Consider the following 144,179-nt stretch of genomic DNA (forward strand, 5'->3'; position numbering starts at 1 on the left):
ATTTTCCCGTAGGGGCAGGCAGAGATAATGGACCGCCACACACGTCTATCCTGGCATACAATCCTAGCCTCTTCCACATTCATACATCTTGTCATACATGCCCTTCGGTTCTGTCTGCTTTTGACATGACTAGACTTAAGATTTTGGTTTATCTGATCATGCCACGTCTTCCTTGGTCGTCATCGTCTAACGTTGCCGTTCATTTTCGCCATATATACTTGTTTTACCATTTTTTTGTCGTCCATTCGTTCTACGTGACCAAACCATCTCAGAGATCCTTTCTTAATCTTATCAATTATACTTGTCTCAGATTTACACTCTCGCCTGATTTCATCATTCGTAACCCTGTCATACATTGATTTCCCACACATTCGTCTAAGTGATCGCATTTCAACCGCGTTCACTTGGCTTTCATTTTTCCTCTTCCTGTTCCATGTTTCACTTCCATACATAAGTGTTGGGACTAAAACTCCGTTGTGCACTGCCAGTTTAGCTTCGATTGACATATTTCCAAAATATTTTATGAGGTGTACTGATTCTAGTATTTCAGAGCATATTTTTAATTGACGGTTTTGTTTAGGCTGTCCCACTGTGGTTTTACTAAATGTCAAGTATTTTCATTTGTCAATATTTAAAGTTAAGGGATTGTTATCCAGACACATTTTTATTGTTTTGACACCGTTTTGAGCCACAGAATAAGTTCTATCCCATTTGTCACTTATAAAAAAGAGAGCAGTGTCATCTACAAATGCAATAATGTCACAAGTGTTTCAGACAGATTATTTATATTTAAAACGAACAAAATTGGTCCTAAAACACTACCTTGCCCACTTTCCCTTATGTTAATGCTGAATAGATACTTTTAATATAACTTTTTTACTCTTTATTTTTAGGTAACTTAAAATAATTATTTTTCTTGTAATTAGTTTGAACATTTTATTTTATTTATTTATTATTTTCTTTTATTAAGAAAACATACAGTACATAGTTTGATTTCTTATTAATATGTTTTCAATCAAATGTTTTTAATATTTTTAATTTAAATTTAATCTTTAAATTACTTAAATTTTCTTTTTATTTCGCTCATTATATTATTCTCATACTTGAACTGATTTGTCGCCCTTGTGGTGTAATGGTCAGAGGGTTTGCCTGCCATGCAAGAGTTCTCGGTTTTGATTCCCGACATGCTTGATATGAAATATTTATTTAAAAGGGTGTTTTCACATAAGAATATTTCACAGTCCCTAGACTGGTGCCTAAAGCGTAAGACTGATCATCTTACCTTCATGTAACAAAAATTATCAAGATATGCTGCGATTGTACCAATGCAGTGCCCTATGCACTATTAGGTGTGGAAAGGGAATGATGATGATGATGATGACTTGAAATGAAAAAAATAGTTGAATTGAAATTTAGCATGTAATAAAATAAATTCACTGATCCATTATAATTTTGTAAACTATGAAATTGTATAAAAAAAAATTTTTGTTCCTGGACCAGTAATATTTATAATTTAGGAATTATATCAATCAACACTCGATGTCAATAAAGCAATATAAAACTCCAAAAAAATATAATTGTATTTTATCAACTATGAAGAAAAAACACAATTAAAATTCGATTAAATTATTTACATACAATTATTGATAAATACCAATATAAAGAAAAATATTTTTGAAAATTAAGATGAAGGAAAAATACCAATTTTTTAACCAATGCTACTGAATAAATCAATCGACGATTTTACCAATAACAGAAAAGACGGAGAACATTTAAAGAAGGAAATACAGAAGTCTAGGCATTTACAGGACTTATAACCTGATTACTTTTACCATTTTGCCTATATTAGAACATCCATATTTCTTCAATCTTCCATCTGTTGATTTTAGTTCAGTAAAAGAGCTGAAACCTTTATTTGAACTCCCTAAGGAGTGAAATCCAGTATTTCGTATACAGACATTTGGACAAACTCAAAATATTGTAAATAGACGATTTGTTCATATACTACTAAATTAATTTTAGGATAAACGATTATTTCAACAAATCGTTTTTTTAATAAAACAAAAACAAAAATGTAGATTTAATAAATATAATGATAATAAAACCAGCTTGTACAAGAAGTGTAAAAATTTAAAAATATTTTTATGCGTTCTTGTCTAGTATGCAGGACGTAGGTGAAATAATTCACTCAAAATGTCACCCTTATCAATAACGGTTGAAGAGTCGAGGAAAAGTGTATGTTTATACATAGGCAGAATGGTAAGTGTTACAGAATGCGTAAAGTGGACAGCAAATATCATATGGTTAGCCTTGTAAATGCCTAGACTTCTATATTCTTATGCTTATTTGTTTGGATCGGTTGATAGAGATTAATCCCTGGGACGTTTAGTTCGAGCTGTCTGTCTATCTCTTTGGTAGTCTTCCGGGCAGACAGCGACCAGCTGGGATTTCATGAGCCACGGTAAAGGGGACTCTGGATCTGTCCACTCTATCGATGTGATCTCTCCAAAATTTTCCCATTGTTCTGCTCCATCGTACTATGTCTTGGGTATCGCAACTCCGTCTGATTTCTTGATTACGGATTCTGTGGCTTAGAATTTTTCCTGCTATTGTCCTTAGTACTTTTATTTTGGACGTCGTGAGCAAATTTTTAATTTTTATACTCTCTTGTATAAAATGTCTTGATATCTATTGTAATATGTTGATACTTATTTATTATTTAATAATGTTATTTCGATAAACAAAATTACGCTTTCTTAAGACCACTTGAGTCTCAGATTTCACTAGACGTGTTTCAGTTTCCTCTGAAAAATGAATACAACTTTTGTGAAATTTCTCGCAAGCTTTAATAATACATTGTAAGTACAGCAATTACTCATTGGCTTCAGACATAGCTATCGTATTACACCTCTCTTGCCTTATTCTGATACCGTTCTTGTACCTGCATTTTTTTTTTTATCAAAATGGAAAACGGTGAAATGCAACATTTGTTGTATTCAAAACTTTAAAATATTTCAAATACGTACTGAAAATAATAATGTTATTTTTATTATTAATACTTGGTTTTACCCGCAGCTCGCTCATGTGGTATAAGTGAGAAATTATTTAATTAAGTAATTAGTTTTACCTTTTATCAATAAGAGTTTTTGTTTATAAATGATATATTTCATCGGGATTGAAAGTAGCTTAGTCTTCCAACTATCGCAATGAAAGAAATACGATGATCCGTTAGTCTATGGTAACGTAGCATCGTTATTTTGTTCACAAATTCAAAGTCCTACTTTAAAACCAAAACGAAAACAAAACAAAACTAACCATAGATAAAACAAGTCAATTGTGAAATTTGAATAATTCATTTCCAATCGATTATTTTTGACTTACCGACGATTCACTTTTAAAAAAATAGGTCTTTATTGCTATATTAAATAACGGTTTTAGTGTATTTTTTCCATTAAGACACGACAGACCTAAACAAGCACACTTTTGCATTTATAATAATAATTTAATGCAAGGAAATTATTGCAAATGAAATAATATTGGTTGATCAATCAATAAATACAAGTTTCTCAATTAACATATTTAAAAAAATCCAAACTCATAAGATGCTTCAAAGTAATAAAATATGATTGTGAGCAACGTTTATAAACATTTAAAACTAAACCGGCTCAATATAATTTTAGTCAAATTGTATACATAATTTAAATAAATAATTAATTATATTACAAAAAATCAACAATTTCTTATGAAAGCTTAATGTTACCTAGGTACATTATATTATATAATATATCCAATCGCTAATATTTTTTTATTCACATCAAATGTACGCAGCATATAGAGCGCTCCATATTATATATCAGCAATCATTTGTATACACGTACATGAAGGCAAGATCAGTAACAAATTATCATTGCCTTTTTCATTTTGTAAAGTTAGATTTAAGTGAATTATCATTTATTTGTTTTCAAGATAAATCCTTTTACGCTAAACGTTCAAATGTTATTAATAACAATAAAATAATAAATTAATTAAATTAACTTAAAGAAAAATGATAGTAATTTTGGTGTGTAAAATTAATTGTTATATAAAAAAGATATTTGTTATAAAATAAAATAATTAAAACAACTTTGTTTTTAAGCACTACTTTTTTTTCTACCGACCGGTTTCCAAGCAAACAAGCTTCTTCGTCAAGGTTTACGTAACTAATGAATTAATTCCTATTTTATTTTTATCATGTTCACTAAATACTACACGTGGACCCAATAAATCAAGTCTTTTTTTTCCTTACAAGAGTGGTAATTTGATATCAATATTTTCGAAACTAGACAGGTGAGGACAAAAATAAATATTGTTTATTTCGTTATTAATCATTTTTTTCTTATTATGAATCGCTTTTTTAATTTCTAAGATTTTTAAGTTGTCTAATTTTATTTGTTTATTTTTAACATGAAGTACATTTAATCCAATGTCCTCAACGAAGAAACTTGTTTGCTTTGAAGGCGTTTGGTGGGAAAAATAATAATTGAAAAAAATTAAAAAAAATAACTTAAAAATTTAAAAAATAAATAAAAATATTAATAAATTAGTGGATAAAAAAAATTGTTTTATTTATTTTATAACAATGAATAACCACAAAGTTAGTGCTTCAAATATAAACTTTATATTAGATATTGTTGGTTTTACTGAAGCTGTCGTGATTTACCATTTTCAAAAAGTAAAATAAGTGTGCTGTAAATACAAATGAAATATTGTTTAGGATTTTAGAAATATTTTGATAATCAAATAACAGTGCAGAATATCATGCATTTTGTAATTACAATATGTACCAATGTTTCCAAAAAGTAACTTTTTCACTTTTTTCCTCTTTTTAACCAAGACAGGATTCAGAATAAGACAACCTTAAGAATAAACTAATATCTCTTCCACCTAGCAGCGGGTAATTGGCGATTGCTCCTGTTTTTTAACACCTCTTCTAACTGGCATTCTTCCGCCATAACTCTCGTTCCCGCCTTTTTAGCGCGACGGAGACAAATGGCAGCGGTATGAAAAATAGCACTTCCTGCTACCTGCGAGGACCAGAAAAAAGCGCAAACATCCCTTCGGAATTCATTACCACTCAAGGGGTAGTGCTTTGCTGGCTGAGGGTAGCTTAGAGTACCAGGGCAGCATGGGATAGATGAGGTGGTGAAATACTACTACTAAAATATGAATAACGATAATGTACGCACTTGTACAATGTGCAATATTTTCGACATAGTTTAAACAACCTACATAAATGTACTATAATAAAAACTTACACGAAAATAAACTATTTCAAATTTATAGGAATGACGCGTGTAAGTTGTATTTAATATAATCTCTTCAAAGTTCAAAACAACTTTTTAGGCCTTGACCGTGGAAGTTTCGAGTACATACCAGGGTGCCAAAGTTAAGAGGAAGTAAAATATAAATATAAAAACGTAAAAAAACATAACAATTTACTTATACATTTGTGCAACTAACGTACAAAATTTCGAATCAATTTCCTTACACATAATTAACCCCGCGAAAATATTGAAATTATAAAACTTAATGAAATTGGGTTAAGTATATTTATTAATTTTTTAATGTTAAATATTTAAATAGATTAGACTCGAAAACTCTCATGTAAGCGCATACTTTTTTTGTGATCTTGGTTTTGCTTTAATGTCAATCAGGTCGAAATTAACCAATTTTTTAGGATCCCTGCATAAAAAAAAATACATATATTTTTTTTTGCTACTCAAAAGACTTTAAAAATTAAATTTGACATTCTCACAAACATGTTAGTAATTTATTATACAAATAAAAAATAAAAACTTACACATTCGATGAAATATGACGATGCATTACCTGAAACAAAAACAATATAATTTTAATTACAAAGTGTATTATAATCAAAAATCAAAACGGGTTTTGACATTTAAAAAACTGCAAGAAACAATTTTTTTTTTAAAAGAAATAAACAGTCGACGGTGATATAGTAACATTAAAAAAAAATACAATTTAAAGACAGTCCAGCAAAGTTTCTAAATAAGAATCATACATATTATTAAATTGTGTTACAACAGAAGGGTGTGTTTATGTGTATTTGTATGAGAGTAAGTGTAGATGTGTGTTTATTTGTATTAGTGTAGGAGTAAGTGTTTAGGTGTGTGTAAGTATGAGCATCATTAAATAGTAAGTGGAAACGTATCGCAGCCAGAAAAAATGAGTATTAATTTATTTTAAAATAAATTAAGGGGCATGTAAAATATATCAATAGATAAAAAAAGCATTATAGTTAGAGCAAAAACGATAGAAGAAAGAGTGTTGTACATAGTTAGTGCTACAGACTGGCAGATGGAACAAATACTTACGGGACATTAAGATTAATTTTGGAGAGTAGGTTAAAAGAGTCTACTTTATTGTTTAATAATTTATGTAAATAGCATAATTCAGATACAGTGCGTCCATTTTTAAGGGTAAACCAACCATTTTGTTTGGCAGATTGGATATAAGTACAAAGCGTTTTATTGTTTTTATAATCTAGGTATTTTAAAAATGTTTGTTGAACATTTTCAATCCTTTCTATGTTTGTTATGTATTGTGGGCTCCACCCAACGGATGCAAACTCCAAATTTCTGCGTACAAAAGTGTTGTATAAAGTTTTTATTGTATTTGTTTTTTTAAAAGGTTTGTAAATTTTAAAAATAAAGCTCAGCATTTGGTTAGCTTTTTCAACAAACGAATTTATGTGAATCTAGAATAGGTAAGCTCAAATCAGATATTGACCGACATTGGTGAGAAAATAACCGATAAACAGATACCGGTCCCCTGAGACGTATGTCCCCTACAGAAAATATAGGATAAGTCCCCTTCGGGGTACAATAATATGGTATCAGACTTATCGGGAGTGAATCTAGACAATCTAATATAGAAGACGGGGAAAGTTCTAAAGGTAAAGTCATCTGATGACGAGAAAATCTTCTTATTTTTATCTTATTTTCTTTTTATTTTTATTTTCAGAAAAAAATACAGCGTTTTTAGTATACTTATTTAAAAAATACGATTCCTTTCATCAATTACAGGTGTTGATGAACGTAAAATGTAATGTAAAAAATACATGTCAAATAATTAAAGGCTGTATAATCTATAATGGAAATAATGCAATTAAAATTATATATAGACAATAAAAAAAATTACAAATATACTCGCTATTTAAAAAACGCCTGTAATCGTATAAAACATCGAGTAAAAAAAAAATCATTTTTATTATCAGTTATCAAATCAACAACCAACTCTTTAAAGTTTTAAATGATTATTTATCCTTTTTTATGAAAATCGGTTTTTGTAATTCTTAGTACTGTTTTATTTTTTATGTTTACTTGATTTTTCGTGATAAAATTATCATTTTTTATCATTTTTTATTCATTTGTATTAGAAACGCGCCGATGAACTCTTTTTTACTAGTAGTTTAGCGCAACCAAGATATTGTTAACTTTAGTTTGTAAATTTTTACGTTCCAAAAAATAATTAATAATAATAATTAATAGAAATACGCATATCCCAAAGCTGTCTTGTCATCAATAAATAAATTTTGTTGTATAGGGTACTGCATTGGTATAAAAATTGAAGCGTGAATAAAGTACTGTATGCAAATATAAGTACATGCCTATTATAATGATTGTTAATTTGACCGAATGCTCATTAATTAAATATATATTTTTCAAATTTACATTACGCGTAAAATAAATTAGCTTGATAAATTTACTTAAAACAAAAAATAAAATTTTCAGTTATTTTAATTCTAAAAGTGAAAGCACTCCCTGAAACCGTTTTAAAGACCAAAAGACTTCCTAGAATTTGCTTATAATTAAAACCGTTTTATTTTATTACAATAATTATATACTTTCTTATCTGAAGTAAAATGAAATTACTTATTTTTAACAATATTTTGAGTTTGCCCAAATTTTTGTAGACAAGGACTGGATTCAACTCCCCGGAGAGCTGTCAATATTAACATATAACAACAGAGATGAAAAACATTTTAGAGAAGGTTTCAGCTCTTTAACTTCACAAACATCAACAGATTAAAGAATTCAAGGAATATAGATGTTTAAATATGGACAGTATGGTAAATGTTACACAGTGTGTAAAAAAGCCACTTAAACCAGCCATTGACAGGTCATAAGCCTTATAGATGCCTAGACTTCTGTATTACCTTCTCTAAAATGCTCTTCATCTCTGTTGTTATACTTATTTTTCATATATTCTTTTTGATCTTTTGATTAGCGCATTAGCCTAGCATGTAAGAATCTTATATTCAATTATCTACTAGGTCGACAAGAAATGCTAAAAACGGATTTGTGCATTGCAATATTTTATAGTCTGTGAAATGAAAAACGAAGCATACAACCGATTTAACTTAAATAAAAAAAAAGTATTTATAACTATGTTTGCTGCAGATAGTTAACATTTAAATACTGTATGCACGACTAGATGCGGGTAAGAGATGGTGAATTTTAATGAAAATAAATAAAAATCATTTTAAAAAAACCTGTTTTAGAGAAACTTGAAGAAAATTAACAATTCTACTGGCGTGTTTGAAACGCTCTTCTAATTACCGTCTACAAAACAAAGTAGAATTACACTAGGTTTACTTCAGGTGTAGACTGCAGAGCGGCTAATGAAAGTGTTGCTCAGACTATTAAGCAACCCTTATCTTTCACCCCTTAGGTAAGCTTAGCCAGTCAAATTAAGTCCAAGGAATTAGTAAGTTAGCTGCCACATCCTTTCTACGGGAACTCTAGCTGCTGAAGTCTTGCATACCTGGCAAGATATTAGCATATTAACAAGACAAAAAACAAAAGATAAGACAAACCGTTTGAAAACACCACACAAGGGGGTACGTTTGAGAGTGGTTAACGTACGCAATTTACTTAATTCACCTTTGCTAACAGACCTTTTGACTTCTGCAAAATAAGCAAAAATAGTAGATATTTTTTTCAAAAGAATGTCAAGCCTATTAAATTATTTTGTTATTGAGTAATTGCCACTAATTCAGTTATTTTAGTTTAAAATCTAATAAACTATATTTGTTTTTTATGTACGAATTATTTTTTCGACGTCGCATTAATAAAAACATAAGAAAATACTTGCTGAAAAATACGAAAATATCTAAAAAAATATTTTATACTTACCAACTATAAAATACATTTTTTGTAAATAAAAAAACCGTTAAAAAATTCAAAACAAAACAAAAAGAATATAAAAAAAAATATTTTCAAAACCAAAAACTGACACTAATATACATTTTTAAATAGTTTCCATTGAAACAGAACTGAAAATTAATTTTCCCGTTCATTATGATTAATAAATAAATGAAAGAATGTTTGAGTATGTCCAAATGCTTGCAGACTGGCTGGATTTCCTCCCTAGGGAGTTATTCATATTTTAATTTATTTCAACAGAGAGGGAAAACATTTTTAAGAGGGGAATATGGTTACACAGTGTGTAAAGTGGCCACTGAAATCAGCCAATAACTAGTCAAAAACCCTGTAAATGCCTAAACTTTCATATTCCCTTCTCAAAAATGTTTTCCTTCTCTATTGAAATAAATTAAAATATGAAAAACTCCCTAGGGAGGAAATCCAGCCAGTCTGCAAGCATTTGGACATACTCAAACATCGTTGAATATACTACCTGGTGAAAGAAGAAGTATAAAAATTGGAAAATTGTTTTCAAGCGTTGCCTAGTAAGAGATTTCATTCAGCCGGATGAATCTTACCCACGTGATAAAGGTTTCAGCTCTTTTACTTCACAAAAGTCAACAGATGGAAGAGTTGAGGAAATGTGGATGTTTAAACATGGGCAGAATGGTGAATGTTACACAGTGTGTAAAGTGGCCACTTAAACCAGACAATGATAGGTCATAAGCCCTGTAAATGCCTAGACTTACATATTCCCTTCTCAAAAATGTTTTCCCTCTCTGTTGAAATAAATTTAAATAAACAAATGACTTTTTACGAAAAAAAAAACATTTCATGAATATAATTTATAAAAAAGGAGATAAATAAAAAATACAACTTTTGTAACTCTCAGAGTATTGACTCGTACAGTCAGAAAGTTCTGGGGTGAAAAAGACGAACGGAAAATAATGAAAGCCAGAGGTATCAGGTGAGTCGAGAAGTGGAAAGGGAATTGCCAACCTTTTTATTTTCCACTTAAGGGTAGATCTACTGAACAGGGGATTGTCTGTTTTACAAAACTAGGATAGAGTTTTTTTCTCTCATATTTATTTCACTCATTTCAATAACTTTACATTTAAAACGTTCAAAACACGTCAAAATATGACAAAATTAAATTGGATAGTTATGTAAACAGCTATTTTTAATATTTATCATTGAAACGCACCAATAATATTTGACACTAAGAATGTTTAAAATATATTATTTCAAAATACAAAGAAATTGTTAAAATGCTTTACTGTTAAATTATTTTTTATACGTGTAAGTCCATTTTAATGTTAATAGGTGCTCAACCATACCTAGCAAATGCAAATTGAAATAATATTTCGATGATTTTACATATAATATTTTTGCCAGTTCTATTATTTATTTTTACGTTTTCCCTAACCAAGGGACGATATATTGTTATACTCATTTCAATTTGGAATAAAAAGCCATAATAATATTTATGTTTCAGGTATAAACCAATCTACCAGACATAAAACAGAATTCCATTTTTTTTTTGTATAAAACGACATATACAATTTTAAAATGTACATTTGGTTCCTAATATACGAGTATATCAAACTAGATAATAATGCTACAATGAATATATTGTGAATAATTAAATTAAATTAAATAAATCAATATTTATTATATTTCTACAATAATTTTCGTTAAAATACAAACTGTATTTTGCATTTATTTGTTTTTGATAAAAATGTGTTTTGAGGGTTTTGAGATGCGGCACATTAGTTTTTAAATAAGTCTTATTTTACTTCCAGTGTTTTGTACTGTAATTGTATCTGTGGGAGAAATGAGAAAGCCCTGTATCTCTCATTGTGGAACAATCAGAGTATTCACCGTTCTGATTGCGTTGGCGACCACACACCTGAGATGCGCCACAATTTGCATATCAATTCCTTCCTGTCTACTCGTATAGGTAGTTAGTAGGGTTCGCAAAAACCCAGTAAAAACCCTGTTGACCCTGTTTTATTTTTGTTTACTTTTCCTTAATTTTCATAACATATTTTTAAATATTGATTTAATTTTTTGTCTTATCTTAGTATTTTTTTGTAATTTCTCTAATCTTTAGACTACACTTGCTCGGGAATGAAGACGGAAAAATGGATGTTTCGTTTTTTGTTGTCAGTTTTTAGGGTAAAAATTATTTGGTGCATAAAATCGAAATTATTATCTATTATTTTAATGCATTAAAAATCACTGTAACTTTTTATATGTTAATTATCTATCTACACTTATATAATACCTAGTATAAACTTCTTTTTTTTTCATATAACCATTTTAACTTATCGTTCACATTTAATTGTGTACATTCCTACTTTTAAAAATGTAGGAATGTACACAAGACCTGTTGACAAGCCGGTTTCGCGGTTTAGTGGGTTTCATTATTTTTCCATTTATATTTTTTCTGTTCATGTTTACCTTCTTAAATAAAAATAAATAATTGCAGTATTTTATCTTTAGGCCTATTTCCTCTATTTGCCTTATTCATAGAATGTCATGCGATACTTATTTTGTATTTTTAATTTAATTTAGCTATGCTGAAAGCAGCCTGTCCATTGTCGGGTGCAGTGAGGTAAATTCTATGTTCTGCTAAAAACAGACAGGCCACTTTCATACAAAAAAAACTGTAAAAATTACATTCTAAAAATAGTGTCAATCACAAAAACGGCATTTCTCAATTGGCAAAAAACACCCACGGCACTATAAAAGTCTGACGGTAATTTAAAAAACTCCTAGCTGTTGTTGGAAGAAAAAAAAGCCTTCCTGTAATTTGTCTACTTACTTTTATAAATTTCTTTAAAAATGTAACATAAGCAGTGCTGTATTACTAGCATTTACTAATTCTCCAAACCAAGTTAAAATCCCGTCAAATACGTAATTATATTCTTGTTTGTTATAAAAAAAACTTATGTATTCATTTTTTATCATTTGTCAAAAGTCGAATTAATTCCGACTGTTGTGTAGATTTGATTATTCACTCTTTTCAGAAACGTGCTATTATCTCAGTTTCACTTTTCGATAGCTGGCTGCTTTTTGGATAACTACGTTCAATTATCGTTTATTAGACAAGTACCTACATTTACTTAATACACCCTAAAACTTTTGATTTCAATTTTATACCTGTCATGTCAAAGCCTTCTAGTCGAATAAAGATATTAACATATTACAACAGAGATAAAGAAAATTTAAGATAAGGTAATATAGAAGTCTAGGCATCTACAGGGCTTATGACCTGTCAATGGCTGGTTTAAGTGGCCACTTTACACACTGTGTAACATTCACCATTCTGCCCATATTTGAACATCTATATCCCTTCCATTCTTTCATCTGTTGATGTTTGTAAAGTTAAAGAGCTGAAACCTTTATTTATGCGGATGAGATTCATCTTTTTAAATTATTTCACCTACATACTAGGCAACGCCTGAAAATGTTATTTTTTCAATTTTTATACTTCTTCATGGACCAGGTGGATTTATCAATTGACATGTTATAAGCCCTGTAGATGCCTAGACTTATATATTACCTTCTCCTTAATTTTCTTCATCTCTGTTATAATATGTTAATATAAACAGCTCCCCAGGGAGTTAAATCCAGTCCTTGTCTACAAAAATTCGGACAAACTCAAAATATTGGTGGTAAAAAATAATAATTACATATTTCCAAATATATATATATAAAAGTCTGTCTTACTAGGTAAGCCGGCATCAGGGTAAGACAGTATATCACTTCCTCCACTCAGTACTCCGATAAGTTCATGATCTTTTTTTTTAAATCACAGTTATTTGATTATTCGCGGTCGTAGAAATTTGGTCTAATGAATGACTTCACTGTATATACATCGATAGAAATTCATGTGTTTTAATCAGTTCGTTAGATGAAAACCTCATTTTCGTTTGCAGATCTGTATATTTTGCTGTATCTTTTAGGATCTGATACAGAGTTTTTTTTTCGTGCTATTTTTTCAAGTGAACCCAATATCTTTTTACCTCGAAATTATAATTGTTCATTAAGTTGATTGTACAAACTATATCACAAATAGTTTACCAAGTTACGCAAAACCGTTGGTCAAATTAAAATATGAATAAAAATATACGTATTTGATAATTCACAAATTTAAAAAAGTTTCATTTTTCAAATACATGTGTGGATAACTCCTAAAAACACATTTTTTTTTATTACAAAAGAAATTTTATTATAATTGTAAAATTTAAAATAGATTATGAATTTTAATGAAATTTGAAAAAGAATTTTTACAAAAATCCAAAATATGTAAATTTTTGGAAAACGCTATTTTTTAAATTGAAAAAATGAAGATTAGATTTTAAGCAACCTTTTTTTATATTTATAAATAATGTTTTACAATTAATTCAATTGACATACTTAAGAAGAATACAATTTTTTCGAATTAAAAGCAATAATGCAGAGTAATATTTTGTAGATTTATACCAAAGTTAACCATTTATTTAATGTGGAAAAAATTGACAGCCCTAGACGTTTATAGGTACTTGGTTACCATGGTTTAAAAAAGGACACCTTTATTGAGAAGGTAAAATAGGTTCGGGATTGTTTCTGAAAACCTTTTTTACATTTAGAGTGAAGGTGATTTTAATTTACATCAAAATGTGATTGTGTAAAAGGAGTTTTATTATTTACCCATGTATGAAATTATTTTTAAGCACTCCAATTTTAGAAAGGTTATTTTCGAAATAGAATACAAAACTTTTCCGCATACTTTGAAAACAATATTCTTAGTAAAATTCCTAACCAAAAAAAAATGACTAAGGAATTATTGCCATATGTCTTAAAACAGATTATACCTAATGAGATGGCTAGCAGCCATGATTACGATTACCAAAATGTTTATTTTTTTACCCTATTTTTTCTATTACCAATTGTAAAAATAATGCTGTAATAGAAAGTATTTATTTATTTACTATCCTGTTAAATTACAAACACAAAATTATAATTTATAAAAAGTTGCTTTGTCTGCCTAGTTAGGGTTATTTACCCCGTTCAAAGACAGTCAAAAAAATATAAAAAACAGTAATTAATATAGAGAAACAGTTATAAAGATAGAGAACAAAGTAAAAATTTAAGTAAAAAATGGTAAAAATGTATTAAAAACAAAGTAAAAATATAGTACAAAACAAAGCAAAAACATAGTAAAAACAAAGTAATAAATGTAGTGAAAACATAGTAAAAAACATTAAAAATATATAATTATGCATATAAATATAGGTACTTTATCAATACTGAAATTAAACTTTTATTTTATTTAAACAGTGGTACATTTATTTACAATATGGCGTTTGTTTCATAACTATTCGTGCTCCGGCTTTTCCGTAAGTTAAAAATGGCTTTCATGTGAGGGATACTAAAAAAATAAGGCCCCCAAAAAGGCCATTCATTGTGCTCATGTTCCATCCTCCATTTAAACGTCTCAGCACCTCAATTCGTATCAGCAAGCTTAAGGTGCCAATTTATCATTGTTGAGACAGAATGAGTTCGCTGGGGTCTCTCAAATAAGCCGGATTTCCGGAAATATAAGGTAGGCAAGGTGGTTCGACTTCCGCCTTGTGTATTGGCTACTTAAGAATTCTCATACTCCGGACGTGACCACAATGTGAGATCGTGTAGTTATCTGCCAATAGAGGCTTCGTGTTTTCTTTCTGTAAATTGCGTCGTACATTATAGAAAATTCACCTTAGGAGGTAGAGCAACGTGTTGAATTATCTATGAACCCGAATATTTATTTTTAAAATTGATGCACTTTATTCGAATATTGTCAGTTTTTCTACAAAAATGTAGCTGTAATTTATTGTTTCTCACTGTCCATATGCATGAAAAATACAGTTCTGTGTGTGAAATAAAACCAGTACCCTGGACATGTGTTTTCGACACGATGGCTGCTCTCAGGTAAAAATCTAGCATAAGGATATCAAGTGGAGATTATAACACTTTGTTGTGTGGTAGTGGGCGCGTTTGTCTACCATTCTTGAGGTCCTGGGTCGATTACTGGTAGAGTTGACGCAAAATATTGATTTTAAATGTTTTTTGACCCGAAGTGTTTATTTTTTTCTGGACTGGCATCTGAAGCATATGACTGATTACCTTACCTCTATATAACAGATCATCAAATTACACCACATTAAATAATTCAATGTAGTGCCCTATGCACCATTGGATAGAAAAAAGCGAGTGATGATAATGCTGTTTCCCATAAGGGTGGTCAAAAAGGATAAAGCGGTTGGTTGGAAGAAATTGCCATTTGACAATAAGCCCGCCAATGTACAAATAACATTATGTACAAAAAGTTAAATAAATAAAGCGCCACACAATCCTATCCCAAGACCCGTTTATTCTGACTTTTGACATTTCCTTCCATCAATTAGTTGTTGAATGAAGTCATGCCACTTATTTTTTGGTCATCCTCGTTTTCTGCATCCAAAAACATTTGCAGTTTAAATCTTGAATTTATATTTACACATGTGCACAAAATAGTGCTGGTAATATTATTTCATTTATTGAGCCGATATAATTTATTAAAAACTTTATTCTCATTTTTTCTGCTAATTATGAATAATCTTAAAACAGCAACAATATCAAAACATTTCATCAATCATGAGATATTTTTTTAAATAAAAAGCTAACAACAGACAAAAAAGTAATATTTTCCAAGCAACCAATTGTTATATTTTATTTTATTATTTTTTTATTTTATTTTTATTTTGCACCACAACAGGCCAGGAGGCCCAATTACAGTGGTGAATTACATCACAGAACACCCAGGCTTGAGAAAAATCCCATTTTAATTTTTGTGTTCTCACCGGGAATCGAACCCGGAACCTTCCGTGCGTGAGTCAAGCGTCTTGACCACTACACTACGGAGGCCGCCATATGAACCTGTTACGGTGGTACTGTTTCTCACAAAACTATGTAATGAATTTAATTTTACATCTACTAATCTTACAACAAATAGTTATTAATTTTAATAATGTACGATTTTTCCTTATGGTTTTTTAATAAATACTATTGTCTGGTTAATATGTCGTGGCATGACACTTCAATTAAAAAAATTACAACTTTGTGGTTAAAAAAGCACGAAGGTGAGAAATCTTTTTATCCAATCAGAGAAGGGAATTCGGGTCACGTGCAAGTTTACCCCTCATCTGCACTACAAAGGGACGATCGGGGGCATATTAATGCCATACCATCATAAAACATCCACCTCTCCTGACCCATCGGAGCATCACCGTATAGTTTTGTTGAATAAAACCTCAGTACAATGACCATTTATTTTTATTATTATTATTCATTATAGGCAGGCGGAGTTTGCTGGTGCACCGATATCCCGTGTATTAATTTTTGTCTGCGTTCTTCTTCCTTCAAAAAAGCATTTATTTTATTTGGGAAATCAACAGTTCTACATACATATTTTTAGTAAACAAACAGATATAGTGTATTAACTCAGAACTAATAACAGATTTCCACATCTGTATACAAAGTTAGTAAAGAAAATATATTACATATCAAATAAATACATACAATTTATACGTATAAAATTTTTATTTTCATGTACGCAATAATCAAAGATTTTTTTTATATTTATTTTAAGAACATTAAATTACTGTAAATTGGGCGGGATAAGGACAAGAATGCTTGAAGAGAGGATAAGGAGGGGAGGGGAGATGTACATATTTATTATTATAATGTCTACTAAGTTACATAATACATTTTTAGTGTAAATTTTAAATCTGAAAGAGTGATGTTTGTGTAATCTATATTTTTAAATTTTGTATTGTACATTGAAAAAGTCCTACGAAAAAAGCATTTTTAACATACGATGTTTTACTTATTGGTACATGAAACAGGTGGTACCGTCTACAAATCCTGGCTGGCACATGTATTGTTATTAAACCAAGCAGCTCTGTACAGTCAACCATTCCTGTCATAATTTTGTAAAGCAGTAGTTGGTCCGTACACACTCTGCGGTATTGTAGAGAAATGATTCCATGGAAGGTGGAGGCAGTGAGAGCAGATACATAAGAAATACCGGTTTTGTATTTAAGGCACTTTATAAATTTGCTGACCAAAATGGAATGGACAACTTACTCGTATATGTATATTGTGTTTGTGTATAAAGTGTTTATTAAATAAAAAAAACCACCCTGCTAGAAAGGAAGTTTTTCTTAAGATTGAGGTAGAGTTGGGGACGTTAAAGCTTCTAGTAATGACCCCGAAAATTTGCGTTAGGATTTAATTAATACATTTCATGCAAAGGGCGGTCATGGTAAACAATGAATTTCTCATAAGTTCTAATCAATTCCTTTCTCTTCCGTCGTTCTTCTAATTTACGTCCTGGCGCTTTTAATCCTTCGTAGTAGGGTACTTTTTTGAGTAAATTGTGGATTTTTGTAGCACATCTTTTGACTTTATCCAGTAACTCGATGTTTTTAGTGAATTAAAGACTCCAAACTTAAAATCTTTACTTCAATAAAGGTCTTACATAGGTCTTGTATGTTTTAAAAATATCTCTGTGTGATATTTTGGAATGCCCATTTAATAGAACAAATCATTGACTTGGCGATAGATTCGATGTGAGTTTCTCATTTAAAATCCATTGATATGATTATTCCAAGATCTTTTTGATGCTTTAAGGGATTGAGTTGGACATCACCCAAAATATAAATATAAATAAGATTATTTTTGCCTGTGTTAAAAACGGTAAATTTTTTAGCATTCAGCGAGATTAGCGAGTTTTTAGTCCATTTATTGATGTGGTCCAAATCCTGGAGTAATTGTCCAGAGTATAGAAGGGGGGTAGAAAACAGTTTAGTGTCATCTGCAAAGATACTCGATTGAGATTTTATGACTGTTTTGAGATCGTTTAACTACAGGATGAAGAGGATTGGGCCAAGGACTGATCCTTGCGGAATGCCGCTGTAAGTACGTTATGTTATGTAGATAAGGTGTTACCTATTTTGGCTTGAAAGATACAATTTTTCAAAAAAACTTCAATCCATATTAGTTGTTTACCACATTTTCTAATATTTATTCTGGGAAAATTGATTTATTAAACAAGAGACTTTTTTACATCGCATCACAGTCTTGGACATCCACGGCTGATAAATTTTCAGCAGTTTAAGTATAAACTACGGGTCACAGATTTGATCTGAAAGGACGCATGGAAGTATAAACGCTGACAAAAGGGCCTAAGCCCTGATTACAGGGGAATTCTAAACAAAAATGACAATATTTGTATAAAAATTTAAAGTATTTTTTTCGGTTTCTTGTAATTGAACATGTTTTAAATAAAAAACACTATTTAAAACAGAAAATTCTGTTATAAATTATGGACAATTAAAGATCTGTCAACTAACTTTTATAATTGGGACCCTGAAGGGATTTTGTGGATATAAAATCTTAAGTCTACAAATGCGTAGGAGTAACATTGACTCCATATTCATGTATAATTTACAAAATTTGTCATCGTTACTGGAACTAGTGGCATTTGACGTTCCGATCCGCCGGTTGCAAAATAATAGTGCGCTGTTTCTCGATCAGCATAGCACAAACTATGGCTTGCATGCACCAATATTCCGATCGTATCGCATTGTTAACTCGAGTTAAGATTGAGAATTTTTAGATATAAATCTTTCTAGATTTAAACAATCACTTACATAGATAGACCAGTGCTTGTCTTAAGGTAGTAATTATCTTTTTTTTGTCTTAGCTTTAATTTTCATTGGTTGTATTTTATTTATTTATTCATATTTTTCTATTTGAAACTATAATTAATCATAAAATAATGCGACCTCACTTGGGTTACCCGTGCCGAGAACACTTAAAAATATACCTTTTTTAAATATTTTTACATTGAAAATAAACAAAAAAGACTCAATAAACAGAGATACTCGTAATTAACAAAATGTTTATACAGTTTTTATCACTACGTATTTATATTTATAATTCATTTATGTATATCTTTACTATTTATATTACAAAACGCACGTAGAAAGAACTGAAACATAAAAAAAGCCATACACTTGTGGAGCAGTTGATTTAATATTGGTTTGGGTGAATGAGGCAATCCATTTTACTTTTTGTACCGGTATACTATATTATAAAGAAATGTATTTACCGTTGTTAAATGGACTAAAGTTCATAAATAAATAAATAAATATCATAAACCTCGGGAGCTGTGAGTTAAGTGAGTAATTTTCATGTTTTAGAATTTTTGGAAAAATTAATTTAACAATATGTTTAATTTTAATTCAAATAAATACAAACGAAAAATATGGATAAATTTAAAAGCACCTTATGCTAACATCAAATTTCCGGAAAACGGATCGATAAAATACATAAAATATAAGGATATAATATTTAATAATTTATTGTGAAGGTAATCGTAACACACGGCACGGGGCGCAAGTCGAAAAGCGAGTGTGTGGACCGTAGTAGAAAGCAGGGGAAGGTTTTAGGGTTGATTTATACTAAGGCGGAGGAGGGTTGAAACACAAGAAAACGGTGTATGAAAAGAATGTTAAGTGCAATATACTTATGTTTTTTACCGCTTCATAACACCTGCTGTGTTCTATTTGGTAAAATATTCTGTTTATGCGTAAGGCAATTTTAAATACGTAAAACATCACATTATAAATTATATTAAAAATACAAATAATATAGATGTACATAAATTAATTATAAACATAAATACGTAGTGTTCAAAACTGTCTATACACTTTGTTAATTATCTCTGTTTATTAAATAAGTCTTCTTTGTTTATTCTCGATGTAAAAATATTTTAAAAAAGTGTATTGTTAAGTGTCCTCGGCATGGATAACCCCACCCAGTGAGGTAAAATTTATTTTTTTATTAATTATAGTTTTTAATTGAAAAAATATAAATAAATAAATATTGGCAAAATGGTGAATGTTGTACAGTGTGTAAGTTGGCCACTTAAACCAAGCCAATGACAGGTCATATGCCCTATAAATGTCTTAACTTTAACATTCTCTTCTCTTAAATGTTAATCATTTCTGTTTTTACATATCTGTTTAGACATAGGCAGGATGGGAAATGTTACACAGTGTGTAAAATGGCCACTTAAATCAGCCAACGACATATAATAAGCTCTGTAAATGCCTACACTTCAATTTTCTTATCTCGAAAATGTTTTCCCCTTGTTGCAACCAATTTAGATCTGAATAACTCCCTATGGAGGAAATTCAGCCAGTCTGCAAACATTAAGATATGCTCAAAACGTTTTTGTATTTACCTTTATATTTATTTGTAACGTGACTTAAAGAGTTTTTATTAACATTAATATAAATTTAAATATACATTTCAACAAAAAGTTTCAATTCAAAGTTTCATTTACTAAATTTAGATAAAACTGTCGAAGACGTTTATTTTGTTAAATGTATCTATGCGTATTTTCGTATAAAGACAAAACTAACCACGGACACATAATCAAATACAACTACGCCATTTTTATAAAAATCTTGTGCACAAAATCCTTACGGTAATAGCATTTCCTTATTTAAATTATATTGAATAAGAATATTGCCCTTTTAAAATTAATGTGTAAGGAACCTTAACCAAATAAGGCCCGAAGCCTAATAAATTCAACGCAATTTAATTTTTCCAACGTAATAACATAAAAAAAACAATAAGTACAACCATACATCAAATTTTTTTTGTTTTACTAATTTTTTTTGAAAAGGGTTTTTTTTAAGAATTACGCATTTCGTTTTCCTCGTTTTTACTTTTTTGCCAGAAAATAAATATGGGGGGCTTTTTTATTTTATTTATTACTTTTACATACGAGTATATATTTATATTGCTTGTGATTGTGACTGGCATGTTCATATTTTCGTCAGAATTGTAAAAAAAAACCGGTCAACGCGGATTAAACCTAAATAACCTTAATATACATTACCGATTTGAAATGTAAAGAATGGAGATAAACAAACTTTAGGAGAAAGTCTTAAGTAACCGTATAAGAAATGGGAAACAGGTTGTGGAAGGGCAGGATTTGAACCTCGAACCTCTTATTCCAGAGTTGGCGATACTACATACCTACGAGACCACAACCCGTCACAAATTGATAATTTATTATTCGAAGACATGCAGAAACACCGGTACACGACCGTAAAGCCCTTTTCAATGGGAGACGATACCCGTAGACATGTAACCGATGTACGTTTTCCATTATTTCAGCGTGTGTGGTTTATGCAGGATTCAAGTTCATATCCCGTAAGAGGCTATAAATTCTCCAGCTTAAGGAAGGGGTTGAAATGTACCTTCACTTTAAAACGGATGCAAGATTACTTCGAAACAATTTAACTAAATGCAGATGCTTCACCTGATATTATTACATTTAGACATAATATGTCAACCCTCAAACCTTATCTGAACCCAGTGGTGCATAGGACACTGCCTTTATACCCTTATTGTGGCGTATCTTGATCATTTGGTGTATGCTGGCAAGATTATTAGTCTTACGTTTCAGGTTCAGTCAAAGGACCTAAAATCTAGATTCAAAATCATCCTTTTAAATAAATATTTCATGTCGATTTTGCAGGAAATCGAGCCTGAAACGCATGGCCGGCAAAAACTTTAACCGAACATGGCGCAGACTAATCTCTTCTTGATTTCCTTGTTCTTCTGGTCCTATTTTACAAACAGAACTGCATTCTTCGCTTCGCCCGGACACGGACTTATTTTTCAATAGTAACGAAGAAATTTAAACCATTTAATCAGTTTACAATATAATATTATCGTCACTTTTGAATTCTCTTTAACAGCATTTAACTTTAAAAAAATATTCATCTATGGGTTTCAATATTTTTTAAAATTAAATCAATACTTTTGAATTGATTGGTTCGATTGAACACTGTAATTGTCATCCTGTTAACCTATTAAGCTCACCCCCTCCCTCCATCCCCTCTACTCTTTTCAACTATTTTGCAAACACCATAAAATAAGATTATTTTTGTTTTGTACACCAATTAGTGAAAAGAACTTCAATTATATAAATATGGTATTTGTAACAATCAATAAAGTATAAAATTTCCGCAAACCAAGTTTTGTAAGATTTCCACTGAAAATACACGTAAAAAAGACATTGTTCAATAAAAAAATTTAAAAGCGTCATCTATGAATAATGAGTTTCATATTTTCGTTTAGAATCACCTAAGGGTCATATTATCAATATAAATATTTACCTGGAAGCCACAAAAAGTGGATTGATGGAATTTGGTAGGGGTAGGCAGAGAGGATAGAACGCCATAACACTCTATCTTGGCATACAGACCTCGCTTCCTCTACATTCATACATCTTCTTATGCACGCACGCCGATTATTCCTACTTTTGACATGTCCATCTTCAAGTATTTGATGGACTTGATCGTGCCATGTCTTTCTCGGTCTTCCTCGTTTTCTGCATCCATCAACATTTGCATCGTAGATCCTTTTAGCCGTTCTTTCACTGTCCATTCGCTCTACATGTCCAAACCAACGCAGCACCCCTTTCTTGATTCTGTCAATAATGCATGTCTCAACCTTACACACTTCACGGATCTCGACATGTGTGCACCTATCATATTACCACACATTCGCTTGAGGGATCGCATTTCGACAGCATTCAACCTACTTTCATCATTATTTTTCCAATTCCATACTTCGCTCCCATACATTAGAGTTGGAACTACAGCTCCGTTGTGAACTGCTAGTTTAGCCTCCTGCGATAAACATTTGTTTGCCAAAGTAGATTTTAGTGCACCGTTCACCCTGTTCCCGGCACTCATCCTCCTTTCAATATCTTTGTCGGCCTTTCCGTCCCTAGTAAACAAACTTCCCAGGTACACGAATTCTTCTACCTGATTCAGAATATCTCCGTTCACGCTGATCTCACATTTAGTTATATTTTCATCCCTTTCAAAAACCATCACTTTCGATTTATCAACATTCATAAGCTATTCAAATTATTTTATTGTTGAATGAAGTATTTTTAGTGTATATTTGTTTTTTTTATGTTGATTAATCAAAAATAAAAAGTAAAATTAAGTAAAAGAGAAGATGTCACAAAAATGCTGTTTAAAAGTATCTTGGACTTTTTGTCAATGTGGCAACATTTTCTCGTTTACTTTGTATTGATATTGTTTGTGCCTGCCACCTGCCGGCGAGACCAGTAAACATCTCCTGTTGGTGTGTTTCTCGGGTGTCACATTGCGCCGCTACAATTTTCACGACGGTCATAAAGTCGATGCTGAAGAAAACGCCAGCGTCTTGCCGCATTTACCGCTTCCTTGCCAGGGTTAAACTAAAATCTTAAAGTCGGGCCAGCAAAACTTTTCACTGCATTAGAATGGCTAGTAAAAAACACAAAAAAAATGTATGGACGGTCAATGTATTAGTTACTGAATCTTTAGAGACAGTACTGAATATTTTTCTCTGTATCCGAGTGGATAAATAATACAGTTCGGTCTGTATTATGTTTTATAAACAGAACCAGAACCTCGGACGATTCTTCTCGACTCGTTGGCTACTCTCAGGTATTTTTTTATTTGTACCACAACAGGCCAGGAGGCCTAATTACAATAATGAATTACAGTACAAAACACCCAGGTTTAAGAAGAATCACATTAAATATTTACGTTCTCGCCGGGAATCGATCTCGGAACCTTCCGTGCGTGAGTCGAGTGTCTTAACCACTACACCACGGAGGCCGAGAATAATCCCGATTAAGAAGTGGTTATAAAACTAATAATAATGTAGTGGTTATCGCGTTTGTCTACGATGCGTAAGACCCCAGGTTCGATTTCTGGAAAGGTCTACATGAAAAACAGTTTAGAAAGGTGGTTCGACAATGCATTTTTTAAAAAAAAAATTATTTGGTTTCAAATAGTACAAACATTATAATGTTCTGCAAATATCCTAATATTAACTTCAATCTGATTAACATCAAACCACATATTTCTAATATATACATTTTTGAATCTGACATTTTATCAAAACACTAAGTTGGCAACGAAAAAGATTGCAAAGAAAAACAAAAACAATTTTGAGAAGAATAATATTTGTTGATAAAGATGCATGCAAAATAATTTACCATCACTGAACTACACACTAACCACCGCAACAGCACATTGTCCTATTTCATGTTTTTGTACGGCACATGGAGCGTAAGACTGATTACCTTACCTTCATGCATTTAATATTTAGTGCCCTATGCACCATCAGGTGTGGTCAGCGGTATAATAATGATGATGACAAATAATTAACACGTTAGAAATTTCTTATTTCCTTTTAAAGATATAGCGGCTTCTCAATACGTTTTGAAACATCGGTGAACTTAGTAACTGTAACGTTTGTCTTGTGTAAGCTAATGTTTAATAATATATTTTAATTTGTTTTTAAAAATCTCAGAGATTTGTCCATTTTTTTTTTAATAATGTACAACTATGAATCTTTATGTACGATAATCTTAATAACTTAAACTGTATCCGAATGAATTTAGTAACAATACAATTATGAGTCGTTCATTTTTTGTATTTTAAAATAAAAAAAAAATATTCAAAAAACTATTCCTTTTATGAATCATTATGTTATGCACCTGTCTGGTAGTTTCAAGCATGGTAGGTGGAAGCGCCAACTACGTAACTACTAGATGGACTTATTTCTATTTAATTATTTTTTTCAAGATTTTTACCTAATAATAGTCATCGTCTACCATGTTTAATGTCTTGAATTAGATCCCAGGCAGGGAAGCAGTTAAATATTGGCGTTAACTTTTTCTTTCTGGGTGTTCATTCAAATAGACACGAAATTTGAAAGTAAAAAAGCAAGGAGTTTATTTTCGATTTACTGGTATCTCTAAGTACGTTTCTATTTTTTTCTGCATAAGTTGCAAGTCACTATTACGAAAATCATTCTACACTGTAATATTTTACTGTCCTGGCAAATAACAGAATCATCAAAACACGCTGAATATAGAGTATCAGAGAAGTATTCAATTCCATTCGTTAATTTTAAAAACAACATTTTCAAAACAAACTTTAATTTGAGACGTACATATTATGAATGGAAAAAAAATACATAAAAAGGGCTCTTGTTAATAAATTAGGAGAATCCTGCTTTGGAAAATCTTGAATATTGGAATATGAAACATTCAATGCTGACGCTGTCTAAGGTAATTATTAAGAACATACAAACCAATGCTCATCATAATCCCAAAATTATCGACCATACCGCGCAGCAATTGATTTTTTCAAAACCCCTTACAGTACGCAGATCAAACATCTTCAATTGCGATTTCTAGATTAAAACTACTATTTTTTTTTAAATCAGACATGTTTAAAAGGTTAATTTTTAATTGAAAGAAATATGAAATGTAGGTCTAAAAAGTTGTTTCAATGTCCCGTAAATTTGCACTCTTTCACGAAAATATGTTGCCATTAAAACTTTCAAAAACTAGTTTGAAATACACAGCCATGTTGAAGTTTAAAGCATTCTGTTAGTTTTTACGATCTCATAGATTTTTACATTGTAGTGTGGCTGAATCATGAGTCTGCGGTACCTACGCGCACACTAGGATCAAAAGAACTACTGATAGAGATTCCAGTAAATACAAAAATCTTTTTTCAGAAAGGAATTTGAATATCTAGGCGTTTACAGGACTTCATTTATAACCTAGTCTAACGGTGAGACCTCATTATTCGTATGATTTTCTTTTTACCGTTAGAATAGGAAGAGATAATTTGAAAGCTGAATTAGAAAGAAGAGAAGGACTAGAGATAGAAAAGACATCTTACACAAGCTAAATGAAACACAAAGAGTGATGGAAAGAAGAATGTTGAACATCTCGCCCAGGGATTGCAAGACAAATCAGTGGACCAGGGAAAGTACTCAAATTATGGATGTGAAAACATTATTTCGGAGCTGAAGTGAAATTAGGCGGGCCTTGTTTCTTGGATATCGGACGGTAGATGAACAAAAAAAAGTGATGGACTGGAGGCCGAGAACAGGTCGCAGAAGCGTAGGGAGGTCTCAGACCAGATAGTCTGACGACATCAGAAGAGTTGCAGGTCGCAAGTGACAAAGAGTGGCAGCTGACTGAGAATTATGATGGCCGAAACGGGAGGCTTTTGTTCAACACTGGACTCAAGAAAGCTGAGTCGACTAGTTTAAGTTGTCATATTACACACCGTCTTACATTCATCGTTCTGGCTATTTAACTTCACAAAAATCAACTGTTCAAAGAATTAACGCTAAAACTATGTATGTTCAAACATCGTCAATTACATTTATGATTCTAGCTAAATATTTTAATATCAGGAACCATTTTTAGAGAGTTGAAAATAACTCACAATTACACAATGGTTGAGATGGAGGGGTTACGAATAATTCGATCTTTAATCTGTAAGTCTGCGACGCTAGCCACAAGACCACAATGCGTTTTGGTTTTTAGTATTTTAAATCATTTAAAATATCATCATTATATCTTTATCTGCACCACGCGGTGCATTGGGAACTGTAGTTATAATCTAACCGCAGCATTATCTGAATCATTTAGTACATGAATGAAAAGTGATCAGTTTTGAATGCCAGCCAGTTCAGAGACAATGAAATACTCTAATTTAAAACAGCCTAAAAAACAAATATTTCTTCTCGATCTTGCCAGAAATGGAAATGGAACACGGGACCTCAAGCATGGTTTGTAAATGCGCTAACTAGTTATATCCACACAATTTTTATTCAGGATTTTTACCTGAGAATAGCCATTAAGTCAAAAACTCTGGTCTTAAGTCCTAATGAGGAAGTTCGGTGTTTGTTTTTTAAATATTTGTTGATGGACCTTCATCATAGGCCGGATTAAGAATAAAAAAAAAAATTATTGTATTATCAGCGCTATGGTTTATTTAAAGTTTTGTGATTTTTTAAATTTTATTTTAAAACAACAAACCAAAAATCTATCACAACACTCTGTAATTGTTTGATTAGAAAAAACAAGTGACGTCATTCAAAGCATTTCGTTTTTATTATTTTTTTCATACATTTTCAAGAAACTTCGCCGTACAATTTAATGCTCTAATTTTTACTTTGCATAAGAAAAAGTTTTTTTATCCTATTTTTCTTAGCGCTGAACGTCTTGATTCTATATCACAGGACTGTATACTTCATCCGCCAAAACACGAATTAAATCAAATAAAAATATTGAAGTCTCAAGAATTGAAAATCTTTGATTAATTGTCGAAAAATTCTAGGGAGGCTGAGAGCGTGTCCCCTTTTCGATCAAAATGATTTGTATACATAAAGGATAAATAATAAACTAAACAAAATTGTTGATAAATTTAAGTTAAGTTAATTTATTTTCATTCTTTTTATGGTGTTAGGTATAAGGAAATTGTAAATTTTAAAACGAAATAATTGTAGACAAATATGTACATAAAGAAAAATGCTTATTTATTTTGATTTGATTTGATAATCGCACTGTGCGACGCAGCGCCCCGCACAGAGGATTGTTTAAGGGAGGAAGAGGAAGAGGCACAGGTAAACAGCCTCGGCGCCGCTGATGTACTATACTCGTATGTAGGTTGGTTGAGCCAGAGGGGCGGATGGGAGTGCTGTAGGCAGTAGGGGGTGACGTTGGCGCCAGCGATAGAGCCTACGCATTAACACTCGAGTCTACACCAAACAACTGACGTTTCTGCTCGTAAATATACAAACAGCCCCTGCATTTGAAATTTTGATTTACTTTTTGTTACATTTTACTCAAGCAGTCAATGTTTATTGATATTATTGTTTTTTCGCGTCACAGTATAAAAAAATGTCTAACAACAGTAGCGAATTATGGGACGGAACACACTGGCTTGATAAAAATGACAGCACTGAAATAGGAGACGCTAGTTTTAGATCACGTTTACCAATAATATTGATAATAAGTCAGCCAAAAATAAGTAACATGTTATAACAACGTTATGAGTATGTCCAAACGTTTGTAGACATGCTGGATTTTCTCCCTAGGGAGTTTTCAGAAATAAATTTGTTACAACAGAGAAAGAAAATATGTTTGAGAAGTGAATATGATGAAGGCATTAACGTGGCTTATAATATGTCATTAAATGGTTTAAGTGACCGCTTTGTAAACTGTGTAACATTCACCACTCTGCCTATGTTTAAACATTCACATTTCCTCAACTCTTCCATATATTGAATTTTGTGTGAATCATTTAAAACATTTGAATGTGACCTAGGCAGAACCCTTCAGTCAGCAATTAAGATCATACACCACAATTTTTCTGTCTTCAGTAATAATATGGCGCACTTTAATGCATTATCACGTATGTTAAAATTATAAAACTTTGTAAAAATTAATGCTGATATTAATATATTTAACGGTACGTAAATAATTACAGGAGAACTGTAACGCAATTTATAAAATCGATTAGTCTTTATGTTAGTTAGGTAAAATAATTTGTAATTACCTGTTGGTAAAATTTATTGTAATAACTGTTTCATCAATTGGCAAAATACATATTAAAAAAAAACAATTTTACAAATCTGTAAAGACAATAAAAAAAATGCATTAAATTATTCACGTAGACGCCAATATTATATTAATATGCCAAAATTTAATACTAAACATTTTGAAAAAAGTTATGTATATCAGGAAATAAATTTCTATAACAATTTGCCTGATGAAATAAAATTTTCAATCTGTTTACAAAATGCAAACTAAAGGTTAAAATATCTGTATATCAACCTCTTTAATTAAATGTTGCTTTTTAATATTTAAATAATATTGAAGTTTTTTATTTTAAAATTAAAGAAATATGTTTTTTTCAGCGTTCTTTTCTACAGTACTTGAAGTTTTTTTGTCAAGTAACTTGAAAACCTTAATTAATAATTTTCTTCACCATATTATATTATGTATGTGGATGAATGTGTATGTGCGTGGGAGTGAGTGTGCGTGTGCGTATATATGTGTGTAATTATACTTGCGTACGCACGCATGCTCATTGGCATACATATGTATATGCATGTGTTTATCAAAAATGTTTTATATACCTTACTTTATTTTTTTGAAATAAATTTGTATTTTTTACTTAAAATATTATTAATATAATCTCACAGCAAGCACAAGAGGTTGCTTCTTTTTTGGAGTGGTATTTCGTTACGTTTTTTATTTCTTTACTTTTGCTTTTTTATTCATTTCTTTTTTGTTAACACGTTGTAACTTTATATTTTATTTAATAAAATAAAATTCAAATTAAAAAAATATTTAAAAAAACTTTCATTATATAAATAGACTTTGATTAAGCTAGTCAATTTAAAGAATATATATACATATGAACTTTTTAAAAACTTATTTGTGCATGTTGTGTTCACATATAATTGTTGAATAACATCTAAACATATTTTTTAAAATTATTATACCAATGTCGTGTGTATTACTTATTGATTGTGAACAATAAAAAATCAAATAAATATAAGAAGGTATGCGAGATAGGTATGCTAGAGTCCCCCAGGAGCGTATTTTTTTCAATAAATATTTGTTAATTAATAAGAATGTATAAAAATAAGTAATATATTTTTTCGCCGAGTTCTTTAAAAAATAATTCATATTCACCATTTGCTTTTCCCTTGTGCAAATAGCAAACATTACGATTCATCGCTTTACAGTTTAATTATCCTTAGTACGCGTATGCTTCTTGCTATTTGGTCACTAATTTCCAGCAATAACCACAAAATTCTGGATTTCATGCGTTAGACTTTGCATGCATTCCCCCTCTCGATTCCCAACTCCCCGCTGTACCAACCCGCAAAGGGACTGCGGGACTTAAAATCAGTGTTTCTCCAGAGAGAAGCGCGATGTCATATATGTGGCATCTTCTCGCAACAGTATTTTATGAAAAAAAATGTGTTTTTTGCGAAGAACTCGAAATGTAATAAAACAATTTTACCATGTGACAAATGTACAGTATTTTAGAGGGGTTATTCCTCGGGAAATCACGGATGATTTTAATGCTTAGGCTCGAAAGGTTAAGAATAGTGTGTTGAATGCATGAGTGGCACCTTCGCACAGTTGTGTTTGAAATTGCAAGTTCGAAATTCAGTGGCAATTCAACTGTAATTAAACAGATAACGTTTTAACGTTTTTGAATTAAGTAAATTACTCAGATATTTAAATTAGTGAAACCTTTTGGTAGAAATTTACCGCAATTTTTTGGTTGATACTAATTATGTGTTTAGATTAAGACCAATATCCGGTATCATCGCTGTCACGTTATTGTCAGACTTTTACGGTTTTTAAGGAGATCAAACTATTTTATACTTCTTACTTAATCCATATCCGCTTCCTAGGTGGAGCATATGGTTTCCTCAAAATCTCAGATCTCTCGAGGTCTCTCTGTCTGCGAGAACATGATGCCTTGTAAAGTAGGCAAGTGTGGTTAAGAATCTCGGGAGCCATTCATAATATAATCCGGCCCAGTCAGCAGCATCGCTCCCACTTGGTGATGGTTGTCACTGAACGTTGCTACGCCCGTTGCTTTATTTCTACATTCCTTACAAAGTCATACCACCACACACCTAGTATTTTTCTGAGGCAACTATCTTATATAAATTGGGAAACTTAAGTATGTGTGGGGGGGATGGTTTTCAACGTTTAAATAATTAAAATAATTAATAGATTGAAATGCAAAAATCTTGTTTTTTAAATATCACTCTATTTTTTTAAAATTATTGACTTACTAGTTTTGGTAAAACACGCTTTCTTCAGGATCTATTACACTTTTTTATCAAGCAAACTAAGCTTGTTACGAACTCTGAAAAGGGCATAGTATTTTGCCGAAACCAATAAGTTAATTAATTTTAAAAAATAAATTGGTAAATAAAAAAAAGTTATTATATTTTCAACTACTGAATAACAATGTTCCAAAAAGGTATTGCTTCAAAAATTAAAAATATTTTTTTTTTAAATTTAAAAATAATCCCCCTCCCACCCCTAAAATAAATTCTTACTCCAATTACACTGCGTATTTAATATGATTTAAACATCTTAAAACCATACCAGTCTGATGATGCCGCGAGAGCGATGAGACTAGTTATTAAGCTATAAATCTAAGTGCATCTACGTCATTCATTAAAAAAAAAATTTCATTACAATGATTTTCCACCAAGAAACTTCAATTTTTTTAAATATATTAAACATGCAGTAAATTCTATAGGCATATAAAAATATTAAAGGCATTGAATTTTTGTTATTTATTATATTATTTAAAATATTTTCAATAATTACAATTATTTCTCAAATATTTGGTTTAGTTAATATTGTCTTTTACACATATTCAACTAAAACGTCAATTACTTTTTCAAATGAAATCAGTAGGGATTTGTGAAGAGAGCAAACAGTAGCAAATCGTCCCTAAACCTCCACCTCTCTCACACCCTTCAGTAATGGATGTATTTACCCACCACATTTACCTTGGCCAAACAAATGCACATTGTCAATCGATAAACAGAGCCGCTCTACGGAAAACAGTACACATTTAAAAATGAAACTGACAATAATAAATCAAGTTAATATTATTACGTAAAAAGTGGTAAGCGCATTCGCCTACCATCCTGAAGGACCTTGGGTTCCATTTTTTGCAGGGGAAACATTAAAATATTTTAATTTAAGTGATTCTACACTGCAATCGTCCTTTGACTGGCGACATATCATCCATCTAATTTTACGTTTTTTTCATTTTTAAGGCTATAAAGCTTCTTTTAGTAAATAAAATATATAATTATATGATAATTATAGAATGGTTTTTGCCCATATGTGCGACTCCATTGGCCAGTGGCGTGTTATTACTTTAAGGTATAAATTTATCACTTGGACCATCTTATCAATTCATTACATGCATTAACAATAGAGAAAAAATCGTTGAGAGTTTTGAATCATAGCAAATACAGAGCTTATGATATGTTATTGGCAAGGTTAAGTATTTTTTTTATATCAACATTGTGCCTATGTGTGTATTTATAATTGAATTTGATTCAGTGAGCGTTCGAAAGAAGACAACTTGTTATCAAAGAAACCAAGACTGGTATGTTTGTTAGCAGACCTAAGAATTCTGGGCAGAAGGGAAAGAAAACCATAGTTGGTTCTATTTATCGGTATGAAAGAGTAAGTTTTGTCTGAGGTTTCTGGTTGAAATATTTAATTTTATTGAGCTCAGTAGTTCAGACGCATCAAAAAGTGAGTTGAGAATTTTAAATGGGATTAAAAGTTCGGATTTATTTTGACGGTCTTGAAGAGAAGATATATTTAAGCTAGTTTCTAACTCATTATACGCTTATTGGTCTCTTAATAAGCCCATCTTCCAGACTATCTTTCTTCAAAATAGATGTTGAACTGATTCAATATTTTTAATGTGAACGTCATAGGTTTTGATGTGGAGACCAGATAACAGAGGACTACTCTAGGTGCGGGTGAACTAGGGAACAGAAGAGAGTTTTAAAGGTTTTGATATTTTTAAAGTCAGTTGTGCTTTTGTTAATAAATCCAAGGAGCTTTAAGGATTTGTTGATAACATGTTCGATATGAATTGTAAAAGAAAGTTTAGTGACTCAATGAGTGGGCCGCAAATTATTACTCAAAGATTAAGCCATATTTCAATAGATATTTATTTATACTTGATTCAAACAAGACAACGACATGAGTTTTAACTATTAATTTTTCTTAAAATCTTATTAACAATTCATTTTTTACGGAAATACGCAATACACTGGACCAAAAATTCCTTTCTAAAAACATTTAATAATAATAATAATAATAATTATGGATAACTTATATTGCGCCATTTTCGTAATAAAATACCTCAAAGGCGCTTTACATGGTGATTCTATTGTTAAGTTAATTTAATTGAAGCTTTTAAATTTGTAATTTAATTAAAATAATTTATTTTGTTGTCATGTGCTACGGATTTATTCAAATGATTTAGAGAACAAGTGGGTTTTAAGTTTTTTCCGAAACATCACTTCACTTTCACAGCCTCGCACCTCGCACTCTTCACCATATTATTTGCATTGTTTATTAAATATTAAATTTGATCATCTGGCTTCTTGAATTTTTTTGCTTACATGAAATATCTCGACGTTTTAACAATGCACTTCTGTGTGGTTTAGCAGTAACACTCCATTAAACGTCAATCGCTCTCCCCTCCCTTCCAACTCACCCAACGCCAACGGTCGTATAGTGTTACCCGCTGATTTGTTTGGCCTGGAGATATTCGGTTGCACTTGGCCAGCCGCTATTTAGCTCAGACCTGGCAACACCGAATAAAAATACAAGAAAAAACGAGAATGTTAACAGAAAATCAGGATAAGGTGTTGTTATTCGCAATGTTCGTAGAACAACGACAGGTGTGCGAAAAATGCAACATCTTTATTTTATTCTTAACCTATTACTACAGAAATGAAGAACATATTAAAGAAGGTAATATGGTAGTCAAGGCATCTACGGGGCTTATGACCTGTCGTTGTCGGGTTATGTGGCCACTTTTCACACTGTGTAACATTCACCATTCTGCCCATATTTGAACGTCTATATTCCTTCAATTCGTTTATTTGTTGATATTTGTGAAGTTAAAGAAAGGAAACTTTTATTGGTGCGGGTGAGATTCATCTAATCGAACTATTTCACCTACATACTAGGCAACGCCTGCAAATTTTATTTTTTCAACTTCTATATTCTATCATGGATCAGATGGATTTAACAACCTATCAACATATGGGCAGAATGGTAAATATTGCACGGTGTGTAAAATGGCCACTTAAACCAGCCAATGACAGGTCATAAGCCTTGTAGATGCCTAGACTTCCATAATACCTTCTTTTAAATGTTCTTCATCTCTGTTGTTATTCGTTTGTAATAAAACAATATTTTGAGTTTGTCCAAAATTTTGTAGACAAGAACTGAATTCAACTCCCTGGGGAGCTGTTTACATTAACATATTACAACACAGATGAAGAACATTTTAATGAAGGTAAAATAGAAGTTTAGGCATCTATAGGGCTTATGACCTGTCGTTGGCTGGTTTAAATTGCCATTTTGCACACTGTGTAACATTCACCATTCTGCTCATATTTTATAGGTTAATAAATCCACCTAGTCCATAATGTAGTATAGAAATCGAAAAAATAAATAGCTCAGGCGTTTTCTAGTATGTGAAATAATTTGATGAAAATGACCACAATACGAGAATATCAGAATGATATCAAATACAACTTTCTAAAACGAGGCAAGAACAGTCGAGATTAATAAACCAATGACTAAAATTATAATATAAACTATCAGACAAAACTAAACAATAGACGACAACCTTTACAAAAGATGTTGAAAATTCTGTCATTAACAGTAGAAGAAAAATTATTTTATTAAATGTTTGTAATCCGTTAGAGTTTTTAAATAAGTTTCAGATCAATTTTTTTTTTGACTTTCCCATACCCTACATTATGACAGTACTTTTTTTACCTTAGTGTATCACAAAATATAATATTTATAAATATATATTTTTTTTAAATTGCGTTTCAACCATGTCGGAAATCTAATCCGACACCTTTTGCACACGATTAGCGCATTAAAGTACGATCCGGACACTGATATTTAACATAAATGAAATATCTGCCCCCCTTTTTGATCCGCTCTTTTTTTATTTTGGTAAAAGACGCTGATTAATTAATTAATCTAATATTGTTAGTTAAATAAAGTTAATCATCAATGATGCCTTATTACCGGATCGATAATTTAAACAATCTGTTTTTTCATGTATACAGACTTTTTTCTTTTTATCTCACACATTAACGTCATGGTAAATGAGCAATATGTTAAGCAAACACCATTAAAAACGTCAAAATAACTAATCAAATACAACATTTTATTGCTGAGCGTATGTGCGTAACCACATACCTGGAGTAAAGGTACATATATCGCACATTTTATAAAATAGAGTCATAACTCAAGAAAATTTGACTATTCAGGATAGACTATTGAAAACACTTTCATGCTAAAAAAAAATACACAATTCTAGATTTACACACACTTATACAAATGCTTATTTAAGCGCCACCGTTCTCAAGCAGTGACATATTTTAACAGATTTTTTTTTAATGAGAATCATGATTTTCTTTAGAAAATGTTATACTATTTTTAAAAACAAATCTATATACACGTATGACACTTTGCCATTACTCTAAAGGTCTAAAAAGAATGAAAAGAAAATGTATAGATTTATTAAAGTATCACTCGTCTTTTGTTTCCATAATAAATTTTCTAATTTATATTATGTCTCAGTTTCTAATTATTAATGTCATGTTTTCTAATTTACATTTATGCTTTAATTTTTATTATTATCAGTGTGTTTTTTTTATTTTTAATTTAATGATATTATAATTTGAATTTACACACATTTTTACGCAAAAAAAATCCATGTAAAAAAGTAGGTCCTGTTTAAGCACGGGAATTTCTTAGCTAGTCGGGACCTGAAACATAAAACCTTTGTACCTTTAAAAATGCGGATTAAAAAAAAAAACAAGTCAATGACGGGTAAATGCCTAGACCTCCGCATTTCTTTATCTTAAATGTTCTCCATCTTTGTTGAGATTCGTAAATCTTAATTAACTCCCTAGGGGGTAAGATTATGTTTTTTGTCTACAAACATTTTGATACTCTCAAAATATTGTATTAATTTATTTATTGTTTCTTCAGATTTTAAACCCTCCTAGAAATTTCGCTTTTTGGAGTTATGGCTCTATTTTATCGGATGTGCGATATATGAACGTTTACACTGTGGGAAGGGAGTAATGTCTGTGTGTGTGAAAACGTAATTTGAGCGCATTTGTAAATTCTCCAAACAGGCGTGTGGCCATGTGTTTTCAATCAAGGTGAAAAAGTTGGGCGCCATCGCGCAACTAATGGAATATCCCTCTCGCGCCGCAATACAGATCCAGCGTCATAAAGATCGAATTGCTACCTTGCTCTACATGATGGGAAGAGTCAGCTGGAAAGTACTTAGACTTTTTGATTTAATAAAGAATCAATTAGTTTTTACTTACGATCACTTCATTACTAACAAAAACTAAAAACATATAAATAAAATATATTTGAAGAAGGTGTAATATATTTTAAGTAGGTGAAATATACTTGAAAAGGGTGTATTTGTGAAGGTAGCTGAAAAAAATTGTTAACTCAAAAATATAAAAACCACGAAATGGTGTTTTTCATTGCTTTAAAAAAACTTTTTTATAATATCTTCTTCATTATCTTTCTACATCCAATGGTGTATAGGGCACTGCATCGGTACACCAATTGCAGCGTATCTTAATAATTGTTGTTACATAAAGGTAAGATTATGAATTTTATTCTTCAGGAACTAACCCAGGGACTAAAAAATATTATTTTTACATCTAAATACACATTTTAAAATAAATATTTCATGTCAACCATCTCAGGTATCGAGTACCTGCTACCTGTTGCATGAAAAGCAAACGTGCTGACCACTACATCACGAGGCCAAAATGTATAAAACTTCAATTTTCCTTCTCTTAGTGCTCTGTCAGGTATCCTCGAAATGTCAGGCAAAAATCTCTCTGTCCTATGCTACCCTGCTGATCTTCTCAACAGTCCTGAAGCCTGTCTATTCTCGTATTATATTATGCAGCCAGGACATCTGTCTTCTTCCAGCTCCTTGGTGACCATTAATTTTGCCCTTCAAAAGTAAATGAAGCAAGAGGTACTTTTATCTTCAATTAAAAAAACACAATAAGATATTATCTCCTCAATTTTATTTCTTCTGTAAATTAAAAATGGTCGGGTATTCCAAATAGAATGTATTTAATTACGATGTGTTTATCTGCCTTGTGCTAAAATGGTAGCGCGTTTGCCTACCATGCAAGAGTTCTTGGGTAGGGTTGCCGATATGGTTGGAATGAAATATTTATTCAGTAAAAGTGTTTTTACGAAAGAATATTTCATAGTCCCTGGACTGGTGTCTAAAAGGTAAAACTGATAACTTTACCTTCGTGTAACAAAAATGATCAATACGAGTGAATTGATACGCTTCGATTGGTTAATCAATGCAGTGCTTTATGTGCCATTATTTGCAAAAAGGGGATGATGATAGGGTAGATTCAAATGTGCAGTCACCAATATCACGATATTTTTCTATTTTTTATTTATCAAAGCCCAGAGGGCTTTTACATATTAAATAGAGGTCATACTTAACTGCTATTTAAAAATATAAAAAGTTATTGGTTCTTAAAATTTATTTAAGTTGTAACAAATACAGACATTTTTTTAATATTTATGAGTTTGTTCCCGGGAGAGTGAATTCTCGGGAACACAAAAGAAATGTGCGAATTCGACTTGGGCCCCAATTACAACGGGAAGGCAACAGAGTTATCTTCGACTGTCTATAAAAAAAATCGATATTTGTGTACGAAAATCAGTATATTTGCATGAAAATTTAAAATATCTTCATCAGTAACATACAATTGAACATGTTTAATAGAAAAAAATGTACACATATTCTGTTTTTCATACAGAAAACTTAATTTTACTCTGTAGGTAAAATTAAAGATAAATATTAACTTCCCGTCGTAATCGGGGCCCTTGAGATATTAATGTATCTTAAATTATGATGATGCTTCATTTACTTATTGAAGCACTTCGAAATGGATACGTTTGATCAAATCGGGATCACCAAAAAGATTATTTACAACTTTATACAAAGAATCAAGATCAGATATTAATCTATAGTTTTAATATGGTCAACTATTTTATTTTTTAATCTAGTATAGAGTGTCAAAAGAAACAATTATAGAGCATGCTTTATAAGATGAATTAATTTCTAAAAAGCTGAAAATAGAAGAATTGTGAATTGTTCTTTTTTTAAACTTTAAAAATGTGCCTTAAAATTATGATCAGAAAAAGTTTAAAAAAACACATGTGAAGTTTCATCCTCAGCTCTCAGGTAAAATCCGTGTATAAGGAAACCGATTGGAGAAACGTTTGTCTCGTAGTGTAGTGATTGGCGCGTTTGCTTACTATGCTTGAGGTCACGGGTTTGATTCCTGAGAGGGTCGACGTGAAAAATTGATTTTAAAGATTGTTTAAACTGCAAAATTTTATTGTTCCTAGACTGATACTTGAAAAGAAGGACTGATTGTTTTACTTTCGTGTAACAGATAATCAAAATACAATGCATTTGATAAAATAAATATACAACAACTTTGTCAATTTATTAATTAAAGTTTTATACCGAGTGGTTTCAAAGATATACAAGCTTATTCATAATTGACTGATTAATATTATCCTATTTTATTTTAACAGTGATTACTTAGTACTATCAAATAAATATACAGCAAAACATGTGGAGTTGATAAGTCAAGTCTTTGTGTCATGTTGTTCTTGTAAAGATGGGAAGTGTAAAGCAAGATAGATACAATCTTTAAAACTAGACTGGGTCGGGAGAATATTTTTTTGTGAAAAACCAAGCTGTTTTAGATTTTTTGTATTTCAATGACTAATCACAAAGTTAATTCTTCAAATATACATTTTATAATATCATTGGTTTACCAATGCAATGCTTTATGTGTCGCTGGTGCGGAAAAAAAATGGTGATGATGAGGTAAACTTTTTTGACTAATACAAATCAGAGCAATTTACACGACCCTCTTATAACTATGAATCGAATGTTATAAACACTGAATAGGTAATTCAGAGATAAATATTATTATACCGAGGTAAATTTATTTCACTTTGAATATTTTTACCAATAATAAAACTGGTTGGCTCTGTGCAGGTCTTCAAATCTAACACCAATATATTATAAAAAAATTCAATCAAGTTGTGGTCCCTTGACTAGTATTTCAGGCTCACGGATCAAAGGTTCGGGGTTCAAACCCTACTCTACCTCAATATGATTTCCATTTTCTTATAGCTAGTTATTTAGAACAAAATTCAAATATTAAATATAAATAAATAATAAATAAAATAAAAGTAAATCATATAAACGCAAATAATTTATTTTTTCAACAATATTTTGAGTTAGTCCAAATTTTTGTAGACAAGGACTGGATTTAACTCCCTGGGGAGCTGTTTATATTAACATATTACAACACAGATGAAGAACATTTAAGATAAGGTAATATAGAAGTCTAGGGATCTACAGGGCTTATGACCTGTCATTGGCTGATTTAAGTGGCCATTTTACACACTGTGTAACATTCACTATTCTGCCCATATTTAAACATCTATATTCCTACTTTTCGTCTTTAATCTATTTTATCAAACCTGATAAATCACAACTGACGCGATGTATTAAAAAAAAACAAATATTTAATGACAACATATTTCATATTTAAAAGAAATTAATTGAACAGAATTAATATGTACTAAAAATAAATATTAAAAACTTTAATCTAATTAACCAAAGTATAAAAGATACAAGAAAAAAACATCCAACTACTCTCAGATCGGTACTGGCATGCAACAGTATAAAGTATAAATATAACAACTATAAAAGTCTAAAATTCTTGAGATCATTACAAGAGTAAATTATAAGTATTGAATAAAATAAACAATTTATCAGCTAAGAGCCAATATTCTTGACGTCTGTTTATTTTGAAATCTTCAAAGTAATTTTTATTGGATACATTTTAGACCAAAAATTACCGGAGGAATATAAAAACGTGATAGTGGGTATGTTTATTTGTATCGAGTAAATAAACATCATAGTTAAATGAGAACAATATTTACTCTGAAGTTTTAGCTAAAAAGAAAAAAGAACCAAAGAAAACCCATTTAGATGCATCTTAATAACACTTAAACATTCATTTGTCTTTCTTTGATATAGGATGGGGTACCCAAAAAAAAACTAGTATTTCAAAAAATATATTTATTTAATTAATTATTTTTAAAAACTTTTAAAAGTCTTTCAGGTATTTTATTGTAGCTTATGTTTTTGTTCATTATTTTATTTAATTTTCGTAAAAACTTTTAAATTCGTTTTTCGTGATTTTTTTTTCAACCCTCTCAACGTCTGTAAAACGCTATCCTTTCGTGTATTTTTCAATTCAAAGAAATAAAAATAATGAGCATGGGGCTAAATCGGACGAGACACAGTGGTCATACTTTTCTTTATCCAAAGAGGGCGGTGTGAAAGAAAATTTGGAAGTCATCTTTGTCAGCCCCAAATCTTCAATTCCCTGAACTCTAAGATATTTCAGAGAGGTCCTCAACTTTAGTGCTCTGTCGTCGGTTACCAGAATAATTTGACAAATTTTAACGACATTTTCGTCTGTTCAGGTCGTCGAAGGATGTTCAGACCGGGGCGGTCTGCAATTGGCATTTCACCTCTTTTTCAGGAAAACCAGTCAAACACTTGAGTTTTTCTCATAACATCATGTTTGTAAGTCATTGTTAACATTTCAAGAGTTTTTGTGCCAACTTTGTCGAACAAAAAGCAAAACTTCTTGGGTGCGCGCTCGATCATTTGTGGCAAAAACGACGATCACACAAAAAAACTCTCACAGAAAATTCATACCAGTCAAACGAAATATTCTCCAACAATGAGACTTGGTAATCTGATTGATGATAAATAGAATGAACAGCGATAGACTGGTGTCCATAGCAGCCAAAAAATTGCCTTCCGAACGGCGCCCACCTGGAAGACCCCCTGTTAAATAAATAACAGCATTAATCGATACTTTTCCTGGCCGATTACATTTCTTCCCATCCTTACAATACCGACCTAACATCAAGAATGAAGAAATTTAAAATTAGAAGATTCGGATTTAGAACCAAAACCAAGCAACATTTTTGAATTTACATAAAATCGGATAAAAAGTGGTTGGAATCGTCGCGCGTCGTGGAAAAAATTGTCACATTTTATAGTTTATTTTGTCACCCAGTGCTAGAAATTGAAGAACATTCAGATCATATTAAAGGTAGGTATCCATTCCATGTTCCTATCTTTTCTGAAATATTTCCAAATTACAAAACTGAATGAAATTCGCTTTTCATTTACGGTCCGTTTTTTTATTAACACCCCCTAAGCGATGGAAGGATGATTGAGCCTCATCACGGGAGATTAAGTAGTCTAAGTAGAACAGATCGTCAGATTTACAAGAAGACAAAGAAGAAGAAGGAAGAATAAAATTAAATGTAGCTAAATAAAGAAGTGTAAAGAAGGGAAATTTATATAAACAAAAATCCAAAGAGTAGTCAAATATACAATTATAGTACCATATGCATCATAAGTTGTGGATAAAAGGAGGATAGTGATGATGATAAAAACTGTAACAAAACATTAGTAAAAGAGTAGATACGAAGCTACCTTATGACAACCTTGTACCTTTTTAAAAAGTTTTAACATTTGATGTACGAGTCCACTTCAAATCTTCATTATTCTTAAATTCTTCGGATAAAGTTCCAGAATTCTCCCGTAACTAACTCCATTACATTAAGATTTTTGCAAAGCCTCCTTCGCTAGATTTTTTTGACAGTTCAGCGATAAGGGATGAAGAGTTTAATTAAAAAGTTTCCCTTGAAGGTGAAAGCATTTGCAGGTCGAAACGAATGGAATGACAAAAAAGGGCGTGGAAAGTGCCAGTGAATCGTTTAAAAATAATTAAATTACACAAGCTATTTTATAATTATCATAGTTAAATCACTCTATAAAATGACTATATACAGATTTCAGATGACGATTTTTCCATTGCCATGAATTATATCAAATATAACCATTCAATATAAAAATTATAAATAGTAGGAATTTAATAAATAAGTGAAAGTGTATCCCCTGACTCTGCCAAACCGAGTCGTTGAAAGAGTCGAGAGTTTCAAATACCTGGGAGTATATGTTACGGAAAATGGCAGCTTTCAAAAAGAACAAGGAGTGCGGCTAGGAATAGCAGGCTCCACATTCAACAGTATAAAGGTTGTCTGAAGATTGGATACTTACGCAGTGAAAACCAAATACCACCTATATAACGTCTGTATAAAACCAATAATATATCACAAAACTTAAAAATTCTGAGTTTTGAGAATAGGTTTCTCAGAAGAGTCTTAGGTGTGTGGTGGTTTGACTTTGTGAGGAATGAAGTAATAAAATAACGAACGCAGCAAACTCCGGTGACAACTATCATCAAGCGGAGGCGATACGGTTGGCTTGGCCATGTGCTGCGGATGCCTTAACCACGCTTGCCTATTTTACAAGGCATCAGGTTCTCGACTTTCTGGACGTCCACTGCTGACTGTTCGTCGGCAGTTTGTGTCAGAACTACAGGACGCGAACCTGATTTGGGAGGATGCACTGAAGCTGGCAACCGACAGAAATGCTTAGAGGATCTTTGTGAACACCATATACTTCAACTAAGGAGCAGTCATGAAATAATGAAAAATAATGAAGTTATTACATATTTTTTGAGACATAATTCCCATTCCATGAGACTAAAAGTCCAGTTTTGAGTTTAGACTAGTAATTAGTTAACACGGAAACAGGTGTTTATCACCACAAATATTTTATAGGATCAGAAACATTAAACATTTATTAAAAAAATAAATACAGCAAACTCGAATATTCGGATAATCATCATGGAGCTTATACTAAAATATTAGTTATTTTACAAGGTGTTCTTTAAACCCTTCCCCATCCAAAACCACGATGATCAGTATGGGCATGAAGACATATTGGCATGTTAAAAAAAATTTTTAGAACGCAGAATTTTTTTTTAAATAAAATATTTAAAAAAACAAATGGTTGCTTCTTCTGGAGGCGTGGCCATGTGGTCGACGATGTATCAGACTCCCTTCTCCCCCCCTCGCTTATCCATTGCAGTAGTAAGCAACCATTTATTTTTTTTAATATTTTATTTTTGTAAATTTTATTCGTTCTAAAAAATTATTTCAATGTGCCAATATGTCTTCTTGCTTATACTGATCATCGTGATTTCGGATGTGACAGAGTTTAAAGAACATCCTGTATAATGTTCAATGATGTATTATTTAAGTCTACGTATATTTTGATCATCATCAGTTACCTATCTGCAACTAATGGTGCATGCACACTACATTAGTACTTATATGAGGAAGTGCAGGGTTTTTTTTTGTTGATAGACTACTAAACTAAGCCAAAATAATTTTTTTAATTTTTTTATGTATCATATTATCAGGACTATATTTTTTTAAATTTTGTATTTCTGAAATCACTCCGCTTGTGACGCCTAAAGTTCTCTTCCGCTTCTTCTTGGCTAGTTCTGCCGATAGTTCCATTGACGAGAAGCAAACCGGAAATCTTTCACAGCTCTTTTATCATTGGTTGATTCATATGAACTAGCAACGTCGTAAATAGTTCGTTATCAAAATATCAATTTATTTATTTTGTACGTTTTCAGAAACTTTACTGTACAATTTAATGCTCTAACTTTTAACGCACGTAAGAAAACATTTTTTGTACCCAATTCGTAGGGCTAAAGTTTTTCATTGAAGTGTATCTTCACTCGATTTTCTTTTTTGGAATATTTGGTCAAATCAAAAACACCCACCCAGAATATTCTGTTCTCTATTAATAGAGTTGTATTCTTCATCCACCTGGACAAATACGTTTTTCAGTTTTAATTCAGGTTTAATTGATTGTGCATTTAACATGTCAATGATTTAAGCCTTCACTTAATTTTTATTCAAAATTTTTGCTCATTTATTGTAGTAATTTTCATATCGAGAAAACGGAATCCTTCGTTTTGACAGTATTAAATTACTAAGAGACTTATTCAAAGATTTTTTCGTTACTTGGTGTATTTTTGCGGAAAAAATCTAGGCAAATATTTGTTATTTTCCCCTGTTTGTTTACACTTTTGGAACACGTATTTCACTTTACAAAAATGATAAATTTGTATTAAATTTGGCGCCGAACCAAAACCTGACTTTGAAAGAAAATAAAGGTAGAAAATGTTCCCTTCTCACCCCTAAGGCTGTCTCCTGACATTTTAAAATTAAGGACAGGGAGCACAAAAATGCAGTGAACAATCTGAAAAACTAATGTGAAACCAGTTATAAAATATAATCACAAAATATCATTTTACATTTCCCCCTATTCCAGTAGAGCATAGGGCACTCCATTTTCATTCCAGTTACGGCGTATTTGAATTATTTTCACTACATAGATGGTAATGCAATTAGTCTTATGCCTCAGGCACCAGTCCAGGGACAGTGAAAATTACTCTTTCCACATAGCCTCTTCTTTATTCTCATTTAAATCACAATTGAAATATCACTATCAGAACATTTGAGTTCCTCTTCGTCTTTCTTTTTTTCTTTTTACTTTTACCCACGCCTCTCTTCATTGTAAAGTGTGGATATTTAGTTAATTTTGGTTTAAAAAAAAATATAAAAATTCGCAATTTAAATATTCTAATATACTTTTAATCACAATATGCATACTCTACTTATTTTCTCAAATCAAACGGTTTAGGTAGAAAGAAATAAATTGCTTTGAGGCAATACATATAAAGTGTTTGAGTAAATAAAATAAAATATCTGAAAATCATTAAACAACCGAGGGTCTTTCTATCGGCTTTAATTCTAATTTTATAGAATTATTATGTACGCGAAGGTGCGTAGAACTAAGTTTGCATACATCGCACTGTGTCCAAAAGATTCCTATTTACCCCCTCTCCCTCGTATAGCACAGGTGTAAGTTGATTTTACTAACTGAATTATAAAAAAGGTACTTTTTTTGGGCAAACATAAAAAGAACAATTTAATTATCATTTAGTAATTAAGTAAACTAATTTCATGTAATATTGGCTTATTAATAAAAAGCCAGGTCAAAAATTCGACAACCCTGGCAATACTAACAAAATGTCCATCTTGTTTTATTTTACAATCTGACAGACGGTAAAATAATAGAATTCTTCAATAATATTATTTGTGAATTCGCTTCTTACACATGAAATGTAATCCCACCCTATTTCCATGACACAACATGGCAAAATTGAATTTAAATCGGCAGTTGGGTACTAAGCGACTTTTACAGGGTAAATTATGGCCAAAATATAAAACTTTAATTTATGAGTAGTTTAGTCGGCTTCAGTTCGATGCGCGTACGTGGTTTCTGGACTTTCAGAAAAATTTACTCTACTACTTTCAATGCCCTTTTAACTGTAAATTTGGCAAATCATATGTAGGGCTTGTGTCAGATATGTTCCGAAGCTGTGGAAACGCCCCAACTACAAAACGAGGCGGACTTACCTTCACTCGATTTCCTTTTGCAGTATTCTTAACTAAGAGTAACCATTGAGTCGAAAGCACTCGTCCAGAGTTCTAGTTTATTTCAAACACATAACTGTATTATTTTTCTGCCCGGACATCAGAAAATCAGAAAGTAAAAATAATTTTCAATCATCCTGTACTCCAATTTCAATTAGGTGAAAACTGACAGAAAAACACTTTTAAAAGTGTTAAAGAACGCCGCGTGAATTATTAATAGATTTGAGAGACGACCCTCCTTTACAGGGAAAATTCCGTTGAGTACCTTTAACTGGAAAAAAATAAAAGTTGACTTATACATAGTAATATGTAAGCCTTCATAAGGTGACACGCCATTAAAATTGTATAAAAAACAAAACCTGGAACTCGCGTAAAATGTGCGTATTTTGTTTCATGCTTAAAATTTGGGTATTTTGATTTTTTTGTCTTTTTGTGTCTATTTATCATTTTTCCTCCTCTTTTCCGGTCATTTTTATTTTTATTTTATTTATACAAATGAAATTAATTAATAATAATAATTTTAAAAAAATAATTTTGTTACAGATTCTTACAACCAATCCTTCAATCAAACGTTAGGCACCCATTGTATTCAAAATTAATAACTCACCCTAAAAATAGCAAAGTTTAATTTTTTTTTAAATTCCACTGCAATGGGTTTTAACTTTTACAGAATCGATTAAATATTTAATGAAGTAATTTATGACTTCAAATCGTAACTCATTATTTTTTATATTTTGAATTCTACATCACGAAAAGAAACCTTATCCAAAATATGGGTACTGTTCTCTAGGAAGGTACATTTGTGACACTCTAATTAAGATTTTAATTTATTCAAAACATTTTCAGGCAGAGAACGTAACTACCACGTAGAGGAATACCTATTTCAAAAGTAGCGTCAAAAGTTTTCCGACATTTTGTGAAGTAAGTACACCCAATAGAGAAAGGCAGGTAGGTGCTCTAGAAGTACGGTTATCTTTGCTCCCTTGAAATTGGAAAAATAATTATTCATTGAACGTTTACTAAATGTAATTATTTTTTACTTCTTGTTCTTATATATGACAAATGAATAATATCACACCCCTGAAAGTAAACTGTCGTTAACCGAAAGTTGGCTATTTTTGGTTATGAACGCAGATTAGCCAATTTTTTTTTCTTAGGGGGACACTCGTGTACCTCTACATTTTTTTTCGAGTGAAATATTTCACAATCTTTAATATGCTTTAAAATCAACTGAGTAAAATGTCGAGAACAATGCTGCAGAAATTATGATGTGACAGTGTTTTTCTAATATTGTCAGAGTCAAATGAGCAATTTACTATACATTCAGTTACGAGCATTAATAAATTTAAAAAAATTGTGCAATTTAGACAAAAAAGTGTACTTCTGGGGGTACGATACCTAAAACTTAACAAATTATCCGAAATTAGTAATCGCATTGATAAAGTTTTCCAAAACACCCAAAAAATATACGTTAATAATAACCCAAAGTGTGGGTAAAAGATTTCTTAAATATTTTAAATAAGTTTTTGAACAATTTTGTGTTTTTGGCACATTCTTGTTAAAATATTTTAGTCGTAAACCACTTTTGTTTTGATCTTTGTGTCAGAATATGTAAAGGTACAGATATATTATTTCATTTTTATTACATATATTTGTGGTTTAAAGCCTTTCTTATCTTGATTACAATCGATAAGTATATCGAGTAGGTATAAATATGTGAATGCTTCAAAGTAGAAATTTTAACACATAAAGTTTAATTAGTTAAAAAGACATGACAACAGCGACGGAAAATATTTTTAAGAGAATATCTAGGTTTTTACAGGCCATACAATTTTTATCATTATATGTTTAAATCAATGGAATGATGGATAAGTATAACGTGTAACTTTTCATAAATTTTGTAAGAAAGCAATTTTAAAGTTTAACGAGCTCTAAAAAATCATAGTTTTAGTTTACAAGTCTAATGTTAGTTTCAGTAGACGCATAGATCATTTGTTTCTACGCGATTTTTCATTATAACGTGTTTACACAATATGCTGAACAATTTCGATTTTGTTTTAGGCATCCCTGCCATATCATATTTAGAAATCTAAAAAGACACCAAAATAAAATATGTTTGGTATATTATATTTAGCCATCTTTCAATGGGCAGACTTGCCATCTTTAGAAATAGAGTAATGGTTGACAAATGTTCGACATATCAAATCTAAAACAAAGACGGCAAAACAACGCATATCATAAATTGTCAACCACCACTCCATTTATGAAGATAGAATGTCACGTCTGTTGTCAAATCACGTTTGTCGTTAAGTGACATATCTCAATTTGCCATATTTGGAAATAGAAAAATAAACCTTCTATAAGGTGATACGGGTTATATTCTAAAACGCTATTAAACGAAGACATACAAAATTTTGCCAAGTTGTATATCTAATCGATAACAAATCTGGTGATATATATAACTTTAAAAAAGTGACTTAACACTTTCTTTAGCCGTTTTTTTAGTGAATTAACCGCTTTATACACTGTGTAACATTAATATTCTCCCTATGATTAAACTTCAAACATTCTTAATTTCTTCCTTCTGCTTATTTTTGTGAAGTAAGTATGTATTCAGGTAAATGAAAAATAAAGTTCTGTTTGGAAAACATTAAGTTTTTGACTCAATGGCTACTCTCGAGTAAAAGTTTTGAAAAAAAAACAAACTGAAAAAATATGTCTAAGAAAGTAGTGGTTAATGCATTCGTCTATCGTGGCTGAAATTACAGGTTCAATTCCTGGCAGGGTAGACGTGTCGTATTTTTTTAAGGTGGATGAACACTGCAATATTTTACTGTCCCTAGACTAACAACTGATGCTAAAATCCTACCTTAATATAACATATGGTCGAGACACGCTACATTTAGTGTTTCAATGTAGTACCCTATTCACCATTAGGATAAGAGGATAAGATTATGCTGATAAAAAAACGGTAAGTATTAACGTTGTTCTTTGAAAAATAAATCCTCATTTTAATCAATAACGAAACAAGTTGTAAAGTCACCCCTCATTTTTTCAGTCGTAAACTTTGATTGCTGAAATCATGAAAACGCCCTGATCTCTCGGCGGACACATCTGTAATAAAATCAGTTCTGAAGCGATTGGGGGTGGACCAGCCCCTAATATGAATAACATGACGTGCGGCAGGTAAAGGCCTCTCGAATGTTTACATAAACCACCCTTATTCAACGTACTGCAGTACCCACTAATGCAGTGGAGTGTTCAACTTGGATTTTTGCTTTTGGCTGATTAACGATTTTTTTGACAGTTATTTTGGTTGCTAACAAAAATGATGTATTAAAAAAAAGTTTGATGTTTCAACTGAGGTGGAGTATTTGTATCGTTTACTCTTATGGTATAATAACTATGTCCCTTGCCTCGCGTGCGGAGGGTTCCGGGTTCCCGATGAGAAATAGCAATAGTTCACTGTATTTTTCCTCAAACCTGGGTATATTAAGCAGTAATTTCCCACTATGATTAAGCGTTTAACCTATTTTTATGCAATTTTTTTAAAAATTTATTTAAAGTCGTGGCATTTAGAGAACTAATTACCTGTCATTGACTTGTTTAAGTGAATGCGTATGTTTTTGTACCTCCTGCACAAAAAAAAAACAGACTTAAACATACTCGAAATACAGTAAATATAACAAAATCATCTAAGAAAAAGTTTGTAAAATAAGTCTACAGAATCACAATAATTAAACCATTTAACATTATTGATATTTAAAGCATTTATTTTGTGGTCAACTAAATGCTATTAAATATTTGTAAATAACTACTTACCGACTTTTCCATGTTGTGATGGTTTTATACCTTTGTGCAACAACTATGGTGAAGGAGTATAGGGGGTTTTGCATGTTGGTTTGATTAGTGTCCTGACAAAGAATCCGGTACGTCTCCAAACCAGTATACACAGGAAAATTGGAAAGCAGTCATATAAAAATATTTCAATACATTTAATAAAACCATTTTACATTAAAAAATCAAAACTGATGTTAAGGTGAGATTTAAGCCAGAGGCGGTTTCTTTGTATGTACATAAATGCAGTGCTCTTATAAAATGTTTGTTGAGAAATGAATAATTTATCCTAAAATTATGCAATACAAAGAAACAAGTATTTATTGACACATTATAATGGCACAATATTTTAAATTTTATATGCGATAGTAGCGCCAAATGATCTAGATTGCTAGATCGACTCTAGCGGGCGATTTTATTATTTTACGTACGCATGCGTAATCGTCACCGTGCATATATTGTTTTGCACAAGCTTTTACTTTGAATTTGAGTGAAAAATTCCCCATCTAGTAATATTGCGGCTTGAGCGAGATAGATCATGCTTCATATAAATGCAAAAATGAAGTTTGTTTGTAATGTCACCTTAAACATGCATACTGACGGAATATTAGTAAGAATTTTAGTGATAAAGTTACGTATGATGTTAGTGCATCTTAAATTCTATGCAAACATGGCGGATTGAGCATAAGCGTCTGTTATTACACGTATTCTTATTGCTCTTCAAGTTTTTATTTAAAAAATAAATATTTGCGTTTTTATGATTTACCCAAATATTTAATTTTGACGGCCATTTTCAACGAGTTGTGAATAACTCACTATTAGAAAATGGGAATCGAGTTGGGGTAGAGTGGGATTCGAACCACAGACCTTCGGTCCCGGAGTCCGAGATACTAGCCACAGGACCAAAACCCGATTTATAATACGCCTGCATAATTTAATTCCAATCAATTCATTTATTTAAATATAACATATACATTAAAAACATGTATTCAATACGTACATATTATAAAAAAGAAAAAAATACATAAAAGAGACTAATGTTAAGGTAGTAGAAGAATCCTGCTCCGGAAAACCCCTTCGGATACATGGAACAGATCAATATCCAGAGCGATGTTGTTCAGCATAGCGGTAGCCCTTCCAACAGGCATAACACCTATTTTCCTTTACGGAGGCAAATCGTGGCAGCTCATTAGGGCCCAAAACACCGAAATACTCATTTTTGAGAATAGTTGGTTTGACTTTGTAAGGAATGAGGTATTAAGAGAACGTACATAGCAAACTGCGGTGACAACTGTTATCAAGCGGAAGCGATACGGTTGGCTGGGCCATATACTGCGGATGTCTCCTGAGAGCCTTAACCCCGCTTGTCTACTTTACAAAGCGACGGTTATCGACGTTCTGAACGTCCACTGCTAACTGTTCGTCGGCAGATTATGTCAAAACTACGGAACGCAAACCTGACTTGGGAGGACGCATAGGATCTGGCAACCGATAGAAATGCATAGAGGCTCTTTGTGGACACCATATGCTCCGACTAGGGAGCGGGCATGGAATGATAATGATGAAACTTAATTCACAATTTGACAAAATCTAAACTGACCTTACTTGACTTGACTTAACCAACCAATGATAGTTAGTCAGATAGTTAAACAACCAATGATATATGCCTTAGTTTTCCATTTACGTTTGAAATGGCGGCCTCCGTGGTGTAGCGGTCAAGACACTTGACTCTTCCACGGAAGGTTCCGGGTTCGATTCCCAGTGAGAACACAAAAAATAAAAATGTGATTTTCTCAAGCCTGGGTGTTTTGTGATGTTATTTACCACTATAATTGGGTCTCCTGGCCTGTTTTGGTGCAAAAAAAATATATATCTATTGAACATAACATATGTCATTCATAAGTTTATTTTATATTTACATCACCTACGCCACTGACGTGAATAATACTTCAGTGTAAAGTGAACGGACAGAATGAATTTAGCAATTTCCAACCATCTGAATTTTACGCTTGGCTTGTTATTTTCATTATAATTTGTTTTATTAATATACCCATTCCTCACAGAAATGAACAAAAAAAACAGAGAGCATCAAACGAAAACAATCCCCAAATTTAAACTTAAACATTTTTAATTACAACCTACTCGTTAACAGATCCAAAATATAGAAAAATGAATAAACCCACCTCCAAAGTATTAGTAACTGTTGTAGTAGTCGACAGTTTAACAAATCAAAGAACTTTAACAACGTAAGATTTAAAGTAAAAAATATTTAATATTATTACTTAATTAAACTACATTGTTGTCTTATTCTGTTAATATTCTTACTCAGAATGCTATTTTTTTTAACTTTTCTGTGATGTCACACTAGTCTACATACGATACAAGATATATCTAGAGATATGTATGCTTTATCTATGCAAGTATAATACTAAACTGGTACCACCGTTTTGTAGCAACAATTTACAGAGAGTGTATACTTGTAATGCTGTATTATAATATAGACTCCAGGAACTCGGCAATAGTTATTCCCACGTATCGGAAATATTTAGTGCAGGATATTATTCTTGTAGATTAAACCTATTGAACTTTTTCAAAGATGGTGAATGGTAACTAAGCCTTTCGTATAACTATTATACGGAACAGTGCTTATAATTTTTCTGTTATATTTACCCTTGAAAACATTTATTCATTTTATTTGATTTTTACATTTATTTTTTATTGTTTTAAACTTCTACTGAATGTGTTGTATTTTTTGTAATCTTCAAATGGACATTTTCCCGCCAGATTTATTATTAATATTTATCCTTGCTACGCAAAGAATGAATGTGACGCCAATACAGCATTAAATATTTATGAGAGAGCACAAAAATAGGACTCATAACAAGAAAGACAAGAGACGCTGTTCCGTGGCCGGTTTTTGTGAGAAAAGAGATTCAGTCGGTTATCGACAGTGATGGGAGATACACGCACGCGTACCAAGACTAAATTATATCTTTATTTTTATAAATTATGGAAAAATAAATATTTAACAGTATGTTTCTGTGTTTTTTTTTCAAATTTTAGGATATCCCGTCTCTTGCTTGTAGTAACACGGGCGGAATTATTTACCACTGTTTTTTAAGAGTTAAATAAAATTTAAAAAAGATAAATTGCTTTTGAACCAGTAGTAACAGAGCAAAACTGTATTTGTCCAGTAATTGACACTCAATGTGATTGTAATTTAATGGTTAGTGATTATTCAATAATTTGGTTTAAAATCTTTATTTTAAATGAGATAATAAGTATTTTCAATGAAATCTTAAAAAAAACATCACTTGAAATCCACCCACTTTCTTCAAATTTCTTAAATTTAATTAAAATGGATGCTCACTTGCAATTTGTTTGGCATGTGCTATTGTCCATTACAGAAAAGGGGTTTCCAGTATTGCCAAATTTAAATGAGAAGATTGACAGAACGTTTCGGTTGCAGTTTCGGCCAATAAAACGAGTTTCATACGCGAAACCTCGGCTTAGCCGAAACCTGCTGGTGGGATATATTGGATAACATTATAAGCATGCGTACGAGTCGAACATGCGTTTTCGGTTCTCCCCACCAATTTTTAATATTCTTTTCAAGACAAAAAGAAAACAAGTTTATCGGGCATTTACCTAAAGATCTATTTTTTTTCAAAGAAGTTCTTCATATTTATTGAAATATTTGTCATTATTGGTTTACATGCCGTATCTGAGCCACAATAACGGCGCAAGTCCAAAATTGTTGTTTTTGTGTTAAGTAGACAGAAATGCTCCTGAACATATTTTACATCCGCACGTAATTTACGGAATTGTTCTTTTAAATATTTATGAGGCCTTAAAAGCAAAAATAAACATATTAAATTTTTTTTTTTAGCTTAAATACATGAAAAAATAGTGGCAGTTTAATTATTATGCCATTGGTATTTCGGAAAATATTAGATGCCACAAATGAGTGACAACATTAAGTGTTCACTTTTTTTTAGGCGAATAAATATTTTTAATGTTTTTGTCAGTATTTCTTAATAAAACTATAGTTAATGATTTTGATAAATTTTTGATGGGTGGACAAAAGGGTATAACTGCAAAAGTGTGCATTTCAGGAAATCAGAAAAAGGTACTCTCATATTTTGCGAAATGGGTTATTATTTACAGATCATTTCATTTGTAAAATCGCATTCAAGTAATGTTTAAAAATAAAATAAATATTTCAGATATATTACTTGAACAGATAGAATATAGATGGAACAGAATGAGTCTACTTTTACTATAATAATTAGCCTATACTATTTGTATTACGCAATGAATGATAGAAATTAGTATATTTATATTACTGACACCATCTTGTTCTACTTTTCTAATAAAAATAATACACAAATGCGCATATTTATTTTATTAAAACTAAAGTTTAATAAGCACAAAGTTGTCTTTTCATAGTTTGTGTAGTCGTATAAGTGTACCGTCAATACCATCAATGCAAGCATTCACAAGGAGCATTTTCTAAATAAATTACCTTACGTCCGCCCATCAAAGAAATGTCAATAAAATTCCTCGATTAAGTTTTACTTAGTTTATTTTGACCAACGAGCACTTTCACCTAAATAGGCATCTTTGGAACTGATCCTGAAGATACCTATTCCTGAAGATGCCTAAATGCCATTGTTGTTTAAAATAAACTAATTTAAACCTAACCGAGGAATTTCATCGATATTTATAAAAATCATTGAATAAATTTTACATCAGTTTAATAGTGAGGACGTGTGTATAACTGCTCTCCAGTAAAAATGGGTTCATTGAAATGTGCCACTATCGTTTTCAGGGTACGACCTAAATTGGTAAATAACAGACTCTTAGCCCTGTAAATGCCTAGAGATCTTTATTTTATTTTCTTCATCTCTGTTGAAATAGCTTTCAATGTCAATTTACACGTATGCATTTCCAAATGGAAATTTTCTCCAAAGAATGTTTTTTTTATTTAATCGTTTTAACCAGACTACCGACAATTTATGAAACAGACAAAATTTTCCGTCTTGGTAACCACCATATTTATATCGGGCTTATAAAAACATCGTAAAAATGAGGGAATTCTTTTCAGCAGACACCCTATTGCCACTTACGAATGCCTTCACAAACGACGTAAATATAATCTTCTATAGAATTTACCTTCAATTTCTTGCAAAAATACGCAAAGTATATCTTACGGCTTTATTTTCCAGAATGGAATATACTCACCTTATCCCGGCTAAATTACATCTAATATCACATTCCTGAAGCGGAATGGTATATTCGACACTTCTCAAACTGTTCAAGTGAAATAAATTGAATGTCGTAGCGAACGCAGCAAGTTGGCTACGAACTGACTTAAATCCTTAATAAGAGGCATATCCAGAAAGAAAGAGTACTCAATTTTTGTATTAAAATAAAAAGTATAAAAAAAAAAATACAGCACATTGTTTGTATATTCATTACTTATTTTCCATGTGTCGCCTTCCCGTTCCATACAGGTTGTAAGTCGTAGCACAAGCTTTTTGATGCCCTCTTCATAGAACTCTCCCACCATCTCCTTCGTCCACTTCAAGACCTCTTGTTTCACCTCCTCATCGGTTAGAATTTTTTTTCCACACATGTGAATCTTTAGGCAGGTGAAAAGATGGGGAGGTGAAAAGATGATAATCTGAAGTCGCTAAGTCAGGGGAGTATGCAGGGTGGTTTAAAATGTCCCAACCAAACGAGTTCAGACGCGCCTCACCCTCCAATTCAAATCGCTCAAGGAACTCGCGAGCGCTACCGACCCGATTCAATTTTTCCTTCTGTCAGTTGTTTTAGAACTCATCTTGAGCACTATTCTCGATATTTCAGCGTTTCTGTAATTGTTGTGTGTACAACAGACATCTGAAAATTGCCTGTTAATCGACCAGCTTCTACTGAATGAGCGTTCCGTGGTTTCCTCATCACTAAGCAAATGTGGAGAAGTTCCTCAAAAAAGCCACAGCCGACTATCTCTCCAGATCCTCAAAATATCTAGAGCAGTTAGGAAGAACATACCAATTGCAGTAAATATATGCATAGTACATAACAAGCGAGGTAAAAAATAAGGAACTCCCATTTAATAAAAAAAAATAATAAATGTCAAAATTTTATAACTTATCTTGCACTGGCACCCAAAACGTAAGACTAATCACCTTAAATTACATGTTACAATAAATATCAAGACATGGTTTGGTTTGAATACCAATACAAATCATTCGCACCACTAAGTATGAATAGAGGAATTACGATAATATTTATAATATTTTTAAACAGACAAAATTTACCTCGGAGGCACTGTGCATTAAATAACTAGATTTCAACAAAATTATTCTAACATAAAGAAGGTTGTAAAACCTTGGTTACTGCTGATTTCTTCAATTTTTGTTATAAGCATTTTTAATGTTTGTAGGACTAACTTTTTGGATCGTTGTAATCAATAATATTGGGTGTAAACGTAAGTTGTGTACGTTTTATTCCAAAAAAAGAGAACAAGAGGACACGACAAAAAAAAACAAATTAGTCAACAATGTATTTTCCTTAATTATTTAGGAATAAATTAATTTATAATTTATAGCATCTTCACCGTACACTGCGCAAATATCGTGAGCAGCTTTGGCAGCTTTATTTCCTTGATTTCACATGAACAGAAGGAAATGTCTAAAATGCTCATTTTCGTCAACTTGACATTCGATTCTGAAGGCTTGTAATGAAATAAAATAATATATAACATTAAATTTAAAACAACATCTTGTGGGGCAATTATTTTTTTTCGAATGACGTGTAATTTTTACCATTTTATTTTACTTTTAATGCTCTTTTTAAATTGAGAAAAAAAGGGACAACTTTTGCTGACATGTAATAATTGACAATATTTTGAGTTTGTCCAAATTTTTGTAGACAATGACTGGATTCAACTCCCTGGGTAGCTGTTTACAATAACATATTACAACAAAGATGAAGAACATTTTAGAGAATGTAATATAAAAGTCTAGTCATCTACAGGGCTTATGACCTGTCAATGGCTGGTTTAAGTGGCCATTTTACACACCGTGTAACATTCACTATTCTGCCCATATTTGAACATCTATATTTCTTCAATTCTTTCATCTGTTGATGTTTGTAAAGTCAAAGAGCTGAAACCTTTATTTATGCTGGTGAGATTCATCTAATTGAATTATTTCACCTACATACTAGGCAACGCCTGAAAATGTTATTTTTTTTAAATCTCTATACTTCTATTTTACCTTCTTTTAAATGTTCTTCATCCAATTTGCACATTATAATATAACATAAATTAAAAAAAAAAAAAAAATGGAGTTTAAAAACAAAGTTGATTTATTTATTTTATTAAAATGAATAACTACAATGTTAATGCTTCAAAAATAAACTTTATAATGTAATATCATTTATTATTTTGCCTAAAAATATACTTTTTTCTTCATCATCATCATCATTCCGTTTCCGCACCCAATTGTGCATAGGGCGCTGCATTTTTAAACAGTTTTACGCTTTAGGTGCCAGTCCAGGGAGTATGAAATATTCCATTGCAAAAACACCCGTTTTAATATTTAACCTCAAACATGTCAGTAATTGAACCCGAGACCTCTTGCACGGTAAGCGAACGTGCTGACCATTACACTACGAGGCAAGCGAGAAACGTTAAATTTATTTCTTAAGTATAACAAATTTAATGACTTTGGTGATATTAATATACGTAAATATTTATAATCAATGTCAAGTTAATAGAGTTTTTGCTACAAATCATCAATAAAACTTGTTTTTAAAATTATCATATACTTGATTTCTTAGACGCTCTCGTATTAAAATTTATATTTATGAATATTACAATGTGCAGACTTTACAGACAGTTTGAAAAACCGTGGGAATTGTAAGCCACCCTAACCAATCACCGATCCATTCATTCCTTTATATGAAGACAGAGCGCTTAAGCCTCAGTTTTCCTACCCCTGTCTATAGGAAAGGCAGGTGCGGCAATGAATCATACGTCTCACAATGGAAAATCCACCCCCAGATCCTCCCTATAGCAACCCTGATATGATAATCAATCGTTCATAAACATCATACAGATAAAATCAAAGGCGGCATTTTGCAAAACTACCCTTTATACGAGAACCGCTCTATATTATTTAAGCAATATATTTAAAATAGATTGATGGATTTGTAAAAATGTGAAAAACTTGCTTTGTTTCTGTGTTTTTTTTTTAAATTGTGTTATGGTCAGTGCGTTTGCCTATCATGCAAGAGGTGTTATAGTTGACATAAAATATTTAAAAAGGTGTTTTTACACTGGAATATTTTATATTCCCTCGAATGGCACCTAAAGCGTAAGACTGATCAACTTTCCTTCATGTAACAAAAAATAACAAGATACGCTGTGATTGGTGTACCAACGGAAATGATGATGATAATGATGTTCTTAATATTGTTTTTTTTTTTTAATATGTTAGGATAATTTAAATCTCAAATTGAGTTGTATTACCTCCTGAAAATGTAGTTCATATGTATACTTTGTATTTTATGATTTATAAATAAAAAACAATGAAATGAAAACAAATTTAGGTCAATAAATTAAGACATAAGTCGGTAAATTATCCTTGAAGAAAAGTACATTTTTTTCATTTTGTTTCATTTTATATTAAAAAACGCTTTTTTTTGCTTTTTTAAAATTTATTTACAATTTTAAAAAACCCGTTAGGGTTACATTAGAAATTTAATATTGTCTAGTCATTTTATGTCTCGTCTAGTCTAGTTAGTTTAATCATCATGTGAATTTATTAATTATTTTGATCATTAACATGACAACACTTTAATTATTTGGATCATTAACATGATCGCAGAAAGTTCAATGTTATTACAATATCGCAGAACAAAAACGGACTTATTTTTTTAATTTAAAATCATTAATTCTAAATTCTATTGTTGTGGACTCCTGGATTTAATAAATATCAACATACCAACACGTAGAACTAGACAAAATACTATAAATTATTGTTACCCTTCTCAAACCAACTATCTTTGTCACTCACCTATACCGCGAATACACAGACTAGGAAATAAATTTACCTCTCATATCGACATTTTTAACTCGAGTCTGTGAATTCAAATCATCTCTTCTCTTTATAAATATTATAAGACGTTCTATAGAAACGATAAACGATTAATTTGCAAAAGCTACTTATGCTAATGATCTGTTGTTAACTCTATTTATTTTCAAAATATACCGACTTTTTTTTATCTATTGTATGCTGACATAAATGTATGCATATATATTTTTCTTGGTGGATATCAATGTTTTAATACTATTATTTATTTTTTGAATCACTGAACTCATTACAATGTTCTATTTTATATTGTAAAAGATATTTGTGTCGTATGATAAATCAATAAATAAATAAATATATAAAATATGGCACAATATGTTGTCAAACTCTTTTTTAATATTAAATCTTACCTTGCGGCTAATAGTCTCAGGTAGAACTTGTTCTTTTTGATCTCAAGGTTCCTTGAAGGATAACATGGGTCCTTAGTTACTTTCCATTAGGTATTATTGCAAAATTCTAATAAAATACTGAATTTCTTGCTTGGTTGTGAACAACGGTGGGAAAAGACAGAATAAAGTGGTTCATTTCAAGTTTATTTATTACAAATCAGTAAAATATAGTTTTACAGACAACGGACATATATGTTTCTCAAGATGTTCAACAATTATTTATGAGGAACTTAATTATAGTAAACAGGATTAATAATAATTGGAGCAGAGATCTCTCCTAGTAAGAATTAAAATTGAAAATAGCCCATTATTAAAAGGATTCGAAATTAACCTAATGTGATTACTTCTAAGTGTCCTAGAACCGAAAATAATTTGGGCAGCGGTTCCCCGTAATGAGGATAAAGATTTGAATAATCCTGCGTATCCATTAGTTCACTGTAGTATTATATTAGGAGTCACTAATTTTCGAAGTATATTTCCACCAACCTTTATGAAGAGGTGCACGCGAGGTACTCACATAATCCTCTGAGAGATTCGAACCATCCTATATTATTTTACTTGAGAAGGAAGTACTAGGAACACCAGCGATTACGAAGGATCCTAGAAATGGCGTCCTGTGTCGATTTGCCATTGAGGAGAAAAACTGCTGAGTCACGCCTCTGCAGGATGAATCAAAGAAAATGTCGACAACTCAGGTTCAAGGGCGAGATTCCGGGGTAACCTGACTCTCCATACTACAAAAAAATGTATTTCTTTACAAACGGCTCGAGAAAGTAAGTTAAAAAAAAAACAACAGTTCCGTGCTGTATACTGTACTTACTAAATGGAGATTTGTTAGTTGTTACGTGGTGTATAAGGCTAAACAGCCGTCATAATGGATTCTAGCTTAAAATGATCATACGTATCCGATCTGTGGACAATAATGAAAAATTACAAATTTGTATAAGCGAAACAAGTTGATTTATATATTCGAAAGTTGTTGAAGACTTACCGGAAGCTGGTTTAATTAGAATACAAGTTTTTTTTGGGCACAGCTCAACATGGTGCATAGGGAATTATACCAAAACTCCCATAGTTATTTGCGAGGGAAAACTGGCCTAGCGCGGCGTGGACACTGCTCGCGAACCAGATTGCAACTGGCTGGCTCGCCAGCGGCGAGTCCTACGGCCCTGTATTCAAAAAAACTAGTGTGGTGGGAGGTATCACGTGACCGCTGTCGGGTAAAGCGTTTATTTACGCGATTGATTTGTTTTCTATATTCAATTTTTACTTTTAAACTATAACGGTTCTGATTATCTTATAGGTATAATTATTTTTGTGTTATGATTTTTAAATAAAATTATGTATCATGTAGGTTGAGTATGAAACAACCGAAGCAATGTAACTTGCTGACGAGTTGTATGCTCACAAATCAGCAGGACTTTAATTTTAATGTTGTGTAAATATTTTTGAAAAATCAAATAAAATAAAAAAATTATAAAAAACAAAAAAAAATATGTCTTCTTTCACATTGAAAATATGATGTAACAACAATATTTTGAGTTTGTCCAAATTTTTGTAGACAAGGACTGGATTCAACTCCCTGGGGAGCTGTTTATATTAACATATTACAATAGAGATGAAGAACATTTAAGAGAAGGCAATAAAGAAGTCTAGGCATCTACAGGGCTTATGACCTGTCAATGGCTGGTTTAAGTGGCCACTTTACACACTGTGTAACATTCACCATTCTGCCTATATTTGAACATCTATATTCCTTCAATTCTTTCATCTGTTGATGTTTGTGAAGTTAAAGAGCTGAAATCTTTATTTGTGCGGATTATTTATGCGGACATGACGTGGAAGTTGGTAAACCAAATAACTTAATAATAAATAAACATTCGCTCCTTTGGAGTTCAGCGTATTATTCTCGTTACAGTTTCACCGCAGTCTGCAGGAAGCGAATTGTTCCACTCGGCTGAGCTTCGACTAAAGGTGAGGCGAGGTGAATGAGGGGAGGGTTTCCACGGGGATAGCTATTACGGCCGGTGTGTAAACCTGCGGCCTCGCGTCGCCGTCGCGGCGGTGGCGTACCGACGACTAAAGGTGTGCACAAACTTCCATCCCCGTCATAAGATGACGTTGTACATTTTTGCCGTTACATTCGCCGCAAATGAAAAGCGACGGGACATTTTACGCCTTTTATAGACTTTGTCACATTTATCAATAAAGGTGAACGTCATTCGCTGTTCATACAAAGAAACTTGCTTGCAGCGCTAAATTTCAGAACCTAATTCTCAAACTTCTTACATAATTTTTCTTCCAGCTAGTAATATAATTTCAGTAGTCAAAAAATGTCATTTTTTGACTACTACGTAATATTTCAAAAAAATATTAAACACAAAAAACCAATGTGGCCCGACTGCGTTTTGGTGTGATATTTTGTTGTGTTTTTTATTTAACGCACTTTTTTGCTCTTATAAGTTTATTTATATATTACTAATACCATCGCGCCTTTTCCCCGTAGGAGTAGTCAGAGTGAATAGACCACCACACACGTCTATCCTGGCATATATTCCTTGCTTCTTCCATATTCATACATCTTTTCATACATGTCCCTTCGGTTCTGTCTGCTTTTGACATGACCAGACTTAAGATTTTGGTTTATCCAAGTCTTCATTGGTCGTCCCCGTCTCACGTTACCGTTCATTTTTACCATATATACTTGTTTTACCATTCTTTCGTCGTCTATTTGTTCTACGTGACCAAACCATCTCAGAGATCCTTTCTTAATCTCATCGATTATACTTGACTCAGATTTACACTATCACCTGATTTCATCATTCGTAACCCTATCAAACATTGATTTCCCACACATTCGTCTAAGAGATCGCATTTTCAGCTTTCATTCTTCCTCTACCAGTTCTATGTTTCACTTCCATACATAAGTGTTGGGACTAAAACTCCGTTGTGCACATTCAATATTACACTATTTTAAATATTTTTTAACTTATTAAGACTTTTTAGGCTTTATGCGTGTCAAGCCATAATAATTAACCATAAAAAATGCATAGTAAAATTAATTAAACTAATTTATAATGTCATGTGATGCAATAGAATGACAATCCAAAAAAACAAGGTTTTATATTATTGTGCAACACCTATGGTAAAGGTATATAGTGGGTTTTGCATGTTGGTTTAATTGGTATCCTGACGAAGAGGCGGGTACGTCTCGAAACCGGTAGACATAGAAAAGTTGGTAAGTAGTTATGTACAAATGTTTAATAACATTTAATAAAATGTTTGACCACAAAGTTAATGCTTTAAATATTAATAAACATATTTATTTGTTTATTTCAATATTTCAACAAGTAAATAGTACAAAAACACATTTTTTTACGGTATTAATTTTTGTGGATGCAACCACACCACTGGCCGTATGTACGTTTCGAAGTGTCAAATAAAAATTTATTATTTTTACGTGAATCACTCATATTAATCACAATGAACCGGGTTGTGGTCCCGTGGTAGTATTGTGGACTCATGGACCAAAAGTTCCAGGTTTATATCCCACTCTACCACTTCTCGATTTCCATTTTTCCAGCACAAGTTATTTGCGAATTTCAGGAAATGGTCTGAAAATTTAAATATTTGAATAAGTAATAAAAACTCAAGTATTTCTCTTTTAAAAAAAACAAAGAAAAAAATACATTATTCCCTTTCCGCACCTAAATGTGTTCAGGGCACTGCATAGGTACATAAACCGCAGCGTATCTTGACATTTTTTATTTACAAGAAATGATCAGTCTTACCCTTCAGAAGAAGTCCAGGGACTGTAAAATATTATTGTGTAAAAACACATGGACCATAAAATATTTATGTGCATTAACACATTCTTATATAAATATTTCATTGCATGATCATTTGACAACGAAAAAATATAAATTTAGCTACAGTATGTCTTTCATATTTATAACATTAACTTAAAGAACAAACATGAAAATCAAAAACTCAAATGTTTGAAGCACTTACTTTGTGGAATATTATTATTCAATGTACTAAAATAAAATAACTTTTTTTAAGCACCATTTTGTTTTTTATTACTTAATAACCAATTAGTTTCGGCAAACTTCTCATAGTATGTCTCCTATCAGCACGTTATGTTAGTGTAGTTAGGGTTCTGACGAAAATACGGGTAGGTTTCGAAATCAGTAGACGTAGAAAAGTCGGTCTTTGATTGATTACATACAAATAACATTTATTAATTTTATTACCAAATAATTTATTTTTTTGCTTATTTCTTGATTACTTCAAAACTGGCTCTTTAAAAAAAATGTTCATCACAACAAGCCAGCCAGGAGGCCCAGGCTTGAGAAACATCGCATCATTATTTTTTTCTCACCGGGAATCCAACCCGGAGCCTTTCGTGCGTACGTCAAGTGTCTTAACCTCTTCACCACTGAGGCCACCACTTTCATTTTACTAAACAGTTAAACGGTTTAATCACGTGTCTACTAAATCTCTACAAAGTATAAACATAACTACAACCTCCCTCAATCCAAACTACCCCACTATAATCTCCACCCCCCACACTCCCTTCCAACTCACCTGTCCAGAAATTACAATGCACGACATACTGAGTTGTTATCATTCATTGTCACACATCCACCCTATTATGAATTCCAGACATGCATTCAATATGCAAACTATAATTTTGCTAACTGAAATAAAGCTAAAAATGCATTTCCAGTGTCATGATAATGGGTTAAAAGCATATTGCTTATAACAATGCAATCTTTATTCCTTTGTTTGACCCTCCATACCATTAAAATTTTTGCAATTTTTGTAGGCAGCATATTTTTTTAGTAATTAGTTAAATTATACATTTTAACCTTTCCGGTATCAAAAAAAATGTAAGTTTAGTTAGTATTTTTTTGCTATTGTTTTTGTCAGTAAATATCTGTACCAGAAAAGTATACAGATGTAAGTCCGAAATCTATAAAAATACGTTATTGATGAAAACATGAAGTAAATAGTGATGTTTACTAATGACAGAAAGATATAAGTCCTATCATTTAAAGATAAAAAAATTCAAAATGCATGCGGATGCAAAAACCGTATCGTTTTAAAAGCCGACTAAAATACAAAACTATAAAGAAATTTTAAAATGTGTATACACATATGAAAAATAATGGATTTACTAAAAAACCTTCATTAAACAATTCGATCCTTCATCACCTTTTGTGTTAAATAAATCAAACTTATTTTAAAACGTCTAAATTAAAATTGATTTATTTAGTTATGGAAAAATTAAAATAATTCAGCAAGAATATTTGTAGAAGTTTTTAGACTGGAATTCAGGAAAAAAAATTCTCTCCTGAGCCTTCCAAGACGGCGCGAGCCAGCAGGTTCAATAAAGAAGCATGGTTTAGGCTCTCTTGAGGCATGCACAGCATGTGTTCAAGCCGAGTCATCCTTAAGACGCTCGTTGTAGAAGGCTACTGCGTCCGTTCTTGGACTTCAATGTTAGTTATAAAATCAAACCACCTTATACCTAATATTCTCCTCAAGCATTTACCCTCAAACTCAGAAGTTTGTTGTTCTGAGTTTTGGTAAGGTGCCAAAATATACTAACTTTTCAACCAAACGAGTGAATTTTGATCTATAAATAACTTTCAAAGTAAAGAAATGTTTTTTTTTTATCATAATGTTACATATTAAAATAGTGAATCCTAGATTACAGATGTTTTACTGCATTAAAACAAAGTGGACTTCAGATTTTTATTTCGTAAATAAGCATTTTTTGTGACGAAAGTGAATTTCAGTGTGTTATTCGCGTATAAAATGGCTTATTGCGATAATTTCTGCATTTTTAACTTCAAAACGGTGAATGTGGACTCTCGAGATATGCGAAGAATCTCTCGGAGAATCTCTTAAGTACAGATTAATATGGTGCAGTTTTCTGTGCAGGCATAAATACTTTTATGTTCTTATAATGTAAACATCACATTAAAATAAAAATTCATATTACGCGATGTAATGACAAATTTGAGATCTTTAATAATAATAATAATTTTATAACTAAGGCAGTGTTTCCCAAGGTGGGTACGCCCCACCGGTGGGGCATAACGCCCCAGTAGTGGAGCACCACGCTTCAGAGATGAGACACGTCGGCATTCCACATATAAAGGGTGATACTCATCGGTCATGCAAAAAAATGCCTGAGATTTACAAAATTGAAATAAACGCTAAATTGTTTTTAAAGTAGAGTGAAACCCGTTACAATTTCAATAATTATCTAAAAACACAGAAACTTTGCAGGATGTAGGAATAATGGCATAGATTTGCGAAGAAACTAACACAAAATGTCAAAATATTACTTTGCATGCCAGAAAATTATTAATACCACTTCCCACATCTTATTTGATGGAATGTCGTTTAAGCGCCATAAGCGATTTACTCATTAAAAAACGAAATCGATTGGATATAACTAATAGAGGTATAGAGGGGACCTAAGACTGAAATTAACTAAGTTAGCAAGCGTAACTGAATTCAATCATGAATTAGGCGTCAAGATATGTATGTTTGTACTCAATTTCAACTGTCACTTGTGTTTTATTATTGTTTTCATTATTATTTTTTTCTACTTAATTACATTTTAAATTCGTGTTTTGTAATCATTTCAGTTATAATATTTGTATTAAAATAGGTTTTATTTCATTCCATTAGGGGTTTATATGTTTACAAACATATTACAATATGATTTGAAAATTTACCTGCTATTTAATTGAAAAAGATGCCGGTGAGGCATCTGACTTATGAAAAGACTACGGTGCGGCATGGCATAAAGAAGGCTGGGAAACACTGTACTAAGGCAAACTTACGATATACGGGAAATTAAATGCTTAAATTAATAGTCTTACGTATATATCCGTGTAAAACGCAGTGTTCCAGATAGCTGGTGAAATTTGGAGAACCTTCGTTTACCTGACACACCATCGGTGCGCATCGTCTGCCGCCGACATTCGGGTAGAATCGGTGATTTACGTACAACCCCCTCCCCGCCCGCCCCCTCAAACTATAATACATTCTGTCCGATTAATCCACCTTTTACCTCCCCATCCGGCGGTGCTCCTGGTATCTCCGCCGGCTTGATGCATGGATAATATCGCGCGTGAGTGCGTCCGATTTCATACCTCGTATTGCAGAGTGTTTGCAATGGACCGCTCCACTACTTCTGCGCTTCCAGAAACGAATGGATCAACACGGCGAGGTTCTGACTCATTTATTTAGGTTTCAAATGATAGGTTAGATAAATTGAAATAGTTACTTCAAACTTATAATATTAGAAATCAAACACTAATTTGAGACTACTGAAGACTTTACTTTATTTTTACAAATATAAAAAATATAAAAACAAAAAATTTCGTGACAATTGTTTCGCCTTGTAAGGGCATTTTCAAACGAATATAAGGACATTCAATCCATGTAATCTTCACATTCATTTGAAAATACCCTTACAAGGCGAAACAATTGTCACGAAATTTTTTGTTTTTATATTTTTTATATTTGTAAAAATAAAATAAAGTGTTCAGTAGACTCAAATCAGTGTTTGATTTCTAATATTAAAAGTTTTAATATGGATTTCTACAAAATAAACACCAAATGAGTTACATGATCGCCTTCTGAGGAACTGGTAACAAGACAGACATAACAAGAATACAAATACAACAAAATAAAATTCTTAAACTAACATACAACCTACCCTACCTGACCTCTACGACTGAACTGTACAAAAAAACACATCAGTTTGACATAAACTACTTGACTAAAATTGAGACCTTAAAAATTGTGCACAAAATAACACTGGGAAACATCCAAGACGACGACATAATATTAGTCAAAAATGCTGACATACACAAATATAACACCAGACAACAACAACACTATCATATTGAAAAAGCAAAGACAAACACAGGACAGTCAAAAATACTACATAATGGACTTAAACACTACAACGACTTACCTTACTACTTGAAAACTTTTACTGGAGACAAATTTAAAATGAATATGAAAAAGCACATGATGACTGAACTAACTAGACTAGACGAGACATAAAATGAATAGACAATATTAAATTTCTAATGTAACCCTAACGGGTTTTTTAAAATTGTAAATTTAAAAAAAAAAATAATAAAAATAAATAAATAAAATCAATCAATCAATCAATAGTTAATTCAATTTTACCCAAAAAGTGGACATTTATGTAGTTTTTTTAATAAATTATCAAAAAGCTATTTTATATACGAACAACATATAAATAACTCAACTTTACTAGAGTAAAAATATATTAATCGTACGCGCTATATTGAAAACAATATGAAAATCAAACAAGGTATTAAGAAAATCTCAATTACTTGACGATATGGTGTTAAATCATTAAAATATTATAGTGGCAGTCCTTCCTCCAACTTTATGATCATTGTAGGTAGGTCATATGGGGCCCTACTTATAAACCTGGTATAAAGTTACACCTAGGAATAGTAGTAGAATAAGGATGGTATTTCCGATACGGCGGGATTGCCACTATGCCTAGGCATAACTTTTCACCAGGTTTATAAGTAAGGCCCATTACGTGTCTAATATTTATCACCTCATTATAAACATGGACAAGCTGGATAATTATTGGTTTTAACATTTGAAGGAAAGGTTTATCTGCTCATAAAATGATAAATTTAATAACAATAAGTAAAAACTGTTCCGTTAAAGCAAAACACGTATGACGTAATAGTTACTGATTAAATTAATAAAGTAATAAAAAGTATTTTCAAGAAAACAAAATAATTCAAAAGAAGTTTAAAGTTACATTTATAAACCACTTTTATATGGCACTCATTGAAAACATCGTATATTTTGTAATTTCATGAATATTTACTAAGCGAAAATAAAAAGAACATCTCTGCAAAACATCAGGGCTTTTACAATGAAATAAGTATACGATTTAAAAAATCTAACAATGTTTTGAGTATGTCCAAATGATTGCGGACTGGCTAGATTTCCTCCCTAGGGAGTTATTCAGATCTTAATTTGTTGCAACAGAGGGGAACCATTTTTAGAAGAGAAGCCAGTCTGCAAACATTTGGCCATACTCAAAACATTTTTTAATCAACTAACTTGTAAAAGAGGAAGTATACAAATTGGATAATCGTTTTCCGGCGTTTTCTAATAGGTGAATTGGTTCAACCGGATAAATCTCACACACTCGATAAAGGTGTCAGCTCTTTTACTTCACAAAAGTCAACAGATGAAAAAGTTGAGGAAATGTGGATGTTTAAACATAGACAGAATGGTGTATGTTACACAATGAGTAAAACGGCCGTGTAAACTAGCCAACGACAGGTCATAAGCCTTGTAAATGGCTAGACTTCCATATTCCCTTCTCAAAAATGTTTCCCTATGTTGTAACAAATTTAGAAAAAAATCTAAATTTAACCAAAACCTGAGATCACCAATAAAAAAATTGGCTTTGAAAGTTAAATATGCGTGAATATGAGAATAAATAAAACATAATACGTTTATGCCAGTATTTGATCACTCAACAGGTTAAAACCCTTAAAAGACTTACAAAGTATAAACTTACTGAAACTATCAAATAAACACACGTTAGAATACAGCATTTATTTATTTATTTTATTTTATTTGGAAAATCAACAGTTTTACATACATATAGTAAACAAACAGATATAGTGTATAAATTCAGAACTAATAACAGATTTCCACAAAGTATACAAAGTTAGTAAAGAAAATATATCACATATTAAATAAATACATATAAGTTTGTATGTATTTTTGTTTATACATATAGAAATGTTATTTTCATGTACTCGTAAATATTTTTCAATAAACAAAGATTTTTTTTTTTTTTTAGAACAGTAAGTTATTATAAATTGGGCGGGATTAGGACAAAGATGCTTGAAGAGAGGGTAAGGATGGGAAGGGAGATGTACATATTTATTATTATAATGTCTACTAAGTTACATAATGCATTTTTAGTGTAAATTTTGAATCTGACAGAGTGATGTTTGTGTAATCTATATCTTTAAATTTTGTATTGTACACTGAAAAAGTCCTACGAAAAAAAGCATTTTTAGCATACAATGTTTTACTTATTGGTACATGAAACAGGTGGTACCGTTTACAAATCCTGACTGGCACATGTATTGTTATTAAACTAAGTAGTTCTGTACAGTCAACTATTCCTGTATGGTTATATTGTTACAAGTAATAACTTTAAGGGTTAATCACAGGGAGAACTCAAAGAGCTCGATTCCGCAATGAAGAAATAAAACGGACCTGTGGCACCTAAGAACTTGTGCGATGCAGCAGATTGAGAATAATATTCTGGAGAGATTGTGTAAACAGAATGGACAACTCTTAAATCCCTCACAATGCATCTAATGAAATCCCACCCAATCATCGTGATCTTGCAAGACCGCCTAAAAGACAGAGGGATAAAACAGATCTTTATGCAGAGGAAGAAGATGAAGACATTATCCGTATAGAAAAGCATTAAAATGACATGAAAAAACTTGTTATTGCTGAAGAAAAACATGCATATTTATAAGGCTGTAGTCTGGTAAAACGCTCGTAAAATTAGGAATCAAATTATTTTGCCATTTTAAAACGAATGTTTTTTTTTAATTACGCAAGTATAAAAAAAACATAAATTAGATAAAAACAATATTTTGTAAATGTATTTCTGTTACTAAACCAAAATATAATTACTTTTAGACCAGCAGATTACGCCATTATAAATTTAGACTAAACCTAGGTATCTGGGATTTCAATAAAAACGAGGTATTAAACTCAAATTTATTACAATAATTTGAAAATAATAAATTGAACATGAAAGTGGCAGAAGATAAATTTTAATTTTTTGTTTTTAAAAAGAAATACAAGCATTTTAAATCACATAAATTTTTATGTCATTTTCTTTAATTGCAACGTAAAATTATGCCTTCGGTAAAACTTTTAAAAAATTTTAAAATGTTTTAGCTAAAACCTTTTTTTAAAGAATTGTGTTCTCTTTTTTTTAAAAGAATATAATTCTGGTTGTAATATTTAATTTATAACAACATCTTATTTACGTTTTTATGACCTTCAGACCTGCCTGTATCGTTTTCAGTAAGAGCGCGATTAAAAAAAACTTTCGTTTCAAAATAGTGAAATCGTATGATTTCCTCATTTTGCGTGCGTTTTACCAGAGTACAGCCTTAAGTACGCCAACTACGATGTTCTCGTTTTTTTATTTCTTCGTGTTACAATTTATATTGAACATACTTGTAAATTACAAATGTGTAACCTATTATTCATATTTACCTACATCACTTGCCACGGCCCTTGACACCAACAATAATTATAAAATCCCATAAATTACATCTGCCGCCCCTGCACCGCATTCGAAAATGGAACGTGTGCGATACTTTTTGTTATCTTTTGAATTTTCGCGCGAATGCGGCTGATTTACCACACGTGGAAAAATACCTGAAATTATTTCAAACCCGTATTGTGTTTTTAACCGCCTGGACTGAATTTTAATTTCCCTGGCTCGAATGCGCATTTCGCCGCCGAAAAATTAAAAGTCGAACAAAAGAGTATTTTTGTAATATGGCGGGCTATTTCGAGCGGCTAAATATTTTCATCGTTTTATTACGATTGAATACGCAATTTAGCCATGTCAATTACAATCAATAATTTTACCTATTATATTTTTATACAAAATGTGCAATTTCTTTTATATGTATTTTTATATAATTGCGTTGGTTTCAAGACACACTTGCGTCTTTATCAGGGCACTTATTTCACTAACACATTTATTTATTTATACATACATTTCATATTAGAAAAAATGGCACAAAAAACAATGACAAAATTTTTATTGTACTAGGAGTAGGCTCAGTATATAAAGGGTCGGCAAGCCAAAAATATTAATATGCCTAACTTTGCAATCTAATACTTGTTCTAAGAAACCGATTTGTTGCTCAAATTCCCATAAATAAAAATAATATTAAAGTCATAGAACAGTTATAGCCCAAAAGAGAAAAATTATATCTATAGGTTACGTTATTATAAAATATGAAACATATATAGAAATATCTTAATCTGTCTGCATTGGAGAAACGTAGAACTGTAATTGACCTTATATGCATTTTTGAAATACTTACTACTAAAAGTGATCTCTACTTCAATCAATTTCTTTTCATGTTCCTAACCATGTCACCAAAAGTCAAAATCTGCTATTTATCAAATCTTCTAAGAGTAACTTTTGTTTTTATGCCCCAATTTCCAGAATGTGTAGATTAGTCGATTCGTCACACAACATGGATTTTTTGGGATAGATCTTCCGGCTTTTCGTAGATCTTCGCCACAAAAACAGTGTGGGATGAAAGTGGATTGGCATGGGTAAGCTCGAAGTTTTATATGTTGTCGATTGTGTTTATGAATTTATTGTATACAATTATTTTATTGCCCTTGTTTGTCGTTGCTACATAGTTTTTTTTTTTGTTTAGTTTCTTGTATATTTGTTTTTTCATATAATTCTTATAATTGGCTTAGGCCGTACATAAAATAAATGAATATACTGGGTCTAGAGATTTTAAAATGGATTCAAAACAATCGTAATGTTTTCTTTCATTCTTGATGATGGGGAAAACGAATTTTTACTGCGGATGCGGGGAGCTAAATAGCACGGGGCTAAGCTCTACGATATTATTGAGAGGAGTACCCTAGTAGCGATGAGGTACGCGGTGTCAATTGTCAATCACAACATCTAATAAGGAAGATAGACTGAAAAGGAAACCACTAACCTGTTCCAGTCTTTCTCAATCCTACAGCACTTCGGATCCAACACTTGACGCCAATGATGTGGCACCAAATACTCGTAACACAAAAAACCTTCTGCAGCAAGCTTCTGGCACCACACTGGCGCGATTGGATGGACAGTAAACATAATGCGGCGTAGCGATTATAAAAATGATCACGCGGCTAGACACTAGTGGTTCCGTTGAGTCAGGTGATAAAGGATACTAAGGAAGGATAGGTGGGATAGGTTGAATATTAAAGTAGTGACAATAATCAACACTGCATACCTACATAATATATGAGCAACCAATTGAAACTATTTTTTAAAACCCATTGACATTTTATTTCACATAGACATGCTCTAAGCCCTCAAAAATGATAACCTTTTGGATAAACATTGTAAAAAAGATTTTGTAACTTTTCATCGGTAAATATTTGTTCATGAGTGATTAACAAAGCTTAAAACAATTAATATTAAAATATTTACACTATTTTTTTAAACGTCAAACTACGGTTAGCGACGTTATTGCGAAGTTCTTCTTAGTTACAGGGGTGCACTGATAGAAATACGTTTTAAAAATATAATAAACGTGACTTAATATTATTTTTGCTTCCGCCCAAAACCAGTGATAAGAAATAAATGGGCCTGAATTATAAGGAGTTGAGGGAACAATCGGATTTGAATCCACTAAAAACGAATGTTGGTTATTGACGATAAATACAAACTTTTTACTAGCTGAATTTGAGTATCCTTCTATATTTGTCTTTGAGTAGCATATGCATGATCGTTAAATGCACTTCTGGAATAATATAACCAACTCAGTAAGTATGCGTACGTTTTCGTGTCAATACTTTTTTTAATATTTTACTGTATAGGGTGCGTCTATGTATTGATATGTCAATGCTGAAAGAAATTTTTTTTTTGGTTGAATGACATAATCAAAGTGATATTGCATTAAAATATTCATTTTACTATCACGAGTTTCTCAACCCCTTTTTGGAAAAAAAACGAAATCCAAAAAGGTTTTATTCTTTTAATTACTTTTTTCGTCGATTCATTAATCGAATGACATCACATTATGTCCCCCTCCCCCCGTTTGCAGGTGCTTCCCGTACACGTCACCTTTCCACCCCCGATATCACCCCTCTCTCCACCTACCCCCGCAGGATCAAGTCACTGTCCACTTGTCAACAAGATGGATTACAAGCCAGAGGCAATTAATTGCACGCTGATTTAGGTGACGCACTAAGGTAGTGTACCTATTTTCACAGATACGTGCATTTGTAGATAAATGAAACCAGAATTACGTTTTGAAAAAACTGTCGAAAAGTTCGTAGATCTAACGCAGGAGAGGGGAGGGTATCATTATAATTTATTCATTTTTACTTGCACATGTAGAACGAAAGAACGGCTAAGAATATTTACAGTGCGAATGTTGATGGATGCAGAAATAGAGGAAGACCGAGAAAGACATGGCATGACCAAATCCAACAAATAAATAAAGATGGAAATGTCAAAAGTCGGAATAATCGGCGCGCGTGCATGATAAGACGTATGAATGTAGAGGAAGCGAGATCTGTATGCAAAGATAGAGTGATGTGGCGTTCTATCCTCTCTGCCTACCCTTACGGGGAAACGGCGTGATGGTTTGTTGTTGTTGTTATTGTTTCTTTTTTAAGGCATGTGTATTTTTTTATAGTACATATTGTATATTTACATATTTATATTATTTAATAGTATAAATATTGTATATTTTTAATCTGTTTTTACTAATTTTTTTTGTTATATTTTTAACCATGTTTTTTCACAATGTTTGTTGTTTTTAATACGTATTTTACCATATTTATTACTATGTATTTTGTTATTACGTAACTTACTTGGTTTTTAAAGATGTGGTTTACTGTGCCTTTTACTATATTTTAACCATGTTTTTTTACTGTGTATTTTACTATGTTGTTCACTACATTTTCGCAATGTCTTCAACCTTTATTATTTTTATGTATTGATGACTGTTTTGTATAAATAAAATTGACTGCCTTAAAACGGAGTAAATAACCCTAGTTAGACAAATAAAGCAACTTTATCTAAATGTATAATTTTATGTATTTGATTTAAAAAAATTAAATTATTTAAATTATATATTACAAGTCATTTAATGGTAGAAAATATGGAACTTAGGGCATTTACATGGCTTATTTTCTGGTTTGGTGCCCATTTTACACGCTGTAACATTCACCATTCTCCCCATGTTTAAATATTCATGTTTCTTGAATTCTTCCGGGTATTGATTTTTGTAAAATTAAAGAGCCGAAACCTTTATTTGTGCAGGTTAGATTCATCTGACGCAACGTAAACGCCTGAAAAAATATTTTTTTTAAAAACACTTTTTGGACCAGGGGTTAAACCAAAAATATTTTTAGTTTTTCCAAATGCTTGTAGACAAAACTAAATTTCACTTCCTAGGGAATGAAGAAACTCTTTAGGAAATAAGAGCACAGTGTGTAAAGTGACAACTTGTACCATTCAATGACAGTTCATAAGACTACGTTTCTAAGATGATCTCCACATTTGTTTTAATATGTTAATATTAATAGATTGACAGATTTGGAGATGGACATCGTCATTTCCATGCTCAGTTATATGAATAACATAGGCAAGAAATAATATAATTGTCAATATTCCTTCCTTTAACACGTTTGGTCTAAGGTGTGAGAATTGTTTCCCTGCTAAATTGTTCAATATGCTCTCCCATAAAATAAAGTTTTTTTTATATTATTAATATTCAAAGCATAACCTTTGTGGTCCAACATTTTAATATTATGTTAATCAAATTTGTATAAAACCACTCACCGACTTATCTGTCTACCGGTTTCGCACCTATCATGCATCGTTTTACTACACATTTGCCTGAGAAATTGCATTTTGACTGCATTTAACCTACTTTCATAATTATTTTTCCAATTCCATACTTCACTCCCATACGTTAGAGTTGGCACTAGATCTTCATTGTGAACTGCTAGTTTAGCTTCCTGCGATTTGTTTGCCAAAGTAGATTTTAGTGCACCGTTCCCAATGTTCCCGGCACTCACCCTCCTTTCAATATCTTTCTCGGTCTTTCTATCCCTAGTAAACATGCTTCCCAGATACACAAATTCTTCTACCTGATACAGAATATCTCCGTTGATCTCACATTTAGTTATATTTTCATCCCTTTCAAAAACCATCACTTTAGATTTATCAACATTCATAAGCAAATTGCTTTTCTTGCATATATCGTAAACTTTTGTTACCAAGAATTGGAGGTGCTAACAAGAAGCACGACATCATCCGCATACAGAAGACAGTTAATTCAAAATCCATTTCATATATTTTTATCGATATTTGTAGTATGTGATATTTCCCTATTGCTGTTTTTTTAAACAAATTATTCTGTCTGTTTTTACAAAAATATCGTATTTTTAACAGTGAATTTAAAGTACCTACGATTTTTTTAGAAATATTTAGAAATCACTTTTGTATGGATGCTTAAACTGAGAAAATTAAAATCTAGTAATATCGTTTTGGAATATTTTGGACACTGTTTTTAGAAGGAGGTCTTCAAATATAAAATGAATTTATACGAGTAAACGTATATTCTTGTACGTGTTATTTTGTACAAAGTAGGGGATTTTTTAAAAGTAAATTGCAAGGTACACGAATATTTTCCTAAGTACGAGGGTCCATATTGCCTACCTACAACTTATGTACATACGTACCTAAGCCCTGTCGTATTTCGATTGATGAGTGTATCTCTTCAGATTACAGGAGATCTAGGTTATTTGCTGCCACTTGATTGATGATTTCTCCATCGATTGAAAGTTTTTATAGATTCAGGTTGGATGATGGCAGAAAGGGAGGGGGAGGGTAAAACATAACAAAAGAATTTCCTTAGTTAAAACAAGCGCAGTCATTCCCGAGAGGTTTTATTATGAAAGTTTAAAAAGTTGCCATTGTTAGGAAAGCTTTGTTAGAATCGTGTACAGATGAAACTCTCGCGCGATTTCTTAAATATATGGAAGTGGTATTTTTTGTATAATCAGTACGTCCAAAATGATAATCTCATGATAAAATTTTAAATAATTGGACGAGGGAAAATTTTGGCATATTTTAGGCAGGAAAAATAAAAATTCGGTGCTTAAGAAAATGCTCATGTATTGGATATTTATATAAGTTGAGAACACAAAAATAAATTTACAACAAATTTGACAATAATTTTTTCTGTTATTTTACAACCAATTATTCAATTATCAATAGCATCTTCACCGTACCTTGCGCAAATATCGCAAGCAGCTTTATTCCTTCGGTTGAACCCGAATAGAATTAGGTTTCGAAAATGCTCACTTTTGTTTAATGGACATTCTATCTTGAAAGCTTGTAATCAGGTAAAATAATATATCTAACGTTAAAGTAAACAAAACATTTTTTGGAGCAGAAATTTATCTTTCGGATAACGTAACCATTACCATTTGTTTTACGTTTGCTGGTCATTTTTTAGTTTGGAAAAATAACTATTTTTTATATTCACGCACACCGCACGGTATGAAAAAAAATCTGACAGTAACCTATTTACCAGGTATTTGTATTTGTATTTGGATAATTTATATAGGGCCGTTTTTGTGAAAATCACCTCAAGGGCGCTGATTACGGTTTAAATAACGGTCATAGGTTTTATAAAATATAAATATCCCCATGGAATGTAAAATAAGATGCGATGTTCTTAAAATGTTTCTCTGACATATTCGTGGGCATAAAAATGATACCAATAAAATCTAATGGCATTAATATTATTTACGTCAATTTCGTGAAACGGATGCATTAGTTAAGCATCTAAATATAGGGCTCGCCCTAGGAACGTGTTAAAACTTTACTGGCGACATATTCATCTCATCTTCCGCAATGTGTATTTAGTTTATTAGCGGATCGAATAATTATAAGCATTTTAATAAAGAATACTCAATATAAAAGTCATCGTGGCACTTCCACACGGTTTAACGGCTAACGGCGATAAAAATGGGCCCCACGCGCAAAGGTGTGCGCAGTGACATCTATCGTCCAGTAACCTAACCGTTTTACATCGCCCATAGAAATCATGAAAAGATTTTTTATATTTTGCTTTGTACTAATGATATTCTTTTTTTTGATTTATTATTATTTGATTTAGTTTTATTTAATTGGCGTTACTTATAAACCTGGGCACTTTGATACATGACAGATGGCAGTAGGCATAACCATAGAAAAACATATCCGTTGAACTCGCATGCATCTTATTCCGAAATAAAGCAATGTGAATGTAGCTATGGTTGAAATACATGTCATGTCAATAATTCCAATAATAATAAATAATATAATTTGGCCATTCGGATCTTTAGCACATCTAGGTGATATTTTGTTATTATTTGTATTTTGTCGCGGGTCGATTACAATTTTCCAAAGGCGAAAATTTTGACGTTTAATTTCTAGATCGTAATTAAAGACGTACCTAATCATATATTTTTAGAACAAAATAATTATTTACTGTGATATTTAATCTAAAATGATTTCCAAAATGTGTACAGTGCTGAAAAAATATTTTTGATAATCTTAACCATCTTTTACGGTTCCAATTGAATAGAATCCGTTATTTGGTTTGTTAAATAAAATTATCACTTTTGAAATTCGTACATAAGTGTGATTGGTCACCATAGAATTAAATATTTATATGTTGGTCACTTTGTTTTCCAAATGTCAGTTTGACCACTACAATACTAGTTAACATTTCCAATAGACAAAATCTTAATAATGACCATAAATTGTGCAGAGTTATTCAATAATAAAACCACGTTCAGTATTTTCATATTTTACTAATTATTGATATATTATATTATGTGCACAATAAGTTTTTCTGGGTTATTATGCCGTGTGTCGTTCGTACTCTCTACCGACGTTTCACATCAACATCAACCCTGATGATGGACGCTGTAACGCGATCCGAAACGTCGGTAGAGAGTACGAACGACACACGGCATAATAACCCAGAAAAACTTATTGTGCATCTTAACGGCCGTGAAAATCTAAGAAGTTTAATTATATTATGTATTTATTTTTAAATACGTTTCAAAGATTAGATGAAATCGACGATTTATAACCTATTTAATTATTTTATTCAAAAGGTTTTATTTAATAACTATTTGAACAGGTTGGGTTAGAATATGGAGCGCTGTATTTTTTTATTTATTTGTTACGCATCAGAAAAAGCACAATAAAAATGACGATATTTTTGTTGATTTATGTCAGAAGCTGCTTCTCAGAAAATTACTTTATGACCTAACTTAATTTATTTATAAGAAATTCATGGCGTAGCCGAAATATTGTAATAAAAACGAGGATGTTTTTGTTAAGTGACGTTAGCAGGCGCTACTCAGGGGCGACTTTGTGACGTTAAGAAATTCATGGCGTAGCCGAAATATTGTAATAAAAACTAGGATGTTTTTGCTAAGTGACGTTAGCAGGCGCTACTCAGGGGCGACTTTGTCACGTGACGAAATTGTTTTATAAGAAATTCATGGCGAAGCCGAGATGCGCGGTGTTTCGAAATATGTCAGTGTAGGTAGCCGCCTAGTTATAATATAATTTTTGTACATGTATAATTCTTATTTTTGTATATGTATACTTATAATTTTATTATGTTTATATATAATTCTTATTTTAATATGTTTATGTATTAATCGCAATTTTTTTCCAATTATTTTTAATCGCTATCCCGTTTATAGATTATATTTGTAACACTTAATAATACATTTTTAAACGTATTAAATGTTATTTTTGTATTTTCCTTAATATTATTGTTCATGTATATTCTATATTATTAGTTCTTCTAATTTACCATATATTTTTTAGTTACAAAAATAAAAATGCGTATTTTTCTGTAAGAAGAAAGAAGAAGAATTTTTCTGTAATAGACAATCTATGGAAATAGTACACATCTATTTTCAGCTCTCAGTTGATCGAATTTCCAATCTTCTTTTTTTCGATGGTTAAAACTCTATGAAATTCAAAGACAATAAAATTTTTGCTGTCATGTATCGATGTGCCCAGGTTTATAAGTTGCCCCATTTAATTTATATTTACATTTTGAAAAAAAAATGTTATTTAATTATTCATTTACGGTTTTGCTTTATATAATATCAATGCCAAAAATTCATCTAATTATTATCTATATATTAGTTATCTTTTGACTGTACATTAGGGTGAAATGAAAGAGGTCTAAAAAGTTGCCTTTTGGATTACTCGGAATGCAAAAATCTTTTAAAAAATATTCTATACTACTTTTGGCCCTCAACCAGAGCTTTCGAAAAAGTCGATTTTATGCGCTTAACCGGCTCTCATTTCGTAATTAACTAAGAAAATCAGTCCAATTAAATTTTATAATGTGCATCAAACCTTATTAAATAAGCATCTAAGGGCGTGAGTTGCACTTTGTTTTGTGATAAATGGGTAGCATTGTTTTAATGAGCCATTGTTTTCGTCAATTTAGCCAGGCGCTCAACGGAATCAGTTCAACTGAGTGTAAACTTTTTGCATTTCGGTAGTTGTAAAACGTGTTCGAATTAGTAATGAGATTAAGTTATATACTTACTAACAAAAAAATAATTTTATCAATGTAGATATTAAACAAAATGTTCAGACAGTAATAAACTTCAAACCTCGGTTGAGGGCAAAAAGTAGTATGGAATATTTTTTTAATAATGTGATCGAAAATGCAACTTTTTAGACCCCTTTCACTTTGATGTCTAAAAAAATTAAGAAGTTCATACATCATCTAATTAATTAATTATAAGTAATTCTCATAAAATAACATTTTTTCTTTATATTTAAACTTAGGATATTGTTTTGCTTATATTATTATTTGATATTGTCATTTTTGGCCTGTGGTGTAGCGTTCAGCGCGTTTGCCTGCCATGCAAGAGATCTAGGAATCAATTTCCGACATGGTTAATAAATATTGATTTAATGGGGTGGTTTTACACCAGAATAATTTATAGTCCCTGAACAGACTGATCATCTTACCTTCATGTAAGAAAAATTATCAAAATACGATGCGATTGGTGAATCAATGCAGTGTCCTATGCACCACTAAATGAGGAAAGGGAATAAAGAAGAATTGTCATTTTTAATATGTGATGAGCAAGTCTAATATTATATTTAATTATACTTTCTTAAATAAAACATTTCCGCTCGACACGGGCGTTTACTGAAAGAACTAAAATGCACTGAACCCAATAAAAAAGTATTTCTATCTTGAAATAAATATATGAAATAAATTAACTACGAATTGAGCAGAATATACTTGGTATATTTTTTTGAAATTACCTGATTTTTCAACAACTAAACTACCTAAGGATGTTTAATTTTTTACTTCATGACTTCGCTGGGGTTGTTTTTATAATCTTCATTTTTTTAAAACCCTGCTTTTGATTCTACTTGTTCTCTCTCTAGAATATTATGGTCACATGGGTATTTTCTTGGACGTCCATGTTTTTATCATTATTATGTCTAGCCGTTTAAAAAAACAATTTCTGGTTGCACTATACAATTTTTAAAAAGCATGTTTTTTATATCTTTGCCCACTTTTTTAAATTTTTTTTCATAGCAATGATTTTTTTAAACCTCAAACTCGTAATTTGATATGAATCTACCATGAACACCAACACACGGCGTCGCTTAAAAATATTTACGGCAATCGATCCTAACGAGCCGGCCATTAAAATACATCTAGGCAATACTCTTTCATCTCTTCCATTTAGTTTTCGATAACGCGTATCCATTATATTTACGACAAAACCGCACTGAGGCCGTGAGTCGCTCCGGGAACCAATATTCGGCCATTTTGTAGCGTCCAGTTACACCTGAAATAACAAATTGGCGGGAAAGCTGATACACAAGGGGCAGACTACGCCTGTGCCTGCGTGGGTATTTTTGGTGACGTTCCCAGGTTGAATTGTTTACCTTTTTAATGTTCCAAGATACGCTGTTTATTAATTTATTTGTGAACTCAAGCTGCATTTAGCAAACATCTCTGGATTTATTACTTTTGATATAATAAAATAGAAAGATACCGTCAATTAGTCAAGTTGTATTCTTACTTCTACAATCTGAGGAATCCAGGTTGGTTCAAATAAAAAAGTTCCACAGTTTTAATAGTTATTTATTTAGAGGAAACATATAAGTTAACTTAAAATTTCCGAGTTTTGAGAAAAAGCGTTTGAGAAGAATATTAGACAAAATGTGGTTCGATTCAATAACTAGCATTAAAGTCCGAGAACGGACGCAGTAGCCTCCTATAACGAGCGTTTTGAACGCATACCGAAACGGTATACTTAACTTAGGTACTATCTCTATCTACTTCGGTATGTTCAACCGACTTGTCATCTCGACATCATATATCATGATTGAATCCAACCAATAAATGACGCCGAAATTATTTTCCGCGTTCCTTACTTAATTAAAATTTATGGTTCTCATTCACATTTTAAATAGGCTTCTGCGATATAACTATAAACGCAAATAAACCCTTATCAAAGCAAAAAATACAAGCTTGACAATTTTTTGACGGAGTGGAAAAAAAAAGTTAAAAAAATATTATCACCAAATTTATTTTTTATGGTGACAATGTTTTTACGAATAGATTCTCTTATATGTGAATAGGTCAGCAAATAGCCACTGAATCTAGCCGTTCAGATTAAAAACTGACAAGTGTATCAGAATCTAATTCAACTTCTAAATTTACCAATTTCTCTCTCGTATTTTAATCAGGCTTTTAAGAAAAAAACGGGCCACTTCAGAAACATTAATAAATTAAATAAATTGTAATTCAATCAAAAATTGTTTAGTGGAACAATTTTTTTTCATTTTTAATGAGTAGATATGTGTACCGTGGGGTACTAGATTCGTCGGTACATACCGATGTACCTACCACAAAACTTGAAGATGTGCGTCGGTGGTGTATCTTCGTAATCGCTCAGGACAATTTATCTACAACTATGACGTCATTGTGAAGGAATGATGTCTTTAACTTCCGATTGTAATCGCGGCATTGGAGGCGGTTGGTTATGTCCACGAGACGATGTAGAAAAAAAGAAGAAGAAGAAAGAGTTAGAACTTGTAGGTATTTTCTAAAAGTATTGTATTATTTAAATAAATAAAAATTATGAAATCACATGTCTATAATAATTTATGAACACGGACCGAAGACATAACATTTTTAACGCAAAATGTTGCCAACTAACACTATATTATGGAATAAAAATAGCTAGATATATAAATATGTTTGTAGGGCAATATTTGTAAAACTAACACTCAATTCCGCGACATTTCTGTCCTTTAAATTCCTTTCCCTCCTAAATTCTCTTCATCACCCATAAATTGTTTTAATATTTATAATATTAAACCGAAAAATAAGATATATCTTTTATTTACCAAGAATGTGACAAACATGACATTATTATAATGTTTATGTGGTGCCTCATCCTCTATGTCTACTTTTACTGTAAAATGTGTGATGGTAGTAGGAGTTTATTGATATTATTATTGTTTTTTTATTCACACTATTAACACCGCTAAAAAAATTATAAAAACAAAACCGAAAATACGTTCTAGGTGCAGATAGACATGCTACAACGTAGCACGAAAGCATATTATTATTAAGCAATCGCTACCTAGTGGCATGTCGGCATTTGTGTCGAAAACATTGCTAGTATGCTTAAAACACACTGAAAAATCGACTGACGACGCCGACGGTTGATTTTTGAGCGTGCTACCTGAGGCGGGGGCGGAAGGGAAAAATGCTCATAAAAAAGTTTGAACGCGCTTGTTAATTATAATTAGCATGCTAGTATCTATCAATCGTTCTTAGCAGATGTGCGTATGCGATTTCACGGCAAAATATCTCGCTAGGGAAACGAAAAAGGGATAAAATTTGCAACTCTTTACCGGAGCAACGAATGCCTCTAGAATCCGCAGTCGCCATTGAACTCATAAACTTGGTATAAAGTTATGCTCACGCATAACGGTGTAATATATATATAGAAGACAGCCCCTGATTTTGCCGATTTCCCACTCTGCTTTACCAAAAGGAAAATAAGAAGCAAAACCTTTCAACTTTGGAACGATCGTTATTTGAGTGAACCTACAGGAATTATTACTAAAATGTTTTTACCTACAATTTTCCATGCCTATGATTTCAGGAGAATGCGGAAAGCTGGCTACGAGCTCACCCAGCTTCTCACAGGTCACGTTGGGTTCATGGACTACCTGCATCGCTTCAAACTCTCCAAGATACGCTATACATTATTAGAGTAGTTTTTTCTTTGTAATACACGAGTTGGATGCTTTTATCTCGGTGAGTCTCGTTAAACAATTTAACAACGTTATGAACCTTAATGCGCGTGCGCAGAAATTCGAACATATTTAATAGAACTGGACTTAAAATGAAGAGTTTAACCAGATTCCAACGTATCTCACAAACACTATTACCACCAAAGTACCTTGATATTTAGTATGTTGATAAAATAAACACGCATACGTAGGTAGGTTATATACTGAAAATATTGTTTGAATTCGTTAAGTGCGTACGCTCGAAAATTTTCTGCTGTAATTTTAGGAATATTTGAAGATTTTGAAAAATATTTATAATCATTAATAATTAAACACATACTATTATTTTCAAATATTTAAAGGATGCCCCGCATCCACAGTTTAATGGGTGTAATGCGCCAATACTGAAGGGAATGGTTGAGGGATCGATTGCCAGAAGACGTCTACACTAAGAGTATATGGAGTGTTCACGCCAGCTGGTACAGGATTCTTGCGTCTATGGTCTCGTCAATCTCACGTGACATTCGAATGAGGAAAAAGACTCAGTTTCTTCAAAATACTATTAATTATCCAAATTCCGCAATGTCACATAAAGCACAATTGAAAACAGTGTGAAAAAGTTGAGCAGTACAGTTATTAAATACACAAATCAGCTCGAATAAAACCACAGGGTAAACACACCCTCATATTCGTAACTCGTAACACTCGAGGATGCGTACAAGCCTTGCTTGTGTCACTTAGGACCTTCCGTCATCGTCTCTAGAGGTTCACTTTTCAATGTCACAGAAGTAATAATTATTGCAATTGTTCTAAAAGATAACCGCAGTTTCTTTAAATGAGTACGTAAGTAAACACATTGACCTAATACACATAACACTCGAGGATGCGTACAATCCTTGTCTGCTACGGTTTGACTTTCCGTCAGCAACTCTACAAGCACACATGCAGACTCCAAGATGAAGACTGCGGCTTGTTACTCTCCCACAAGCTTTCCAAAAACCTATCTTAATTGCATTTCACAAAAAATGATACTGACATTTTAGTGTCAAACAAAATATTTCTGGGACCTTTTCAAACAATTACAAGATTTATCTTTCTCGATAAATTCAATTTTCTGTGACATACTAGGATAAAAAACAATAAACTAAACTAGAATCGTAATACTTAAGGTTAGGACAAATGCCCAGTTCATTGAAATATTACATTAAAAAATACAAGGGTACAAAGTATACACAGTACAAGAAATATCTCAACTTCGGTAGAAAACATTCAAAAAGGCATAAAACAATAATTCACGAAATACGAGCCTTATGAAAGAAATCAACAATATGAACATCTTGCTAGGTAGTGCAACAACATCTGAAATTACAAGTCGGTATACAAAATGAAACAATAAAAGTTCTCTTTGTTCGGTATTATTTTCCCGCCAAATCTTTGGAACGAAGTTTTTATTGATTTAAATGCGTTCTTTATCAAATATATTATTTATAAAAGAAATATTGATAAATTTAGTTTTGTCCGGTACATGGAGCATACATGCCACGATATGGACTATACATTCTATATAGAGAGGGATCGCTGAAGATCGAATGGAGTAAATAAAGATATGCATGACTTTGCTGCCAATTAATCAAAGAAGATAAAGCATCGCGTTTTGTCTTCATATGACATTTTAAAATTTTTCGAGTTACAATATATTATTTTGTATATAAATAAATATATAATTTAATAAATTGAAATCTTTTTAACGATACTTTACTAATAATTATTTACTTAAATTGGCTAAATAAATTAAATTTAAATAGCTCTGAATTGACGATACACATAGACATATTAAACATACCGTACGAACTACGAATTACTAATACTGGGTCATAACCAAGACTGACCGATTACTAATACTAATACCAGCCAATAATCACTAACCATACATCTGTTCCTTACTAAAATAAAGCTCACGTCAATCATACAAATAAATAGTCCGTCTCTTGAACCAAGGTGGATTTGGAACTAACACACGTCAATAAACCTGGGGCATCTCAAACTATAGAGATATTAGATATAACTACGAATATGTATGTACATTAGGGTGGGCTGATATTTTTTTTTCCGAATTTAGAAATGAAAGGGGTCTAAAAAGTTGCCTTTTGGATTACTCGGAACGCAAAAAATATTTCAAAAATAATTTGATACTACTTTTGGCCTTCAACCAAAGCTTGAAGTTTTCGAAAAAGTCATTTTTTTGCGCTAAACCGGCTGTCATTTCGTATTTAAGTAAGAAAACTCAGTCGAAGTAAATTTTATTATGTGCATTAAACCTTAATAAATAAGCATCTAAAGGCGTGAGTTGCACTTTGATTTGTAATAAATAGGAAGCATTGTTTTAATGAGCCATTGTTTTTGTCAATATTAGCCAGGCGCTCAACGGAATCAGTTCTGCGGAGTGTAAACTTTTTGCATTTCGGTAGTTTTAAAACGTGTTCGAATTTGTAATGAGATTAAATTATATCTTCACGAAACAATTTTTTTTATTAATATTGATAACTAACAAAATGTTCAGACAGTTATAAATTTAAAACCTCGGTTGAGGGCCAAAAGTAGAAAGGAATATTTTTTTTAATACTTTTTTATGTGATCCAAAATGCAACTTTTTAAACCCCTTTCTTTTTGATATCTAAAAAAATAAAAAAACTTAATACATCGTCGGCTCACTCTAATGTACATACAATAAATCGGCGAATCTTTTCTTCTCAAACTGTTAAACTGTTTTAATCTGGACAAAATAGATTCATTCTTAAATGTATTATATTAAGGTCCTTAGCTCTATCGGCCTCGTGGTGTAATGGTCAGCGTGTTTGCTTGCCATGTATAAGGTCTCGGGTTCGATTCCCGACATGGTTGATATGAAATATTGATTTTAAATGGCAAACACTGATTTGAGTCTGCTGAACACTTTATTTTATTTTTACAAATATAAAAACAATTATTTCGTGACAATTGTTTTGTCTTGTTAGGGCATTTTCAAACAAATGTGAAGATTAGATGGATTGAATGTCCTTATATAGTTATATAATTTAAGGTACTTAAGTAGAAAATAAAAATAATCTTATGAACTATGGCATGTACATTAATTATAATTGAGGGAAAAACCAATAGTCAAGGGCAAGGCAAAGTGTTGAAAAGGTAATGGAGAATTTAGGACGGTACATAAAAAAATTATTTTGGCAATACATCAGTCAGCAGTTGTCAGAAAGAGTTTAAGAAATATGGATGTTTAAACATACGCAGATTGCTGAAAGCTACACGGTGAGTAAAGTGATAACTTAAACTAGTCAGCGACAGCTCATAAGCCTTGTGAATGTTTAAACTTTTATATCTGTATATAATTTTTTTATAAAAAGAAATATTTGCGTTCTTATGATTTACTCAAATATTTATTTTTTAATGCCATTTTCAACGAGATGTAAATAACTCACTTTTATAAAATGTGTATCTGGAAAGTATGTTTTCAAGAGATGGAAGAGTAGAAAAAGATGTTGAAAGGAGAGTGAATGCGGGCAACAAAATGAACGGAGCACTAAGCACAGTAATTGCCAATAAGAATATGTCAATCGAAACTAAACTGGCAGTGCACAACGGAGTTTTAGTCCCAACACTTATGTATGGAAGCGAAACATGAAACTGTCAGAGGAACGATGAAAGCCGAATGAATGCGGTTGAAATGCGATCTCTTAGATGAATGTGTGGGAAATCACTGTATGACAGGGTTACGAATGATGAAATCAGGCGAGAGTGTAAATCTGAGTCAAGTATAATTGATAAGATTAAGAAAAGGTCTCTGAGATGGTATCTGGTTACGTAAAACAAATGGACGACAAAAGAATGGTAAAACAAACATATATGGCGAAAATGAACGGTAACATGAGACGAAGACGACCAAGGAAGACGTGGCATGATCAAATAAACCAAAACCTTAAGTCTGGTCATGTCAAAAGCAGACAGAACCGAAGGGCATGTATGACAAGATGTATGAATGTGGAAGAAGTTGGGAATGTATGCCAGGATAGACGTGTGCGGCTATCCATTCTCTCTGGCTACCCCTACGGGGAAATGTCGAGATGGCAGTAGTAGTAGTAGTAGTAGTAGAAAATGAAATAAAGTAGAGTGGGGTTCGAACCACGGACCATTGGTCCGTAAGTCCGAGGCACTAGCCACAGGACCACAATCCGATTCTCTTTTCAAATATATTTATTTATTTATTTATTAATAAAATCATAGAGTCTTTATATAAAACAAGGTACAAAAGAACAATTTAAAAAAAGTAAGACCAATTACAGATTTCACACTAATTTATTATAAATGCAGGAGGAGAGGGGAAAAATAATTTAATTCTAAAAAAGTAAAAATAAAAATATTACATAAAAAGTTCATAAAAAGGAGAAGACATTGTAAAGCTACTCTACTTTCCTCCCTCTCTCTCTGCTTCCATGAAATTTTCTATTTAATTGTAAAAAATCACAACCAACAATAAACTATTCGATGCAGGTAGTAGATGTAGGTAAGTATAAATTAAGAGTTAAAATCAAATGTTTAAAATTAAAAGTAAAAAAATAAAATTAAAATGAAAAGTTTAAATTAAAATCAAGTTAAAAGTTAAAATTAAGAATTGAAATTAAAAAGTTAGAATTGAATATCTCTCTGTATTCAATATTCTAGTTTTTTTTAAATATTCAAGAACAAAAAACGTTTGGGAACCGTTGTTCACGGCCTACAAAAAATAAATTCTTCATCATACATATTGGTACACGCATATACACAGCTTTTGTACCCGAGTTTGTACTATACCTACATACTAACCATTTCATTGGGTCCTGAGTATCATGTTCGGCTGGAGCGTTATTTTATTTTGGTCGATTTAATCACTTCGCTGTTTCGGGCCATTGACTGTTCTACAGTTGCTTTGTTTCTGTCATTCCCGGGCGATATTTTACTAAAACACGGCGAGTATGTTTTTTGTCATTATTACAATTCCCATCATTAGATGAGACTGGAATATCCAGGCAACAAGGTAAAAAATCTATAGATTTCATGGCATAGAATTACAAAAGTCCAGAAACCGCGTACACGTATCAAACCGAAGCCGACTAAACTACTAAAATGAGAAATTTCGGATATTAGTCACCTTACACTTAGTACAATACGGCTGATTTAAATTCAATTATGCCGTGTTGTGTCGTTTTTACGTGTCAAAATTCTGATGGAATTAAAAGAGAATATGGTGGGATCACATTCCATGTGTAAGTAGCGAATCCATAATAATATTATTGAAAAAATATATTATTTTACCGTCAGTCAGATTGTTAAGTAAAACAAGGCAGACGTTTTGTTAGTATTGGCAGGGTAGCTAAAATTTTTATCCGCCTTCAATAAGCTTTATTCATATTCTTATTCTTAGAGGTGGGGGTCAATGTTATTCAAGCTCCTGACGTCACTGCGACCTGTGAAGATCTATTGTGACGGGTCCCCGTGAATAGTCCTCGCCCTCCAAGCCCAGGTCTATAAAGAGCCTGGCTGCTGTGTGGAAGACTAGAGTTAACATTTTGCTAAATCTCACTCTTAAAAAGTCTTAGCATAATATTCAACGGCATTGATTAACTTAATTACCAAACTATTAATTAAAGTTTTTTTTTAGGTTTGCCCAATAAAAGTATCTGTTTTTTTTTTTAAGTCCAGTTAGTAAAATATTTTTTGTGGTAAAACATAACATAACATAAGACAAAACTTTCTTTTATTTGTGTTATGATAATATTTGTTTGCGTTCTGGCAACATTACGCGACCACTTCGCGAATGCGCGCAGGTGTAATGTCGTGCAGGGGAAGGGCATTTGGCAGACTTATGGACACAGTGCGATGTGTGCAAACCTCATTCTACGCGTCTATTGGTATATTGTAATTCTATGTTTCATGGTAGAGTGGTAAGTGATTTTAGCTACTACGCATGAAGTCCCGGAATTGATTTCCATCGTGGAAGATATAATATTAATGGACAAATACGTTTTGTGCAACAAAAAAAAAATCAATAATAATTGAGTTTTTTATGTATTTTAAAATTAATTAATCAACAAATTTAAGTCACCACTTGATATAATATATAGCATGGTACGTCCTTTCTTTGATACAATAACAAATTACTAGCGATACTCATACAGACACACCGTACAAAATATAAATGAGATTATAATTATTTATAACTGTCCACAGCATGAGTTTCTAGAATCATGAGAGAAAAAAAATCAGCAAAATACATTTTTTTAAAAAGAACCTTAAAAACAAGAACAAAATAAAACAAATATTAGTAAAGGAAAAAATTCTGAACAGAAAAAAAAACAGAACCTGAAAATTTTTCACTCAAGATTCATTCGTGCATACCTAATACTTTGTGCAAATGTAAAAAAAATAGTTTTTATTTAATTAAGTAAATTCAATAAAATACTTAGTGGTCATAAAAGATTCTAAACTTATCTGGAAAGATCAAATTATAGAAATATCCAAGCAAATACGGAAATCAGCATACATTTATAAAAGCCTAAGAAATATTTTGAATGCTCAATTTATGAGACAAATTTACTTTGCTTTTTGCCAAAGCAAACTATCATAATTGCAATTAAGCTTGGGGAGGTTGCTCTCGTTCAATCCTTGAACCAGTAAAAATAGCACAAAAATGGATCATGAAGATCATTCTCAAAAAACCCTTGAGGTATTCAACGGAAGATCTATTCGCTGAGTTAAAGATATTGGATGTTAGACAATTGTTTGTGAGGTGCCTACTACTTAAATTTTATGATAAATTAAATGAAGTCAAAAGAACCCAACAAAATATAAACACTCGTTCAGCAACACAAATTAACTGTATTGTCCCATTTGTATCAACCAGCTTTGGTAAAAAGCAATACAATATAATTGCTCCAAAAATATTTAATGATTTATTGCCAAATATAAAAGATTCAAAATGTAAAACAAATTTTAAAATAAAAATAACTGCACATATAAATAGTGTAGCGAGAGATTTTTCTGAAAAATATATTTAAATCAAAAAACGTAGTACTTTATATAATTGGTACACATATTATTTATATTTTTATGTATTTCATTGCTTTATACATGTTTTATTTTATATTATACCATATTATTTATGTTTAAGTAACATGTATTCTCGGCACATATATATAATTTATATTTGTAGAATAATGATTTTTAATTTCTTACATTTGATTAGCTAGGCATTTATAGTTAAGTAGTTTTAGTTTTTCTTTTTTATGTTATTGTTTTGTTAGCATAGAACTACTTATGCTCTTAAGATAGAAAATCTCCATCTTAGAACAGGCTGTGCCATGTTAGATTGAGACTACCATAAACAGAGAACACTCCGTTTTCATTTTACATTAATTGGTTTCATATAGATTCGATATGTATAATATTTTTTTTGCAATAAGTTAACAAAAAAATAAAAAAATAAATAAAGTTTATTATTTAATTCTTGTTCCAAATTTCCATAGACAAAGAAAGGTTATTCATAAAAGATTTGCACGATTTCTCTGTGTAAAATAATAATAAAGTTGCTTGAATACGCTCCATAGACGATGATGAATCATATCTGAAAATATGTGTTTGTATCTCTAATTCTAGTTAGGAACACACGAATGTTGAAAGTAAACGGCTTTCAATGAGAGTTCCGTCCGATTCTCCTCCAATTAGCGAGCTCTAGCATAACAAATCACACTCATGAATGTTCATTACAGTATAGTTATCATTAATCCATCACCGATTATCCAGGATCAGGAAAGATAGCATAAACAATAAACAAAGGAACGCACAGTTTTTTCATTCGGAATTCAAGACAAATAATTCAAACATGTTTTTTTTTATGTTCCCTCGCGTGATAAAGATAAGATTAATTAATCAAATTATGTATTTCTGACATTTTACTTTTATGTATGTCATACGTCAGTTCATTCTCACTAGTATGTTTTGAGTATGTCCAAATGTTTGCAGACTGGCTGGATTTCCTCCATAGGGAGTTATTTAGATCTGAATTTGTTTCGACAGAGAGGGAAAACATTTTTGAAAGGGGAATATAAAAGTCTAGGCGTTTACAGAACTTCTGATCTGTCATTGGCGGGTTTAATCAGATTATGTATTTCTGACATTTTACTTTTATGTATGTCATACGTCAGTTCATTTTTACTAGTATGTTTTGAGTATGTCCAAATGTTTGCAGACTGGCTGGATTTCCTCCCTAGGGAGTTATTTAGATCTGAATTTGTTGCGACAGAGAGGGAAAACATTTTTGAAAGGGGAATATGGAAGTCTAGGCGTTTACAGAACTTCTGACCTGTCATCGGTGGGTTAAAGTGGCCACTTTACACACTGTGTAACATTCACCATTCTGCCTATGTTCAAAAATTCACATTTCCTCAACTCTTCAATCTGTTGATTTTTGTGAAGTAAAAGAGCTGAAAAAAATGGGTGAGATTCATCTGGCTGAAGCAAATCACATACTAGGCAACGCTTGAAAACCATTTTCCAATTTTGATTCTTCTTTTTTTACCATATAGTTAATTCAACTATGTTTCAAGTATGTCTAGATGTTTGCAGACAGGCTGGATTTCCTCATTTGGGAGTTATTTAGATCTAAATTTGTTGCAACAGCGAAGGAAAACATTTCCGAGAAAGGAATATGAAAGTCTAGGCGTTTCCAGGGCTTATGACCTCATTGGCTGGTTTAAGTAGCCTCTTTACCCACTGTGTAGCATTTAACATTTTACTTATGTTTAAACGTCCACATTTCCTCAACTAAACAATGAAATACTTTTAAAATACAATGAAATACAGTGAAATACTGCAATGTAAAACAACCTTTGGAAACAAATATTTCGTCAACAATATTTTGAATTTGTCCAAATTCCTGTAGACAAGAACTGGATTTAACTAACTGAAATCGCGCTTTTACCGCTCTTATTTTCTGCCTCCTCTCTAACAGTTGTAGCTGCTCGATTGTGGAATAATCTACCCACTAATGTTAGAGACACCCCCTTTTTTATTTACATTTAAATCAAGATTGAAATGTCGCTTTATATTGAGTTGATCCTACAATATTTGAGTTGATTCTTTCTACTTCTTTTATTCTTCCCATATTCTCTCCTCTCTTCATAGTATAGTGTGTTTTTTTTTCAATAATTTATTGTTTTTAATTTTGTATAAAATTTTAAGTTTTATTTTAATTCATTAGAATATGTCCATGTACTTATAATTTTCTTAATCTGAACGGTTTGGGTAGGTTAGAAGAAATTGCCTTAAAGCAATATCCACCCATATATGTATATATGTAAATTGTATATAAAGTTTCAAATAAATAAGAATTGAAGTACCTAATGTAGATTTTCAAACAAAGACAAAATGGTGAATATTACAGTGTGTAAAGTGACAACTTAAACCAGTTAATGACAGGTCATAAGCCGTGTAAATTCTTAGACTTCAATGTATATTTTTTAAATGCCCTTTATCTCTGTTGTAATATGATTTGATATTGTTTGGGTTATTATAAAATAAAATAGGTTAGAGATTGAACACAGATTGAACATCGATGCCTAAATGCTCAGACAAACGCGGAATCAGTATAAATAGGCATGTAAGTGAAGATGAGGTAATCTGTAAAACAAATATTTGTGAGATCATACTTCCATAAAGAAGGGTAATTATGTTAAACACGGTGTTTCAGGGCCAGAACGCAAAATTTCAGAGGAATATTCCTCATGGTAAACATAAAGTAAGAATCGTATTGTTTTTAAATTGTTTTTTATAAAAAAAATATAATTTGAAAATGAAAAAAATCCCTAATGTATCCTAAATCTTCTAATGTCTCCTAATGTCCTAATATCCTAATGTCTCTTTATACCTCCTAATGTCTCCTAGTGTCCTTAGTCTCCTACTGTCTCACTTATTTCTCCAAAAAAAATCCTCAAAATTTTTTATCGTTTTTTATTAAAAAAATAAAAATAAAAATGGAAAAAGTCCCTAACGTCTCCTTATTTCCTGATATCTCCCTATTAGTTCCTAAAAAAAAAATTAAAAATTAATTGTTTTTAATGAAAAAAAAATTATCTAAAATTTGAAAATGGAGAGAAACTCCCATGTCTCTTTCTACAAAACTCGTGGAAAGAGACATGAGACCTTCCACCTCGACCCTGCCAGGAATCGAATCCCTGACTTTTAAGAATGGTAGGCGAACGTACCGACCACTACGCAACGAGATAGACTTATCTCTACTCGATTTTTTTATTCAGAATGTTTACCTGAGAGCAACCATCGCGTCAAAAACACTCGTCCAGAGAGAGTTCTGGTTCGATTTTATACACCTAACTGTATTCTTCATCCGCCTGAACAGACAGTAAACAATTAATTTATTTAAAAAACATAAACAACTATATCTGTTTATTTATAATACAGGTAAACTTTATTTTGCTCTTCTGGCTTATTGTCGTTGCGCTGGCAATACCTGTTAAGTGATTTTTATTTTTTGAAAGTATTTTGTATTAATATTACTTAATTTCAATAAAACAAACATAATAAAAAATTTTATAACTAAATTACGTATTTATCTCTTTTGTTATCAACTAAAAACATTTTTTTAAATCCGTCATCAAAAAGTACATTGTTTAATTTATCTCCTTTACTTTTTTTCAAATTAATATAGTTTGACAAATAATGTTTGAAGTGTGTCAAATTGTTGTTGCCAGGCTGGATTTTCTCCCTAGGAAGTTATTAAGATCTAAATTGCTTGCAATTCGGAGAGAAAACATAAAACAATTTAGTAGAGTTGAGGAAATTTTGTAGTTTAAGCATAGGTAAAATGGTAAACATTACAGTGTGTGTAAAGTAACCACCTAAATAAGCCAATAACAGGTCATAAGCCCTGTAAATGCGTAGACTTTTTCTCAAAAATATATTCCCTCTCTTTTGCAACAAATTTACTTAACAGGTGATGCCGGCGCAATGACGTGACGTGATTAAAATAATTAATAATTTTTAATTGTTGTCAATTTTTCTTCATATTTATCCCCACGTGGGAAGGTAATACATATGGTTGGTATATTTATCACTTTGTGAAGGTAAAACTTGTACTAACTTACTTGTGCAAATGAAATCAAAGACTTCTTTGTGTACTATATTTAGATGAAAGACGGACGATGTATGAAGTTTACTACGCCTAATCGATATTTACTAGCTAAAATGTATATCATTAAATTTAAACATTGGGAAAATTACAAAGTATCAAATTCATTCTTAAAACATTACCTTTTATTATTTTTTTTACTATACATTACTTTTACAAAAGTTAACCATAACAATTAACTAAGTTTTCTTTATATTAAATAACTTTTTATTTAATTTTAATTTTGTATAAATTTGCTACGGTCGTTAGTTTTAATAATAAATTAATAAAGTAAATAACAGATTCATTAAATAGAAAAAAAGCCATGTTAAATAAACATAAATTATTATTTAATTTTATCACCCTAAACCTATTTAACTATAATTTATATTATTATATAAATATATTATATGAATATATATTATAATATAAATTATAGTTTAATAGGTTTAGAGTGACCATTCCAATGGAACATCGAATAACGGGCTATATTGAAAAGTTTTTTATTATCAATTGTTTCGATTATTGATTATCGTCTTTATTCAATAAAATATACTCATTATTACAATATTAATACATTATAAAGAAAACAATATATAAAAATATAACACAGTGTGTAAAGTGGCCACTCAAACCAGCCATTGACAGGTCATAAGCCCTGTAGATGCCTGGACTTCTATATTACCTTCTCTTAAATGTTCTTCATCTCTGTTGTAATATGTTAATATAAATATTTAGTTTGTCCCGATAAACTATTCAATAATAGTTTGTCATCGGGTGCTCAGACATTAGTTTAAATTAATCATCAAATAAAAAGAGTACGGAAGTAATACTGTATACGTATAAAATAATAAACATAAAAAATAGTTTAAAGAAATATATTTATTTTTTTAAAGTAAGAAAATATAGTAAAATAATACAATTAAAATTAAAGAATAGCAATTTACTTGAATATATTTTAAAAAGTGCGTGCTCATAAATGTAAGCAAAACAATATAAAAAATAAAACAAAGTAAATTGAAAATTTCAATTCATATCTACAGAAAAAAAAAAATAATAAGAAAATTAAAAGTAAAATCAAAGGAACATTATTAGCTTTCCTAATGTGAAGTATTTTTTTTTGTGTGTTACATTTAACTTCCCGTATTTTTATTGAAGTCATAATTAAAATTGATTAGGAACCTATTCAACTCACGTTCCTCCCTTCGTCCCCTCCCCCTTACTTTTCAACTATTTCTCAAACAACATAAAATATTTTCATAATCTAATCAGTGCATGTCGTGTTGGTATTATATTTTCGTGCAACAACCATGTTGAAGATGTATAGTGGGTTTTGACGAAGAGACGGGTACGTCTCGAAACCGGTAGACATAGAAAAGTCGGTTAGTGGTTTTATACAAATATTTAAAAACATTTATTTAAATGTTTGCTCACAAAGTTAATGCTATGATATTAATATTTATAATATTATTAATATGATAAAAAACTTATTATTAGACCCTCCAGCGCGATACGCGACGCTCCGTAAAAACCTGCGTTACCCAGAATCTGCCCGTGTCGATATATATCGAAGCAAGTTCGGCCGATATGAGTCGGTCCAAGCACTGGCGTAGTGCACAGAGCTCGACTCACCTGCCGGTTGACACAATGCCAAGGCAGGGCCAGACAAAGATTACGCCAAAAATACGCACGTGGTCGAGAATCTAACGCGAGCGATACTTGTATCGATACGGCGGACATCTAAATTATTTATTAGCAACGCGACGAAATGATCAAGATGAGCCGAATTTTTGTGAAGTGATTCTAAACGAAAATATCAAACTAATTATTCATAGATGGCGCTTTTATCATTTTTTATTGAAAAATGCCATCGTTACGTTTATTTTCAATGGAAATTTTCCAAAACTTGGTTTGCGGAAACTTTAAACTATATTTATTGTAAAATATATCATAACATTAAAATTTAGTTTCTTTTCACAAAATTGTGTACAAAACAAAAAAATAATTTTACATGCAAACTCGCCCACAAATCATTTATTTATACAAATTTATATCTACGGTACATTCGTAAATATATCTTCTGTTGTTGGTATTATTATACGTTTTCCCTTTAAAATATTTCGTGTTATCTGTATTACTGTTGCAATCATTAATACATAAAATAAAATAAATAAATAAAATGTATAAATCCTATAAAATAAATCACTTGTTTATTACAATTCTCACTTAAACGAAAGACATAACCCCAACAATACAACTCATACAAATAATATAATCAATCCTCAACACAAAGACAACTGAAACTAATACAAACTAATACCACTTTCGGACAAAGGGATTTTAAGTACTAAGCTATTAAAATCTATAACCTCACTGTCTATCAAAACAATTAGTAACAAGAAAATGTTCAAAGAGGCTTTAAAAAATGGATTGTGGAGCTGGATAGACGTAAAATGGATTGTCTTATTCACCCATACCATATTGAATCAAATGCTCCACAAATGTATAGTTTATGTTATGTTTTTGTTATTTTTCTGTGCGTTTTTTAAGATAAATTATATAGGTAAACATAAATAAAATATAGATATAAATACGTAGTGTACAAAACTGTCGGAACATTTTCTTGTTATCTCTGTATATTGTGTCTTTATTGTATGTTCTTCATGTAAATTTTTTTTTAAAACATATTTTTAAGTTTCCTTGGCACGGGTGGGTTAGATCACATTATTTTTATTATTAATCTTTGTTTATTATGCGGAAAAAAAATGAATAAATAAATGTTTCAGTTTTGAAACAGCGGTTAATCTCCGTTAAAGTTGTGGCAGTTAACCTGATGACTAGGAGGTGGTTATAATGATTAACCTTAGTCACTGCCACTGCTTAGTCACAGGAAGCCAATAGGAAGCTGGACAAGCCAAACTCCTAAGCCTTCCATAATCTCCATCGATCCTTGGTGTCCTATTAATTTCTACTTAATGCCAGCCAATCAATATTAATGAACGTATGTTGTCTGCTACTAATGTAATTAGAGAAGTACATTGTAGGGATACTTAACATAACGATGGTTGAATTAAACAACAAGACATAACAAAATACTTACAAATAATGTTTAAATATTTTAAAAATAAATCAGTCATTTAAAATATACGCATCATTAGTTTTTTTTTCAATTAATATCAGTAAATATTGGTTTTTAACCGTTTACCAACTTTTTGTGTCTACCGCTTTCGAGACGTACCCGTTTCTTGGTCAGGACGCTCACTACACCAACATACAAATAATAAAATACACTTTCACCTTTATTGTCACCGTAGTATCCAGAGTATTTACGATAAAATACATAAATTGCATGCAGAGTGATGTAAACACCACAGGTCCGAACATGCACTAAAATTAGGTTCAAAACAATTAGCGATAAGTCGCAGAATGTGTGGGGGGTTTAAGTAGAAAAAGAGCTAATAGATTGAACGTTAAACGATTAATTATTTTTTCAACAATGTTTAAGTATGTCCCAATGCTTGCAGGCTGGCTGGATTTCCTCCTTAGGGAGTTATTCATTTTTAAATTTATTTCAACAGAGAGCAAAAACATTTTTGTGAAGGGAATATAGATTTACAGGGCTAATGACCTGTCATTAGCTGGTTTAAGTGGCCACTTTACACAGTGTGTAACATTCACCATTCTGCCCATGTTTGAACATCCACATTTCCTCAACTCTTCCATCTGTTGACTTTTGTAAAGTAAAAGAGCTGAAACCTTCAGACTTCCATATTCCCTACTGAAAAATGTTTTTTCTCTCTGTTGAAATAAATTTAAATTAGTTTTTCAATCAAAAAGTGGGCTATATTGAAAAGGTATTTGATTAATTGATAGGGGAATATTATTTTTTGAAAGCTTTTTTAATGTAAAACACCTCCATGTTGTTTAATTTAAGTCTTTTTTTATTATTTGAATGTACAATTTTAACTCCGAGGGACTCCGTTAAGAGACAAATACGTCTCAAAACCCGTAGACAAAAAAGTCGGTAAATGGTTAAATACTAATATTTACTAACATTCATTTAAATTTTTGACCACAAAGTTATTTCTTTGAACATAAATTTTAAAAAATTCACTATACATGTGATATCTGATGATTTTTACCATCAGGTGCCAGAAACAAAACATAAAATATCTATGTTGACCTCCATAGTTTACTGGCTAAGTCTCTTGACTCACGCACAGAAGGTTGCGGGTTCGATTCGCGGGAACACAAATATTAAAATGTGATTTTTCTCAAGCTTGGGTATTCTGTGCTTCAATTCTGGCCTCCTGGCCTGTTGTGGTGCAAAAAATACATTACAAATGTTAAGAGTGAGCTCAATAATATTGCAGAAAACAAAACAAATCGAACAGAGTTTTATGAAGCATATTAAAAATTAAAGTACAAAGAGCGTAAAATTCAATCTCGAAATAAAAATAACATTCGTTATTGAGAAATTAAATTCAGTAACAATATTCCATGAATACGTTATTTCAAGAAAAATACCCAAAACCCTGAAAATACATAAATAATTAACTTAATAAATAAAAAAAGACAAGTATTTAAAAATAAGATACTTTATTTATGCCTAATCGGATGAATAATACAGTTCGGCATGTGCAATAGAACCAGAATCCTGGACGAGTGTTTGTGACTCGATAGCTATTCTCAGGTAAAAGTCCTGAATACAGAAATCGACTGGAGATAATTCCGCCTGGTTGTATAGTGGTTGACGTTATCGTCTAACAGTGTTGAGGACCTGGGTTCAATTCGTGGCAGGGTGTACGGTTTTTAGAAGTGCAATAATTCTGTGTTCGTGGACTGGTACCTGAAGCGTAATACTGATCAAAAGTAACAGATGATCAAACTATGCTGCGTTCGTGCTCTATGCACCACTTGGTGGGCAAAGAGTGATAATGAATGTCTGGTTCTTAATTCATCAGTAAGAGCAACAATTCTAAAAACAGAATCTTTTTTGTATAAAAAAAGGGTTATTTTTCATGAATTCAAAAACTCCCTCTTAAACATTATGCTAAACTTATACCCTTATAGCATTATATAATAATTACTTTTTTTATATGATGCTATAAGGTATCTTACATCAAATTAAAAAGATACTTTTAAAAGCTTTGTTTGAATCGTTTTATGAAACAATTTCTTTATAAAAAATATTCCAGTAGAAAGGAGCCTAAGTATGATATGTCACTTTTTTAGGCATAATGAGTTATATATATCACCGGATTCGTCTCAATGCGATCAGCAATCTGGCAAAATATGGTACATATGTCTTCGTTTAATATGTTTAAATAATAGGAAAAATACAACAAACCTATCTCATAGAAAATAATCATAATTTTACTTACATTAAGCAACACTGCATTAAAAGTTCTTCGTGTTGAAAATAAAATATTAAAATTAGACAACTTGGAAATCTTAGAAATTAAAAAGGCGATTTTTAATAAGACGAAAATAATAAATAACCAAATAGACTAATTCCACTCTTGACTATTTTTAAAGATCGTATCCTCGTACATTACAATTCCCATCTTTGCAAGAGCAACATGACAAAAATACTTTATTAGCTTTATATGTTCGATGAATATTTATTCGATAATATTTAGTAATCACTGTTAAAAATAAAAAAGATAAGATTCATTAATTTAGTTTACCTTGATAAAGAAGCTTGTGTAGCTTTGAAACCGGCCAGTAGAAAAAAAAAGTGGTTTAAAACAGAGTTGTTTTATGTTTGTTTTATTGGGTCAAATAATATTTTAATTTATTGCAACAGAGGAAAAACATATTTAAGAAGGGAATATGGATGTCTAAGCACATGACCTGTCATTGGCTGGTTAATGTAACCACTTTTCACACTATAACATTCACCATTCTGCCAATGTATTTAAATTTCCTCAACTCTTCCATCTGCTGACATTGTGTAGTAAAAGAGCTGAAACCATTATTGATGTGGGTGAGACTCATCTGGCTGAATTATTTTATCTTCTAGGCAACGCGCATGCCTGAAAATATATTTTTATTTTTTTATAAGTCTTATGACACCAGTTGTTGGTTGAATCAACAATGCATTGAGTAAGTCCAAATGTTTGTAGAGAGGCTGTATTTCACTTCCTAGGGAAATTATAATATTAAAATCCAAATCTATTGCAACTGAGGGAAAACATTTTTGAGAAGGGAATACGACTGAGTCGTGTCAATTTAAAATATGTTTATTTTTCTATTTCCAAAGATGATAAATTAAGAAATGTCACCTAACAACAATCATGACTTGACAACAGACGTGACAATGGAGTAATGGTTGACAATTTATGAAACGTCATGTTTTGCCGTAATTGTTTTAGATGGCAAAAATTATGATAAGTCAAACGTATCATGTTTTGTCGTCTTTGTTTTAGATGGCTTAATATGATATGTTAATTAGTTACATTTTGATTTTTTAGAGTCCATCAAACATTAAAATTATTCTGATCAAAATTAATAAAAAGTGACATATCATACCTGGCCATCTATCCATGGATATTATATTTCAATTGCCACACACTGAGTCGGCATTTCATTTAGCAGGATATTATGGTTACAACTTCTAATCATGCTCGTACCTCGTGTAGACTCACCTTGATGTTTATACAACAAGAATCAAATCAAATTAAAATAACTGAATTATCAAATACCACCCAATGTGTAGACGTGACATAGAGATAAACATAAACATATTTGGTTTATTTTTTAAAGAAACGTTGAGTGCTGAGTCACCTACAAACTTATCAGAGACTCAAATGAATGCCGTTAAAGTATTATTTCACTCATATACCTTCGAATATTACGAATAAGATAATTCAATAACAGAAAAAGCACTCGTATTTTATCTTTCATGCTTTTTGAAATTGAAACTCATTTGGATGCACCGCGCACACACTTTTTGCTGGACAACTAATGAGGCTAATCTGTCACGCTTTGAGGTGAAATGTTTACTCGGGTTGATTCGTAGAAGCCGATGCTGCTGCGCCCTGCTTTGTTTAATTTAATCACTTAATATTCTTAATACCTTTATACATCTGCGCTTTTTATTTTGGATCGTGTGATCTTAAACAAACTATTTTCTTCATTAAGTTATGATAGAATATTTTTTTTTAATCAAAAAGTCCAGAGACCGTGAAATATTGCAGTTAAAAACCACATATCGTATTATTTTTACGTAGAACTAGCAGGAATAAAACCCGGAGCTTTAGACATGGTAGACAAATTTCACCATCAAGAGTGTTTTGAAGACTGACGGAAGTCTAGCTGCACCCAAATAGTTAAGCTTTAAACAATATCATTATCATCATCATCATTCTCTTTCAGCACCTAATGATGCATACAGCACTGCACCGGTACACCAATCGCAGCGTATCTTGGTCATTTTTGTTACATGAAAGTAAGATGTTCAGTCTTACGTTTCGGGTACCAGTCAAGGGACTTTGAAATATTCTAGTGTGAAAACACCTTTTTGAATAAATATTTCATGTCAACCATGTCGGGAATCGAACTCAAGACCTCTTGCATGGTAGGCAAACGCGCTTACCATTACACAAGAACGCCAAAAAATATAATCTAATCAAATTAAAATTTAATTATTTTTAATAATCCTTTTTTATTTATTGATTAATGTATTTTTTCTCTTCGTTAAAATCAAGCCCATTTTATAAATGTCCATTAAATTTTACCACATAAAATTTGGGGGAAATGAATGTAATCTCTTTTTAAAAAATTGCGTTTTTATTGTTTTTATATTATAAATACATTTTATGTCAAATTAGTTTTCTCAAATAAAAAAAATAAAATAAATAATTTTATTGTTAAAATAAAAAAAGGTAGTTTTATTTTACCTTTGTATGTGATCCGTTTTGTACATTTTCATAAAAATGTAACAGTTATATAATTTTTAACTTTTTTTTAATCCTAATCTTTTTGGTGCAACTAACCATTGAGTAGTCCAATAAAATTATAACTACGTCATTGTCATTTTTACTATATCCATATTTCTATTTTTTTAAATATAAATACACACTTTAAGCATGAGCTTTGTATTTGTATAAGTAGTAAACAAGATAAATACCTATGTCTACGTAAAACAGTTTTTTTAAACACCGTCCATAGTATTTCTCATGAATTATTTTACATCAGTTTGGCAAGGCGGTTAGTCGCCATTTCTATTGAATGACTCCCACACAAATATCTTAAGTATTTGTGTTTATTTTCATACGCAACTCTAAACAAAGAAGCGAGTTATATAAAATGTAATGTTTTTAAAAGACAGTTCTATAAATTATCATTCGAAGCCGAAAAAATATAGTATTAAAGGTTATTTTTTTATTGATGGCTTCATGAAAAGTAGACATTGATACTAACGCAATGAGACATAAATCACGACAGTTAATATGTATTTATCAATTATTTAAATTGACAATAATTAATATACAGAGATTTGTCCGCCTCGTAACCAAATGGTCAGCACTTTTGCCTACCATGCAAAAGAAGTCTCGGATTCATTTTAAAGGGGTATTTTTACACAAGAATATTTCATAGTATCTGGACTCGTGAAGCCAACGACTGAACCTCTTACCTTTATGGAATAAAAAATGATCGAGATACGCTACGATTGATGAACCAATGCAATTCTCTAGCACCATTAGGAGTGGAAAAAAAATAATTCATGAATCAATTTATTGAAAAAAGCACTGTGATATTCATTTTTTAATTACTTGCTTTATAAGGTGAGTGTGTATTAACGCTATTCAATTGATTTCGCTTATTTTTCTTCTTTTATTCAGGAAATATACAGTACAATTACATAGTTTTCATATACGATTAATAGTATACAAAGTTAGACTTAGACATTAGACTCTTATGGACCAATTAAGTTTCCATATTATATTATCATTTTGCCTAAGGTTGTCAATTGATGAATTTTTTTCAGGCACAAAAAAAAGAGGAAAAAAAACATAAATTATAGTAGTTTTAAAATTAAAATCAGTCATTTTAAAAGTTTGTAGTGAGTATTTACATTAATGAAAATAATACTAAAAATTAAGGAAAAAACCTAGTAAAAGTAATTAAAAGGTAAAAATCTAAATAAATAAGAATAAAAAACTTCTAATCAAAAAAAAACATTTTAAAAAGGGAAAAACATATATTTGAATACTTATTTTAAAGGATTTAAAAAAGACACGATGAAAAAAACTCTTAAAAACAAGAAATTTAAGTTAATTTAATAAACATCTTCAAAAATAATTACAGGTTACAGTAAGAAAAACAGTACATTTTTTTTTTAAATGTAATTATAAGTAGTTTAAAAAAACATATTGAGCGCAGCAGAGAAGAAAAAAATCGAAACTAATACATCAATTAATTTTTAAAATAAATTTTATTAAGTAGTATCAGTATAATAAATCAATTTAAAACATTGTTCAAAAAGTTATAGAATAATCAGTTATAAATATATCAATATGTATATTAATAAAAAAATAATTTTTAAAAAACAACAACAATTTACTTGATTATCAATAGGTAACTTGTTTGTGTGTTTTCATAATTTTTCTTGTATAAGCAATACGTGGTAATAATATTTTTAGTTTTTTTTAAAATTATTTGTTTGAGAAAAAAACTAGAAAATCGAAAGTTTTTTTTTTATTGTCAAAGTATCGCTTTACTTGGTTTAAATGAACATTTCCGTAATTCATGGAAGGCGTAGGTACGAAAATTTAAATCAATAAATCCTCCAATTTTTACTATCATCAAACATTGGAAATATTTTTTTTCATCGTCAAAAATAATAAATCAAGAAAGTACTGAACCCTTTTGATTTTATATGAAACAGAATCTAATAAAATGCTATCGCGCAGAAATTACGGAATAAGATCCACAGCGCTTTTTTATTAATTGGAATGATGAAAATTTACAGTCAGAATTTAAAGTGTGAACATTGACATTGGCATTGGTCCAAATATCGGAGCTACCTATCCACATAAATTAGAAAGAAAAAAATTAAGTTTTTACATACCTACATACGTGAGAAAATTTCCATCCGGAAGTTATATTTCCGTTAAACACTTGGGAAAACTATTTAGCATTTTGAACTACAATTTTCCAAATAAATATTGCATGATTTATTATAAATATCAAAATTCAGAAAAATTCATTAAAAACTTCTCGATTGATTTAAAAAAAACAGTCAAATTCAGGAAGTTCCGGATTTTGAGGATATATAGAAATGTTTCAGGCGTTTCTTTAAGGTGGCTAGAGAAAGTGCATTTTTATATGAAGAGGTAGTTTATTTGTAATTCGAGTAAAACCTCGAGCGGGCAAGAAATAGCTGAAAATTGATGTGCTATGTTGAAGAACGAAAAGTGTTCTCTCCTGAAAAGAGCGAAGCGAAAGACAATGATTAGAAAACCGAATGAAATGAATTTTTCAGCAAGATATTTTGAAGCGCAAGGGTTGTGAAAAATATTTGTAAAGAACTGAGAGAGATTGAAAGTTTATGCGCTTATAAAAACGAAGCCATTTAAGTTTTGAGCAAAAAGGTGATGCATGGTAATACTTTTTGCAATTTGAAAAATAAAGCGGATGCTTTGATTCTATTAGTACTACGGATATTTTTATTCTGCTGTATTTATGCACTCAGATTTATTTCAATATTAAGTTAAATTTACATATTTTTATTTTTAATTTTATAATGTAATAATAATGTTGTTTTTGTGAAATTAATAGAGGGTGTATTGATTTATAGCATCTTCCTTATTCTATAACTTCGTGCTGTAAAATCGATTGCATTATAAAAAATGTACACTTTTGATAGTTTTAATTAATAAAATATTTCTTGGCCAATAAACATAAAAAAGTTTAAATATAAAGTTTATATTTGAAGCACTAACTTTGTGGTTATTCATTATAATAAAATAAATAAAACAACTTTGTTTTTAACCACTAATCTAAATTAAAATTAAATAAAAATCTAAATTAGTGGTTAAAAACAAAGTTGTTTTATTTATTTTATTATATAAAAAATTTCTTATATTTTTTATCATTGCAGCATTTTTTTATTTTCTTTTCATGTTTTCGTCTATTACAAATCAAGATATTTTATCTGGTTTAATTTCTAATTATTTTATATGGTTGATTGCATATGCTAGTATAATTAGTGCTATGATTGTTTTATATTAAAATAAACTTTTTAAAAAGATAGTAAAAAATAATACCTAAAATAATGTTTTGTCACTACTAGAAGCCAATAAATCAAAATGCGATTTAGATACGCTGACATTGCTGTTGAAATAGAAAGTACAATGATATAATTATATATGCAAACGAGGACATTGTGAAAAACCTTCAGGTAAAAATAACATCGAATATAATCAAGAAAAATTTTAATTTCTATGTTTTTTTTTATTTTCCTTCATAAAAAACATACATAAAGTAAAGGCGTTTGATAAATAAAGCCGTTTTTAAAATAAAGCGATAACCACGCTGAAAATCTTTGCACTATCGCTTACAAGACTCGCATAAGAACTGGGATTCCCCTTTCCACTTCTTAGTGGAAAATTCGCCTGTTAGGCAGGTAAAGGGATGGAATAAGTGGATTGCCTTCCCGATCACTCCAGAGCTATGCAGACGAGCGTGCACACAAAGCCTTAAATATGTCTTTGGAAAGGAAATAAAAAAAGCTTTACGAGCTTTCTTTACTTAACCGAATGAATACTGCGTCTACGTCCTTTCTTTCTCTACGTACCTTTCTATTTGCAAGTCTGCATCCTTCGAGTGGAGGATTTTCCTATTCCTAAGTCCTGAGATTATTTAGAAAGCGTAGATTTGAAACTGCATTACAATAATTGAAAAGAGACAAGCTAAACATATCTGATATAAGTTCACGTATTATCTGTTAACGTGTTTTTTTTCGTGTAAATAATATATATTGATACAATTTCGCAATTTAAAATTATGTTTAAATCACTTTTTTTTGTTTTGAAATATATTAAGTCCTATCAAGTATGTTTTGTTATTTGTTTAAGAAACTAGTCGTTAGTAAGAAAATAGTGTTACGAAATCTTTAATCATCATTTTCTTTATCACTTTTGTGCATATACTCGTATGTAGGTTTCATTAATCATATTATTAAGTCAATTAATCATAATTTCATTTTCTGCACCTTGTGATGCATAGGGGACAGCATTAGAATATCAAATGCTGCCTATCTCGATCTTTTGTTGTGTAAAAATTAGATAATCAATCTTACGCTTCAGATACTCGTACAGATTACAATATAACGTTTGTTTTATTTTAAAAATACATTACCATAAATTGATACTTTTATGTTGGCGAAAAGTTTAGTTGTTTTACCAGACTTCATAAAAATGGATCCTTATCACTTCAACAAATAAAAAACACCCCCAAATAGTTTATATAAAAATTCCATCATTATATAGTACATATTTTATTTTTATTGAAATCATACTGGATTTTACTCGTGGGATATATTATTAATTTAGTGTCTCTGAGTAATTATACAAAAAAATATTTTAACGTAGTTAATGCACACGATTCTAAACGTTACTCGGAGTGTTTGATGGGTGTATATTTACCAAAATATTCTGATAAGCGTGCAGCTAAATAGGCAATAAAATATGCAAAACGCGGTGCAATAATCGCACAAACAACGAGCAAAATGCAGCAATAACAATAATTATAATTTGTGATTGTACTGGCAATACCTACGTTGTCGTAATTTATTGGGAAATCATTATAATGGCAACGTTGGGCGGGAAGCTGTGTTAATGCAAAAACAAATATTCCTAAAGTACACACGCCGTAAATAACATTAAAAATAATGTCGCTGTCTGAGGATATTAAAGTATACACATTATGCACGCCACTAGTAATCATTTACAAATAATTTAAGAATGCAAAGAGTTAACCGTTGCCAAAGTAAGCAATAGCTTATTGAAAATCAGCATATTTTTAGATGAAGTAATTAATCTCACAAGGTGAATGTGCCATTTTAATATTAGTAACGAGAACGAAAGCTTACAATAGAACGTATGTAGGCTTTCAAGATCACTTTTATTTAGTGAAGTAAAATATTTCGTCACCGTTCAGGTATAAGTTACAAAACCAAATACACGATTTTGAGAAATCGCAGTTTGAAAGTTTGAAAGTTCTTCTTCTTCTTATGGTTCCTCTCCCCGATGGAGGTTGGAAATCGTCATTGCGATTCTTACTTTATTGGCAGCTGCCCTGAACAAGGACTGAGTGCTGCAATGGAACCAGTCAAACAATTGAAAGTTTGGCGAAAAAGGAAAAATCAGGTTTTTGTGTTTTGGGGGTTTTATGTACATAACATAACTTATTCATGTCTTTTCAAAAAATTCCACAGGTAATATTTTTTTTCAGATATATTTTGAAATGGAATCTGGAAGATTTTTAATAAGGCAAGTTGGCTAAATTTTGGTCAAGCGACTTGCTAGTTTATAATGTGACAATGAGTATTATAAATTATAATTTTAATGTTTTGGTTAAAATCAAATATGCATTCAATTAAATATTTTTAAGCGTGTTTTTTTGTTTTAATTTACAATAATATAGTCACATAGGTAATGAAAAACTAATAACTCGGATTTACACATTTTTTTAACTACGTTACCTTGGTGACGTTTGTCTCTTAAATAACATAATTATATCTTTCGAATGGTATTTTTTTGAAAAAAAAAATTATGAACGCCCAAATTGCTTAAACATGATAAGAATAAAATTCAAATTCAAACATTTCACGCTACAAGTCAATTTTTAGGTCTAATAAATATACATTTAATTAACAGATTTTTATTAAAAGTATCGAATTCCGTTATGCTTTATAGATGTACATAAATAAAAATATAATAACATAATTAACGTAATATTAACTAGATGTGTAAAAGTAAATATGTTTAGAATTTTGCATAAACGTGTACTTTTTATGAAATTTATTAATAAAAAAAAATAAAAAAATTAATAACATCATAATAATAATTCAAATCAAATACGTGTTATTTTTAGGGTTAGTGACTTAAGCTTGAACGGCGACGATTTGTAGGATAAGCCGTGTGACTTAACCTCATATTATATGGGTAAGAAAATAGTAAATCACGTGCAGTTTCTTGTACAATAATTCTTGGGCCATATATTGAGCTATTTTATTTGTAGTTTTACACGGGTCAGTTTCTGGAATTAAAAATTGCGCGTAAGTATACAGTACCCAGGGCCGTCTTTGTCCATGCAGGGGCCTTTTAGCATACAGAGATTGAGGCTTTTAAAAAGTGGCCCTTTTAGAATTTCAAGGCCCCCATCAGGCTGGGGGCCTTGAACTCGGTCTTCTCGTGCCGTTATGGAAAAGATGGCCCTGGCTGTACGTAGAAGTTTTTGATGCCATGATAGATAATGGGCAGTTTCACAGCTAACAAAACATATTATGTATTTCTGTATTACCTTATTTCAGAAAAAAGACACCAAGATTACCAGATTATAGAGAGCTCTTTCAAGCAGCTATTCTCGTTTTCAACCAGAATGTTTTCCTTGTAAGCTATAAGCTGGCAAAATGAGTTATCTTGTGACGACGCGACTTCTGACTACAAACAATATTTCGTTCTACAATCAAAAATCAACATCAGGTTTCTAAAGCAACATAAATCGTGAATCTTATTGGAAATCAGTATTTTCAGAATAGAAATGCAATCATGAAGTAAAAAAGTGCAGAGAAACAAATAATACTCAGGAAAAATAACGTTTCACCAGCAGCAACAAATACGCGTTGACAGTTGAAGTTGACAGTTAACAGTATCATATGCGTGGAATGTACGCGCAATATTCTGTTCTATTTTTTCTGAATTTTACTCCAGATTTGTGCATCACACGGCACAAAATTCATTGAGTCAAATCTCGCACAAGATGTGTGTACTTTTGTAATAATTTTTGACCCATGTAATACGAGCTTTAGTTATATCGGCTACTATTTCGGTTGACTTTCAAGTAAAAATTTGTAGTGTATACCTGATGTGTTTTGATTATTTATTTATAATTTACACCGTGCCGCAGTTATTAGAACCGTCGGGAGAGTATAGCAAAAATGTACAATGTAAGAGGCATTATAATGACTCTTAATTAGCATTACATTTGACAAATGGAGTATTCTCGTATGATCTACAAACCATAAATAGAATTTCTAAAGAAATAATAATAACGTCATATTTGTGTTGGTTGAAAATATTGCCATGTAAGGAATAATTTAACGCTATATATTTAATAATGACTTCATTAATAAATTAAAAATAAACTTCGGCCGTCGGGCTTTTAACCCAGAATCTATTCGCATTTCAAATGGGTTATAAACCTGTCAATCTTGTCTACTTAATTTGGAAATTACACCCATTTCGGTCAAAAGGACTTTGAGTATTGTGCAATATAACTAATTATGTGTCCTGTCCATCTAAACAATATCAGTAAAAAATGTTTAAAAGGACTATAAAAAATGTATAGTGAATGTATGCAGAAGTAATATGGATTATATAATTCGGCCAAACCAATTTTGAAATATCAGCCTCACTACAATACTTTTCAATTTATTTTTGTACGCTTTATAATTTAAATAATATAGAGGTTGATCTACAGAATATATTTAAAAAATGTTTTTTCAACATTATTTTGAGTTTGTCCAAATTTTAGTAGACAAAGACTGGATTCAACTCCCTTGGGAGTTATTAATATTAATATATTACAACAGAGATGAACAACATTTAATGGAATGGAACAAGACGTCTGGGCATTTACGGGGCTTATGTCATTGACTGTTTTAAGTAGCCACTTTACCCACAGTGTAACATTCACCTTTCTACTTAAATTAGAACATCTAAATCCACAAACAGTTAACTGTTAACAAGAACTGCATTTAAATGCAGTTCTTGTCTACAAAATTTTTAGTAAAATCAGCTGGCCCAGAAGACTATTTTCAGGCATTGCCTAGTTTTTAGGTGAAATAATTCGGTCAGAATGTCACTCGCATCAATAAAGTTTCAGCTTTTAAACTTCGTAAAGTTCAACGGATGGAAGAATTGAAGGAATATAGATGTTCAAATGTAGGTATAATAGTAAATGTTAATTTTATTTCGTTTTACTTTTTGTACATAATGTGAATTGTACGTTGGCGAGCTTATTGCCAAATGGCAATTTATCCTACCAATAAATCAAATAAAAGTTTTACTTTTATAATTCAAGTTTTAAAACATACTCAATCGAAATTTTTAAAAAAAGGTTAAGATATAAAAAAATATAAATAACTGTATTTGCATATAAATAACATTATATCAATGAATTGGGTTGTGGTCCCGTGACTAGTTTCTCAGACTCACGACTCAAAGGCCCGTGGTTTGAATCCCACTCTACCCCAACTTAATTCCTATTTTAAGTTATTAAAACTCGTTGAAAATAGCCCTCAAAATAGAATATCATAAGAACGCAAATATTTCTTTTTCCCAAAAAAACAAACAAAACAAATACTGTTACTCAATGGGAAAAAGAAATAAAGAGAAAAGAGGAAAGGGGGAGAGATTAAGGAAGTGAAGGGAGATTTTTCTTCAGACGTGATTTAAACAGAGATACTGTAATATCATCTTTGATAGTGTATGTTAGTGGATAGTGGGTCATAAACCCTGTAAATGCCAAGGTTTATATATTACCTTATTTAAAATGTTCTTCATCTCTGTTGCAATATGATAATGAGTAGATAAGTAATTATAACAACGTAAACGGAGCACATATCCGGGGTTCAAAATCACGTAGCGGAAAAATAAACTTTACAATCAATTAGATAAAAATGATAAATAAATAAAATTAGACATAAAGAAGAATATTCTTGTTGGTAAAATATAACTTAAATGTAATTATTGATGATGGGTATTTTCCATCGCATTATGATCCCTGATAGCGTTCTGATTTACCGTCGGAGCGGTCGTTTTAGCTTGACAGAAATTATTTTCCCGCGGTGCTTGTCCAAAACAACATGGCCGCCACACGCTTGACAAGGTAACAAATACAGGTCAAAATAATAAATGGCCGGTGTATATCAACTGCCTTTTAGGCAGGGAGTCGCCCCTACACTACATAACTCAAGCACGTGGAAAAGTCGCAATAATGTATGTTTTATTGTAATGACTCTCTATGGAATGACACAAGTTTCGGGGAAATTGCAGCTGTCCACAGATTCAAGACTTTCCGACTAATGAGAAGGATTCAGGAGAGTAATGATACACGTAGTGTTTTGAATACTTTTCTTTACTATTCACAAAAACTGATTGGGGGATGAATTCAAATTAAAATATACATAATTAAAAATAAAATTAAAGAAAATAATCGATATATGGATATAGCCTCACAATCATCAGAATTCTAAAAAGATATGACAATGTTAGCTGTAATACAACTGACGTATTTGGTTTTATTTTTATTTTTATTATAGTCTTTATTCAATGTGTTATAATATTAAGATGTGGGAGACGAACAAAAGTTAAGAAAATGATTCAACTTCTAGATATCATGACAATTGATCAAAGAATTAAATTCAATGTTGCTAATGAAATAAACAAAATTATTAAAGGAATAGTTCCGAGATATTTTCAAAATAAACTAAAAAAATAATGAGTTCTTTCATAACTATGCAACAAGAGGATCTAAAAATATAAGACTGGAAAAGAAATCAAAAGCAATGTCCCAGAACTGCCTTATGTACAAGGGAATACAACTATTTGAGGAAATGCCAGAAAGCATAAAAAATTAAATAAATGTAAATATATTTAAAATTAAATGTAAAAAGTATATATATGTAAAAAATATTAGGTAGTATATAGTGTAAATAGTGAATATAATCAATTAATTGTACATATGAAACAGTTAATGTTATAAATTAGGTTTTTTACTTTTTTTTTGCACCACAACAGGCCAGGAGGCCTAATTACAGTGGTAAATTACATCACAGAGCATCCAGGCTTGAGAAAAATCACATTTTATTTTCTGTGTTCTCACCGGAAATCGAACCCGGAACCTTCCGTGCGTGAATCAAGCGTCTTGACCGCTACACCACGGAGGCCGCCGATATTAAGTGTATAATAGTGATAAATAATATTAGAATAAGTATAGATGTAAATATTGTGTTGTAAATATATATTAGACTATATTAATCATAGAACTAAATAAAATAAATAATAAAATAAAAAAAATAAAAAAATTAACATGTGTTTACAGCATATATAAAAGGTTATGTTCGTATGTGCGTCCTCGATAGACTTAATACTACTGAACCGATTTACGTGCGGTTTTTTCCAAAATTATGTACTTTTCCCTCTGTATTTTTGTAGATATAAAAATTTACAATCTAATCAGTAGTAACAAAATTAAGAGAATAAATGTTTTATTCATCGACCTACTAAGACTTTCAACAATAATGCATGTACTAAAATATTGGGTGGATGTTATTTTTTTGTACATAAAAAAGTTTGTATTTAAATGCTTGCAAATAACATTCGTTTTTATCGATCCCAATCATATTTTTTCCGGACTTTTAGTAATGGTAAAATAATATTAACTGACATTTAAAGCATTTTCGAAAATCATTTTTCTACATAAGTGCAACGTGCAAGTGAATAAATATAAAAAAAACTAAAAAAACTCGAGAAAGTTTCTCACAATAATTTTGAAAATGAACAAAGTTTCGACGACATTTCACGAAAATGACACGTGGAACAATCAGGGGTAAACAAGGTGTAGCTTATCCCACACATCCTATTACATCGCATCAAATTAGACGCAATACTACGTGAAGGACGAAGGTCCTTGCAGAACAAAAAAGGCTCGCCTCAAAGCGTCCTGTCCCCTGGCGGTAGATTAGGGCAGCAGGAGGTGGAGGAGATAAAAACTGGCCCTGCAAAGGTTTTCCATAATCCCTTACTATCTTCCATCTGTCGAGGGACAGGGAACTCTATGCGGATAAGTACTGATTAACTGAAACGCTTGAGAGATATATTATTTACTATTTACTAAAGAACTTTATATTTTGGGGAGCGAGATTTTCCGCGATACCTTGCGAACTCGAGTTATGTTCGAGTTCTTCTGAATTCGTTCTACATACAATTCAAAAAAAAATAAAAAAAATGTTATGAATTGAAATGTAAAATTTTATGAGCCCATGGCTAATATTCTGAACGGAGTTACGCGCGAAGAAATCTCTCTGTTGCCGCTTTTACAATGGGAAGCTAAGGAGGTCATACCTTCACCGTGACGGTATAGTTGAAGATAAATTCTCCCAAACGATTACGAAGATACGCTACCGCCCTCCCTCCCTTCAAGTTTTAAGGTAAGTACATCGGTATTTACCGACGGGTCTAATACCTCACGATACACATATCTACATATTAAAAGTGGCAAAAATTTTGTTTCACCGAGCAGGTTTTGCTTCAATTACAAATTATTTAATTTTTCATTGTTCTGAGGTGGCCAGTTTTTTTTTCTTAAAAACCTATTCAAAAACGAAAATGAACGGCTAGATGCATATATAATGTGACTAGATTCTGCTATATTAATGTATAAGTGCATCTATCCGTAAAAATGTTGCCACCATAAAAAACAAACTTGGTTATTTTATTTTTTCCATATTATTATATTTTTTCCGTCTTCCTGAGTGTACGTATCGATATGTTTAAGGGGCCGGCTTTGTAATTGCTCGATAGATAAATACAGACGATCGTTAAGCATACCGTCTTGGTAATTGTCAAAAGCCATATAAAAATTATGTTTAAGCTAGCATACTTTGGTTGAATTGGGATTTATTGGAGTTTATAATCACTTTGGTGTGGTCACTTTTTATCAAAGAAGCCTATTTAAAACATAAATAAGAACTATTTTAAATTTTAATTAAGTAAGGAACGCGGAGTTAATTTTTTGGGTCATTTATTGGTTGGATTTTATCATATTGACGTTGAGATGACAATTCGGTAGTACCGAGGTAGATAGAGATAGTACAGAAGTTAAGTATACCATCTCGGTATGTACCGATGAATATTGTCTTTATAATCGTAGCCTAGGTTTACTAAAAAAATACATATTAAATTTTCCATAAAACCATAAAACAATGTAGCGGGTACGGCTTTTTCGTTTCCACGATTGATAATTTTGCAAATGTAATAAATTAGCAAAATTCTCACGGCGCAAGGTGTTATTTGTTAAATCCAGCTTTTTTACTCAGGCATTTTATTTATTTTAAGGCCAGCCTTTGTGGTTCAATTTGTTTGAACTTACATATACCAGCAAAAAATTAATATAAATATATAATATTTAGTAGGATTGGAACATATTAACTGTCATAAATTGTACGCCACGAAACTACTTATGCATAAAGGCTATTTTCGCAATTTTTCAACAGAATGACAAAGGCAGAAATTTCTTTTCATTTTATATTCTGTTTCATTATTTTGTATATTTAATTATGCATGTAAGTAAATTTGTATAATTTTTATTTTAATATTATTTTTTTATGTTATCTTCTTCGGAATGTTATTGTTTGTGGTTTAATTCTCGATTATTTAAAATTTATTTTTCTGGATTGTTATTCTATTGTATTACGCGTTATTTTAATTTAATTTATTTAACTATGCATTTTTTATTCTTTTTAATTATTATGGCTTAATACAGTAACAGCCTCTCAATAAATTCATAAATCTGCAAACGAGTGTAATTTTGAAAGAATAAATAAATTTACTGAATGTTTGTACTGCATGAAGAAATTATAATTCTTAATTACATGCCTGTTTCACTTAGTGGTTATAATTTTATTATTTCTGCCATCTAAATATATCTGCATGTTTTATTATGAACAACAAATTAATTTCTGACATCAGATGTGTTATTACGATAGAAATACAGCATACCTGTCTTATCCATCAGCGGCTCCAATTTAATATCCCTGTAACATGTAGGACAGGCGACTAAGCCCACCTCTTGACCATCCCTTCTGTACATCGAATTAATCTAGGACTGACCCCAGTCCACCTTTTACTGCAGTGGCAGGGGTGAAAAACCAAACAAAGATATCAAAACATTTTTTATGCTTATGCAAATCAAAGTGCATAAACACAGCGGGCTATCGTTTTGCGAATATTTAAAAAAAACTATTCAGCTCCGATTTTATCAGATATGTGTTCACAATTGTTTCGGCTACATAAAAAATATTTTTTATCGGAAACAGTTAAAACAATTCATTCTAAAACAGATTAATAAGGTTTTTTAAGTCTGTCATCCTAGGTGTTCATTAATATATAAAGAATTTTAAAATTTTAACTTCCATATCTGCTGAAATTTAAAAGCTGTGAATTTATTGTTTAATTACTGGAACCCCTAAGTACGTCTCTATTTTTTGTAAACGCCGGCAATCAGCATAACACAGAAAAGTGCATTTTTAACTTTGAGGCTGGTTTGTTTGTTTACGAGTGAATTCATGTCGTTCTTTGTCGAAGTCAATCATATATTAGGCAAGTTTTAAACATTTAACAGTAAAATTAAATAATTTGACTGAATAAACATATACTGTAAGATAATAACACATTTTAAAATAATATTGTAAGTTATTAATCAGTTTATTAAAAAAAAAAACGTTTAGCAATTTCCTAAGTATAAAAGATAAAAAAAAACATTAAAAATACCAAAAATTTTCAAATAATTGATTTAGTAAACTCAAAATAATAAATGTTTGTTTATGTCAAAGGGAATCAATTAAGGTCTGACAGGGTTAAAGTATTTTTTAAGAAAATTATTATTTATTGTGAAAAAGACGACTTTAAATTAATCGAAGAATTTTGATAATCAATCAATAGAACTTATATAGGCAATTTGGCTGGTCGTAATGCATAACTATTGAAGCCTCCAAAGAGCCTTAACCGTACTTGCTACATTACAAGACATCAAATGTTCTTGTCCTAGGACTCTTAGATCCACTGTGCCACTGCTGAACATATCAGTTCACACCTGCTTACGGAACGGAACCGTGACGGGGGAGGATACACGTGAGTAAGTTCGATATCACTTATCAGTTCACACCTGCATTACGAAACGAGAACCTGACGGGGAAGGATGCACGGATAAGTTCGTTATAACTCATCAGATCACACCTACATAACGGAACGAGACCCTGACGGGGAGGATACACGGGAGTAAGTTCGATATCACTCATCAGTTCACACCTGCATTACGGAACAAGAACTTGACGGGGAAGGATATACCGGAGTAAGTTCGTTATCAATCATCAGTTCACACCTGCATTACGAAACAAGAACCTGACGGGGGAGGATACATGGGAGTTAGCCGCAGACAAAGAGTTTGGGAGATATTTTTGGTTACCGTATGCACTTTGAATATATTTTACTCAACGCGGTAAATAATCCGGGTGTAGGACACACATGATTAAAATATTTATTTATACTTTCATGTTTAATTTTTATTTCTTGCATGAATAAACTCCAAACTGCAATTTTTTTTTACGTTTTTTTATTTTATAATTTTTGAACACTTTTTTTTTCATTTTTAATTAGACTTTTATTCAATTAGTTGTGAAGCTTTGTAAAAAAGAAACATCAAAAATAATATTTAAAACAACTTTTCTTTTGAATTGTAAATAAACTGAGATTAAAATAAAATCATTATTTTTCAGAAAGAACATTTTTTTCTAATTACAATAAAAAAATAAACAAAATTGGGGAATAGCCTAGAAAAAAAATTACTTAGTGATATATTTCTATATTGTATTTGCCCAAAAATATTGCACAAACTATGAACCTGGGCGTGACGCACCCGAACGCACTTTGAATCCGCCCACGCGCAAGGCACTACTAAAACAAAGCAAGTTATCGACACGTTAGTCTTGTTACTCCAGCTATTGAATGGAAGGAGATGCGACTTAAGGAGAGGTCATACATATCTATGAACATCTCAATTGCATTTTATCTCTGTTGGAAGTATTTGACATACTATACTCGTACATATTAATAAAGCCAATGTTGGTCTAAAATCGTAATTATTAATTTTTAGTTCGATCTTGATAAAAACTAAGACAATTATCTTATGGAATATATTTATAAAAAAAAGTTTATGTTTTAATTTATATAAGCACCCCTGTTCCAAGAACCACTCTCTTCTTACTCCCCCCACCCTTCTTCTGTGGCGGCATCGCCTTCCCCTCCACCATTGATCACCACGATAATTGGAATGTGGGAGTTTTTCTCAATGTGGACTCCTCTCGTATCAGAAATGGTATAACATATCGTCATTACAATCTAATTGATTTCAAAAGAAATATGAAACCAAGAAAACGTTATTTTTAAATAGTGTATTTTAGAAAGACTTTGAAAACTACTGGACAATTTTGATGTTACAACCTATTTGAAAAATTTATATTGAAGAGATATATAAGACTCTTTCTGTTGAAAACTTTATAAATAAGGAACTTCAGCACTACGGGAAATTGGATAAAAAAATATTTTCTTACACGGGCTAAAAATAAGAGCATCGAATTGTACGGCAAAGTTTCTTGAAAATGTACGAAAAAAATTATAATACAAATTTTAACAAAAATACAATACTTTAAATGACGTCACCGGTTCATATGAATCAACCTATGGTATGAGAAGTATGGAAGATTTCCGGTCGGATTACCGTTTCTGGACCAATGGGAAGAACTGAATGAGAATAAACTGAAATGAAGCTCTGACGTCACACGAGGAGTTGTTTCAGAAATACAAAACTTTAAAAAATCGTAGCGCTGATAATACGATTTATAAAAATTGAAAAAAAAATTGCCTTAGTTTAATAGTCTATGTTGACAGTCTATGTTGACGCTGTCTAAGGTAATTATCTGCAACATAAAAACTAATGCTTCGCATAATTTCAGGATTCAATAATTCCGCCCAACGATACAAAAAATGCGTAGTTAAATACACATTTCTTCTGGTCTTCACACTGTTGTAACCAAACATACCCTGGAAAACTAATAGGGGATAAAACCATGGGTAATATCTGCCTCATGTAGGGAAACCGAAGTTCTTTAGATGGTAACAGTTTATGCTCTTTATATAACTGCATGAAATTCAATGAAAAATTTTGGAAAAAAAAACCATAATTATATTCACTTTTATTAAAAAACCCATTGATATTATGTACACAATTTTGAGTTGTAAAAATGATATACTATTATTAAAATGCATTAAACTACAGATCTAATTGCTTCCGGGAGTATTGTTAAAACAACGTAAATAAATCAAGTTAGTCTTGAAAAAATGCAATCAGACGTATGTATTTTTCTAGAATCATTAATTGTATCCCGCAATCCACCTCGCAATGCAGGGCGAATAGCGTCGGGACGCCTCACGACCGTTTGGCGTCGGCGTCGGTCAGCGGCGGCGTCGTTTACTGCCCGGCGAGGGGACGGGAGAGGATGAAGGTGTAAAGTTTAATTTAATCTCAGAGAGCAATTCACATTCCCAGTGGACAACTCAGGTAGGATAGGATAGAGAAAGGCTTCCCCATTTTCTCCATCCTTCTCCACTTCTCATTTCCGTATTACACTTCTCTGCATACTAACTCCTATATCTCTAGGCGTTTCCTGATTAAATACGAATGTTTCAGATGCAAATCGGGTTAAATTAAACCCACAAAAATATTTACATTTATTTATTTTCTTCTCGTGTTAACTTACGTAATTTTCAATGTTAATTATTCATTACTAGGAACCGATTTTCATTCAAAATTCCAGAGAATTTTTAATGTTTTATAAATGCTGGTAATATGCAGCTTGTTGGTGTAAAATCTAGCATTCAAATATTATCATTTCGTGACTTTCAAACTTTTTGATTTATTGTGTTGCATTACTATCTCTGGCGTAACGCGGTTAAATAATAAAGATAGACCCCTTATCGATAGATAAATATGAAACTGAAAGATATTGGTAGAAATCATACAAAAAAATGACCTTTTTCTTTATTTCTGTAATGCGACGACATTAGACGGGCCTCTAGCTGAGTTCGCGTTCATTCGGGTTTTGCCTCTTTTGCGGATTACAGGTTTTGGCAGATTTATGTTATAAAATTACCTCTTTATTGAAAGTAACTAGAGTTTTTATTTATGAATAAGAAATATTAAAAAACGTTGTTTTTATCACTTGCGTCTAGAGAAATTTCAAGAATTTCACATTATCTTTTAACTAAACAAAGCTTTTATTGAGCATAAATTACAAAGTTTTATTTTTAATCATTTAAGCATAAAAAATTATTTTATTTTTTCTTAGTTGAACAAATAGTATTCGAATAAAATCCTGACTAATCACTACTAACTTGAAATGTTAAATTAAAGGGAACGCGAATATATCTTTAAACATTAAATTTAAATCGATTCCAGATACAACGATGAAACTAAAATAAGTAAATATTTTTTTATAAAAAGCATATATCCGCATATAGATAAAAACTTTTATCAACATGTCATTCAGAAAACGTGAAATTTATTTAATAATTCAGGGTGTTTGGTTTCCTGCCGCTCGCGTTGGGACGGCGCTGTGTTGATACGTCCGGTTACGTTAACATCCCGGAAACTGTGCGACACCCACTTAACCTTCCGCCCCTGAGGTAGGTGCTAGATTGCTAAAGCCTTTATCATTCATATGCAAATACGTCACCTAAAGTAGGGTTGATAATTTTATGACCAATTCTCATAACTTTAATCGGTTTCACATTTCATGCTAATTTTATGCAGGTCATTTAAATTTGTAATTGTGGAAAAATCGTGTTTCTAAATAATATCTTGTAATTAAAGGAGTACGTCATAAATATTTTTAACTTTCTTATAGGTAGTCACATATTGATTTTCTCGAAAGGGGAATGTTTCCACCTTTAAATCAAAATTAACGTACTTTTTTAATGTGAGTAATATTTATATGATCTGTATTGATAAAAATTGTTCTCAATCAATAAATTGTCAATATAACGCAGTGTAAGACTGTAGTCTCTTGTAGTTGAGCATAATGTACATTATTTATTGTGTATTCAGACAATTGGTAGAATTCCATATTGAATTTGGTAATGTTTCCAAAATAAAACAAGTTTATTGGATTGTAATTCTGCTTTATTTTTTACAAAATAAAAAAAGGGTATATTGGGACGCATTTCGTTTTGTTAGGACATTTTCAAACAAACGCCATAAATACATTACCAAATATAATTTACATTATCTTTGTATTATCGTTTTGCTTTAAATTAAGAGAAAAAGTGTCATTGGGTTGTCATTTTTTTAAAAACATAAATTAATTTTATCGTGTCCGTCTCGTGGTCTGATTATAAGTGCATTTTTTTTACAGTGCAAGAGATCTCGGGATTGATTCCGAACATTGTTGATGTAATTTTGTTTTGAATATGTATTTTTTTTTATTTTTTATTTTCTTTTATTTAGGAAACATACATTACAGTTACGAAGTTTAATATTTTATACAATTAGACTTAATTCTAATGGACCAGTGAAGTTTCCATGTGATAAAGCAATTATATGTAAGGTTAATTATGAAAGTATAAAAAAGAGAAGGAAAAAGAAAAACACAAATGAAAGTTGTTAAAAAAATAAAATTTTAGTGAAAAAAAGATATTTTAAAGTTTGTAGTTTGTAGTGAGTATTTACAAATAGAAATAATTTTGAAAATAAAGACAATTTGTAAGAGTAATTAAAATTTAAGAATTGAAATAAAGAATGAAAAACATGCTCAGATGTAAAAATAAAATAAAATAGTTATAACATTTTTTTAAAAAAAGAAAGAACGTAAATATACATATATTTATTTTAAGGGATTCAAAGAAACGATGAGAATAATCTTTAAGATAAATATAAGACAATAAATTTAGGTCAATCTAAAAAACATCTCCAAAATTAATGACACAGTATAGTAAGAGCAGCAATATATTGATTTATTTACATATATAATATAAGTAATAAAAAAAAGTTTAAAAGTATAAAAACATGCCAATGCAGCAGAGAAAAAAGAAAAAATAAAGAAGGAATTTATTTATTTATTTATGTATTTCACAGTTTTAAAATATACAGAGTTTATTTGTTTCAGGTCCCGGCTAGCTAAGAAATTCCTGTGTTTAGGAAGGACCTTATTTTTTTCATGTGTTTTTTATTTTATTTTTAATGTTGGAATAACAAGTATAACAATGTAATAATGTCACTTAAATGATTTTTCATAGTAGGTTTTATTATATCTTTTGCTCTCATCTCCACTTTTGGTTTTAAAATTGTTAGGAACATTCATTGGTCTATTTATGCAATTGTTTTATCCATGGTTTAGTATAACTAAATTGGCTTTGCACTTTTCAGGCTCTTTTAACCGTCAAAAGTATCTTAGCAAATAAGATAAATAAAAAATATATGTATCTGAACCAGAACTTTTATTTCGAAGATATTTAATTACCTAAAAAATATTAATTACTTGAAAAAGATGAAAAGCTTTTAAGCACCTGTTAAAATAATGAATAGTTTCAATAATCAATAAAAAAAAATAAAAGTGAAAGTAAGAAATATATGTATCTGTATAGTTAAAGGTTTATGTAAAAGATTTTTTTTTCGCGAATAAAATGATCAAAAACACAAAAAACTGCTATCAGTTAAAAAAATAATTAAACATCTTTAAAAATTCCTCAAATCGTCCTAAATAAAGCACTTTTGTAAACATTTTATTTTTCAAAATACTTTTACGAAAATTGTCCTAGAACAGGTTATACAACCCTAGCTAGGCAAACAAAATAAAGAAAAAGGTTTAAAGTTAAGCATAATTATTTTTATATCCGATACACTGTTTTTATTATCAAATATTCCCTTTTACGGTGGATGATATGTACCTGCTGAATTCCAAATAAAGTTTTTACCGTGCCACCTTTACCTCAAGAGCATTAAAGTAATGTAAAACGATTTGCAATTTCCACACTCGCACTCGTTTCAAAGCTCATCCCCTGGATATACTCGTCTAGTAAATTGAGAGCTTAAATTTCTCAACCCCCTTGTTGTGCCGGACGCATAAAGCACCTTCCTTCCCCTGACTCCCTGAAGTCAGCTTACAGCCTGAATTGCGAACTGGCCATAAAGGTCCTGAAAATTCCCGCCGTTGTAATGCGCGATGATTTGATTGTACAGGTAGTCTAAAAAGCCTTTTTTTCAAATGAGTTTTTCAAATAAATTTTGCCGTACATTATAAAGTATTTATTGACAAATACACTAGTGATATAAATTGTTAAAACTTTGGTTTAATTGAAATTGAACTATTATCAAAGCTCAAAACACCTGTTCTGGTACAGTTAATCTATACTTTTAAATATAGAGAAAATGATATATTACAATGTGTAAAGTGGCCATTCAAACCAGTCAATGACAGGTCATAAGCCCTGTGAATGCTTAGACTTTCTTATTTCCTTCCCAAAACCGTTTTCCTTCTTTGTTGCAATGAAGTAAGACCATACTTTTGCGTTTCTTAATTATTCCATTACATATGTATGTCCAATGTCAATGCTGATGATTGAATGTAAATTAATATTTACGAAATATTGAATAAAATAAATCAGTAAAACAAACATGCTGCCAACATAGTTTAATAAAGGCAATGCAAATTTTTACATCGGGTAAAACTGCCAAATAATAATGTTTTGCTCCCCTGGCTTTAATTAAAAGATAGATAACTTTTATAAAATGAAAGTTAAAATCGTTTATTGGTTTTTATTTTCCATCTTTTCCATCTTTTCCACATTTATTTTTTTTAAACTTAAACTTAAATCTTTCTGTAGCTTGTCCTTCTGTCTATTTAATTAAATTTTTACATTTATTCTTAAATTGTTTAAACTTTTTACTGAATATGTTGTATCATTTTTAGGTATAATTTTTTAATAAATCTTGGGTAAAAGGTTATTTGTTTTTTTTTTATTATTATTAATTCAAACATGTTAATGTTAAAAGTTTTTGTTAAAGGCAGATTTGATGTTTATGTTAATAAAAAAAAAAATGAACTGTAAAAAAACCTATATTTTGAAATCTTTAACACGAACTATTCTTTTTACGTATTTGAATTTTATTTATTTATTAATTGTACGAAATATTGTACACCTAGGGGTTGCAAACAACCCGTTTTGGGACAGAACATAGCAACATAAAAATTAATACAAAACATAACATCATCATTCCATGTCCGCTCCCGAGTCGGAGCATATGGTGTTCACGAAGAACCTCCAAGCATCTCCGTCGGATGCCAGCTCCTGTGCTAAGTCAGATCCGCGTCCCGTGCTTCTGGTACGAACTGCCGGCAAACAGTTAACAGCGGACGTCCAGGACGTCGAGAATCTGATGCCTTGTAAAGTTGGCAGGCGTGGTTAAGGCTCTCAGGAGGCATACGCAGTACATGACCAAGCCAACCGTATCGCCTCCGCTTGATGACAGTTGTCGGAGTTTGTTCCGTCCGTTCTCTAATTACTTCCATTAAGATTCTTCTGACACATCTAATTTCGAAACTCAGAACTTTGATGTTTTGGAGCCCAGTGAGGTGCCACGGTTTGCATCCATGGAAAATAAAGGTATCGTATCATGCAGGCGTTATGAAATTATTTCATTTTACTGAGTAAATAGACGCACCTTCAGTTCCTTAACCTACAAAACATAACAATGAAATAATATTCCATAGACTGATAAAACTAATAACTATATTTTTATTTAATGTATTACGCTAAGTCGTGAAATTACCAAGTCAATAAATCTATTTGAACATATCAAATACTTCGCTTTTTTTCGTATTAAAATAACATAAGTACATTTTTTGTACATTTTCAGGAGTTCCTGAATTTTTGGGGTATTTCAAGACTACCTTGTAGTCGTATTTCTTCTCACCTTCCCACGTGAGCAGTGGGCACTGAACAGTGAGTACCGTGAGCAGGTGTACCCGTGACCGGAAGGGCGGAAACCACCCCCACCCCACAATAGGGGTTAGCGGGCATTTTTCACATTTCCCTTTCTCTTTTTGTTCGGGTTTATTGAATGTGGACAAATTTCGCCACCCCGTTTCGCATAATGTTGACAACTTTTTTCAATCCTTAGTCGTGTTCAAAATTTATTTGATAAAATAAGGAACATTGTCGTGATCATTTTTTTGCGCATACTTTATTGGACTATAGAGTCGGGTTATTATTATTATTATGGACAACTTATATAGCGCCATTTTCGTAATAAAATACCTCAAAGGCGCTTTACATAGTGATTCTTTTGTTAAATTAATTTAATCGAAGCTTTTAAATTTGTAATTTAATTAAAACAATTTATTTTGTTGTCACGTGCTACGGATTTATTCAAATGATTTAGAGAACAAGTGTGTTTTAAGTTTTTTCCGAAACATCACTTCACTTTCACAGCCTCGCACCTCTGCTAGGAGAGCATTCCATGCCATAGGGCCTGCGACCGCAAATGCGCGTTCACTAAATTTAGTGCGCTGTTTGCGTAGAGGTATAATAACTTTTCCTCTCGCCGTAGACGTAGCTGATCTAAACGTGAGACGCCTGTCAGCTAGTTTATCTGGAATGCGTAGTTCCCTTAGATATTCCGGAGCAGAGTTGTGCAGTGACAGTTATAGTTATGTGGTAGGTTTTCTGAAATCCTGATTATAGAGTTAAGCTTCATTTCTCAATCTACTAATACATTTTAATAAAATAAATAAAACAACTTTGTTTTTAACCACTAATTTTTATTTTTCACCGACCGGTTTCAAAGCAAACAAGCTTCTTTGTCAAGGTTTACGTAACTAATTAGTGGTTGAAAACAAAGTTGTTTTATTTATTTTATTATAATGAATAACCACAAAGTTAGTGCTTTAAATATAAACTAATACATTTATTTACAAATAACTAAGAATGGCCAAAAAATTATAAATTATTTTAACCTGCTTTATTTCAGAATAAGTTTTTCTAGGTTATTATGCCGTGTATTGTTTGTACTATTTACCGGTGTATCGGATGGCATTACAGCGTCCATTATCAGGGTTAATGAGGGTAAATAGAACGAACGACACATTTATGCAAAAACTTATTTTGTATCTGAACGGCCGTAAAAAGCTAAGAAGTTTAATCATTTATCAAAATACTAGTCGGTAAAAATGTGTTAGAGTTTTTTATTGACTATGTGCCTAATATTTTGTGATTATATTTTCTAAGCTGGAGACAATGTATGTATTGCTGTTCTCTTATTTTGAAGATTATCGTCTTAACATACGGTTTAATGGATTCCAAGACTCACGAAAAATTGGCTAACGATTTTATTATTTATTTTAAGTTCTGTATTATTTCAATAAACAAGCACGGAAAGATTAAACTGAAATTAGAAGCCTATTTCTTATTTCAATACAGTCCACTACAAATGTACTTAAATGCTTTGATAAAATACTCTTTTTTTATTTTTATTTATTTACAATTTTAAAAACCCCGTTAGGGTTACGTTAGAAATTTAATATTGTCTAGTCATTTTATATCTCGTCTAGTCTAGTTTGTTCAGTCATCATGTGTTTTTTCAGATTGATTTTAAATTTGTCTCCAGTAAAAGTTTTCAAGTAGTAAGGTAGGTCGTTGTAGTGTTTAAGTCCATTATGTAGTATTTTTGACTGTCCTGTGTTTGTCTTTACTTTTTCAATATGATAGTGTTGTTGTTGTCTGGTGTTATATTTGTGTATGTCAGCATTTTTGACTAATATTATGTCGTCGTCTTGTATGTTTCCCAGTGTTATTTTGTGCACAATTTTTAAGGTCTCAATTTTAGTCAAGTAGTTTATGTCAAACTGGTGTGTTTTTTTGTACAGTTCAGTCGTAGAGGTCAGGTAGGATAGGTTGTATGTTAGTTTAAGAATTTTATTTTGTTGTCTTTGTATTCTTGTTATGTCTGTCTTGTTGCCAGTTTATATAATCATAACTCATTCAAAGGCTATGATTTAGATCAAGTATCAAGGTAATATTGCAATAATTGGTTTAATTATGAAAACATTGTAGACACCATTAATGCACAGTGTTTATAAAGACATTAGTCGATTGTAGAATAGAAAAAGTTTTTTTTTTCATCACAATAAAATGTGTCCAATAACGGTAATATTAAAACAGTACAAGGCTCCCAAGCTTGAAAAATCATATTTAATTATGGTTATCGTACGGAAAATCGAGCTCTGAAATCTAATATCCTAGCAATTAAAACATGAGAACCACCATTATATTAATGAGATGGTGCTTGACAGCAAGATTTTGGTTTTGTTCAAAGTTGCCAAATGAAATAAATGACATTGAATTATTTTTACAAATAACATGTTTCTAAAGCCTGTAGGCGCCAAGCGCCACTGCACGAACAAAGGGATTATAAATCTTATTTACCTCTGTGATAGTCCAGAGTACTGCTGCTGGTCTCAAATTGTAAACAAGTCCCATATTCCCATAGCAAATTTGAATCAAACATTGGCTTGACCGTGTCATGGTACTTTAAAATATTTTCTCTAGGAGAAATTTACATTCTCAATTGCAAATTAAAAGTCCGATAAAAAAACACGTATATTTTCAATTATTTCATTTTTTATTCTTTAGACTAGACAAATACTTTTTCTCTACCCAAATACTTTCGTTCATATCCAAGCAGATAAAGAACCATTTATTAAAGTTATGTGTATTTACATATGTATGCTCTATTAAGTTAATTTATCAACTAACATAAACTTTTAATAAGATTTTGTTTGAAATAGAACCTTAACTATTTATTTACTTTGTGTTTATTTGTAGAACTCTTTATTATAATTTTTATATTAAAATTGAACACTGATTTGAGTCTAAATAAAATCGTTTAATTTATTTTTAAACACAAGAACAAAAAATCGAACAATCGTTTCGCCTTGTTAAGTAATAATAAATCAAACATATCAAGTTCAGCATGTACATGTACAGTTATTATAATTATGGAAAAATCCAATAGTTTAGAGTTTAGGTACTTATATATGTGCTTTGGAGGAATTTCTAATATTTTTTTAAAAACCAAAGTTAGCCTTTGTTGGCATATGTATTGTGAAATAATTAATAAATTGATAAACGTTGAACTTTTTTTTTATTTTTTTTATACGCCTCCACTCGTTAGCGAGTGGAAAGTGAAACGTTGAACTTATTACTGACGTAATTCTATTATTAATATTATAGTTTGTAGGATTGTTTTTTTTATTTAAATATATGATTAAAATATTATAAAGAATTTATATAAACACATCTGATGTTTTATTTGATAGTTTTTCAAATATTTGAGTTAGTATTATTTCTAAAAAAAATGTGGAGTTGGGTCTTGAGTCTCAATAAATTTTAAATAAATATATTGTGAATAAAATAAGTAGTAAAAAACGTATTTTAGAATAATTTATTTTAAACTCAAAATGTATGCAGTTTATATCTATTATATGTAAGGCATTTTAATCAATATTTCATGTCGATCTCACCGGGAATCGAACTAAATACCTCAAGCATTGTAGGCGAACGTGCCAACCACTAAAATACGAGAGGGACTTATCTCAATTTGATTTTTTTATTCAGGATTTTTCCCCGAGAGCTACCATCGTTGTTTAGTGTCCTCGGCACGGGAAACCCCAGTGAGGTCACATTATTTTTATTATTAATTATACTCGTAGTTTGTAAGCAAAAAATATGAATTAATAAATAAATAAAAGCACTCATCCAGGATTTTGCTTATATTTCACACACAAAATGTATTCATTATAAATCAATTTGTTTTCCGCTACGACAAATCGACTCAATAAATAGATTAATATATTATATGTACGCACGTACCCGAAATTACATTTGACAGTTACGATTAAAGAACTTCTACATTTTTATCCAAGTTTACGGTCAAACGGAATGTTAGTCAAATAAATGGCTTTTTTTTCCTAGAATAGTAGTTTGTCTTTCCTGCTTTGGCCACGTGTGTCGCTGAGCGCTATTTATGAGTATTTCTGCCGTGTATAGTGAGCGGAGTATACGAGCAGTGTGTTTTTCTCGGAAAATCGCCTTTACCTTGAGAGAGACGCCACACGCTGTATTCTTCGCTTACATAAAGGCGTCTCCCAATAGCGCCGCAAGAAAAGTCAAACCGTTCGAAGAAGATTATTTTTTGACCATTTTTTTTGTATATTTCTGTAAACCACATTAGTTTTAAGTTTAACATTTGCAAATGAAGTACGGGTTTAAAAATACAAATATTAATGATTTTTTGTTATTTACAAACATTTACACTGTGTGGTATTTACACAATTTTTACTAAAAAAACCTATATTCAATGTTATATTTCAATATCAAAACACAAAAATAAAATGTTTGACTGAATGTCAGATATTTAAAATAAAATCTTTAATCTAACTATTACAACCATTTTATCCGCACTTAATAGTGGATTGGGCAATATATTAGTACACTAATTGCAGTCTATATTGATCAATTTCGTTACTTGGATAGTAAGATGATCAGTCTTACGTGTTATGTGCCAGTTCAGGGACAGTGAATAATTTTAGTGTGAAATCATAATTAAAATAATTATTTTAGCTTCAAACTGCCGAGAAATGAACTCTGGACCTCGATCATAATAAACGAACGCACCAACTATTACACTACGAGGCGGACTTATACCCACTCGATTTTCTTTTTCAGGACTTTTACCTGAGAGTAGCCATCGATTCGAAAACATTCGTCCAGGGTTATGGTTCTATTTCACATGTGGAATTTTTCAAATGCCAACCGAACACTGAACAAATAACACCAAAGTAAAACTCATAATGTAATATAATATTACGTAATAGTTTGCATCTTTTTGTATATAACTTCACTAAAGTTAACAAATTGAAGAATCAAAGAAATATGGATGTTTAAAAATAGGCAAAATGGTGAATGTTACACAGTGTATAAAATGGGCACTTAAACCAGCCATTGACAGGTTATAAGTTCTGTAAATGCCTAGACTTCCATATTCCCTTCCTTAAGGTATTCTCCATCCCTGTTGTAATTTGTTAACATAATAATGTGTTTAAATTAGTTGATTTACATTGTATTATATTAAAATAATACAATACGTTATGTTTTTTTAATATATTGTATTTTATTATTGAATACATTGAATATATTTTAATATAATTTAATACTTTGGTTCATCCTATTCTTGAATACTCCTCTGTAATATAATAAGTTACTTATATAAATTGTGTTGAATCAGATCAGCATAAATTTAGAAGAAAAATTGCTTAAAAACTAGCAATCACAAGAGACAACTGTAATTAAAATGACATGGAACTTTTTCTTAATCTATCGAATCTTTCAAAACGTCGATCAAATGCAGATTTAATTTGCATCTTCAAAATACTCAACGGTTTGTATGACGTTTAAACTATTCTCCAACTATGGTTTTCAGGCACCTCTACCCAGAATGATCAGATTTGTTAAGGAAAACCAGAACCTTAATTATTTTAATTATAAATTGAATAACTTTGCCAATTAACTAAAACCCAAAATTTTTATGTCTTATAATTAACTTGGATCCTGTAATGTTTAAAAATAATCATTATAATAACTTTTTCTTTCTATTTTTGCGTTTCTAGTTTTATGTCACTGTATACAATTGTTTTTGGTATAATTTATGTTTAAAATGGACTTTGTCCGTTAATCTATTTTGGATTTTGAAAAATTAAAAAAACTTTTTAAAACAAGTTTTGCATAGCAGTACGCTTTTTTGGTTAAAACATCATCATCATTCCCTTTCCGCGCCTAATGATGCATAGGGCACTGCATTGGTACACCAATCGCAGCGTATCTTGATCGTTTTGTTACATGAATGTAAGGTGATCGGTCTTACGCTTTAGGTAACAGTCTAGGGACTATGAAATTTCCTAGTGTAAAAACCTCTTTTTAAATAAATATTTCATTTCTACCATGACGGGAATCGAACCCGAAACCTCTTGCATGGTAGGCAAATGCGCTGACTAGTACACTACGATACTGACAATGGTTAAAACATATCTTTATAAAAATACATATGAGGTTGTTTTTCTTTTTCAAATTGTTGCTGTGATTGTACTTACCTGTGTATTTTTTGTAAATGCACCTTGGGCGTAAATGCACCTTGTAAAAATATTTAAAATATAAAACTAAATAAATGATTTATCCGCTTTTTTGTGAGCACCTTTTCTGTGTGCTTTTCCTGTACCGTTCAAGCCGTTCCAGTTTTTCCTTTTCAGTTCATTCAGTCGTAAATACCATAAATATCTCCCATAAGAATACCTGACCGGTCGCGACAAAGGCGCCCGGATAGGTGAAGGTCCATATAAAAAGCACGTTGGAATTAAGATATTGTGTTTTTACCAGCCTATTATCATATATCTTCCACTGCACTATTACGACTCCTTAGAAATCGAGAAGACAGCGACTTGATTAATACTCCAACTAGGTTTACGGGAACCTTTCAACAAAGGAGATATTATTTTATTTGAGAAAACGAACTTCTTTTCAGATCGTGAGAATTATTTATTGTTGTTTTCACGTGTTTTCACGAAAAAATGTTTGGAAATATATTTGTTTTTCATATTCTGATTATGAATTATGGCAGACGTAAGGTGACTTGAAAAATGGTCTAGGGAAGAGACATAATTCAGGAATCAGGTGGAAAATTTTATATGTAAAATATTGTAATGTTTTGAAGAGTTGCAAAATACTGTGAAATACTTTTTGACAAAAAATACTTCTCTTGTTTTCAATCCTGTCGCAAAACGTAATTTCTATCATTTACATCGTGAAAACAGAAAAAAATTTAATTTTAAAAACAAAACATTGAAGAAGCCCAAGTATTTGTGAAGGAAGACAAGTTCATCTTGTTACATAATAAAAATTAGTTGGCGCATTTTTTCACCATTCAAGAGATACCGAGTTTGATTCCCGTCAACTTCGGCATAAAATATTTTTTTAATTTATTTCAACAGAGAGGGGAAACATTTTTGAGAAGGTGATATGGAAATCTAGGCATTTACAGGGCTTATGATCTGTCATTGGCTGGTTTAAGTGGCCATTTTACACACTGTAAAACATTTACCATTCTGCCCATGTTTGAACATTCACATTTTCTCAACTTAACTACCGAATCGAATGGAATTTACTACCTGGTAAAAGAGGAAGTAAAAAAATTGGAAAATTGTTTTCAGGCGTTGCCTAGTAGGTGATTCGGTTCAGCCGGATGAATCTCACCCACGTGATAAAGGTTTCAACTCTTTTACTTCACAAAAGTGAACAGATGGAAGAGTTGAGGAAATGTAGATGTTTAAACATGGGCAAAATGGTAAATGTTACACAGTGTGTAAAGTGGACACTTAAACCAGCCATTGACAGGTCATAAGCCCTGTAGATGCCTAGACTTCTATATTACCTTCTCTTAAATGTTCTTCATCTCTGTTGTAATATGTTAAGAATTAAAATTGTTAAGCATGTGGAAGTCTAGGCATTTACAGAACTCATGATCCGTCATCGGCTAGGCTAGTGGTCAGCAAACTCAATAGTCAAAAGAGTCAAAGATCGGCATTACGACGATCAATATTTCTTTTGAGAGCCGAATTTCTTTTCGTTAAGCTGTTTCCTCTTCAAAGCCAACGCACTTTATTATGCAGTGAAGATCTCCATACTTACTCTCAGTTATAGAGTAAACATTATTCAAATTAGCGATGTAAAGGAGTTTTGACGACAATTGTGTTGACAATCTTAATCACCAAATCCATAACATTTGAAATTTGTCGCCTCTCGATGAATGATGCAATGGTAAAAAAGCATCTTATAATTAATGTTTGCTTCAAAAATAGAAAAAAAAACCGTTCTTACTTCGGTCATAATTTTAGCCCCATATGTTGAAATTGAAATAATTTTATCAAGTTTAATATGAAGCTTCTGCGTGCATTCGATTACAGTATTTGCAATATCCTAAATAATTCAATAGGCAATAGTCCTAGAAGTTGTTCTGTAGAACCAGTAGACTAAATAATTTGAACAAAAAGTGTAACTTGCGCTGAGCCGTACCCGAGTGGCCAAAGAGCCGCATGCGGCTCGCGAGCCGTGGTTTGCCGACCACTGGGATAGGTTAAGTAATCACTTTACACCCTGTGATACATCAATTATTCTGCCTGTAGGTACTCGACTTCCATATTCAAGTATGACGTTTTGTGGTTAGCTACAGATGCTTGATTCAAATTTTATATTTCGAAAGCGTTTTGGCCTACTATAAAGAATGATGGTATGAAAACTAGCGACATATATTGTTAGAAAGGAGTATTTGTAAAATATCTAATATTGATATCGATCCTGTTAATGAAAAATCTAGAATTTTTGCGCATATGACCGAACCCACCCCAGTAAACACTGTCAAGTTGCCAACACTGATGCGCTCTTCTATTGGCAACGCCCGCGCCGCGCCGCGCGCCGGTGCGACCCTAACTTCAAGCCACACTATGTGCAACTTCATAAAGTAACACGAACTGTCATAGCTTGTGGCATTTCTTCCGCTTCATTGTTCGTATCTACTCTGCGCTCTCGTCCTACGAAATCATTTTTAATAATAAATAAGTGTTACATATTATAATAAATATTTTATACTTAATCCGCGTTCATCTTTCCTATCACGAGTCAACTAATTATTATTAATTAAACTAATTATTATTAACTAAACCATCACCTTACAAAACGTTTTCCAACCTTTATGCTACTAAGCCTCCTTGAAAAGTTTTTTTTTCACGACTCCGTGAAAAAAAAATCCTTCGCCTTCTAACCGTTTTATTTTTATAAATAGATAAATCAACAAGGAGTAAATATGGGCGTTTAGTTCACTCAAAAGAAGTAGCAACAGTTACTGTTTCACAAATTAAACTGTTTATAAACATCGTTAAAAAATCACAAAGACCAAGTCCATAAATATAATAAATCTGGAATATACCAATTAAATTGTAATTATTGCGATTCAATCTACATTGGAAAAACTAAAAGAAACTTTAATATTAGAGTAAAAGAACACTTAAGATGCTTAAATAATAATAATTTTTCTGAATTCGCAAATCATTTGATAGAAAATAATCATAACTTCAAAAAAACACTGGATTAACAGTACTTCATGTTGAAAATATAATATTAAAATTAGAAAACTTAGAAATTAAAAAAGCGATTCATAATAAGAAAACGATAATTAATAACCAAATAAACAATATTTATTTTAGTCCCCTCCTGTCTTACTTCGAAAATAGAGATATTAAATAACCACCCGTGTAAGGAAAAAACCACTTGATTTATTGGGTCCACGTGTATTATTTAGTGAACATGGTAGAAATAAATAAAAAAAGGAATCAATTCATTCGTTACGTAAACCTTGACGAAGAAGCTTGTTTGCTTTGAAACCGGTCGGTGAAAAACAAAAATTACTGGTTAAAAACAAAGTTGTTTTATTTATTTTATTAAAAAACCTTGTTCGAGCAACTGCTGAAACTGTTTAAAAGTTCTTCGTGTTGTAAATAAAATATTGAAATTAGATTACTTGGAAATCTTAAAAATTAAAAAAGCGATTAATAATAAGAAAAAAAAACTAAAAGAACAATATTTAATTTAGTTCACTCCTGTCTAGTTTCAAATGTATCCATCTCATATAACCATCCTTTCAAGTGAAATAGACTTGATTACTAATTTCATTGGCAGCACACTGATAAAAAAAATAGGAAAGAATTCATTAGTTAAGTATACCTTGAGAAAGAGGCTTGTTTAGCTTTGAAACATTTTTCAAACATTTTTTTCCATATAATAAACAATGATTAATAATAAAATAATGAGACCTCACTGGGGTTACCCGTGCCGAGGATACTTAACAATATACTTTTTTTTATATTTTTGCATGTGAGAATATACAAAGAAGACTTTATATACAGAGATAATTAACAAAATGCTTTGAAAATGTTTAACACTCCGTATTTATATTTATATTTCATTTATGTTTTACAGTTTGATTTATTTGTTTATATTATGGTGTGAATTTTATTTTTTTAAATTTACGCCTTCCGGGTTGGAAATCGCTTCCTTGCAGTGTACAAAGATTTGGACATACCAAAAATATTGTTAAGTATTAAAGTCATCAAACAAATGTATATAATAATAAAAATTAATTATAATAACTTGAACAACTCATAATGAAATTACTTGACGCAAGGAAACATTGAGCTTTAACGAGTTTATGTTTGCGTTCGTTAAAAAATTAAATCTTGATGTATGCTTGAGATTGATTTATTGCGACTTTGATAGATCGCTTTCAGTTACTGCTATTTCTTCCTATTTCCCCCCGTACCTTGCAGTTTCCAGTCTAGGTATGGCTTCCCCATTTTCAACGTCAATGCTTCGGAAAATTAGTTTCCCGTACGGTCGAGATCGGACGTGATCGAGTACAGAATGGCTGGTTTGTGCCTCGTTCTCTTAATATATCGACCATTCCGTATGTCGACTAAATCGTTTACGACAACATCTCCGCGATACATTATTGACAATAGGAAATAAAACTTCTATTGGTTTTAGATACACCGAAAAAAAGTCATATAATTTTTCAATTAGTAATCATCTTTGATTCTTATAATATAAGAAATCAAACACTGATTTGAGTATACTGAACACTTTATTTTATTTTTACAAATATTAAAACAAAAATTTCGAGACAATTGTTTTGCCTTGTTAGGGCATTTTCAAACGAATGTGAAGATAAGTTGTATTGAATGTCCTTATTTATATATTATATAATTCAAGATACTTAAGTAAAAAAAAAAAATCTTATAAACTATAGCATGTACACTAATCATAGTTGTGGGAAAAATCAATAGTTAAAGGCAAGGCTTAACAAGTAATGGGGAATTTAGGTATTTATATTTGAATTTTGGAAAAATTTATAACCCAGTAAGTATTTATTGACATACTCCTCGATCTTCGATTCTTTTGAATTTTTTTAAAAATATAATGTTTTATTTTTTTATTTTATGTTATGCCCACAAAACAAAGTTATTAAATGTTTTTTAATATTATATTATAAAATACATTATTTACTGCCTAAAAACGGGGAAAATATTCCTCGCTAGGCAGTTTAGATGAACCACCAGTAATAAATAATATAATTTTTAAAATGTATGTTTTCTTTTACCAATCAATTAATCTATTCTATAAATAATTCAATGTAAATTGCTGTAATAAATATGTAAAAAATGAATTTAAAAAATTACAAAATATATTATTCAGCTTTTTTTCTTGTAGAAATACTTATTTACCTTGAATTATATAACTATTCAAGGATTTTCAGTCCATTTAACCTTCACATTCGTTTGAAAATGCTCTAACAAAGCGAAACAACTGTCAAATATTAAGTTTTTTTGTTTCAAAATAAAATTAACTGATTTATTAGATTAAAATCAGTGGTTAATAAGGTTAATTTAAAAAATATATTACTTTTTTTTTAAAAATAATTAACTAGTTTTGGCAAAACACTATGCTTTCTTCAGTTTCACGAAAGCGGTTCTTAAAACATCAACAATATTAAAATATGGCTCTCATTATACAATAAAAAGTTATATATTTTTTAAAAAACCAAAAAAAAAAACATTTGTGCAAGTTGCGATGAACAAAAAATTATTTTAAGTAATATTCAATACACAGTGTATAGGTACAACAATAAACTGTTTAATTTAAAATATAAAAAAAATTGAGCTTCGAATCAACTGAGCATTTCAGCAAAATTTTAGTAAGTCGACATTATGGCATTAGAGTCTGTTTAGAAAATGCTCCCAAGTAGAGCGGTATGCAGATGTGCAGCAAATTACCACCGTAACGTGTGATAATATGATTAATGAGCTGTATAGAGCTGTATAGTGTCCACCTTTACGGCCTTACAGGACTATTAGTTTGGATTTATTACACTGCTACAAATGTGCTAGGGCTGCGCTTTATAGACGATGCAAAAACCATTTTAATGCTGTATTATTTTTGAATGAGCTATTATTTTATATTATCTTTCAAAAATTTAGTAATTTAACACCAAAATAATAAATGAATAGTTTGTGGCAGTCTGTAATATTATTAGTTGCTATAATCAGCCCCATAATCACATGGGAACATTTATTTATTTATTCATTCATTGACGGTTCAAGGAATTTTACAAAAATTGTATGGCAATAATCAAGCACAATTTCAATTTGAAAACAAGCACAATTGCAATATAACACATCTGATGAAATATGGTATTTCAAGTATAATTAAAACTAAACAATTTAATTAAAATAATATGATAAACAACAAAAAATGGAACGCAACAGTAAAAAAGAATTATTATTATTATTATATATAATAATAATGATTATTTATATAACGCCATTTTCGTAAAAATTGCCTAAAGAGCGCTGATTTATTAATTACGTCAGTAGTACGCGCACTACATCAGTAAACACAAAAAATTACATAATCTTATTTACTAAAATACAAAAAAATAAAAAAGATAACTTAATCATAATTTGCATTCCCTCATCTGTACATTATAGAGTTATAGAGATCGATCGTTTGTTATAATCCATACATGAAGAAAAATATGATTAGTTTAACGCTTCAAGCGTCAAGCCTAGATTTACGAACTAATTTTTGCAGTGTAAAAACACCTTTATTGATTTAAAAAAAAGATTAAATGTGTGACTCATGTTTAGAATTGAACTAGAGACTTCATACATTGTATGCAAATGGGCTAATTACTAGACCAGGAAGCTGACTAATTTCTACTCTATTTCTTTTTTCAGAATTTTTAATTCACAGCACTCATTTAATCAAAAACACTCGTCCGGAGTTTAGGTTTTACTTCACATACAGAACGGTGTTTTTCATTCCATCGGACACTATGCATTGTAATGAAATATGTTTTTTTATAAATAATTGAGTTAAAGAACGTTTATAAATAGATTTATAATTAATTAAAAAACGAAAAATCAGAGGAGATTGAAAACGTAACAATATATCGATGAAAAAACGATTGAGAACGCTGGGGCGTTTTTTTTTACCTCGCGGTTAAACAGACTCCCCTTGTAATTATATGCAGATTATAGTTGGGGAGATTTCTGGTAGACTAATATAGTATGGGGTACCAACACAATATATATGTGTATGTAATGGTGTGTATATGTGTATGTATATATATATGTACGTAAGTGTATGTGGATATATGTATATGTGCGTAAGTGTGTACATATATATGCATGTATATGAGTGTATGTATGTTTATATATGTACGTGTGTGTATATGTACGAGTATATGAAAATATATAAATAAACGTATATGTTTGTCTGCCTTAGCACGGGTCTTCTCCTACTATGCATTAATAAATAAAAATAATTTAAAAAAAATAATTAGCTTTCAACGTGAATCTGTTAATTCTTTGTTTTATATAAGTTATTAAGTGAGTTTTAATATAAATCTCCACCAACAAGCTATAGAAAGTGGCCTGGAGGAATTTCAGTTTTAGTAAAAAGAAAAGTGTGAAAATGTATGCTAATATAAAAAAAGAAAAGAAACAACAAATTTCATAGTTATGAAAATAAGAGCAGTGCATATTTGTGCATTAGATCTGCCGAAACTATTTGTTTTGTTTACAGCGTACAGCGTATTTAAACGGTGAGTCACATTTTTAGATAAGTAATTCTAAAATTACAATGTTTACCTTGTACATTGAATATTTTAATATCGTTTCATTTCATCCTTCAAGAAGACACAGTAAAATGGACGCCTGGCATAATGACATCCAAATAACGTTTCTTTGATCTATTTCACCGCCACGCAACGCCAACTACCTCTGAACGTTCATTAATTACACGTCCCCAGTCATACTGTCCTCCGTCCTACCTTGCCCAGACATGATGCTGCTAATTGCATGTGCAACCGAAACTATAAATTCGTCAGATACTAAAGGTGTGAATCGCGATATGCGTTTATATCATAAGACGAAGAAGAGTGATGTACGCTCATAGCGGCCATTTTAAATAGACATCACACGCCATTTTAAACCTACAACAGGTGTGCATAAATAATGATATGGAGATATTAAGATTTCACTACTCAAGTTGTGAGAAACACGTGTGGAAAATAATTACAATGTAGTTGTGTAGTTACTTCTGTGTGCGTTCGAAATAGCTCAATTCAGGTCACTTTGTTAAAAGTACAAAGTAGGAGTGATTTGCATGCAAATCTTCAAGTGTTAAATGGTTTACGACTTAATTTAGGTAGTTACAAAGATGAGCACGCTGATTTGTTTAAACTTAAGTATCAAGAAAAATACAGTGTTTTATATTTAAACAAAATAGTATGTAGGTTCGTTATTTAATATATATTTAGGTAGGTACAACAAAAATACCAATATTTTTAAATTATACATTTTTCACAATTCGTAAAAATGCTTTTATTTATTTAAATAACATTATCCATACATTTATTGAATTCAGAGATACAGCTTATAGTGATACAACCAAGAACGACCCATGCCTGTGAATTTACCCTGACTCACTAGAAAACCCGTGTTGAGTCGGGGCATAAAATACAACTGAAATCAATTTAAGGTTACTCAGATATGTATAATTTTTTTTGTTGCCAATTTTGATATTTTAAACATAAAAATCTTAACAATGTTTTTAGTATGTCCAAATGTTTTCAGACAGAGCGGACTTCCTCTCTAGGGAGTTATTCAGATCGAAATTTGTTGCAACAAACATTTAAACATACATAAGTATAAAAAATGGAAAATATTTTTTACGCGTTGCCTAATAAGTTAATTGGTTCAGCCGGATGAATCTCACCCACGCGATTGAGGTTTTAGCTCTTTCCCTTCATAAAAGTCAACAGATGGAAGAATTGAGGAAATGTGGATGTTTGAACATAGGCAGATAGATAAATATTACACGGAGTTTAAAGCGGCCTCTTAAACCAGACAACGACAGTTTATATGCCTTGTAAATGCCTAGACTTCCATATTCTTTTCTCAAAAATATTTTACCCTTAGTTGCATCAAATTTAAATAAAAATCTTTCATTAGGTTTTTGTATTATGTACTTTTAACGTTAAAGAAATGGTAAAATACGTAATTTAAAAAAATAGTAAACATTGATTGAATCACACATTTTTTTACAAGGTTAACGGGGGATAAATATGTTTATATATATATATATGGATGGCAATCTTTCAGCTCCATTCTGTGGAACTAATGGACGCGGGATTGACGTGAGTGGTGGCGAGAGTGCTGGTTGGCAATACGGTCTCCTGGAGGCGTCTGGTGATATCCACGTGCTCCTCTTAGAAGCTGATGTAGAAAAAGGGAAGAAGAAGAAATAATAAAAAACACACATACATTCATATATGAGAAGTTTAGAGCCCAAGATGATCATGTCCACTTGAGATAGTTCTGAGATAATTGCAGTTTTATTGCAAATCACTGAAATTAAATATGTGGATAACGTAAATGATTTCTATGCAATGAATAAAAAAAGGTTGTATTAAACAATAAAAAAGTTTATCATATATTTTTTTTAATATTCTAACTTCTAAAATTATTAGGTTTTTTCGAAAGGGTTGTGACTTGTTCAACTTTTAAACTGATTTTTTATTTCAGAACATAAGTTAAATAAATGTACAAATAAAATTTATTTGAAATATAGGCATTTACAGGGTTTATGACCTGACATTGGCTGGTTTAAGTGGCTTCATTACACACTGAAACATTTACCATTCTACCTTTCAAACATCCGCGTTTTTTAAATTCTTCCATCTGTTGATTTTTGCGAAATTAATGAACTGAAACCTTTATTGATGTGGGTGAGATTCATCTAACAGCATTATTTTACCTACTAGGCAACGCCTGAAAACATTCCAGCTCTTCTTATAAGAACATCATTATTCAAGTACGAATAAATTTGCTACAGACAAATTTTATATAAATTTTATACCGATTGTCTTGTGATTTTTATATTTATTTATTAGCTTATACAGTAAATCAAAGAAAATCGGCTATTGAGTTAGGAAGTAATTTGTCTTGTGTCCCGAATGAAATATTAATTTGACTTAAACCGTGGCCTACTCAGTTGAAATTTGCAAAAATATTGACTTAATCATGTTGTCTTCTGAACTTTTTATATATTATAACTATTCATAAATGCAATAAGTATATTTTTTAAAAAGACATTTTTCATATAACGGGGAACGAATTTTAATTAAAGATTTATTTTCACAGTTTTAAAAGTTAAAAATAATTTTATATGGTCTATTTAAAAACGTTTAAACCAAAACTATGAGCATAGTTCGATTTTGCATCTTTTGGCGAAAGTATCAAGAGACCACGGGGTAGTGAAAAAAGCGTCGCCACTCAACACGGAGATCGCGGCGGCGTCAAGACGCCTTTCCTCGTAACTCTCAAGGGAAGGCGTCTGTTGTATCGGAGTCTCTCACAGCCTGTGTACGTTAACCTGATTACCACTTTGTATAGCCAACTGTGCAGGCTAAAAGGAAGGTAATTAAACTTGATTGTCAGACTATGAGAGGGTTATCGGATTATGGACACTAAAATTATACTAGAGGTATTTATTAGGGAAGAAATCAAGGTGTGTGTAAAGAGTTACTTATAAAAAAAAAAAACTTATCATTGAACTGTTAATTTTTTATTAATTTCGTGTCCGGAAAGATTAAAAACATAGTTGAGCATAAAATAAAACGAAAAATTAAATATGTTTACTATTATTACTACTGTTTTCTTTTTAACCTTTTCTTTTCTTATTTTGTTTTATTTACGTATTTTGGATTTTAATTTTAATAGTTAGTTTTAATTTTTGTTTTGTATTTATGATTTTTTTTATCTTGTTTAGTTTGCATTTATGAGCACCCACTACTAGTACTTTATTTTTCTAAAGTTTCAAATATATTCAAGTATATGCTTATTCTATCATTTAATTGTATTTTTTTCTCTCAATTTTTCTACTTTTTTAAAAATATCTGAAACCATATTATTTGGTTTTTTGAGTTTTTTATATGTTTTTTCTTAATACTTTATTTTTTTCAAAGCATCAAAAAGAAAATAAATATATGTTCAATTTTTTATAAATGTACAATGAAATGTCTGTACTCTTTAATGTTAATCTTTGTATAAACTTATGTCTGAGCACTCGATGACAAACTATTATTCAATAGTTTATCGGGATAAATATGTTTTAATACTTTGTGTTTTTATTCTTATAATGAGTGACTATTTTATAATGACTATTTTTTTGATTTTGTTTTGTTATTATTAACATGTGTATTTTATTGAATATAATAAAATAAAATAAAATAAAAATATAATAAAATAAAAACTCTGGACGAGCGTTTTTTACTCGATGGCTACTCTCAGGTAAAAATCCTGATTCAGAAAATCTAGAATCTAAATCTTTTGACGTGTCTCGTAGAGTAGTAGTTGGCGCATTTGCCAACTATGTTTGACGTCCCAGGTTTAATTCCTGACTGATTTCACTGTCCCTGGACTGCCACCTGAAGCACAAGATTGATCGCCTTACTTTCATGTAACAGATTCTATTTTACACACCGAATTGTATTCTTCATCCATTCGAACACGGAATCAAACAAATATTTTTTTCCTGTAAGGCTATAAAATTGTCAAACGTTTTTGTATACAATTTGTTGAATTTATAAGAATGATAATTTACAATCAATTTTCGTTTGCTCTGTATTTTATAAATATATTTATATTTATCGGAGGGAGACTATTAAGGCTTCGGTCTCCTAAGTAATCAAGGTTTTGGACGTTCAGGGGATGAGTGGGGGTAGTTAAGGACAGTGATGGGAGGGGGGAAGGTTTGGCGCCACTGCACTACCTGGAGAGGGTGTCATCAGACGTGACGTCATCACGAGGGTGCTCTACACGTGAGCGTAAGGGAAATCTATTTTATAAATATGATCTTAACGACGATATAACCCTTCCATACAATTTGCTGAACTCACAGTGAAAGGGGCAATAAAAACAGTAGATTCTAATTTAATTTAAATTGCAGTTAATTAATTTTCATTTCCAAAAAAAACTTGTTTATTAACAAAACCAAAGCTTTTTTTCATATAATTGAGATTCATCTGACTGAATTATTTCACCAACTAGGCAACACCTGATATTACATCTTAATTTTTCTACTTCTTTTTATACAGTTAACTGAATCAAGGTTTTAAGTTTTAAGTACGTTCAAACGTTTGTAGACAAGGCTAGATTTTAGTCCCTAGGGAGTTATTGAGATTAAAATTTATTGCAACTTAAACCAACCAATGACAGGTCTTAAGCCCTGTAAATGCCTAGACTTCCATATTCTCTTTTCAATAAGGTTTTCCCTATCTGTTGCAACAAATTTCAATTGTTTTTTACACACTGTATAATAACTAATTTTTATTTCACAATTATTTCACTTTGTTGTTTAATTATTTTATTGGAATAACGTTAAAAGGTGTAGAAAAAGTACATTGGTAAACTCACAGAGATAAGCATAATGGATACGTAATATTTATGCACTCCAGGAAAAACATAGTAACGTTTGTGTTTTTTTTAATATAAAATTTGTATGGATTGAGTAAGTGTACATTTTTGATTTTCAAAAACGAAGCTTTTCGAAGGATCAGATGTTTTCCGGGACAAAAAGTAGCCAGTGTCTTCCCGGCCTTCCAGCCATCTCTGGGTACGTCAAGTGTCAGTTTTGTGGTTTCACAATAAGAATTTACCCTGTGAAATGATTTTTTTTTTCAGAATAAAAAGTAGCCTTTATCGATTACCGATTGTCCAAATATGACGACGTAGCATTGTTATTATATTTTAATAACATATGCATAACAACACACTTTTATCATGTTTTCTTTTTGTAAAACAAATTTTAAAAATGAATCATGTTATAATATAGAATTTATATGTATCACATTACTATACTCGTATACCTTCCGTTTTTTTTATGCTTGTTAGATACAATAATGTATGAATCTCTTTATTAATTATTTTCCATGTAAGCTTGTATAAATATCGTATGCATCGATATGTGTGCGCAATAATTAGTAATTTGAAAAAATAATACCCCACACTTAGTCGTTAAAGTCTTTCTGGGCATTTATTTAAATCGCGCAATACTAACTAATTTAAAAATGCATTATTTACATATGAGATTTTTTAATCATAATACTGATACAACAATGTTTGATTATGTCCAAATGCTTGCAGACTGGCTGGATTTCCTTCCTAGAGAGTTGTTCATATTTAAAGCTGAAACCTTTATCAGGGTGAGATTCATCTGGCTGAACCAAATCACCTACTAGGCAACGCCGGGAAACAATTTTACATTTTTTATACTTCTTTTTTTACCAGGTTGTCTAGTAGGTGATTTGGTTCAGCCGGATGAATCTCACCCACGTGATAAAGGTTTCAGCTCTTTTACTTCACAAAAGTCAACAGATGGAAGAGTTGAGGAAATGTGGATGTTCAAACATGGTCAGAA

Source organism: Micrasema longulum, unplaced genomic scaffold (genome assembly GCF_059751315.1).
Source record: "Micrasema longulum isolate JH-2025_06_02 unplaced genomic scaffold, ASM5975131v1 h1tg000415l, whole genome shotgun sequence".
Classification (NCBI taxonomy): Eukaryota; Metazoa; Arthropoda; class Insecta; order Trichoptera; family Brachycentridae; genus Micrasema; species Micrasema longulum.